Source organism: Schistocerca americana, chromosome 4 (genome assembly GCF_021461395.2).
Source record: "Schistocerca americana isolate TAMUIC-IGC-003095 chromosome 4, iqSchAmer2.1, whole genome shotgun sequence".
In the NCBI taxonomy this organism is placed as follows: Eukaryota; Metazoa; Arthropoda; class Insecta; order Orthoptera; family Acrididae; genus Schistocerca; species Schistocerca americana.
In genome coordinates, this window is record NC_060122.1 from 23,681,737 (window position 1) to 23,825,915 (window position 144,179).

Consider the following 144,179-nt stretch of genomic DNA (forward strand, 5'->3'; position numbering starts at 1 on the left):
GAGGTGTTCACTTCGTCCGGCGCGTCCATCGGGGTCCAAGGGATAATCAGGTCGCCAACGGTGCCTTCATCTTGGCCTTTGAGGGTGATGTCTTACCCGAAAAGGTTAAGGTGATGGTTTAGCGTTGTGATGTGAAACCATATATCCCTCCTCCGATGCGGTGTTTTAAATGCTGGAAGTTCGGGCACATGTCATCTCGCTGTACTTCCAGCATCACGTGTCGGGATTGCGGACGTCCTTCGCATCCTGATACTCCATGTGCTCCGCCTCCCATCTGTGTTAACTGTGGAGAGCACCATTTCCCCTGCTCACTGGACTGTCGGATTTTCCAGAAGGAAGATAATGGAATATAAGACCCAGGACCGCCTGACCTACACCGAGGCAAGGCGGAAATATGAGCGGCTCCATCCAGAACCCATGACGTCTACCTATGCCGCTGCTGCAACACGTGTTCACTCTCAGCTCTGCCAGAATTCACCGGCCCCCTTGGTTGCGGGGGGCACTTCACTACCTGTTGCTCCTGCTCCATCTACTTCAGGAGCAACACCACCCTTCACAGCCGGAGAAGCGTGAGCCTTCTTCGGCTCCTCTCGCTCGGAAGGGGTCCCTTGGGGCCCTCCCATCCCAGGCTTTGCCCAGTGCCAAAGCGGACGCCCGCAAGTTTGTCAAACAACCACCGGTCGCTGGTCGTAGGGCGTCACGGTCGTCTTCAGTCCCTGAGACTGACCCAGTCAAGCCCTCCCAGCTAGACCCACCTAAGGCACAGCGCGCAAAGCAGTCGAAGAAAAAGGCTCCCTAGCATCCTGCAATTGCGGTGGCACCTGTCCCTCCGCAACCTTCTCCCTCTGCGTCCAATGATGAGGTGGAGATTCTGGCATCCGCTGAGGACCTGGATCTCGCCAGTCCCTCGGACGCAATAGATGGCTGTTGTCCAGGTGGTGACTCAGTAGCAGCAGGGGCCCCGGAGGCGTAATCTGCCTCCCCAGTCCCTTCACGCCTTTCCCATCCATGGCTAATACCATCCTCCAGTGGAACTGCAGCGGTTTCTTCCACCATCTAGCTGAGCTCCGCCAGCTTATCAGCCTTCATCCTTTCCTTTGCATTGCTCTACAGGAAACTTGGTTTCCGGCATTGCGAACCCCCGCCCTCCGTGGCTATCGGGGTTATTATAAGAACCGAGCAGCTTATGAAAGGGTGTCTGGTGGCGTCTGCATATATGTCCTTCACACTGTGCACAGCGAGTCTATCCCTCTCCAGACGCCTTTAGAGGCTGTCGCTGTACGCGTGTGGATGCCACAGGCTATTACCGTCTACAGTCTTTACCTTCCACCGGATGGTGATGTCTCGCAGCATGTCCTGGCTGCACTGGTCGCCCAATTGCCGCCACCCTTCTTGCTATTGGGCGACTTCAACGCCCATAACCCTCTGTGGGGTGGGTCAGTGGCCACAGGTCGAGGCGCCATCGTTGAGCATATCTTGTCGCAGCTCGATCTCTCGCTGTTGAATTATGGTGCCTTCACACACTTCAGTGTGGCGCATGGCACCTACTCCGCCATTGACCTTTCCACCTGTAGCCATAGCCTCTTACCGTCTGTCCAATGGAGTGTGCATGACGACCTGTGTGGTAGTGACCACTTTCCGCTCTTTTTGTCACTACCACAGCGTCACTCTTCTCATAGCCCTAGCAGATGGGCTATGAATAAGGCTGACTGGGATTTGTTCTCCTCCACTGCCTCTTTTGAGCCTCTCTCTACTGATGACATTGATGCGGTGGTTCAATCGGTCACCACCGGAATCGTTAGTGCCGCCAAATCTGCCATTCCCCGTTCTTCTGGGTCCCCTCGGCGGAAGGCTGTGCCTTGGTGGTCGCCTGAGATCGCTGAAGCGATTAAAGATCGCCGGCGGGCGCTCCAGCGTCACAAGCGACATCCCTCCTTAGCCCACCTTATCGCCTTCAAACGGCTGCGTGTGCGGGCCCGCCTCCTTATCCGCCAAGGCAAGAAGGAGTGCTGGGAGCGGTATGTGTCCACCATTGGCCTCCATGTCACTCCCTCGCAGGTCTGGGCCAAGATTCGACGCGTCTACGGCTATCGGACCCCTGCCAGCGTCCCTGCGCTCTCACTGAATGGAGCCGTTTGTACTGACTCCGACGTCATTGCAAATCGCTTAGCAGAGCATTTTGCTATGAGTTCCGCTTCTGCGAATTACCCCCAGGCCTTCCGCTCCATTAAAGAGCGGCTGGAACGTCGGAGCCTTTCGTTTCGCACCAACCACCCGGAATCTTACAATGCTCCATTCAGTGAGTGGGAATTTCGCAGTGCCCTAGCTGCTTGCCCTGATACGGCTCCTGGGCCAGATGGCATCCACTGTCAGATGCTGAAACACCTTTCAGTGGACTGCCAGCGGCGCCTTCTCGATCTTTACAACCGTCTTTGGGTCGAGGGGGAGTTTCCATCGCAATGGCGGGAAGGCATTGTCATCCCCGTTTTGAAACCTGGAAAGACCCCTCTGGAGGTGGACAGCTACCGTCCCATTAGCCTCACCAACGTTCTTTGTAAGTTGCTTGAACGGATGGTGAGCTGGCGCTTGCATTGGGTACTGGAGTCTCGGGGCCTTCTGGCTCCGTCTCAGGGTGGGTTGCGTAAAGGCCGCTCCGCCACCGACAATCTGGTGAGCCTGGAGTCGGCCATCCGTACTGCTTTTGCCCGCCGTCAGCACCTGGTCGCTGTCTTTTTCGACATGCGGAAGGCGTACGATACGACATGGCGTCATCACATTCTTTCTACGCTTCATGGATGGGGTCTTCGGGGTCCTCTGCCGATTTTTATCCGCAATTTTCTGTCGTGTCGTACCTTCCGCGTGCAAGTCGCGGCCTCGTATAGTTCCTCCCACGTCCAGGAGAACGGTGTGCCACAGGGCTCTGTTTTAAGTGTCTGTCTGTTTTTAATAGCCATTAACGGGCTTGCTGCGGCCGTGGGAAATTCTGTCTCCGCGTCCCTGTATGCTGACGACTTCTGCCTTTACTACAGCTCTACTGGCATTGCAGCTGTTGAACGTCAGCTACAGGGCGCTATCCGTAAGGCGCAGTCTTGGGCTGTAGCGCATGGGTTTCAGTTTTCGGCAGCCAAGACCCGCGTTATGCATTTCTGCCGGCGCCGAACAGTCCATCTTGAGCCGCGGCTTTATCTTGCCGACGAACTCCTTGCTGTGGTGGAGACCCACAGGTTTTTGGGGGTGGTTTTCGATGCCCGGTTGACGTGGCTGCCTCATATCCGGCAGCTGAAACAGACGTGTTGGCGGCATCTAAACGCTCTGAGATGCTTGAGCAACACCCGCTGGGGCGCCGACCGCTCTACACTGTTGCGGCTCTACCAGGTGTTAATCCAGTCCCGTCTGGATTATGGGAGCCTGGTTTATGGCTCAGCATCCCCATCTGCGTTACGGGTGCTGGACCCGATTCTCCACAGCGGGAAAATGGGGTCCCAAAGGGCTCGGTGTTGAGTGTGTCCTTATTTCTAGTGGCCATTAATGGTCTGGCAGCAGCAGTGGGGTCGTCGGTGTCTCCTTCTTTGTATGCCGACGACTTCTGCATCTCATTTAGCTCCACGACTACGGGAGTCGCCGAACGCAGGCTGCAAGTCGCCGTTCGCAAGGCAGCATCATGGGCACTGACTCATGGCTTTCAGTTCTCTGCTGCCAAGACTCGAGTAATGCACTTCTGCAGGCGTCGGACGGTCCACCCTCATCCTGCACTTTACCTCGACGGCCACCTGCTTGAAGTGGTGGACACTTGCCGCTTCTTGGGACTCGTGTTTGATGCCCGGCTCACATGGGTTCCTCATGTTACTCAGCTGAAGCAAAAATGCTGGCGGCACCTCAACGCCCTCCGCTGCCTTAGCCACACGTCTTGGGGTGCAGATCGCTGCACGCTGCTGCGGTTGTACAGAGCCCTTGTGCAGTCCCGGCTTGATTATGGGAGCCTGGCCTATGGGTCTGCGTCCCCCTCAGTGTTAAAGTTGTTAGACCCCATACATCACTGTGGGGTTAGGCTTGCCACTGGCGCTTTTCGCACCAGCCCCGTGGATAGTCTACTGGTGAAGGCCGGGGTTCCCCCACTGCGGATTCGCCGCCATCGTCTGCTTGTCGACTATGCTGTCCACGTTCATTGCTCGCCAGATCATCCCAATCGTCGCCTGCTTTTCCCTGCTATGGTCCTCCATCTGCCCGAACGGCGCCCTAGGTCTGGGCTTTCCATAGCTGTCCGTGTCCAGTCCCTGCTGTCAGAACTGGGGTCATTCCCTCTTCTGCCTCCCTTCCGGGTCCGTACACCTACGCCTCCCTGGTGTTTGTCCCGGCCGTCCGTCCGTCTGGACTTGGCACAGGGACCCAAGGACTCGGTTCCGCCTGTGGCCCTCCGTCGCCGTTTTCTTGCTCTCCTCGCCTCATTTTCGGACTGTGAGACTGTCTACACTGATGGTTCCCTGGTTGATGGTCGCACTGCCTACTCTTTTGCTCATGCTGCTCATGTTGAGCAGCGCTCCTTGCCGGCTGGCAGCAGTATTTTTACTGCAGAGCTGGTGGCCATATTGCGCGCTCTTGACCATATGCGTTTCTGCTCAGGTAGGTCCGTCGTGATCTGCAGTGACTCCCTGAGCAGCCTTCAGGCCATCGACCGCTGCTATCCCTCCTCTCCTCTGGTGTCCTCCATTCAGGAGACTGTTTCCGCCATTGCCCGTTCTGGTCGTTCGGTGGTCCTGGTTTGGACGCCCGGTCATGTTGGCATCCCAGGGAACGAACGTGTAGACAGGCTGGCCAAAGGGGCGATCGACGCCCCGGCTTTGGAGATCGGCCTTACGGCTCGCGACCAGCAGATGGTGTTGCGCCGTAAGCTGATTGGGATGTGGGCTGCTGAGTGGCATGGCATGACAGCCCCGAATAAACTGCGGGCTGTCAAGGAGACGACCGCCGTGTGGCGTTCCTCCCTGCGGGCTTCTCGCAGGGACTCGGTAGTCCTGTGTCGGCTGCGTATCGGCCATACGTACCTGACGCACGGCCATCTGTTGCGTCAGGAGGATCCCCCCCTGTGTCAGTGTGGGTCCCGGCTGACGGTCGGCCACATTTTGCTGGAGTGTCCTCGACTGCGCACACTCCGGCAATCTTTTCATCTCCCGGGCACTTTGGCTTTGGTTTTATCTGACGATGCCTCCAGGGCTGATGACGTTTTAAATTTTATCCGTGGTAGTCCGTTTTATGGTTCGATTTAGGGAGGTCCTGCACCTTTCCCTTTCTGTGTCTTTTGTCCTTGTGTCTGTTGCTGTTCTAGTGTGCCGTGAGATGGTTGACTCTTTCCCATTTTTGTTCTCGTGGTCAGTCAACCAGTCTCCGGCCATCTTCCTTTCGTCTGTTTCTTTCTGTCTGGTGTGCCTCTGTCCTGTTCTTGTTTGTAGTGTTTGTTGCACCATTTGTGTTCTTTTAGCGCCTGGGGGGACGTCTCCTCCCCCTTTGGTTTTTACCTGCTCCGTCGCTTTTGGGCTCGCCTGATTTTGGAATGGGGGACTGATGACCTTCGCTGTTTAGTCCCCCTTAAACATCCAACAACCACCACCACCACTGCAGAGCTGGTGGCCATATTGCGCGCTCTTGAGCATATGCGTTTCTGCTCAGGTAGGTCCGTCGTCATCTGCAGTGACTCCCAGAGCAGCCTTCAGGCCATCGACCGCTGCTATCCCTCCTCTCCTCTGGTGTCCTCCATTCAGGAGTCTGTTTCCGCCATTGCCCGTTCTGGTCGTTCGGTGGTCCTGGTTTGGACGCCCGGTCATGTTGGCATCCCAGGGAACGAACGTGTAGACAGGCTGGCCAAAGGGGCGATGGACGCCCCGGCTTTGGAGATCGGCCTTACGGCTCGCGACCAGCAGCTGGTGTTGCGCCGTAAGCTGATTGGGATGTGGGCTGCTGAGTGGCGTGGCATGACAGCCCCGAATAAACTGCGGGCTGTCAAGGAGACGACTGATGTGTGGCGTTCCTCCCTGCGGGGTTCTCGCAGGGACTCGGTAGTCCTGTGTCGGCTGCGCATCGGCCATACATACCTGACGCACGGCCATCTGTTGCGTCAGGAGGATCCCCCCTTGTGTCGGTGTGGGTCCCGGCTGACGGTCGGCCACATTTTGCTGGAGTGTCCTCGACTGCGCACACTCTGGCAATCTTTTAATCTACTGGGCACTTTGGCTTTGGTTTTATCCGACGATGCCTCCATGGCTGATGCCGTTTTAAATTTTATCCGTGGTAGTCCGTTTTATGGTTCGATTTAGGGAGGTCCTGCACCTTTCCCTTTCTGTGTCTTTTGTCCTTGTGTCTGTTGCTGTTCTGGTGTGCCGTCAGATGGTTGACTCTTTCCCTTTTTTGGTCTCATGGTCAGTCAACCAGTCTTCGGCCATCCTCCTTTCTTCTGTTTCTTTCTGTCTGGTGTTCCTCTGTCCTGTTCTTGTCTGTAGTGTTTCTTGCTGCATTTGTGTTCTTTTAGCGCCTGGGGGGACGTCTCCTCCCCCTTTGGTTTTTATCTGCTCCGTAGATTTGCGGCTCGCCTGATTTTGGAATGGGGGACTGATGACCTTCGCTGTTTAGTCCCCCTTAAACATACCAACAACCACCACCACCATCTCCCCCTGCGGGTTCGGGGGTTAGAATAGGCCCGCGGTATTCCTGCCTGTCGTAAGAGGCGACTAAAAGGAGTCTCAAACGTTTCGGCCTTATGTGATGGTCCCCTCTCGGGTTTGACCTCCATCTATCTAAATTATTCCGAAGAGCGAGCCAATTGGGGAAGGGCACCTTACATGGTGCACTGTATCCTTCGTGCAATTAGACCTATAGCCGTCTTTCTCGTCGTTGCAATGGTGTCCCGCTCGTTTTCGATCTCTTGGGCGATTACCACGCTGCACTCTGCAGTGTTTCTTTTCACTGTGACGACGCCCTTGGCCATTTTTGCACCTAAGATCCAGCACGGTAGCCAGTCCGTTGTGGTGGGGTCGCCATGTACCCTCTTGGTTGTAGCCCCCTGACAACACAGGGATCGCTCTACTGATGCCTGCGCCGTTCACTCCCCACGTATGCCAAGGAGTAGATGCCCATCTCCCTGGGGCATCAGGACTCCCGGCAATGGCCATCCTGCCAGGTGGCCTTTGCTGTGGCTGGGTGGCGCCCGTGGGGAGGGCCCTTGGTCGGAGTAGGTGGCATCAGGGCGGATGACCCGCAATGAAGCGTGGTACATCATCTATCGCTGGTGGGCCTCCACCAGCAGTCTCTAAGCGATCGAGGTCTAACCTCAACGTGAAGAAATTGGATCAGAGATCGTTTCCCTCCCTAGCTACTCCATGGGAGGAACGTCTTGCTAAAGAAGGCGGTGGCGAATATTCACCCCGGTACCTTGTGTGTACGCGGGTTGATGGAGAATCGTTCGTGTCGACCAAGCCCCAGTTTTTTGTGGAGCATTTAGAGGACAAGTTCGGGGAGGTGGAGGGCTTGTCCAAGATGCGCTCTGGCTCTGTGCTCATCAAAACGGCATCCTCTGCCCAGTCACGGAGGTTGCTCAATTGTGACAAGTTGGGGAATGTTTCAGTTACCATCACGCCGCATAAGAGTCTCAACATGGTCCAGGGTATTATATTCCATAGGGATCTTCTTCTGCAGTCCGACGATGAATTACGCGCCAACCTCGAACGACGAGGTGTTCACTTCGTCCGGCGCGTCCATCGGGGTCCGAGGGATAATCAGGTAGCCACCGGTGCCTTCATCTTGGCCTTTGAGGGTGATGTCTTACCCGAAAAGGTTAAGGTGATGGTTTACCGTTGTGATGTGAAACCATATATCCCTCCTCCGATGCGGTGTTTTAAATGCTGGAAGTTCGGGCACATGTCATCTCGCTGTACTTCCAGCATCACGTGTCGGGATTGCGGACGTCCTTCGCAATCCTGATACTCCATGTGCTCCGCCTCCCGTCTGTGTTAACTGTGGAGAACACCATTCCCCCTGCTCACCGGACTGTCGGATCTTCCAGAAGGAAAGGAGGATAATGGAATATAAGACCCTGGACCGCCTGACCTACACAGAGGCAAGGCGGAAATATGAGCGGCTACATCCTGTGCCCATGACATCCACCTATGCCGCTGCTGCAACAGTGGTCCGATCCTCTCCCGTGTCGTCACGTACTGTTGCCTCTCAGCTATGTCAAAATGACCCGGCCCCCTTGGTTGTGGGGAGCACTTCGCCCTCTGTTGCTCCATCTACTCCAGGAGCGACACCACCCCAACCATCGGGGACATTCGTCCCCCCTTCCCAGCCGGAGAAGCGTAGGGCTTCTTCGGCTACTCTAGCCAGGAAGGGGTCCCTTGGGGCCCTCCCTTCCCAGGCTTTGCCCAGTGTCAAAGCGGATACCCGCAAAGTTTTGAAGCAACAACCGGTCGCTGGTCATAGGGCTTCACGGTCGTCGTCCGTCCCTGAGACTGACCCAGTGGGGCCCTCCCAGCCAGACCCTCCCAAGGCACAGCGTGCGAAGCCGTTGAAGAAAAAGGCTCCCAAGCATCCTGACGTTGCGGTGGCACCTGTCCCACCGCAACCTTCAACCTCTGCGTCTGAGGACGAGGTGGAGATCCTGGCGTCCGCTGAGGACCTCGATCTCGCCAGTCCCTCCGACGCCATGGAAAGCACTGGCACAGGTGCTCACTTGGAGGCAGCAGGTGACCCAGTGGCGTAATCTGCCTTCCCCGTCCCGTCACGCCTTTCCCAGCAATGGCCAGTACCATCCTCCAGTGGAACTGCAGCGGTTTCTTCCACCATTTAGCTGAGCTCCGCCAACTTATCAGCCGTCATCCTTTCCTTTGCATTGCTCTGCAGGAAACTTGGTTTCCAGCAATGCGAACCCCCGCCCTCCGTGGCTATCGGGGTTATTTTAAGAACCGGGAAACTTACGAAAGGGTGTCTGGTGGCGTCTGTATATATGTCCTGAACTCTCTTCACAGCGAGTTTGTGCCTCTACAAACAGCTTTAGAGGCTGTCGCTGTTCGGGTGTGGACGCCCCAGGCCATTACCGTCTGCAGTATTTACCTTCCACCTGATGGTACTGTCGCGCAGCATGTCCTGGCTGCTCTGATAGCACAACTGCCACCACCTTTTTTGCTGCTGGGCGATTTCAATGCCCACAACCCTCTATGGGGTGGGAGTGTCTCCGATGATCGTGGTCGGGCCGTGGAGCATGTGTTGGCTCAGCTCGACCTTAGCCTCTTGAACACCGGTGCTCCCACGCATTTCAGTGTGGCCCACGGCACGTTCTCGGCCATCGATCTCTCTATTTGCAGCCCATCCCTCCACTGGAGGGTGCATCCTGACCTGTGTGGTAGTGACCATTTTCCCATCTATTTGTCACTGCCCCAGTGTCATTCTCCTGGGCGCTTGCCCCGCTGGGCTCTCCACAGGGCTGACTGGCCAGCTTTTACTTCCGCTGTAACCATTGCGTCTCCCCCACAGGGTGACATTGACGAGGTGGTCTGTGTTTTAACCACGTCCATCATTTCAGCGGCCGAGGCTACCATCCCCCGTTCCTCTGGCCTCCCTCGGCGGAAGGCTGTCCCCTGGTGGTCGCCGGAGATTGCTGAGGCTATTCGCGACCGTAGGCGGGCTCTCCAGCGTCATAGGCGGCACCCGTCTCTGGAGACCCTCATCGCCTTTAAGAGGCTCCGTGCCTTCGCCCGTCGACTTATTGCACGGCGTAAGCAGGAGTGCTGGGAGAGGTACGTCTCCTCCCTGGGCTCCCGTGTCTCGTCCTCGCACGTGTGGTCCCGGATCCGGCGGATTTATGGCTCCCAGACCCCTGTGGGTGTCCCTGGGCTCTCCTTGGACGGCGCTGTCTGCACGGACGCTGCCGCCATTGCTGAACGGCTAGCCGCGCACTTTGCTCAGAGCTCTGCGACTGCATCCTATCCCCCCGCCTTTCGCTCTCTAAAGGAGCGAGCCGAGCGGACGCCGTTCTCATTCCACACGCGTCATTATGAAACATACAATGCTCCTTTCAGCGAGAGGGAACTCCTCGCTGCCCTCGCCGATTGCCCTGATACAGCACCAGGACCTGACTGCATCCACGCGCAGATGCTGAAGCATCTCTCCAGGGACTGCCAGAGACACATCCTCACCATCTTTAACCGTATTTGGAGCGAGGGCGTGTTCCCGTCGCAATGGCGAGAGGGTCTTATTGTCCCCATCGTGAAGCCCGGTGCGGACCCACTGGCGGTGGACAGCTATCGTCCCATTACCCTCACCAACGTTTTGTGCAAATTGCTCGAACGTATGGTGGGGCGGCGTTTGTGTTGGGTCCTTGAGTCGCGCGGTCTCCTCGCTCCGTCCCAGGGTGGCTTCCGTCGGGGCCGATCTGCGGTGGACAATTTGGTGCTGCTGGAATCTGCTGTCCGTACGGCTTTTGCCCGACCTCAGCACCTTGTTGCTGTATTTTTCGATCTGCGGAAGGCGTATGACACCACATGGAGGCATCACATCCTTGCCACGTTGCATGGGTGGGGTCTTCGTGGTCGGCTCCCGGCTTTTCTCCAAAGCTTTTTATTGCGCCGCTCTTTCCGGGTGCAAGTCGGTGCCACCTCTAGTTCCTCTTATATACAGGAAAATGGGGTCCCGCAGGGCTCGGTGTTGAGCGTCTCGTTATTTCTAGTGGCCATTAATGGTCTGGCTGCAGCAGTGGGGTCGTCGGTGTCTCCTTCTTTGTATGCCGACGACTTCTGCATCTCATTTAGCTCCACGACTACGGGAGTCGCCGAACGCAGGTTGCAAGTCGCCATTCGCAAGGCAGCATCATGGGCTCTGGCTCATGGTTTTCAGTTCTCTGCTGCCAAGACTCGGGTTATGCACTTCTGCAGGCGTCGGACGGTCCACCCTCATCCTGACCTTTACCTCGACGGCCACCTGCTTGAAGTGGTGGACACTTGCCGCTTCTTGGGACTCGTGTTTGATGCCCGGCTCACATGGGTTCCTCATGTTACTCAGCTGAAGCAAAAATGCTGGCGGCACCTCAACGCCCTCCGCTGCCTTAGCCACACGTCTTGGGTGCAGATCGCTGCACGCTGCTGCGGTTGTACAGAGCCCTTGTGCAGTCTCGGCTTGATTATGGGAGCCTGGCCTATGGGTCTGCATCACCCTCAGTGTTGAAGTTGTTAGACCCCATACACCACTGTGGGGTTCGGCTTGCAACTGGCGCTTTTCGTACGAGCCCCGTGGATAGTCTACTGGTGGAGGCCGGGGTTCCCCCGCTGCGGTTTCGCCGCCATCGACTGCTCGCCGACTATGCTGTCCACGTGCATTGCTCGCCAGGCCATCCCAATCGTCGCCTGCTTTTCCCTGCCATGGTCCTCCATCTGCCCGAACGGCGACCTAGGTCTGGGCTTTCCGTAGCTGTCCATGTCCAGTCCCTGCTGTCAGAACTGGGGTCATTCCCTCTTCTGCCTCCCTTCCGGGTCCGTACACCTATGCCTCCCTGGTGTTTGTCCCGGCCGTCTGTCCGTCTGGATTTGGCACAGGGCCCTAAGGACTCGGTTCCGCCTGTGGCCCTCCGTCGCCGTTTTCTTGCGCTCCTCGAATCATTTCCGGGCTGTGAGCCTGTCTACACTGATGGTTCCCTGGTTGATGGTCGCACTGCCTACGCCTTTGCTCACTCTGACCATGTTGAGCAACGCTCCTTGCCGGCTGGCTGCAGTATTTTTACTACAGAGCTGGTGGCCATCTTGCGCGCTCTTGAGCACATGCGTTTCTGCTCAGGTAGGTCCGTTGTCATCTGCAGTGACTCCCTGAGCAGCCTTCAGGCCATCGACCGCTGCTATCCCTCCTCTCCTCTGGTGTCCTCCATTCAGGAGGCTGTTTCCGCCATTGCCCGTTCTGGTGGTTCAGTGGTCCTGGTTTGGACGCCCGGTCATGTTGGCATCCCAGGGAACGAACGTGTAGACAGGCTGGCCAAAGGGGCGATCGACGCCCCGGCTTTGGAGGTCGGCCTTACGGCTCGCGACCAGCAGCTGGTGTTGCGCCGTAAGCTGATTGGGATGTGGGCTGCTGAGTGGCGTGGCATGACAGCCCCGAATAAGCTGCGGGCTGTTAAGGAGACGACCGATGTGTGGCGTTCCTCCCTGCGGGCTTCTCGCAGGGACTCGGTAGTCCTATGTCGGCTGCGCATCGGCCATACATACTTGACGCACGGCCATCTGTTGCGTCAGGAGGATCCCCCCTTGTGTCGGTGTGGGTCCCGGCTGACGGTCGGCCACATTTTGCTGGAGTGTCCTCGACTGCGCACACTCCGGCAATCTTTTAATCTCCCGGGCACTTTGGCTTTGGTTTTATCCGACGATGCCTCCATGGCTGATACCGTTTTAAATTTTATCCGTGGTAGTCCGTTTTATGGTTCGATTTAGGGAGGTCCTGCGCCTTTCCCTTTCTGTGTCTATTGTCCTTGTGTCTGTTGCTGTTCTGGTGTGCTGTGAGATGGTTGACTCTTTCCCATTTTTGATCTCGTGGTCAGTCAACCAGTCCCCGGCCATCTTCCTTTCTTCTGTTTCTTTCTGTCTGGTGTTCCTCTGTCCTGTTCTTGTCTGTAGTGTTTGTTGCTGAATTTGTGTGCTTTTAGCCCCTGGGGGGACGTCTCCTCCCCCTTTGGTTTTTATCTGCTTCGTAGATTTTCGGCTCGCCTGATTTTGGAATGGGGGACTGATGACCTTCGCTGTTTAGTCCCCCTTAAACATACCAACAACCACCACCACCACACACCCATCGGAATAATTATGCCGTTACTTTACCACACTTTTGATGTATGAAACACTGCTAGATCGGGCAACTTATCATTTCCATCGGGACTACTACTACACGTCCGAACTGTTTCATGGCTAGGCTCCCACTCTTCTCTTCTCTACCAGCAGAGAAAGGCGCGCGAGGAATATTGCTTTACCATTGGTCAGTTTACTCAACAGCCAATAACAAAACAAGACTCTCCCGCGTCAGTCCGCGCTTTTCATCAATAACCAATCGCAAAATAGTAAACCTAACGACTGCACTTTTTACCGACGTAATTATCTAATATGCTGAAGCTTTGTTTATGCATAAAGTTATTTACTATTGTTATTTATACCGGAATTAACTTTCCCTTTACCATAAACTTACTTTACAAATATATTCTACAAAAATCCCCTTTGTCCACATCCATACTTCTTCGAAATGTTCCCACACTAAATCTCGCTACATAGCTCGTTAAACAATTATCTTAATATTAACCTTAAACCACACTCAAGCATCATTCATACTGATAAAACACATTTATAACATTTTACGTACACAAAAAGACATAATAACACTTTATGAAAATAGTAGAACAGTTTATGAAAAACATTCCATTACTTTAGTGCACTCTAGTGGGCACAATAGAAACTAAATCACAGTTCCCTATCCAATACTGTCCTCTATCGGCTGATACATAAACTACGCGCTCGTCCAGTCTCGCTTCACCATCTGTCACTGTCCAGCTCTGAGACACATCTCCCACTTAACCGCCTCCAAGGCAGAATTGGTATACTTTGCTGTCTCTAACAGAATTACAGTGTCATCAGCAAGTTTTTACTTCTTTTCCCTTGACGTTAATTTTTACTCCATTTTTTTCTTTTGTTCCCTTTACTGTTTGTTCAATATACAGATTGAATGACACCGGGGATAGGCTGCAACCCTGTCTCACTCCCTTTTCAACCGCTGCTTCCCTTTCGCGTCACTCGACTCTTATAATTGCCACCTGGTTTCTGTACAAATTGTAAGTAACCTTTCGCTCCATGTATTTTACGTCTCTCACCTTTAGAATATGAAGGAGAGTATTCCAGTCAACATTGTTAAAAGCTTTTCTTAAGTCTACAAATGCTTTAAACGTAAGTTTGCCTTTCCTTAACCTATTTTCTGTGAGAAATCATTGGGATAGATCGTCTCGGGCGTTGATACATCTGTCCAGAATCCAAATTGACCTTCCCCGAGGTCGGCTTCTACCAGTTTTTCCGCTCTTCTGTAAAGGATTCCTACTGGTATTTTGCAGCAGTGGTAATTTTCACACCTGTCAGGACATGTTTTCTTTGGAATTATAATTATTATATTCTTCTTCAAGTCTGAGGGTATGTCGCCTGTCTCATACAACTTGCTCACCAGATGGAAGAGTTTTGTCATGGCTGGCTCTCCCAAGGCTACCAGTAGCTCTAACGGAATGTTGTCTACTCCCGGCGCCTTGTTTCGACTTAAGCCTTTCAGTGCTCTGTCAAATTCTTCACGGTCATATCTCCCTTCTCATTTTCCTCGACGTCCTCTTCAATGTCCATAATATTGCTCTTAAGTACATCTCTATATACTCCTTCCATCTTTCTGCTTTCCTCTCTTTGCTGAGGAATGGTTTTCCATCTGAGCTCTTGATTTTAATAAAGGTTGTTCTCTTTTCTCCAAAGGTCTGTTTAATTTCCTGCAAGCAGCATCTATTTTACCACTAGTGATAATGCTTCTACATCCTTACATGTGTCCTCTAGTCATTCCTGCTTAGCCAATTTGCACTTCCTGTCTATCTCATTTTTCAGACGTTTGTATTTTCTTTCAGCCGCTTCATTTATTGTACTTTCATATTTTCTCCAGTCATCGATGAAGTACGATATCTCTTGTCTTTTTAAATACTTCATCCTCTGCTGCCTTCACTATTTCATCTCTCAAAGCTACCCATTCTTCTTCTACTGTATTCCTTTCTCCTGTTCTTGTCAATCGTTCGCTATTCCTCGCTCTGAGACCCTCTAAAACCCCTGGTTGTTTCAATTTATCCAGGTCTCATCTTCTTAAATTCCTGCCTTTTTTGCAGAGTCATCTGCAGTTGATAACCAATAAATTGTAGTCAGGTTCCACATCTGCCCTTGTCTTACAACTTAAAATCTGGTTGCTAAATCTCTGTCTAACCACTATACACCGAAGAGCCTAAGAAACTGGTACACCTGCCTAATATCGCGTAGGGCCCCCGCAAGCATGCGGAAGCGCCGCTACACGACGTGGCATGGGCTTGAATAATGTTTGGGGTAGTGCTGAAGGGAACTGACACCATGAATCCTGCAGAACTGACAATAAATCCGTAAGAGTACAAGGGGCTGGAGATCTCTTCTGAACAGCGCATTGCAAAGCATCTCAGATACGCTCAATAATGCTCATGTCTGGGGAGTTTGGTGGCCAGCGGAAGTGTTTAAACTCAGAAAAGTGTTCCCGGGGCCACTTTGTAGCAATTCTGAACGTGTGGGGTGTCGCATTTTCCTCCTGGAATTGCCCAAGCCTGTCGGAATACACAATGGACATCAATGGATGCAAGTGGTCAGACAGGATGCTTACGTATGTGTCACCTGTCAGAGTCGTATCTCGAGGTATCAGGATCCCAATCACTACAACTGCACACGCCTCACACCATTGCAGAGTGTCGCCCAGCTTGAATAGTCCCCTTGTGACATGCAGGGTCCATGGATACATGAGGCTGTCTCCATATCCGTACACGTCCGTCAGTTCGATTCGGTTGGAAATGAGATTCGTCCGACCAGGCAACAGTCATCAACAGTCCTATGTCGGTGTTGACCGGCCAAGGCGAAGCGTAAAGCTTTGTGTCGTGCAGTCATTACGGGTACACGAGTGGTCCTTCGTCTCCGAAAGCCCATGTCGATAATGTTTCGTTGAATCGTTCGCACGTTGACACTTGCTGAAGACCCAGAATTGAAATCTGCAGCAGTCTGCGGGAGGGTTGCACTTCTGTCACGTTGAACGAGTCTGTCTTCGTTGGTCCAGTTCATGCAGGATCTTTTTCCGGCCGCTTCGATGTCGGAGACTTGATGTTTTACCGGATTCCTGATACTGACGATACACCCGTGACATGGTCGTTCGGGAAAAATCCCAACTTCGTCGCTGCCTCAGAGGTGCTGTGACCTATCGCCCGTGCGCCGACTATACACGACGTTCAAACTCACTTAAATGTTTATAGCCTGCCGTTGCAGCAGCAGTAACCGATCTAACAATTGCGCCAGATACTTGTTGTCTTATGTAGGTGCTGCCGACCGCAGCGCCGTACTCTGCCTGTTTACATATCTGTGTATTTGAATACGCATGCCTAAACCAGTTTCTTTGGCGCTTCAGTGTATAATCAATCTGAAACTTTCCGGTTTCTCCAACTCTCTTCCACGTGTACAACCTTCATTCATGTCGTATAATGTACGCATATTCAGCGATAATTTGGGCGCTGATGTGACCAAGTAACTCTCGTTACCAAATGCACAATGTCCCGAGAGTTCTGAGGCAGAAATCAAAGGAAGGAGAGAACACAATTACTGAGAGAAATATTGTTTTGTACACAACTTCCGGACATTGTCTCCTCGTTGAAATCCATATACATGTCCCTGGCAAAGCCAGGATAAGTTTAACCCTTTACTAGTTCACAATATAGAAATAAAAGTAAGTCTCGAGGCGAGTTCTGAAGTGCCACTTTGGTACAGAAAGCTGGCGCTGCTCTATGACGATCGCCGACTGCCGCTAACCGGAGCTACTCGACAACTGTACGGGAAAATCGTGCAGTCTCCTGGCGACACGCAGCTCAGGGGGCGTGGCGCTGGCGCCGCCGGCTGTGCGACGACGGCGGAACCTCTGCTGCCGGCGTCTCTCTACACGTCACGATTGCTCCGCGTGTAGCATCGACTAACCACGACACCACTGTCGGCAAAACGCGTTGCGAAGAGAGTTAGTAGTAACTGACTGAAACGTCATAAACTTTGTTCCTTTCATTACCTTGTGTGGGGTGGCAGCGAGAAAAAGTTTTGAAATCGTGTGAAATTATGCGTTAACTGCTCTGGAAACCACTAAGTGCCCTCATCCTCAAATACTGGTTAAATATAATCCGGTCAATTTGCGCGGTGCGCTCCACTGTCTGTACACCTGTACACAGATTCTTACTTTCATAATTGACATACTGTGTTTAGCTTCTAAGATTATAGCTCTTAAATAGTAGATTGGTACGTCATTTAAAACTTCTAAATTCCGTCAGCAGTTATATGAAGCACTGAAAAAACAAAATTATTGTTGCCCCTGGAAACATTTTGATAAGCAACCTGCAACTTTCAGTAGTTGAAAAAGAAAAAGAAGGACGCACGACGAAGGAGTTATGCAAACTGGTTACAGATTGATATTCGTAAAGGTACCGACGGAAAATGAGAAAATTGTAAGCTTTGGCGGCCGGTGGGTGACTGTCTGCCGATGAAGTGCAATTTCTCCTTACACTATGGAGGAAAGTAAGGGGAGAAATGACGATACTATAGTTTTTTATACTTTTCGAATTACATTCCGTGTACTCAGTTCTACAGTAACACAGGTGAGTAAACAATATACGGAGATGTCAGCATTTGAGAGAGGACGTGTAGTTGGGCTCAAAGAATCGCTCGACAGGAGCGATACCACTATTGGACTGTGCTGGCAGGAATGGGTGAACTGTAACTGAACACAGCGAGAAGAAGGGAGCGGCCAACCCAGAGAGATGACAGAACCTGCCGACTGGTCAGTGGTCAGAGAGGCGCTCAGATTACCGGATTTATCATTCTAATCGATCCAACGTACAAGTGGAGCTTCTGTGATCACAAGGACCGTCGTTTGCAGTGGTGTCAGGCACATTCGGCATGGTGTCCTATTGACTGGAGTAGAATTCTCTTCAGTGATGACTCCCACTTCGAAATGAGCACCGAGACCAGCGAAGGGGTGTCTGCAGACGCCCCTCGTACCAACCCGGCGGCCGGGAGTGGTGGTCTGGGGTGCTATTTTGTTCAGTCAGCAGGACCCCTTTGGTTGTCATCCGTGCCAACCTTGCAGCACACCTGTTTGTGGACGATTTTCTACGTCCCGTTTTGTTGTCCATCATGGCTCGCCATCCTGGACTTACTTTTCTGCAAGATAATGCCCGCTCGCACACGGCGAGAGTTTCTGCTGCTTGACTTCATGCTTATCAAACTACCTCGGCCAACAAGGTCTTCGCATCTCTCCCCAGTTCAGAATGTTTGGAGCATTACTGGCAGGGCCTTCCAACCATCTAGGGTTTCTGACGATCTAACGCGCCTTTGGACACAATTTCGAACGATATCCTTCAGGTGGACATCCACCCACTGTCAAGCCGAATACCTGTTTGCATAAGGACTGGAGGTGGGTCAAAGCGCTCTTGACTTGCTCAATTTGTGAAGATTTTTGTCTTGAACAAATCATCCAATTGCTATGAAATTGTAATAATTTGTTAGTCTGTACATATACATCACATCAACCGATTTCAGTCCCATGTGGATCATTCCTCCGTGGTGCGTCGATTGCTTTTTTTTTGTCATGGAATCTGTATAGTAGGATATTTAGAGTTATACTTAACTTGATGTACTCTCCATGTCGAAGGGTCTGTATGTAATCCTGTTGTCTTTCACTAGGTTTCCTCCTCGTGTAAGACTTCCCACTCGTGTCTGATATAACGATGAAGAAAACTGTGTCCGTTGTGGCTATTACTGACGCCATATTGACACAGCACACAGTGGACTGCCGGCCGCGGTGGTCTAGCGGTTCTGGCGCTGCAGTCCGGAACCGCGGGACTGCTGCGGTCGCAGGTTCGAATCCTGCCTCGGGCATGGGTGTGTGTGATGTCCTTAGGTTAGTTAGGTTTAAGTAGTTCTAAGTTCTAGGGGACTTATGACCTAAGATGTTGAGTCCCATAGTGCTCAGAGCCATTTTTGAACACAGTGGACTCTGCAGTTACTCCATAAGTGTTACACGAATGATACAGATTATAATTGGAGTAAGAGCCAACTCGGAGGTCTGGCTTGGTGGCCACACTACGCCGGCTGGCCGAGACACGGAGTCAGCACACCCCTCTCCTTGATGTCGTCGTCACGTCAGACATCAGAGGTGCGTCTTCTACATCGAGTACCTCCTCAACTGGCCCCACGAGGCGCCCCGTTTCGTACCTCCCACCACGTAAAAGCGACTGGGGGAACTGAACCCTGGTTGCCATACAGCTGTGGGACTGATAGCTTAGCTGTGGAAGCGGACTCATTGTGGTCAAAACTAGCGTAAAAATAAAGCGGTCGCATCGATTACTCCTCTGCTGTGCATATCACAGCATATCGAGCGTCGTAACGCTTACTCCTCGTTTACGCGATAGTTATTATCAACATGTAACGACGCACAAATAGATCAAAGTCACGAGGTGTATCACTGACAAGTGTTGTACGGACGAGACTACCGCTGCCACATTCTAGCTGGGCGATGTTTCACAGCAGGAAACTCTGTTGCTCCTAATGGCTTTTCCAGACTTGGTAAACCCGAGCATGTAACACGGAGTTCAAGTCTAAGTGTTACCATTGGCACTGTAGTAAACCCATCTCAGTGACTTCGAATATTGATACAGTAGTATGATCTAGTCCAAACGAGTCTCAATGACAAACTTTTTTTGTCACAAGGAACTCTAAAAGATTAAAAATCTTTGAGATCGCTCACTGCTTGAAACATAAGTTCGTTGCTGTCATATAGGATGCACTTGCCGTTGCCGTTTCCCTTTTCGTGGCGGTGGTGATGGCCTTCAGTCGTAAGACTGGTCTGCTGCAGGTCTCCACTCTAGTCTAGCTTGCGAAAGCTAGAAACAACCGGGCAGATTAAAACTATACGCCCGACCGGAACGTTTGCCTTTCGGGAGTAAGTGCTCTACGAAGTGAGCCACCCAAGCACGACGCACGAGCCGTCCCCACAGCGTTTCTTCCGCCATTACGTCATTTACTACCTTCCATACTTCAAAGAAGCTCTCCTGCGAAACGTGCGCAACTAGCACTCGTGAAAGAGAGGACACTACAGAGACACCGCCTGCGGAACGTGTTTCTCACCTCCGGATCGACTAAGCCTGCCTGCTCGACCGAGACTATAGCTCTCTGAAGAACGTCTGTCGAGTTTGAAAGGTAGGAGATGGAGTGCCAGCTGTGTAGGACGTGTCGTGAGTGGCACTTGCGTAGCCCAGCTGGTGGGACACTTGCCTGCGTAAGGCAAAGGTCCTGAATTCGAGTACTGGCCCCGCGCACAGTTTTAATCTGCTAGAAACTTTCATACCAGCGCACTCTCCGCTTGATCTCGTCATTCCTGCGTAACTATTGCATCTTAAATCCATTGGAACGTTCTGATTCTGTTCAAGCTATGTTCCTCTACAGTTTTTAGCTGCACAGCGGAATGACGATACCTCTGAAGCCTTCTTCACTGAAGTTGTGCCGTAAACGCCTTTTCCTTCCAGTTCAGCTCTGCGCCTGCTCATCAGTTACCCAGTCTGCGCCACCGAGTGAGGTGGTTGACGCAGTGGTCACAACACTGGATTCGCACTGGGGAGGACGACGGTTCACATCTCCGGCCGGCCACTAGGATTCAGGGTTTCAGAGATTGCCCTAAATCGCTCCAGGCAAATGCTGGGATGGTCCCTCTGAAAGGGGCGCGGCCGACATCCCTACCCCTCCTTCCTTAACCTGTGCTTGTGCTCCGTCTCTAATGACCGCGCCGTCGACCTGACGTTGAACTCTTCATCTTCTTTCCTCCTCAATCCAGCCATCGCATCTTCAGCATTCTTGTGCTCGACAGTATTTCTACAGCGTCCGCTCTCTTCTTGTCTCAGCTGCTTATCGTCCATGCTCCACTTACGTGCAAGCGTCTCTTCCACGCACACGTTGTTAGAGAAAAACAATAATTTCCCGTGATTCAATGGCCCGTTGCAAGTCTTTACACTTGAATTTATACAAGATGTTGAAACAGCTCTGTTTTTCAGAAGAGTTTTTCTCGCTATAGCCTATTGGGACATTTTATATCCTTTCTATTCTGGTTGTCGTCAATTCTCTTCCCGCCATAAATATCAAAACTAACATACTAAGTTATTTTAGTAACTATTTTCCTAATCTGACACTCTCAGTATCACGCGATTTATTTCGATTACGCACGGATCTCCAAAATTCCAGTGTTCTCTTCCCTCAATCTGTAAACTGTCCCCTGATTTCAGCCGTCGTCCCCCGTCCATTCCTTCGAGTCAGTCGAGCGGTCCCTTGACGCTGTCGTCGTGTAGTCCTTCTGGAAGGACCACCGGCAGCACTTCCTTCCCACTGTTGTCCTGGCCCGATGATGCCACTCACACTGAGGTGATACGACATCAGATGCTGTGAAGAAGCAGCCCGCATCGGCAGAGCGCATACAGACAGAATGCAGGCGACCTGACGTGTTCACACTGCGACTGCAGCGATGCGTGCCTTTACCGCATCGCTCGGCGCTGCAGAGGTGCCAGTCGCCCCACGCAGCTCGTGTCGTACGATACATCCAGAGTGAAATTCCATGTCATTCGATTTGCCTAAAAAAATTGTTCTGTGCAGATGAAGTAAAACTACATCCGTCTCTGTAGTTAGTTTCTTAGTAAAGGTTTCACTTCTTTCACTTTTTGCATAAAAACGTATGAAACACTGTTTTGAGATTCGTCCTTTTTCTCCGGTACTCAGTCGTTCTCATTCGATTTTCAGGAAACTATTTGATAGCAAAAAAAAAAAAAAGAAAAAAAATTATTTTCCCGCATACCGCATATTATAGCAACACATCACAGCTTCATAATGAACTGGTTTTATTTTCCGTATTCCTCGTAGTTGTGATACTTGGAAGTAAAGTAGAACGCGGCGGAAATTTTGAAAAGTTTGCCGTGAAAAATTTACTCTCTGGTCTTTTTTCTTTTGATGAGGTTTATGACGTACATTACTGCGTACGGAACACAGCTAACGTCCCAAAATTGTAGTTTAGAGGTGGAAACAGAGCGACGCCTTTCTCTGTTCTAAACAAAATACGCGAGGTATTTTGGAAGTTGTCCGAGACAAGGTTGGAAGCTGCGCGCCACACGTGAGGCTGCTGCCGGCTGCTGCAGGGAGTGCGGGGCTGCCTTCTGTCTCTGTTCTTCGCTTGCTGTCAGTACAAGCCGAAGATGGAGGTCAAAAGACACCAGAACGTGATGATGTTGACTATATGTTTCTCCACCCTATCGTCCCTGGTTTTAGAATTCTCTGCGACAGATCTGGAAGTTAAATTTCTGTGACTTCTGAAGAAGCAACTGGACGAAGTCAAGAACACGTCGCCATTTTCCTTTTCATCGCGGGCTTCCTCCATTCCTTCAAAAACATTATCTACCCCCGTGTAGAGTTGGCCAGCCACTGCCACGCTATTGATCGTGAGTGATCTATCCAGCAACATTTTTCCTCGGCACTCCTCAGTCTTAATCACGTACTACACTACTGGCTATTAAAATTGCTACACCACGACGCTGACGTGCTACAGACGCGAAAGTTAACCGACAGGAAGAAGATGCTGTGATACGCAAATGATGAGCTTTTCAGAGTATTCACACAAGGCTGGCGCCGGTGGCGACACCTACAACGTGCTGACATGAGGAAAGTTTCCAACCGATTTGTCATACACAAACAGCATTTGACCGGCGTTGCCTGGTGAAACGTTGTTGTGATGCCTCGTGTAAGGAGGAGAAATGCGTACCATCACGTTTCCGACTTTGATAAAGGTCGGATTGTAGCCTATCGCGATTGCGGTTTATCGTATCGCGACATTACTGCTCGCCTTGGTCGAGATCCAATGACTGTTAGCATAATATGGAATCGGTGGGTTCAGGAGGGTAATACGGAACGCCGTGTTGGATACCAACGGCCTCGTATCACTAGCAGTCGAAAAGACAGGCATCTTATCCGCACGGCTATAACGGATCGTGCAGCCACGACTCGATCCCTGAGTCAACAGATGGGGACGTTTGGAAAACAACAAAAACCTGCACGAACGGTTCGACGACGTTTGGAGCAGCATGGACTATCAGCTCGGAGACCATGGCTGCTGATACCCTTGACGCTGCATCACAGGCAGGAGCGCCTGCGATGGTGTACTCAACGACGAACCTGGGTGTACGAATGGCAAAACGTCATTTTTTCGGATGAATCTAGGTTTTGTTCACAGCATCATGATGGTCGCATACCTCTTTGGCGACATCGCGGTGAACGTACACTGGAGCCCCCAGGGGCTCAGCATTCATTTGCTGGGTACGGGCTTGGCGACCCCGGGGTTCCTGAGCTGGGGACTGGTAAGCGCCACCTGTCCCCCGTCACCGTAAGCTCTGAGTACACTTCAGCGACCACCGTGCGGCGCGGCGGTGGAATGTTGTGTGTCTCGGGGAATGGGGATCTTGGCTTGGCCGCCCGGATCGCGAGGATGGAACAAACCTCTATAAAAAACCCCTCAATCTTCCGGTGTGCTCCGCGCCTATGAGATGCATGGCTGTTGAGGTGGAACAGTCGCAAGCGGGCACCCTCTGGGGCACCTGCCACACCCCAGTTGTATAGGGCTTACTCAGGCATGCGGGGCTCTGTCTGAGCGGACCTTTAGTTCCCTAGCTGCTCGTGGGATCGAGATGGAACCCTCGAACTTTTCTTTTCCTCCCAGCGGAAAGGGTGGGCCGCTGGTAGGTTCTAACACCCAATCTAACAAGAGGGCTCGTGTAGCCAGTCCTCCTAATTCAGGTACTAGTAACAGAACGCATTCTGCTTCTCAGAATGTGTTTCTCATAATTAAAAGAAAAGATGGGAGTTTTGAAAAAGTTTCGCCATTTTATATACAGAAGGGCTTAGAGGGTATTGCTGGCACGTTAAAGTCTGTAAAGCGCCTGCGCAATGGCACCTTGCTGGTTGAAACATCTAGCTTCCAGCAAGTCCAGAACCTTCAGAAGGCACACTTTCTTGGGGAGTTTGCGATAGAGACTGACTTTCACAACACCTTGAACTACAGCAAGGGTGTTGTGACTTGCAGAGATCTCGTCGACATTCCCCAAGACGAACTGAAGTCTGAATGGTCCCGGGAAGGAATTGTGGACGTGCAACACGTTATGAAACGGGTGGATGGTGCTCTCATAAAAACTGACTCATTTATTCTTACATTTAACAGCACCAAATTGCCAGAGCATGTGAAGGCAGGTTTCCTACGTCTCAGTGTACGGCCTTATTACCCCAACCCCATGCGGTGTTTTAAATGCCAACACTTTGGCCACACTACTCTCGGCTGTAAAGGGGAAGCCACTTGTGGGAAATGTGGTAAAGCCGCTCATGAGGGAGTTGATTGCTCCTCTCCTCCCAAGTGTGTGAACTGCTCTGGGGATCACCCTGTGTGGAGTAGGGAATGCAGAGTTTTCCTTGAGGAACGGAAGATCCAGGAACTTAAAACCACTAAACGCATCCCGTATGGTGAGGCAAAGAAAATCTACAAGTCCATGCAGCCGCCCACGTTCGCTGCCTCCTTTTCTTCCGTTCTGAAACAGCCTGTCTTAAAAACCGATGCCGCTACCCAAACGGAGGTTGCTACTGTCAGCACTAGCACCTGCGTTTGTCAGTGTACATGTGCTGCTGCCATTCCTGTGAAGCCTGCTGCTCCCTCCCGGCCTTCTGACCAGGCTGTGGTAGCTGACATCATGGACCTTCCTGCCCCTTCCCGGGTCCAGTCTTGTGTACTGCCTAGTGCTGGTACACCCCCTACTGCTTCTGAGGTTTTGGCTCCAATGCCACCACAGGCCAGAAAATCGAAGCCAAAGACAAAGGTGAAGACTCGCCCACTAAAGGAGACTGAAGTTCTACAGTCTGCTGATGTGGATGTCATTCTCTCTGACGTCTCTCTCGACTCCTCTTCTGAGGCGATGGAGGTAGATGTCAGACTGGGGCAATCGTCTCGCCCCAAAACTGAGCCTCCACCTGTTGTGGGCTCTCCTCCCCAACAGAAAGTGCGACTGAAGGTACTCCCGCCCTGATAGATGGCTCCCATTATTCAGTGGAACATGAATGGATTCCGGGCACATGCGGAGGAACTGCACCTCCTAGCACAGCAACGCCCCCTGTGCTTGTGTTTACAGGAAACACATCTCAAACAATCTGATGCTCCTGTACTCAGGGGCTATAGGTTGTATCGCACAGATGACCTGACTGGAGACAGGGCCAAAGGCGGAGTCGCCGTGTTTGTCGATAATGACCACCACTCCTCTGCTCTCCCCCTGGATACTGACCTGCAAGCAGTTGCAGTTGCAATTTATTCCGGTCGGAGGCTTACCATTTGCTCCCTTTATTTACCCCCTCTGGATGCAGTGAACTTAGAGGCTCTCACAAACCTTATCGACCAACTCCCCCGCCCATTTCTCCTCCTGGGAGACTTCAATGCCCATCATGTCCTGTGGGGCTCCACTTCTCTTTGCGCTCGAGGTCGAATTTTGGAGGGCCTCCTAACATCTCAAGTGTTGTGCATCCTCAACACAGGTACTCCGACTCATTTCTCTAGTGCTACGGGGTCATTCTCAGCCATTGACCTATCTTTCTGCTCTCCAACCCTCACTGACTCCGTTCACTGGGAGGTCATTGACGACCTACATTCCAGCGATCACTTCCCTATCCGCATTCATCTCCTGGATGGTGTATTGCTGGAGCAGCGGCCACCATCGTGGATGATTGGCAGGGCTAACTGGCCACTGTTCACTCGGTTGGCTGTCTTTGACCGCCACACCAGCGTACAGGAATGGGTGGATCACATCACGCTTGTGATCCACCATGCTGCTGACCTGTCCATGCGACAGTCTTCTGGCACTCTTAAGCGGCGCCTTGTGCCTTGGTGGACAGAAGAGTGCCGTTCAGCCATCCGTGACAGGCGTGCGGCTCTTCGCCGATTTAAATGCCGCCCAACAACGGTCAATCTTACCGCCTTTCGTATCGCGAGAGCCAGGGCACGCCGTGTCATTAAAGAGAGCAAGAAAAGGTCATGGCAGGAGTTTCTGGACTCCATCAACCGTTCCACTTGTTCCACGAAGGTATGGGAAGCCATCCGGAGGATTTCCGGTAAACGCAGCCGTTTACCAATAGCTGCAGTCCTGAACCAGGGATGCCTCCAAACGACACCCAGCGCCATAGCTCAGTCGCTGGCAGAGCATTTTGCACAAAGTACTGCCACTGCAACCCAGGATCCAGCGTTTCGTCGCTACCGTGCGACTGCCGAAAGAGCGAATTTGAACTTTCGGTCGAACGGTTCTGAGGCCTACAACTCCCCTTTCTCCATGTGGGAACTTGAGTCGGCTCTTACTGAGACTTCTGACACTGCACCAGGTTACGACCGCATCCGGTACTCCATGCTTAGACATCTTCCAGCGGCGTCAAAGGAAATCCTCCTTGAATGTTTTAATCTCATATGGCACACGGGAGTGTTCCCAACCTTGTGGAGGGAGGCAATCCTCATCCCTCTCCTCAAACCAGGAAAGCCCCCCTGCGGGTTCGGGGGTTAGAATAGGCCCGCGGTATTCCTGCCTGTCGTAAGAGGCGACTAAATGGAGTCTCAAACGTTTCGGCCTTATGTGATGGTCCCCTCTCGGGTTTGACCTCCATCTATCTAAATTATTCCGAAGAGCGAGCCAATTGGGGAAGGGCACCTTACATGGTGCACTGTATCCTTCGTGCAATTAGACCTATAGCCGTCTTTCTCGTCGTTGCAATGGTGTCCCGCTCGTTTTCGATCACTTGGGCGATTACCACGCTGCACTCTGCAGTGTTTCTTTTAACTGTGACGACGACCTTGGCCATTTTTGCACCTAAGATCCAGCACGGTAGCCAGTCCGTTGTGGTGGGGTCGCCATGTACCCTCTTGGTTGTAGCCCCCTGACAACACAGGGATCGCTCTACTGATGCCTGCGCCGTTCACTCCCCACGTATGCCAAGGAGTAGATGCCCATCTCCCTGGGGCATCAGGACTCCCGGCAATGGCCATCCTGCCAGGTGGCCTTTGCTGTGGCTGGGTGGCGCCCGTGGGGAAGGCCCTTGGTCGGAGTAGGAGGCATCAGGGCGGATGACCCGCAATGAAGCGTGGTACATCATCTGTCGCTGGCGGCCAGCCGTCAGCAGTCTCTAAGCGTTCGAGAGCCCATTTTAAAGGTAACGTTTATGACCCCAAATCGTTCCCCTCCCTCGCCACACCATGGGAGGAACGACAGGCATTGCGTGACACTGAGACGTATTCGCCCAGATATCTTGTCTGTACCAGAGCTGATGGGGAATCTTTTCTATCCGTGAAGCCTCAGTTCTTTGTAGAGCATTTAGAGGACAAGTTTGGGGAGGTGGAGGGCTTGTCCAAGATGCGGTCCGGATCGGTGTTGATAAAAACGGCATCCTCCGCCCAGTCGCGGGCCTTGCTCGCTTGTACTAAGCTGGGGGATGTCTCCATCACTATCACGCCCCATAAAAGTCTGAATATGGTCCAGGGCATTATCTTTCACAGGGATCTGCTTTTACAGTCCGACGACGAGCTGCGCGCCAACTTGGAGCGCCGAGGTGTCCATTTCGTCCGGCGCGTCCACCGGGGTCCGAGGGATCGTCAAGTTGCCACCGGTGCCTTCATCTTGGCCTTCGAGGGTGACACGTTACCTGAGAAGGTCAAGGTGATGGTGTACCGTTGTGATGTCAAGCCGTATATCCCTCCCCCGATGCGGTGCTTCAAGTGTTGGAAGTTCGGACACATGTCTTCACGCTGTGCGTCCGACCTCGTCTGTCGCGATTGCGGTCGACCTTCCCATCCTGATCATCCCTGTGCGCCGCCTCCAATCTGTGTGAACTGTGGTGCGCACCATCCGCCTTGCTCGCCACACTGTCCGATTCTGCAGACGGAGCGGAAGATCGTGGAAATAAAGACTCTCGACCGCCTGACGTACACTGAGGCGAGGCGGAAATATGATCGGCTTCATCCGGTGCGCATGACAACTTCTTATGCCGCAACTGTCACTCCTTCTAAAATTCCCTCCGCTCAATCCAGCTCTCAGAGTCGAAGTCTCACACCTGCCCCCTTGATGGTGGGGGGCACTAAACCTCCTGTTGCTCCTGCTCCATCTACTTCAGGAGCAACACCCCCCCAACCATCAGGGACATCAGTCCCCCCTTCCAAGCCGGAGAAGCGTAAGACTTCTTCGGCTACTCTCGTAAGGAAGGGGTCCCTTGGGGACCTCCCTTCCCAAGTTCCGTCCGGTACAAAGGCCGACAGCCGCAAGTGGCTTAAACAACCGCCGGTCCCTGGTCGTAGGGACACACGGTCGTCGTCTGTCCCTGAGACCGACCCAGTTGCGCCCTCCCAGCCTGCGCCACCAAAGGCACAGCGCGAGAAGCAGCACAAGAAGAAACTCCCCAAGGCTACCGACATTGCGGTGGCACCCATTCCACCGCTTCCTACAAGCTCTGCGTCTGAGGATGAGGTGGAGATCCTGGCGTCCGCTGAGGACCTGGATCTCGCCAGTCCCTCGGATGCAGTACATGGCTGTTGTCCAGGTGGTGACTCCGTAGCAGCAGGGGCCCCGGAGGCGTAATCTGCCTCCCCAGTCCCTTCACGCCTTTCCCATCCATGGCTAATAACATCCTCCAGTGGAACTGCAGCGGTTTCTTCCACCATCTAGCTGAGCTCCGCCACCTTCTCAGCCGTCATCCTTTCCTTTGCATTGCTCTGCAGGAAACTTGGTTTCCAGCAATGTGAACCCCCGCCCTCCGTGGCTATCGGGGTTATTTTAAGAACCGGGCAGCTTATGCAAGGGTGTCTGGTGGCGTCTGCATATATGTCCTGAACTCTCTTCACAGCGAGTTTGTGCCTCTACAAACAGCTTTGGAGGCTGTCGCTGTTCGGGTGTGGACGCCCCAGGCCATTACCGTCTGCAGTATTTACCTTCCACCTGATGGTACTGTCGCGCAGCATGTCCTGGCTGCTCTGATAGCACAACTGCCGCCACCTTTTTTGCTGCTGGGCGATTTCAATGCCCACAACCCTCTATGGGGTGGGACTGTCTCCGATGATCGTGGTCGGGCCGTGGAGCATGTGTTGGCTCAGCTCGACCTTAGCCTCTTAAACACCGGTGCTCCCACGCATTTCAGTGTGGCCCATGGCTCGTTCTCGGCCATCGATCTCTCTATTTGCAGCCCTGGACTTGTCCCATCCCTCCACTGGAGGGTGCATCCTGACCTGTGTGGTAGTGACCATTTTCCCATCTATTTGTCACTGCCACAGTGTCATTCTTCTGGGCGCTTGCCCCGCTGGGCTCTCCACAGGGCTGACTGGCCAGCTTTTACTTCCGCTGTAACCATTGCGTCTCCCCCACAGGGTGACATTGACGAGGTGGTCCGTGTTTTAACCGCGTCCATCATTTCAGCGGCCGAGGCTACCATCCCCCGTTCCTCTGGCCTCCCTCGGCGGAAGGCTGTCCCCTGGTGGTCGCCGGAGATTGCTGAGGCTATTCGCGACCGTAGGCGGGCTCTCCAGCGTCATAGGCGGCACCCGTCTCTGGAGACCCTCATCGCCTTTAAGAGGCTCCGTGCCTTCGCCCGTCGTCTTATTGCACGGCGTAAGCAGGAGTGCTGGGAGAGGTACGTCTCCTCCCTGGGCTCCCGTGTCTCGTCCTCGCACGTGTGGTCCCGGATCCGGCGGATTTATGGCTCCCAGACCCCTGTGGGTGTCCCTGGGCTCTCCTTGGACGGCGCTGTCTGCACGGACGCTGCCGCCATTGCTGAACGGCTAGCCGCGCACTTTGCTCAGAGCTCTGCGACTGCATCCTATCCCCCCGCCTTTCGCTCTCTAAAGGAGCGAGCCGAGCGGACGCCGTTCTCATTCCACACGCGTCATTATGAAACATACAATGCTCCTTTCAGCGAGAGGGAACTCCTCGCTGCCCTCGCCGATTGCCCTGATACAGCACCAGGACCGGACTGCATCCATGCGCAGATGCTCAAGCATCTCTCCAGGGACTGCCAGAGACACATCCTCGCCATCTTTAACAGCATTTGGAACGAGGGCATGTTCCCGTCGCAATGGCGAGAGGGTCTTATTGTCCCCATCGTGAAGCCCGGTGCGGACCCACTGGCGGTGGACAGCTATCGTCCCATTACCCTCACCAACGTTTTGTGCAAATTGCTCGAACGTATGGTGGGGCGGCGTTTGTGTTGGGTCCTTGAGTCGCGCGGTCTCCTCGCTCCATCCCAGGGTGGCTTCCGTCGGGGCCGGTCTGCAGTGGACAATTTGGTGCGGCTGGAATCTGCTGTCCGTACGGCTTTTGCCCGACGTCAGCACCTTGTTGCTGTATTTTTCGATCTGCGGAAGGCGTATGACACCACATGGAGGCATCACATCCTCGCCACGTTGCATGGGTGGGGTCTTCGTGGTCGGCTCCCGGCTTTTCTTCAAAGCTTTTTATTGCGCCGCTCTTTCCGGGTGCAAGTCGGTGCCACCTCTAGTTCCTCTTATATACAGGAAAATGGGGTCCCGCAGGGCTCGGTGTTGAGCGTCTCGTTATTTCTAGTGGCCATTAATGGTCTGGCTGCAGCAGTGGGGTCGTCGGTGTCTCCTTCTTTGTATGCCGACGACTTCTGCATCTCATTTAGCTCCACGACTACGGGAGTCGCCGAACGCAGGTTGCAAGTCGCCGTTCGCAAGGCAGCATCATGGGCTCTGGCTCATGGTTTTCAGTTCTCTGCTGCCAAGACTCGGGTTATGCACTTCTGCAGGCGTCGGACGGTCCACCCTCATCCTGAACTTTACCTCGACGGCCACCTGCTTGACGTGGTGGACACTTGCCGCTTCTTGGGACTCGTGTTTGATGCCCGGCTCACATGGGTTCCTCATGTTACTCAGCTGAAGCAAAAATGCTGGCGGCACCTCAACGCCCTCCGCTGCCTTAGCCACACGTCTTGGGGTGCAGATCGCTGCACGCTACTGCAATTGTACAGAGCCCTTGTGCAGTCCCGGCTTGATTATGGGAGCCTGGCCTATGGGTCTGCGTCACCCTCAGTGTTGAAGTTGTTAGACCCCATACACCGTTCGGGGTTAAGAATAGGCCCGCGGTATTCCTGCCTGTCGTAAGAGGCGACTAAAAGGAGTCTCAAACGTTTTGGCCTTAATGTGATGGTCCCCATTCGGGTTTGACCTCCATTTTTCCAAATTCCACAGAAGTACGAGCCTTTTGGGGAAGGACACCTTACGTGGTGCACCATCAGTCCTCTGTGCCCTACGACCTTGGCACTCTTGATCGTCCTGGCGACGTGCATGCACCCTCCATCCCTCATTTTGGGCATAGACACCTGATGTATTGTGTACGTACCGCCCTTAGTGCGTCACCACCAGCACGCACGATCACTATGGACTACCCATGGCACCCGAAATCCAGCACGGTAGCCAGCCCGTTGTGGTGGGGTCGTCATGTACCCTCTAGGTTGTAGCCCCCTGACAACACAGGGATCGTACTGCCGATGCCTGAGCTGACTCCTCCCCACGTAAGCCAAGGAGTAGATGCTCGTCTCTCAGGGGCATCGGGACTCCCGGCAACGGCCATCCTGCCAGGTGGCCTTTGCTGTGGCTGGGTGGCGCCCGTGGGGAGAGCCCCTGGTCGGAGTGGGTGGCATCGGGGCGGATGCCCCGCAATGAAGCGGGTGAAATCTCAATCTGGTGGTCGCCCGACCGCCAATGTCTCTAAGCGTGGTAAGGTGGAATTTAACGCTGTGACATATAACCCGAAGTCGTTCCCTTCCCTAGCCACACCATGGGAGGAACGTAGGGCTGCAGACAGACAGGAGCCGTATTCGCCACGATACCTTGTATGCAGCAGAACTGATGGGGATTCGTTTTTGGGGACTAAGCCTCTTTTCTTCGTGCACAATCTCGAAGATAAGTTTGGGGAAGTGGCGTCTCTTTCCAAAATGAGGAGCGGGGCCATTTTGATACAAGCAGCTTCATCTGCGCAGTCCCAGGCATTACTCGCCTGTGAGAAGCTTGGTGACATCCCCGTTACTGTCACTCCCCATAAGTCGTTAAATTTGGTCCAGGGGATTATTTTTCATAAAGATCTTCTGCTACAGTCTGATGACGAGCTACGTGAGAACCTGGCACGACGAGGTGTACACTTTGTCCGTCGTGTCTTTAGGGGGCCAAAGGATAATAGGGTCGCTACCGGTGCTTTCATCCTGGCCTTTGAGGGCGACTGCTTGCCTGAGAAAGTCAAGGTCATGATATACCGGTGCGATGTCAAGCCCTATGTCCCGCCCCCTATGCGATGCTTCCAGTGCTGGAAATTCGGACACATGTCCTCCAGGTGCACTTCCAGCCCCACGTGTCGTGATTGTGGACGACCTCCACATCCTAATGCTCCATGTGCTCCGCCTCCCACCTGCGTTAACTGTGGGGAGCCTCATTCTCCCTGCTCACCAGACTGTGCAGTCTATCAACGAGAGCGGAAGATACAAGAAATTAAGACCTTGGACCGTTTAAGTTACCAAGAGGCGAAGAAGAAATTAGAACGACTCAACCCCACACCTATGTTGCGGAGTTATGCTACTGTCACACTGCCGCCACCAGCTCCTGCACAGACTCCCTTCTCTGTTGGCCCACAGAGAAATCAGGTAACGTCTGCCCCACCGCTGGGACAGGCCGCTCTCTCTTCCACTGCTCCCAAAACACCGAGTTTGGGAGCAGTGCGCCCCAACCAACCGGGGACGTTGGTCCCCACCTCTCAGCCGGAGCGGCGACAGCCCTCTCCGGCTGCTCAGCCGGGGAAGCGACAGATCCCTCCGGCTGCTCAGCCGGGGACGCAACAGCCTCCTCCGGCCTCACTTGTTCGGAAGGGATCCCTTGGGGGCGTCCCTTCCAAGGACTTCCCCAGTGTCTCACAAGACACTAGCCAGTGGCTGAAGAAGCCACCAGCTGCTGGTCGAAGGGCTTCACGCTCTTCCTCTGTTCCTGATGATGCGTCAGGAAAGCCCTCCCAGCATGACAACCCTCCTCCCAAAGACAAGAGAGAGAAAAGGAAGCTCTCCAAGAAGAATAAGGACCCAGTGGTTCCCGCACCAACGCTCCCTGTCAGCTCAGCCTCTGAGGACGAGGTCGAGCTCTTTGCGTCCCCTGATGACCTGGATCTCGCCGTCTCCTCAGAAACGATGGCCGTAGTGACGTCCGTCGCTCAGTCGGTGGCAGCATGTGACCCTGCCAAGTAATTTGCCTTTTCAGTGCCTGCATGCCCCTACCGGACACGCTTTGTACAATCCTCCAGTGGAATTGTGGCGGTTATTTTAGCCATCTCCCTGAGCTACGACAGCTCCTAAGCCTGACACCTGCTTTCTGCATTGCCCTCCAAGAAACCTGGTTCCCGGCAATGCGGACCCCTGTTCTTCGTGGATACAGGGGCTATTACTGCAACCGTAGCACTTACAATTGTGTGTCAGGTGGAGCCTGCGTGTATGTCCTTACCTCTGTATATAGTGCTCCTGTGCCCCTTCAAACATCATTGGAAGCTGTGGCTGTCCGTGTAAGGACTACCCAGGACATAACCGTCTGCAGTGTCTATCTCCCTCCAGGTGGTACAGTCTCCCTGACCGAAATGGCTGCGCTTGTCGCCCAACTCCCCACGCCTTTTCTTCTCCTGGGGGATTTTAATGCCCACAATCCCCTGTGGGGTGGAACGAGGGTTACTGGCCGAGGCAGGGAGGTCGAGAATCTCATCTCCCAACTCGACCTCTGCCTCTTAAACTCTGGCGCCGCCACACATTTCAGTGTGGCGCATGGCACGTTCTCGGCCCTCGATCTGTCGTTGTGCAGCCCAGGGCTTGTACCATCGGTCCACTGGAGAGTCCATGAGGACTTGTGTGGTAGTGACCATTTTCCGATCTTCCTTTCACTACCACAGCGTCACTCCTTTGCGCGCTCGCCTAGATGGGCATTTAGCAAGGCGAACTGGGACACGTTCTGCTCTGCTGCCACTGTTGACTCTCTCCCCCATGGTACCATCGATGTGGCGGTTGAGACACTGACTGCAGCGATTGTTTCCGCTGCGGAACGTACCATTCCTCGTTCGTTCGGGTGCCCCCGGCGAAAGCCGGTGCCTTGGTGGTCTCCAGAGGTCGCTGCCGCCATTAAAGAACGTCGGCGGGCTCTTCAGCGACATAAGCGGCACCCGTCTTTGGAGAACCTCATTTTATTCAAACGTCTCCGTGCTCAGGTACGGAGGCTTATCAAACGGCGGAAACAGGAGTGTTGGGAGAGGTACGTTTCCAAGATTGGTTCCCGTACTTCCCCCTCCCAGGTGTGGCTGAAGATTCGGCGCATCTTTGGATTGCAGTACTCTACAGGTGTCCCAGGGCTTACCATCAACGGGGCAGTATCCACCGATGCCGATGCAATCGCCGAGCATTTCGCTCAGCACTATGTCCGGGCCTCTGCGTCGGGGAATTACCCGCCTGCGTTTCGCGCGCTCAAACGCCGGGAGGAAGGCAAACGGCTTTCTTTCGCTTCTCGCCACCCTGAGGCGTATAACGCCCCATTTAGTTTGTGGGAACTCCAGGGCGCCCTGGCACAGTGCCCCGATACAGCCTCTGGGCCAGATGGCGTCCACAATCAGATGCTAAAACACCTGTCCCCGGACTGTCAGCGATGTGTTCTTGCCATCTTCAACCGCCTATGGGGTGATGGTGTCTTTCCGTCGCAATGGCGAGAAAGTACCATCATTCCAGTGCTGAAGCCTGGTAAGGACCCGCTTACTGTGGATAGTTATCGGCCCATTAGCTTAACCAATACTCTGTGCAAGCTGCTGGAACGCATGGTGAGTCGACGGCTGTGTTGGCTGCTCGAGTCTCGGGGTCTCCTGGCTCCATGCCAGAGCGGCTTCCGTCAGGGCCGTTCCACCGCCGATACTTTGGTCCTCCTTGAGTCTGCAATCCGCACTGCTTTTTCCAGGCGCCAACACCTCGTCTCCGTCTTTTTTGACCTCTCCAGAGCATATGACACGACGTGGCGCCACCATATTCTCGCCACGTTGCACGGGTGGGGTCTCCGGGGCTCTCTCCCCATTTTTATTCAGAATTTTTTATCTGTTCGGACATTCCGCGTTTTAATTGGCACATCCCATAGTTCCCTTCATATCCAGGAGAACGGCGTTCCACAGGGCTCTGTATTGAGCGTGCCCCTTTTCCTTGTGGCCATTAATGGCCTTGCAGCAGCAGTAGGGTCCTCTGTCTCGCCCACGTTATATGCTGACGATTTCTGCATCTTTTTCAGCTCCTCCACCATTGGCGTTGCAGAACGTCGGTTGCAGGGAGCCATACGCAAGGCACAGGCGTGGGCCCTAGCCCATGGGTTTCAGTTTTCTCCTGCGAAGACTTGTGTTATGCACTTTTGTCGGCGTCGCACTGTCCATCCCCACCCTGAGCTTTATCTTCAGGATGCTAAGCTCAGGGTTGTTGACACTTACCGTTTTCTGGGATTGCTGTTCGATGCCCGGCTTACTTGGCTTCCACATATTCGTGAGCTCAAGCGTCAGTGCTGGCAGCATCTGAATGCCCTCCGCTGCCTCAGCAACACAACTTGGGGTGCCGACCGTAACACGCTGCTGCAGCTCTACAAAGCCCTTGTGCTGTCCCGACTGGATTATGGGAGTGTGGCGTATGGCTCAGCGTCGCACTCAGCGTTGCAACTGCTGGACCCCATTCACCACTGTGGGGTTCGACAGGCGACAGGAGCATTCCGCACCAGTCCTGTTAATAGCCTACTTGCTGAGGCTGGGGTTCCTCCGCTCTACATTCGGCGTCAACAACTCTTAGCCAACTATGCTGCCCACGTCCGTTGTTCTCCCCGTCACCCTAACTACCGTCTCCTTTTCACCGATGCGGCAGTCCATCTTCCACGCCGGCGGCCGCGATCAGGCCATGCAATTGGGATCCGTGTTCAGTCCCTGCTTAGTGAACTCGAGTCTTTGCCTCTTCCATCTGCTTTTCAGGTCCGCCCACATACACCACCTTGGTGTATCCGTCGGCCGCAGCTTCAGCTGGACCTCTCCCAATGGCAAAAGGATTCAGTTCCTCCTGCAGTCTTGCGCCGCCAATTTCTTGCTCTCCTCGACGAATCCCGTGACTCGGAGGTTATCTATACTGATGGCTCGATGGTTGATGGCCGTGTGGGGTACGCTTATGTTCATGCGGACTATGTCGACCAACGCTCCTTGCCGGACGGCTGCAGTGTTTACACTGCAGAGCTAACAGCTATTTTTCGTGCCCTTGAGCGTGTTCGTACCAGCACTGGCGAGTCTTTTGTCATTTGCAGTGACTCTCTCAGTAGTCTCCAGGCTCTTGACCAGTGCTACCCACGCCATCCCATTGTTGTTGCCATCCAGGAGTCCGTTCATGCTCTTGCACAACGTGGCCGTTCAGTGGTGTTCATATGGACCCCGGGACACGTTGGGATAGCGGGCAACGAACACGCCGACAAGTTAGCTAAAGAAGCCACCCGCAAACTGCCGTTGGAGATCGGTCTCCCGGCAACTGATCTCCGATCGGTGTTACGCCGTCGGGTCTTTGGGATGTGGGCCGACGAATGGCGCACCCTGTCTGTACCCAACAAGCTGCGGCGTGTAAAGGAGGCCACGACTGTGTGGGGTTCCTCCATGCGGGCCTCTCGGAGGGACTCTGTGGTTCTCTGTAGGCTCCGCATTGGTCACTCTTGGCTGACGCATGGTCATCTGCTGCGTCGAGAGGACCCCCCTCATTGTCGCTGTGGTGCGCTTATGACGGTGGCCCATATATTGTTGGACTGTCCTCTTTTAACCGCCCTCAGGCGAACTTTTAATCTCCAGGGTGCTTTATCATCTCTCTTAGGTGACAATGTCTCTATGGCCGATCGGGTTTTAAGTTTTCTTCGCGCAAGCGGCTTTTATAGGTCCATTTAAATTTTTTTTTTTTTTTTTTTTTTAACATCACCCTCTTTTGAGCTCTCTCTTTTACTTAGTTTTGTGTTGTGATTCGACTCCGCCCTAAACTTTTAGGCTGGAGGTTTTAACGTGTTGCAGAGTGGCTGGCTCATCCTATTATTTTCGTGATCAGCCAGCCACAGTTCTCTGTTGTGCAGTTTTAATTCCTTCTGCCTTTGTTCTCTATGTTGTTTTTGTTGCTGTGCTCTGTTTTCCATGTTGTCTTACAATGGACCATGGGGCTTTTCTTCCCCTGGAGTTTTTCTTTTAGTGCTTCGCTTGACTGGTGGATAGTTCCCCTGTGCTCTGTGTTTTTATGAAACAAGGGACCGATGACCTTTGTAGTTTGGTCCCTTTCATCTTTAACCCAACCAACCAACCAACCAACCCCATACACCACTGTGGGGTCCGGCTTGCAACTGGCGCTTTTCGTACGAGCCCCGTGGATAGTTTACTGGTGGAGGCCGGGGTTCCCCCGCTGCGGTTTCGCCGCCATCGACTGCTCGCCGACTATGCTGTCCACGTGCATTGCTCGCCAGGCCATCCCAATCGTCGCCTGCTTTTCCCTGCCATGGTCCTCCATCTGCCCGAACGGCGACCTAGGTCTGGGCTTTCCGTAGCTGTCCGTGTCCAGTCCCTGCTGTCAGAACTGGGGTCATTCCCTCTTCTGCCTCCCTTCTGGGTCCATACACCTACGCCTCCCTGGTGTTTGTCCCGGCCGTCTGTCCGTCTGGATTTGGCACAGGGCCCTAAGGCCTCGGTTCCGCCTGTGGCCCTCCGTCGCCGTTTTCTTGCGCTCCTCGAATCATTTCCGGGCTGTGAGCCTGTCTACACTGATGGTTCCCTGGTTGATGGTCGCACTGCCTACGCTTTTGCTCACGCTGCCCATGTTGAGCAACGCTCCTTGCCGGCTGGCTGCAGTATTTTTACTGCAGAGCTGGTGGCCATCTTGCGAGCTCTTGAGCATATGCGTTCCTGCTCAGATGCGTCCGTCGTCATCTGCAGTGACTCCCTGAGCAGCCTTCAGGCCATCGACCGCTGCTATCCCTCCTCTCCTCTGGTGTCCTCCATTCAGGAGGCTGTTTCCGACATTGCCCGTTCTGGTCGCTCGGTGGTCTTGGTTTGGACGCCCGGTCATGTTGGCATCCCTGGGAACGAACGTGTAGACAGGCTGGCCAAAGGGGCGATCGACGCCCCGGCTTTGGAGATCGGCCTTACGGCTCGCGACCAGCAGCTGGTGTTGCGCCGTAAGCTGATTGGGATGTGGGCTGCTGAGTGGCGTGGCATGACAGCCCCGAATAAACTGCGGGCTGTCAAGGTGACGACCGATGTGTGGCGTTCCTCCCTGCGGGCTTCTCGCAGGGACTCGGTAGTCCTGTGTCGGCTGCGCATCGGCCATACATACCTGACGCACGGCCATCTGTTGCGTCAGGAGGATCCCCCCTTGTGTCGGTGTGGGTCCCGGCTGACGGTCGGCCACATTTTGCTGGAGTGTCCTCGACTGCGCACACTCCGGCAATCTTTTAATCTCCCGGGCACTTTGGCTTTGGTTTTATCCGACGATGCCTCCATGGCTGATACCGTTTTAAATTTTATCCGTGGTAGTCCGTTTTATGGTTCGATTTAGGGAGGTCCTGCGCCTTTCCCTTTCTGTGTCTATTGTCCTTGTGTCTGTTGCTGTTCTGGTGTGCCGTGAGATGGTTGACTCTTTCCCATTTTTGATCTCGTGGTCAGTCAACCAGTCTCCGGCTGTCTTCCTTTCTTCTGTTTCTTTCTGTCTGGTGTTCCTCTGTCCTGTTCTTGTCTGTAGTGTTTGTTGCTGCATTTGTGTGCTTTTAGCGCCTGGGGGGACGTCTCCTCCCCCTTTGGTTTTTATCTGCTTCGTCGATTTTCGGCTCGCCTGATTTTGGAATGGGGGACTGATGACCTTCGCTGTTTAGTCCCCCTTAAACATCCAACAACCACCACCACCATCAAACCAGGAAAGGACCGCACATGTCCCAGTAGTTATCGTAGTATCGCCTAGACAAGCTGTGTCGGAAAGACCCTGGAACGGATGGTTAACCGTCGTCTGGTCTGGCTGCTAGAGACCAGACAGCTCCTTAGCCGCTTTCAGTGTGGATTCCGAAAATTTCGATCCACAGTCGACAACCTGACCCTCCTCGAGGCGGCTATTCAGCAGGCTTTCCTCCGTCAGCATCACTGTATCGGTATCTTCTTTGATATCAGTAAGGCATATGATACTACTTGGAGACACTGTATTCTTGCACAACTGCATCAATGGGGCTTTCGTGGCCGCCTCCCTATTTTCATTCGGTCTTTCCTGTCTCAGCGGTTTTTTCGGACCCGCGTTGGTAACACACTGTCTGATCGCTTTGAGCAAGAGAACGGTGTCCCCCAGGGCAGTGTTTTAAGCGTTACCCTCTTTGCCATAGCAATCAACAGTATAACGTCTACAGTGCGGAGTCCAGTACAGTGCTCCTTGTTTGTGGACGACTTTGCTGTTTTCTGTTCCTCCTCTAGTGTTGCATCCGCGAGCCGTCAATTGCAACTAACGGTGCGGCGGTTAGAGGAGTGGGCTGCAAAGACGGGTTTTAGGTTTTCTGCCGATAAGTGTGTTTGTGTTCATTTTAATCGTTCTCGTCGTCTTTTTACGTTGCCTGCCTTGCATATGGGGGATACTGTCCTACAGTTTGGAGACACAGTGCGGTTTCTGGGACTAATTTTTGACTCCAGGTTGTCATGGTTGCCACACCTACGTGACTTGAAAGCCAGAACGCTGAAGGCACTGAACATCCTCAAGTGCCTCAGCCACAGGTCTTGGGGAGCGGACAGGGCGCGTCTCCTTCAGTTTTATCGAGCTTTCGTGCGCTCACGGCTGGACTATGGCTGCACAGTATATGTGTCAGCGAGGCCGTCTTATTTGCGGATCCTTGACGCTGTCCACCATGCTGGGATTCGACTGGCCACGGGTGCTTATCGGACCAGTCCCGTACCCAGCCTCTGTGCTGAGGCTGGCGAACCGCCACTTACCATCCGGCGGCAGCTCCTGCTGGTGCGCCAAGCTTGTAAGTTTCTTGCAGCTCCCAGCTCGCCTGCTCACCATCTTGTTGCCCATCCACCTCTGGATCGCCTTTTTTCCCGCCGTCCCCGGGCTACGTTGCCGTTTGGGATCAGAGTGCACCGTGTGCTTGAGTCCCTCGGTGTGGAGTCTGTACAACCCCAAATCCTGGGTTTTAACCGCCTGCCTCCCTGGTTACTGAAGAGGCCACGTGTGATTTTAGATTTATTGCAGTACAAGAGAGATTGCACTCCTGCCACCGTTTTTAATGCAGCATTTTCTGCTATTTTATCTGAGCACCACGACTATGTAGCTGTTTTTACGGATGGGTCGAAACAAGGGGATTCCGTGGGTTGCTCAGTTGTTTTTCCGGATCGTGTCCTCAAGGTCCGCCTGCCTCAGACTTTTACTGTCTTTGATGCCGAATTGTCTGCGATCTTGCGGGCACTGGAGCCGATGCGACTTTCTTCCTCTCTTAAATTTCTTGTCTGTTCCGATTCACTCAGTGCCCTTCAATCCTTGCACCGTTTGTATCCGGCGGATAAACTAGTCCAGACCATCCAGGATGCCCTCCTCCGACTACAGCGACTAGGGAAGGTTGTAGCTTTCTGCTGGGTTCCGGGGCATGTCGGCATTGCTGGGAATGAACGGGCAGCCAAGGAGGCGTGTCTTGATCCACCCGTATCTCAGTGTGCTATCCCCTTGCACGCACTCACCTCGCTGTTGAGCTCCAGAGTCATGTGTCGGTGGGAGGATGAGTGGCTGGAAGTGACTGACAATAAGCTCCGTCTAGTCAAGCCCACAACGCGTGTGTGGTGTACCTCCTTTCAGCCCCATCGACGGGACGAGGTTCTCCTCACTCGGCTTCGAATAGGCCACAGCCCTATGACGCATGGCTTCCTGCTCCGGCGAGAAGACCCTCCATTGTGTGGTGCTTGCGGCGTCCAGGTCACTGTGAGCCACATTTTACTGGATTGTCTTTTATTTTCTGACCAGCGGGCCTCGGCTGATTTGCCAGCGGACCTGCCAACTCTTTTAGGCAACACTCGGACGAATGTGGTTAAAGTTTTAAAGTTCTGTGCCTTGTCAAATGTTTTTACAAAGATTTTAGGGAGCGGATTTTAATTTGCTCACTGTGTGCCAAGCTCGCCCATCTTTTCTGTAAGTGGCCAGCCAATGACACATTCCTGTGTCATTCTTGTTGCTATGTTTTCCCTTCCACTTTCTTATGTAGTACTTTCCCTCTTTTCCTGTTTTCCTTGAATGTGTTTTTCCGTTTTATTAGGTCTCTCCACATTCGTTCCTTTTAATGTGTGTCAGGGCGCTGATGACCTCGATGTTGAGCGCCCGTAAACCCCAACACACACACACACACACACACACACACACAACGTACACTGGAAGCGTATATTCGTCATCATCATACTGGCGTATCACCCGGCGTGATGGTGAAACGTCCCCTTTGAAAAATTATACATGACTGTCCTTAAACTGATACACAATATTTTTAGCGCAACGCAATCTGACTTTCAGCAATCGCTACAAAGAATGGCCCTGACTAACATTAACCTATACGTTTCACAAATCACTTACCTCACAAAAATCTTCGTTACTCGAACTACTGCAGTACAGCGAGCGCCACTACTGCCAGCTAAATAAAAGATTCAAACTACGGAAGGCACTAACTACTGATAGGCATAGTTAGCAAATGAAAGATTTTAATAGAGAACAAACAATGTATTTACCTTAATAGTCATAATATATATAGCAATTCATGACAAATTACAAAACTCCGCCATCTCTCTCCCCACATCCACCACTGCTGGCGGCTCACCTCCAACTGCGCAACGCTACGCGCTGTTCACAGCCAGCTGCCTAACACTACAATGGCGAGTATTGCAACAATGCAAAGCAGCCACAGACTGCACACAGCACAGCCAGTGATTTTCATACAGAGGTGGCGTTACCAATAAAAAAACCTAAACAGCCTACTTACATAGCCCCCATGCTCCCCACAAAAAATTTTACAAATTGTTTTGGACAGTGGCCAATAATGATTTGATAAAATTTTTCATAATTACAATAACAAAGATATCAAATGCACACACTTATTGATACAATGTTGGTCAACAGCTAAAATTTTCTCACAGTCCATAAAAACAGTCCTGATCATTCATCACAGTAAAACTGCCGTTTCTTTTCTCAGTCTGAGCAGTAAAAGAAAATGCACACGGTAGTAGTGGATTTCCATGCAGTCTTGAAGAAGTAGTGTTGTCCTTCCAACGGAAAGACAGTGCTGACTCTTGACATGCTGACAGGTAATGGGCCACAACAGAGCAAACCCACAGCAGAGTCAGTCGAAGTTTTGAAGAATATTGGTAGGTCATCACAGAGCAGCCCCACTGTAGTCCTGGTAGAGATTACGATATTGGTGGGCCACCAGAGGCGCAGACCCACTGCAGTCCTTGTAGAAATAATGGTACTGGTGAGTCAGCAAAGACGCAGACCCACTGTAGTCCTTGTAGAGATAATGGTAATGGTGAGTCAGCAAAGGTGTAGACCCACTGTAGTCCTTGTAGAGACGGCCAGCAGCCATCCGTTGCGACTGTGCAGGTGCACAATCACCATCGAAGATTCTTGCGGAGAATATAGCAAGTCCATAATCACCACTTGTGCACTCACAAAGTGTATGGAATTGTCCTTAGAACCAGCAATGCTGTTATCCAGTCCCTTGCTGAATTATTAACACACGTGCAAACACTAACAGTCCCTACTTCTCACATATTGTCAATATACTATGACCAACAGAAACGTGTGCAGTGAAATGTAACTTAATTTGAAGAACTGGTGTCTATACAATTATAAATTTACAACATGAAAATACAATTACAAAGGTACAAAATACATCATTAAAGAACATAATAGTACAGATAACATTTGTGGTACAGGCTTTACAACAGAATAGAAATAAACATATACATCAATGTTACAGGAATTATGAGATAAGTAGATACATAAAAGATCAGAATAAATTTTGAAACATCAACTTCACACATGAGCATTAAAGCAAAACAGAATAAATAATGTCTAAACATCTTTAGAAAGTAAATAACATATTATCAGAAGAATTCTACAACGTAAATCTTATTAGCTAAACACACAAAGACAGGAAAAACACAAATGCACAAGGGTACACAAACATATAGAGGGATGACACAAAAGGAAAGGACAGGGTTTGTTTTACTGCAGTATTTTGCATGGAGATCTCCCTTTGTTCATCATTATTCCCAAAAGTACTATCTAAGCTGGCTTTCTGTATTCTGTTCACATCCTCTTTCAAAATAGTTTTTCTCCACTGTACACTACTTTTTTTTTGGCCAGACCATTTTCTTATATCTTCTCAATGCATTTCTTCCAATTCATAATAGTTAGTTTCTTATATAGTCTACCCCCTCTTAAGCTAACTTAAATCTACTGAGCTCAGATGCTAAACTAAGGGACGAGGCAATGCAGCAGCATAAAACAATTAATACAAACAGCAATGAAAAAAATGGAAACTGTCAAAGCAAGCAGCAGTAAAATAAATTAGCAGAGCAATTGCAATATTACAACTAATATAAGGCAATGTGCAGCAAACAAAAAAAAATCAGTAGTAAAACTGGCTTCACAGAATAATACAAAATCAAATTCAGTAACACTATGCATGGCAAGCAGCAGCAGCAATGCAAAAACTTATATCTAAACATGACATAGCTCAAGCAGAAAAAATAGTACACTAAAGATAACAATGCAGATAAGGGAAATGTATAATCACATCTTAATGTCTAAGTAATTAAAGTGGTGCACCACAAAAACTAATTCTACAAAAAATTACCAAGTACTTGAAAAGAAAATTATATATGCAGTTATTGTTATCAGTCCCTTCTTATTGTTCTTTCAATTCCAAGAGCTCCTTTTTCGAAGAATGTGGATCATAAAATAATTATTTAATAGATCTGTTGACAGAAAGTGTTCACATTAGCAAATGCATCTAAGTTTATTTTATAAAACTAATGCTGCAACACAGCTGGAAACCAGATATCAAATGAAATAAGCAACTATGTACAAAGTAAAGCATAAGAACATCATTCAGTAGTCATGAGGCATTTCATAAGTTAGTAGAAAAATCTCTCAACTAGAGAGACAGTAGTCATAATCAGGTGTCCGCCCCAGTAGCTGAGTGGTCAGCGTGACGGATTGCCGTCCTCTGGGCCCGGGTTCGATTCCCGGCTGGGTCGGAGATTTTCTCCGCTCAGGGACTGGGTGTTGTGTTGTGTTCATCATCATTTCATCCCCATCCGGCGTGCAGGTCGCCCAATGTGGCGCCGAATGTAATAAGACCTGCGATATGGCGGCCGGACCTGCCCCGCGAGGGGCCTCCCGGCCAATGACGCCAAACGCTCATCATCATCATAATCAGGTGTATAGACATAAAAATATTTCTCGTCATTTCATTAGGCATTTCAGTAAATATCATAAATTAAGAGCTCCACAGTGTAATCATATGTTTTCAAGTTCGACCATGTCATTTGCGATGCTTTCTACAAAGGAACATCAATAGCGAGGATAATGGCCTCCCTTTTTTTTTACTCCACCTGTACCTCTGAAAGGGGCACACGCTAATGGCTTTTTTTTTTCAGGCGACTGTCGCCCAGCTGGGTGCCCACGACACATTACGTGCAGGTGGTCACTTAACTTTCTTACGGAAATATTTACGACAGCAGTTTCTGCTGCAGTGACAGTCTCATATAAAAATATTTCACAGGTCAAGAATTTGTGTTACAAATCTGTAGAAACAAAATCCTGTAAATATAACAGAGTCCAAAAATTTTTCAGTGGCATTGTAATACATTCACACATATACACACATTTCATAACTCTTAAAGTACGATTCTTGGTTTCCAACAACCTTTTTCACAAACCAGAGTCCCTAACCACTACTCATTATTCCTTACCTTATTCGTCGACACTTCTTCAATATTTCGTCATAACAGATACGTAGCATACTCAAATTCCTCGTTTACTGTAGCATCATCTTATTGATCATAAACATACCTCAACAGCATAATACACATCGTCGTCGTAAAAATAACGTCATAACACCTCAGTCAAATCTCAAAAACGTCGTAGCTTTCTGCAATAATGTCAAAACCTAAAGAAAATTCTCTGCTCATTTCAATAGTGTCATCTACCTCAAATGTACTTTAAAAATCGTGATCCCATACCAAATATATCATTCAAAGTTCTCATAATATCACAATGGGTCTGAAAAAATATGAACAGTTCACAAAGTACAGACAAAATACAATTTTGTAAGTGTGAAGTTATACAACGGTGTAATTACGTAAAGATCTGTCACTGCTGTAGTAAAAAAAGTTTATCTCTCAGTTAAATGATCAGATAGCTGTGTAATTTGTGTGTTAGAGAAATATGGTACCGATGTGTAAATTTGTATATGCAAATACCATATTAGCTAGGGCTCCTTGTGCTTGCCACACACATGGTACACAAAGTAAGCGTGTACCCCCCTGAGGATTGATGTAATTATACCCTCAGGTGTTACAGATTACAGCAATGGAATGAAATGTATCACGGAAAACCTTTGTATCATTGTACTTCAAATATGTTTAAAAATAAATGTTTTAAGTGCGAAATTAATCACTCAAATACGTGTCCTGTAGCGCTAAATGTGCGTCTTGCTGTAAGGTAATCTCTGTGGAAGTGTCGTAGTTATCGTCTTCCGAAAGCTAAGTTCTGCAGAAGCCAATGTACTTACCTCATGATACACCAAATTTCAAGTAAACCAAAATGTTGCATTAAAATCTCATTAGCAGTACTGGTAAATGTTCTAAGTATGTGAGCCTTATAGTCGTTACGTAATCGTGCAACTAACAAGCAAGAATGTACACACACAATAACACTGTGACGTCAGTTCACTATAACAATGCATTCGTAATTTCTGTTTAAAAATGTTCCCTAATTTTTAGACTGGATATTTAACTTCAAACATTGTTGCATGGTAACAGTTTCTAAGACTGACAATGCATACTAGAAATGTGAAGTGAAGAGTTTTATGGCAAAGACAAAGTTAAAAAGCAGATTATCTTTCAATAAACGGTTTTACATGTGAAATGTGGTGTAAATCTTTACTTTTCCTAGTACGCAGAGTTTCAACTTGAATGCAATTATCATACGGTATATGTCGGTAAAGAATACTGCAATTTTTTTCTCAAGGTTAGCGTCTATGTTATTTTTCGCTGAGCCAGCCGGCGCATGCGGCTACCTGCGGTGCGAGTCATTGTCTGTTCCTTTGTTGGCGCGCATCGTTATTGGGATTAGGAGACCTAACCTCTACAAATTCACCTTGACGAGAAGGCCCTGCCCTGTTTGAAGCTCGCCAGTTCTGATGGAATTCAGGTCTGTCGTTTTGTCGGTAGTTTACACAGTTTCTTTCTTGTCGGTCACGTGGTGGAGAGTTTCTCCCTGAATCGTAACTGCGCGCTGAACCGTTGCGTCTGAAATTATTCTGTCTCCCTTGATAATAATAGTTCTGGTTACCATATTGTCTGTTTCTATGGTTATCTCTGTCGTATTCATTACTACGGAAATGCGATCTTTCTCTGTAACTATTATTCTGCCAGCGGTTGTCATTAGGGTGGTGTCTGTTTTGGTCACGATTTATGTTGTGAGAATAGCCTTGTCGTGTCCAGTTATTATTTCTGTCCTCGCGGAATTGTGACGGATGTGACCTATAATTGTTGTGCTCCTGTTTTCGCGTTCCGCGAATGTCAGTGTCAATTTCCAGTTCTTGTAAGAGCCCCTGAAAAGCTTCAATGTCGTCTTTGCAACGTCCTGCCAAAATAATATGCCGTAAATGTTCAGGTAATTTGATTAAGCAAATGCGGATGAGTTCTGAGGGGCTGTATGGGCTTGAAAGATACTGATTCTTATGCAACATGTCTTCAAAATATTTCACAAGACTGGAAAATTCAGATTGTTCAAAGTGTTTCATCATCATGATGCTATGTTTTACTCGGTCTTGTGTAGCTTGAGACCAATATGCTGAGAGGAAGGCATGGTAAAATTCTCCTTCACTGTGACAATCGTGAATGACCGATCGCATTCTTACAGCTGGTTCATTCTCTAAATAGCCACACATAAATTCTAATCTGTGTTCTAACGACCAGTTGAGAGGAAAACAATGAGAGAATTGATGGAGCCATGCTTGTGGATGAATGTCGTTGCCAGAATTCTTAAATGTTTTGAATTTATGTGTAGTAATGAACAGCTTATAGTCAAAATCATCATGTCGGCGAGTCGCATATCGGTCATTGTTAGGTCGTGTCGGCCGTTCCATCTCAAAATTCGGTGCACATTGCCAATTTCTTTCATAACTTCCGAAATGCCCTGTGTTATTATTTTGCGGCTTTTCCGTTTTTCTAAGTCCCTCTTCCCGTGTTGGAGCGCGAGTGTCCTCTGAAATACGTAATTCTTGTATTACCTGTGTCAGCTGATCTTGTACTTCCCGGATTTCTCTTTGGTGTTGCGTATTAATTTGATTCAGATTTTGTTTCAGTTTCCTAATTTGTTCGCTCTCTTCTGTGTCATTAAAGACTACCGGTTTTGTGTCATTCAGATTATCATCTACCTTCATAGATAAATTATTTAGCTGATCCGAAAGTACAACTACTTTCTCTGATAATGAACTAATTTCCTCCATGTGTCTTTCTGAACCAATTTTCAGAGTATCTACTGTGTCCTTTAAGTTTTCTTGAGCTTTTGCAAGTTGCATAACCGAATCGGTAGATGCAACTGAGTCAATTTTAGCTTGCAGGGTCTCATGATTTTGATGAACAATAGTTTTCAGTTCTTTTATGGCTGCTTCGTGATTCTGTAATGCATTTTCATGCCGCGAAAAAATAGGTTGAAAATGCTCACAAATTTGTGTTTTTACGTCATTACAGACTTTTTGACATTTCGATTCAATGTTATGTAACTCAGTACTTAAATCTTCACGTGTTTGTTCAAGCGTGGTGTCTAACTTTTGAAGATTTTGTTCCATTGTGTCTAACTTTTTAAGATTTTGTTCCACTGTGTCTAACTGTTGCTGTGTTTGTCTCTGGTGTTGTTCCATTGTGTCTAACTTTTGAAGATTTTGTTCCATTGTGTCTAACCTTTGAAGATTTTGTCCCATTTGTTTCTGATTTTGTTCAAGCGTTGTGTCTAACTTTTGTAGCCTTTGTCCCATTTGTTGCATTAACTGTAATAACAGTGCACTGGTGTCTGAAACATGTTCCTCCGTGCTATTCGGCAGTGCATTTGAACCGGCAATATTCGCATTCTGAGAAGCAGAAAATGTGTTTTGATTTATTTGAGAAAACGGTGAGGACGCAAAACCTGAATCTACAGTATTTGCAAGATTGTGTCCTGTCATTTCGGAATCCTGAGGCGAGCTGTTGCCGACCGATCGATCGATAATGCTTCCCTGTTTACTACCTGTTTCACTGTCTACGCCATTGTTTGCATCCCGCTCCATTTCCCTATGCACAGTTACCAAATTACTACTTCGAACGTCGGTTAATTCATTACACAGTGGTGCTGGCGAGCTACGCTCGTCGTCACTATTATTTCTCAGTTTACTTTGGAGCCTAGTGTTACGTTTTTCACACGCCATTATTGTCACAATATTTCACACAATAACACAGAAAAGCACATTTTGAAGAGCAAAAATAAGAGAACACATTAACATAGCACTGAAAATAATATGTAGTTAATTGCAAGCGCAGCTGCGAAATACTTGGTGCAAATCTACATGCATGCCACAACTGTTTTACTGTACAACAATGAAAGACTGCAACTACAAAGGAGATTCTCTCTACAATTACGCGCTAGCAATATACAATAGCTACACTAATTACACAAACTACAAGAAAAAATCAGAAGATTCCAGTGAGGTATCCTCGGCTAAGGGTCTACATATGAAACGTCCCCTTTGAAAAATTATACATGACTGTCCTTAAACTGATACACAATATTTTTAGCGCAACGCAATCTGACTTTCAACAATCGATACAAAGAATGGCCCTGACTAACATTAACCTATACGTTTCACAAATCACTTACCTCACAAAAATCTTCGTTACTCGAACTACTGCAGTACAGCGAGCGCCACTACTGCCAGCTAAATAAAAGATTCAAACTACGGAAGGCACTAACTACTGATAGGCATAGTTAGCAAATGAAAGATTTTAATAGAGAACAAACAATGTATTTACCTTAATAGTCATAATATATATAGCAGTTCATGACAAATTACAAAACTCCGCCATCTCTCTCCCCACATCCACCACTGCTGGCGGCTCACCTCCAACTGCGCAACGCTACGCGCTGTTCACAGCCAGCTGCCTAACACTACAATGGCGAGTATTGCAACAATGCAAAGCAGCCACAGACTGCACACAGCACAGCCAGTGATTTTCATACAGAGGTGGCGTTACCAATAAAAAAACCTAAACAGCCTCCTTACAATGGTATGGGGTGCCATTGGTTACACGTCTCTGTCACTTCTTGTTCGCATTGACGGCACTTTGAACAGTGGACGTTACATTTCAGATGTGTTACGACCCGTGGCAGTACCCTTCATTCAATCCCTGGGAAGCAGTACATTTCAGCAGGATATTACACGACCTCATGTTGCAGGTTCTGTACGGGCCTTTCTGGATCTGTCACCAACTGAAAACGTGTGGTCAATGGTGGCCGAGCAACTGGCTCGTCACAATACGCCAGTCACTACTCTTGATGAGCTGTGGTATCGTGTTGAAGGTGTATGGGCAGCTGTACCTGTACACGCCATCCAAGCTCTGTTTGACTCAATGCCCAGGCATATCAAGGCTGTTATTACGGCCAGAGGTGGTTGTTCTGGGTACTGATTTCTCAGGAACGATACACCCAGATTGCGTGAAAATGTAATCACATGTTAGTTCTAGTATAATATATTTGTCCAATGAATACCCGTTTATCATCTGCATTTCTTCTTGGTGTAGCAATTTTAATGGCCAGTAGTGTAGTTTGCGAAACTGAACAGTTGCGCAAATGGTACCCCAGCTTTATTAATTTTTAACCATTATTCATATATGAACCATATTGAATAACGTACCGTACTAGGTGCTCTTACCAAAAATAAACTTCCATAGATACATTTTTAACGTCACTCAAACACCTGAACTAACTTACCTTTTGTAAGGAGTAGCTTGTCGGTAGGAGGAGCAGTAGGTCGAAAATTTGTGTCCTACTTTGTCAGAGTAGCTGATACTAGTTGTTGCAAGAAGTGGAGACTGTTTGGATGCGTTCTGTGGAGCTCTTGGAATTTGTGCTCGCGTTGGGAGAGGTCACGAGTAACCACAGCCGAAATGTCTCTAATACTAACAGCTCTGTACCGGTGCACACAGTTGTTTGAGTTTCAGATATTGGTAAGCGCGGTAACGTCCTCTTCAGTACAATTCATGATTGGTGCTGTCTTGTCGTTTGTCGTAAAGTAGGTCGCATCGCATATCGTATCGCCCCACGCCGATAAGCGCCGCACCGCACCGCACGGCCTTTGTTACGATGTGTCGCATCGCTTGTCGTATGGCCTCACTGTGGACTGCACCCGACTCCTACACCGCTCGTACTTCAGCTAGTGCACCGCAGCTAACTGTGTGAACAATCAGTCGGAGTGATACAATCTTGTCTCTCCTCCAACCGAGTCAGCCTTTCTCAAAGTCCTATAACTTGTTGTACCCGCCATTTGACGTAGGTCTCTTGCTGTCTGTTGTACGATGTAGAGGTCGTCTGCTGCTGTGGTTGACCATGGTCAACCACGTCGTCTCCTTCGGACAACCTCAAATAATGCGTGAGCTAAAAACGGTAAAAAGCAAGCTTTCAGTAACCTATTGCCAAAGTTCTTATAAGCGAGAAGAACTTGACTTAAAGTAGAAAGAGTAATAATCTTTTCCAAATGAAAGTCAAAATAGTGCGGAACATTCTTTATGTATGTGAAATAGTGCTGTGAGCTATGGCAAACTTCTGAGCGACACTCGCCACACTTCTTCCTCCTTCCAGTTTCCGTATGATTCTTCCCCCTGTGAAGTCTCCCAAATGTCGTCTTGCGCTGTGTTGTACTTGAAAGCACAACCACAGTGCACCGTAAACGCTCGTTGATTGCCACACACCGTCTTCTGCCGTTCCTTCAACCGCCTCGTGTCGTGCGCCCAGCTCCGTTACCAAATGACTTCCAGCTTTTTGTGCACGGCTGACAGACTCTGACGACATTCTCCCGCACTTTCACTGATTTCCGCTGAATGGCTGATACACGAGCCAATCACAATAATGTGAACATCTCCTAAGTTGCACGCTAACGTGCAATAACCATTCGCAGACAGCTTTCTGGGCTGGTTGTGTACCTCTTGTGGAAACCCGAAGTCTTCATGGATCATTTGGTAATGGTAGATCCAACACCATATCTCGATCCTATACTTAAAATAGACAGCCAGAACCTATAGTGCCTTATAAAGATAGGTGCTGTATGCCTGTAGTCTTCAAGTGGAACTCGATTTCACACAACAGCTATACTCGCGTCTGTTTTCGGATTTCCCCCGGGCTTCTTGTTTTCCTATACAATCAAAGCTGGATAGACTAGCTTTCTTATGCCCTCGCAGCAAAGGATGGCGGAATCATCGTCTTTCTAGATGTGTCACGGCTCCACTACAAAGTGTAAATGTCAGTATGGTGTTACCCATAATCGGTCTTCGAGTCAATAATCATTTATTGCATACATAACATTTTAAGATATGCCTGTATATGGTGTGTTGGGATATAAAACGAAATTTGGTCGAGAATCTGAGACACTTAACAGATTGGCTTAATGCATGTGGGCTGTAATTATCGCGGGCGCTAAACACTACACTGTTGAGCGCCCATAACACCATATCCATCCATCTGTAATTATCGCCAGAGCTTCTTCCATAGAAGCCTATTTCACTGACAGTCCAGTGCTTGGATACGTATAGTTTCGAAAAAATATTCGACACAGATTCAATATGTTCCTGCATGCTTATCAGAAGTCTAGGCCTCTTATTGCTAATAACTGGATCGCCAGAAGTGAGTATGATACCACTGCCCCCGATAACAAACCGGTGTTAGGAGGGGGGGGGGGGGAGGGGGGGGCGGAGTGTCCTAATAGCTCTTATCTTAAGTTAGCTGCGAATGTTGGTTCGTAGTAATGTTTTTGGTATGTTGATTCATCCTACCAGTGTCATAATCTAGCATTAAGTTAAAGGTATTTTGGAGAAGTCATCTGCTTAGTGTGTTACATCATTTGTGTTAGCAATCAAAGATTAACTACAGAGTGTGCTCAGCAACTTCATAAAACACTTGGGTTGATCATAGCTCCTTTTTTCTTCTTCGCAGGTAACTATGTGTGACATATACATCATTAGAACGTATTTCTTTTAATGACTCGCCTCACGTAGGCAACATGACTCAACTAATGTATATTTGTCTCAGAAAGTTTTACCCATTACAGTAGACTTAATAAATGTCGCTGTGCAGGTAGACTCTTCTACCATTCCTTCCTGAAGTATTGGCTTCCGATACTATCTGACTTATGATTCCTCGTCAACGGTAGTGTCATAGACAGGACGGTGTCCGAGCTCTAAAGACATGTGAGAGTTGGATTTGTGGTGGAACCTTAACGTCCAACACCTGGTGATATTATTGAAACCGTTAGAAGTATGGATTCATTTTGCTACTAAGTAATGCTTTCTTTGTTAATAAAACTATATGGAATAAGAGTATGTGGCTGAAACCTGCAGTTCTCAGGCGTCTAATAAAAATAATGATAGAGCGTTTTTCTTCCGACAGCATCTGCTGCGTGCTTCGTGTTCGACAGGTGACGCACTGGCGGCATCTTCATCATATTCGGTCTCTGGAGATAACCGGCAGCATATCTAGCAGGCGGGGGCTCCTCAGCTACCGTTTTTTTTCAACACTCGCTGGAGCATCCGCCTTAAGGGGGACAGGACGTCAAACGGGCCGACTTGGAGCAGGAGAGGCATCACAGGGCATTTTAATTTCCACTGTCTATAATTTTACAAATAAATTCATAAAACTTTGAAAGCATGATTAGGAAGGATTCAGGATTCATACTCATAGTAGTGGAAGCTCAAAAACGTAACAAAATATATTTTTTTACATGTGACATTTCATCATTTTTTCACTTACTACTGGCTGAATTTGTTGCTATAGGTACACTTCTCTTCGTAAGTAAGAGAGATTCTTTGATGAATTTTGCATAGCATACGAACTATAGTTACATGTGTATGAAACTATAGAGTTTATTTAATTATTGAAGAAATGAATGAACTGTTACATTTTATACTTCTTGTTTAGAAAAAACTCAAATTTTATAGTTAATTATCTCAATTTTTACCACAGTTTTTAATAGACTTGGAAAATTCTAGAGTCTCATTCACCTGTAAGTACTGCTTGTATGCTGTGCAAAATTCATCGAAGAATCTCTCTTACTTAGGAAGAAAAGTGTACCTACAGAAACAAATGCAGCCAGTAGTAAGTGAAAAAATGATGAAATTTCACATGTAAAAAAAAGGTATTTTGCTACGTTTTTGAACTTCCACTGCTATGAGTGCGAGTCCTCAATACTTCCTGGTCATGTTGACAAAGTTTTATGAATTTATTTGTAATAGTATAGACAGGAGAAATGAAAATGTCCTGTGGTGCCTCTCCTGCTCCAAGTTGGCCCGTTTGATGTCCTACCCCCCTTAAGAGTCTGCTCGAGTTGTCTGACGCAAACTGCTGGAAGAGAATTCTGGAATGTTACCCCTTGCCACACACCGGTCAGGGACCCCGTTCATTTATCAGCTTTGAACAGACCATTTCCCGTGGTTAGTTGGAACCAATGGGATGGCATTTGCCGGCAACTCGCGCGCACATATACAGAGATGCGTTGCATGGCTGTGGCCTGTTCACATCTGGTTCCAGAGGAGTCACAGCCCTGGGTCGGTAGCGAAGCACCTCTGGCCGTTATAAATATGATGCTCGTTGCACTGTTATCAGGTACGTGCAGCATGTTTTCCCAGCAATCATTATGTTTGTTGCTCGCATTTTTTAATCACTTTGGTCTGTGGAGAATCGGTTTATCGGTGTACGGTACTCGTTCTCTAAGGTCCCACTTTATAGTACTGTGACCTCTGTGAGTCTGTGACATTGTATGTAGAAGGACTTCATTTTTTGTTGCACTAAGGCCATTGCTCAATCTAGTTTGTATGCATTTCAGATTATTTCCGAATCTATTTACACGTCTTACAGTGACGCTGAAAACCTTTTACTTACGTTTCGAATCTAGACTTTCATAATAAAATGGGAAGGTACTGTTAATCAGAACTCAGGGGGAAGTTGTGATCTAAATGACGATAGATTTATCCATCCTTAACATCACAAGACAACAAAAATAACTAAAGAAATATCACACAAACATTTTTTATTTGACAAACGTTTTCAGTAACATGGGGTCTGTGGTGGACAAAGTCATCAGCTGGGGATCGACACACGACACTAACTGGAACACTGATTACTTTATCTGACTTCACACATGAGAATCCGGGTTATGGCACAAAACTACGCCACCATGCTTGAATAAGTAGTAGACTTAGATGGAATGAAAATGACTGAAGTGAATGTGTAGTCTAAGCTGGCTTAGTACTTTGAGTGCATGACAGGTTGTGGGAAAATAACACACTATTATACAGTACAACACCTCACCACTACTTAAGATTGTAAAAAATGGCACAAAACTACGCTATCAAGCATCTATATTCTACTATTCCAAAAAGAAAAATATGGTTCGAAAGAACAGGGTGTGAGAAGCATATATTGGAGCCCTACACCTTAGCAGCGAATACTTTACCCTCCTGGTGGCCAGGGCGGCTCACCATGATGCGTTTGGCGACTGAAGTCATGGACGGCCGTAATCTGTTATTAACGGCGTGCACCCAAAAAAGGCAAGTATGCGGTCTCGCGCTCGGTTAATTGGGAACGCAGGTACTTCCTATGAGCTTCTGAAACCCCGGTGGACTCCAGTGTGCAGGTGGACCCGTTCGCTGGTCTGCCAAGCCAGTTTGACTCTGCGCCACGACTGAGTGTGACAGAACATGTCAAATGTTTAGACGGCCAACTCAAGACAAATAAGTTCATCCATGCATCACTCGTTGTGTGCGTGATGCTCGAAGCAGTACCTCTGACGGTTCAGTAAGTGACTGGCACATGTTCTTAGTGGCACACTAGCAAAGGACACAAGTCTCACCGTTTAGGTAGAGACCTGCAGTTCTTTACTAGTGAAGTGCCAGTACAAGAGTGAGATCTTCTCTTTCTGTCTGCTTCCTCCTCAGCTCTGTAGCAAAAGCCCATTTACATCTTAGACTTCCCCCACTTTAACACAAGCCCATCACGACCTGGAGCATGACGTACGAAGCTCAGAGAGCGCCCCTTGCTCTGCATACACCAATTTGACCATCAGAGACTTTAAAGTTAATTGGGAGAAAAAGCAAAAAAAAAAAAAAAAAAAAATTATTCCGCTTCGCGGCCTCTTTCACACGTGTTTGCTGTGTCTTTTGCTAACAAAATGACCAGGATGGAACCACAGCCCTCCATAAAAAGCTTGTTATCTCTCCTGTTGAACCCATTTCGAAGTTTCCAAAGAACAGCCATAAACTCGCTAAAAGCCTCGTGCTTTCACAAATATGTTTTGTAACGGTGTCTGGAAGTTTGGGCGCCAACGGTCCCATCCCATGGAAATTCGCAGAATGCTCTCACATGTTTTGTTGGCTTCCTTCTAAAACAAGGGCCCGTCCTCTTCTATATTGCCAGTCTACAATGCGCTGGCCATTGCATCGGCAAATCTCGGCGCTAGTCAGTCTACCTGGATGTGGCACGCAGCTGCCTCCCGACCGGCACCAAACAATGTGCCTGCACAATGAGATCGCAGAACTCAGCCATCCAGAAATGTCTCCTCCTAGGTTCCGCAGAAGAAAACGCGCTTCCCTTAACCCACCGTAACCGGACGCTTTTACTGCAGTCGTTTAAATCGGCATCCTATTCGTTCGAACACAGGTAAACCTTACCGTTATTCCTTCCCTAGAGCACGCAAGCAAGAGCATTAACTACTGCCCACCATCATCATGATGTATGACGTCAAAATTGCAATAAAGATCATATTCCCTGAGAACATGAGGTGGCATAGCACGGACTTAGAAGTGAGAATGCCCAGCGATATCTCAACGCCATATCCTAATACTGTGAGGGTTAAATGTCTGGGAACACCGACCCCCCGTAGACATGGTCGCAAGACTGTGGCTGACCGGTGTGTCTGAGCGGTTCTAGGTGCTTCAGTCTGGAACCGCGCGACCACTACGGTCGCAGGTTCGAATCCTGCCTCGGGCATGGATGTGTGTGATGTCGTTTGGTTAGTTAGGTTTAAGTAGTTCTAAGTTCTAGGGGACTGATGACCTCAGATGTTGAGTCCCATAGTGCTCAGAGCCATTTTGAACCAGCAAGGCTGTGTTTTCTCCCCAGCGTTTTTCCCGATGTACGCGGTATGGTTCACGTTTAGTGGCGTATATGTCTGTTGCACCAGTCATGCTCGCGTTTGAAGGATACATACTATTAACGCACAGCTAAGGTTTTGTGCCAAATACAGCAGTGCGCTAGCCCTCCAACATGTGGTTTTCGAATTCTAAGTATCCGTCGAAATTATGTTAATAGCGATGACTATCTTGTAGTTTTACCGTGATTGTTGTTGTTGTGGTCTTCAGTCCTGAGACTGGTTTGATGCAGCTCTCCATGCTACTCTATCCTGTGCAAGCTTCTTCATCTCCCAGTACCTACTGCAGCCTACATCTTTCTGAATCTGCTTAATGTATTCATCTCTTGGTCTCCCTCTATGATTTTTACCCTCCACGCTGTCCTCCAGTACTAAATTGGTGATCCCTTGATGCCTCAGAACATGTCCTACCAACCGATCCCTTCTTCTAGTCAAGTTGTGCCACAAACTCCTCTTCTCCCCAATTCTATTCAATACCTCATCATTAGTTATCTGATCTACCCATCTAATCTTACCGTGATTAATATACGACATTTAGGAGTATAGTAACTTCACTTATACTTGCAGCGTTTTTTGCTTTTGGCCTCGTAATTACGAGTCTTCATTTCGTCTGGGAGTGCTATCCGGCTGAAAATGCGTTCACCTAAGCTAATTTTAAAATCATTACGATTGGGGGTATGAGGGGGAGTATGTTTATGATTGGTTCGCAGGTAAAGGGACGTTGCAAAGAATTTGCTTGGGTGTAACCTCTTAGGAACGCTTATCTGTACAGGCGTCGACAAATTACTGGAGGTTCTGTTGTGGCGGGATGCCTCTTCCCTGAATGACTGAGTGTCTTTTGTATTGTACGCTAGGTCTCTCGCCTCGGAGAAGATTACAAATGCTTCAAATGGCTCTGAGCACTATGCGACTTAACTTCTGAGGTCATCAGTCACCTAGAACTTAGAACTACTTAAACCTAACTAGCCTAAGGACACCACACACATCCATGCCCGAGGCAGGATTCGAACCTGCGACCGTAGCGGTCGCTCGCCTCCAGACTGTAGCGCCTAGAACCGCACGGCCACTCCGGCCGGCAGAAGATTACAGATACATATTCTTTAAACTTCTGTACTATACCAGGAGAGATGGTCTACCTTAATGTTAGGAACACATGTGGAACTCTCCTGTTCACAAACTGGTGTCCACAGTCGCACGAGGTGTTCCATACCGCACCGGTATTACCTATCGAATTCAGTGGGTGTGTGGTCGTAATATATATATATGTACCTGTACCAGTCTTTGATATTTCGGCGAGGTGTTGGGGTCTGTTTGCTGCTATTACCGTGAGCGGAAGATCCTTCGACAAAAACTGATACCGCAGCAATGTTAAACAGCAGGCAGGAGAGCATTACACCGGAATTTTGTTGAGTATTGGTGGTAGTGTGTTCGCAAGCATTGGCGTTCTTGCCTACACCTCATCACGTGGGAGTTTCTTATACAGTATCTTTGGTCAGAAATCGATAGTGCTTATAGAATTCTCTATGATGTCACTGTTTCTACCAATGCCTTCGTTTTCAACATATGACGTCACACGCTAGTACTGGAATGATGGCCTAGGAATGTTTCATAAATTGGGGCAGTGCTGATAGCATCATGACGTCGACATGACGCAAAGCGTCATCATGACGTGATATCGTGATGCGAAGCGATGCAATGATGACACGTAACTGGATAAAATTATATCAATGTGAGAGTAATTAAATATCTGACTGGGTGTGGCGTCTGCTGGTACCTCCAAACATTAATTTGTTATTAACAAATAGACCTCATGGGTCGTAATTTGTTATTAACAAACAGACTCGGTGCCCAGATCCAAAATATGTCAGTTATAAAATCTAGAGTTAGGGTGGAGTGCCTCTGTATCAGGGGTATGTACCTGAGGCATTTACAGCATTCGTGACTGCCTGAGAGCGTCATGACTTCGACACGACGTTGGGAACAGAGTTCGATAATTGCACAGAACACGCAAAAGTGGTAAAAATATGAAATAACGAGAGGACTTGCATATCTGCTGGTGCTACGTAGTACTAAACTGTTATTAATAAAGAGAACTCAATTAGTGTAGTTTGTTATAAAGATACAGACACAGCTTACAACCCCTCGCTATGCTTCAGAGCGCCTCCAGTTATAAGAGGGAAAAAATACAAAAATGTTTGAAAAATACGCAAAATTGGTGAAACTACAAAGAAATGGAAAAAGTACGTACAAATGAGTGTAGTTATATACCTGCGTGGATGTGGCCTCTGCTGCTCATCGTCGTCATCGTCTTCAAGACTTAGGCCTCAAAATTGTTCACGTCATCTCCTTAACGGACGTCCAACATTCCTCTTGCCTGTTGCGTTACATTGCATTGGCACTTTAGTTATTCTGCCGTTATACATACTTTGGGTGTGATCTTTCCGGCCGGCCGAAGTGGCCGTGCGGTTAAAGGCGCTGCAGTCTGGAACCGCAAGACCGCTACGGTCGCAGGTTCGAATCCTGCCTCGGGCATGGATGTTTGTGATGTCCTTAGGTTAGTTAGGTTTAACTAGTTCTAAGTTCTAGGGGACTAATGACCTCAGCAGTTGAGTCCCATAGTGCTCAGAGCCATTTTTTTGATCTTTCCGGTTCAACTGGTATTTTTCAATTACATTTGTAGTAGATTCAAAATTTAGTTTTTATCTTATATCAATATTTCTTTTACGGTCTAACAACGAATATCCCGCTACAACGAAGAGGAATTTCATTTATGTTGATCCGATTCTTCGTGATTGATCAGATGTTGGGGTCCTACATTTGCTACCATACAGCACCAAAGGTGACGCTATTACTTTGTAGAGTTTAATTAACGTTTTCTTCCATACGTTATGTTTTATATATCTTGTATAGTTCCACAGAAATGTCTGAATCTGGTAAATTTCAGCTCTACATCATCTGACCTGGAAAATTTAAAATTGCATCCTAAATATTTAAACTCTCTTACTTGTTCAGTTGTTTCTCCGTCTATAGCAATTTTGGCTCTTATGGGTTCCAGTCTTCGAAATACCATTACTACTCCTGGTTTCACATAATGTTGGTATTAAAAAATAGAGCTCGAGCGGCACAATTTGTTATCAACAAAGGGACACATTCTCTCCCTATGCTATCCATCTCCAGAAGAGCCGCACTCACAGAAGTGTCTCAGTTATAAAAGGTAAATATTTGGAGGGGGAGGGAGGGGAGCGCGTGCATGGCCCTCATTGGTCCAGGAGCAGGTGTTGGGATGAGGAGGGGGAGGGGGCGGTTGAGGAGGGGGAGGGGGCGGATGAGGAGCAGGTACTTGATCCTATTGGCTGAGAGGTGGTTCCCGTCTTGTTTTATGTCGTATGACGATTAAAGAGTTAGGTGATGACCTTGAATATAACTAGCAGAATTGCCTGGGCGATTCCCCTGGGTAATTTTGATCAATTTTCAGTGGTTCCTTGGGGGAGACGAACAATGTAACCTGACACCTAATTTTATCTTAGCAGCGACACCCGCTATATGCGAACTGGTACTACCATGAATAATACGGCGTAGGAAAACCGGTGGAATTCAAAAACAGCTCCCAGTCGCCTCTGAATGGATAAATACAGGTTCTGCGTGGATTTGAAGGCAGTTTTATATCATCCTCCCTGCGAAATAGAGTGGCAAGTTCGGCTAACGATGATGGATGTGGATGGGGATCACACACCCTTCTCTCCGAGGGAGATCACGAAGGCTGAGTTAAATTGAGACTTATTTTGGAATTCTAGGTCGTCCTTCGATTTCCAGCTTACGGCGTTCCCTTAACGTTATTTTGCAGTTGACAGGGTTCGCGAGAGTGATATTCATTTCTACAGTAACTTTTGCAGCTGTCGCCCTCTTACTTTATTCACTGCAATGACCGCCTGACATGATAGCCCAACACACATTTTCGTCCGCGTTGTGACTTAGCGTATCCTGTTTTCCCGCTTTGCCTGTACGCGTTATTAGTTTTCGAAGTGGTGCCTCTCTAAACACCAGAACGGAAGCACACACCATACGAACACCAACAATTTGTCCATTTTTGGATTTATTTAGCTCCGATAGAATGCCCTCACAACTACACTGAGCACTGTTCCCAGCAAGATTGACACTTTTGTTGAGGACATGCCCCATACCACAGCAGCGTACTCAAGTATCGGCCGAACCAGGGCCAGGTACAGAGTGAGGCCGTGGCGTGGAGGGAGTGTGGAGGAAGGGTTGAGCAGTGGGTTCAGCGCCCCACTGCTCGCCCCCTGACGTCACGGACGTGAGGCAGCCACGTCAGGTGCCGATCGAGCGTCACCCCGAGGTATTTGCCGGTCCGCAACCGTGGGATGGGGCCTCCCGTGGTCGCGACCGGCTGCAGGTCCGGAGGTAGCCTCTTTCTGCTGAAGACGACGGCCTGGCTCTTCGCAGCGTTAAATTTTAAACGCCATTTAGTGGACCGGGCACACAGGACGTCACATCCGAGCTAGAGGCGACGGCGCATCTCGGCCGCGTTCATGCTACGGGTGAACAAAGCCGTGTCGTCAGCATAAAGCGCTAACTCCACGCGTGCCGCCCGCGGAGCGTCGGCTGTGTAGAAGGAGTACGGCAGGGGGCCGAGAACCGACCCCTGCGGCACTCCGGTGCGAATCTGCCGGTCGGTAGAGGTGCCTCCGTCTGCTCGGACGTGGAATGTACGTCCCGAGAGATAGGAGTGCAGCAGGACCACGTGTGACGTCGGTACCCCGTGTACAAAAAGTTTATACACGAGGCCGTCACGTCACACGCAGTCGAAGGCCTCGGAGACGACGAGAAGCACCGCCCCTAGGTACTCTCGCGTCTCCAGCGCTCGCATCGCCTGCTCCAGGAGGCGCAACATCTGCTGCCTGGTCGAATGACCGCTCCGGAACCCGAACTGTTCCTCGGGGATGAGCTGCCGGTCTGTGACGTGGCGTAGCAGCCGCCCCACGTACAGCCTCTCAAAGACTCTTGAGAGGGACGGGAGCAAACTGATCGGCCGGTCAACGGTCAACGGCTCGATGAAACCATTCCGAGGTATTCACCGTCAGTCACACTCGGTGATGGTACTAACAAATCTCTCATCTATCCTATCTTCTTTTTATATTCTTCTTAAAAACAACAAAATTTTATTTATATTTCAACCTCAAATTAATTTTATTTTGAATCATTCTTTGTAAATTTTGTAGATAAAACAAAAGGAAAGAAAACTGAAAAAAGATGAAAAACGAAAATTGTAAGATGTACGACCTGTTTTAAACATCAGGTAACAGGTCTATAATTTGGCAATAAATAAATAAATAAATAAATAAATAAAATTCCCGCTCTTCCACGCGGAAGGGAAGGTCCCAGAGCGGAATATGCTGTTGTAGATGTCCGCCGAGTCTGGTGAACCTCCGGCGGCAGCATCCTCAACAGGCAGTTGGTGACTCCGTCCGAGCCACCCGCCTTCTTGGGATTGAGGCGACAGAGCTGCAAATCGACTTCCTCCGCCGATATGTTTTCGATCGCGTCGTCGTCGGCCCGCGCAGCGGGAAAACCGGCAGGCGGTCCTCCACGAGGCGGACGTGGTCGACATCAACCACGTCCTCGGGGGGTTGAAAATTGTCTGCAAACGTATCGGCGAGGACGCTGGCCTTTGCGTCGGGCTCGCAGACAACGTCTGCACCCACTCGGAGAGGCGGAACGCGCCGGTGTCGATGAAGGAAGCGCTTGGCGGTCCGCCACGCGCTGCCGTCCGCAGTCGTGAGGCCGACGGCCCGTCAGCTCCTTCCACGTCCGGATCAGGTGCTCCCTCGAGACAGTCTAAGACCTCTGCTCGGGAACGGACCTCATCGATGCCGCGGAAGTTGCGGCGGTCAGCCGGCGAGGACGCACCGATGACATCCGTGTCGAAGACGACTGGGAGGTGGTCAGACGACAGGCCGCATCCGGCGGTGGCAGATGCGAAGTGCCCGACGCCTTTCAGTACGGCGATGTCGAGCACGTCGGGCTGGCCTCGGTGGGGAAAGGCGGGGTGGTCGTAGGTCCCCAGCGCAATCGCGCCGTGCCGTTGCGTGGCGCGAAGGAGGCGGCGGCCACTGGCGTTGGTGATGCGCGAGTTCCATTGCGTGTGTTTGGCGTTAAGGTCGCCCGCAATGAAAATCTTCCCGCGCAACGCCAGTAGAGCTTCGAAGTCGCCTCCTGCAGCAGTCCCTTCGGCGGCCTGTAGGCTGCAATGAAGGTGATAACCCCCGCCGTAGTGGTAACAGCCAACCCAGTGGCTTCCACAGCGGCGAGGGGCGGAATCTACACTAAGTGATGTTTCAGGGGAGCCTTGATGTAAACGGCCGTTCCTCCGCTATGGGTCAACCTGTCGGTGCGGTAGCACCGATAGTTGGCCACCTTTACATGTATCCGAGGCTTCAGGAAGGTCTCGCACACGAGGCAAATATCGATTGCCTCATCGCGCAAGAACTCTCTGAATTCCCCTTGCTGTGGCAACAAGCTATTTGCATTAAAAGCGCAGACGTTGAGGCCATGGACGTGGTGATTATCCGTGGCGGGGTTGAGGAACGACGCCGACCTGGAGGGCCGCCGTGACCGTGGTGACGAGCACCGGGAGTTGCTCGAGCAGCCGGCTCACCGACCGCAGATGTGATCGGAGCTCAGCTGCTTCTGATGTAGTGTAGGTAGCGGGGGACGCTGGGCGGCCTCCGCCACAGGGGCGGGTGGCTGGGGCCGCTCAGGAGGTGCCGACTGACGTGCAGCGACAGTTGCTGGCCGCAACTGCGGCGCAGCGCGAGCTGCTTGTCGCTGCCGCGGCGGAGTGTCGGTGGCAGACTGTTGCGCAGCGGCGGGGGTGGCACGCCTCGTGCGCCGGCAACGCCTGCCCAGGCGGGCAACCGGCGCGCCAGGTGCGGCTGCGGGGGTAGCCGCCCTCTCAGGCGAAGCCGTGGACGGCGCAGTGGGCTGTTGTCCCAGAGCGCTGGGAGGGGCAGGTAACCCGCTCGTGGTGGCGGCAGCGAAGCTGGTGGTAGGGTGTACCTTACGAGAAGGAGCACCCTTGCCTCGCTGCTGCTTCCGGCCCCTCTTGAAAGCCGAGCAGCCTCTATAACAGGCAACATGTGGTGCGCCGCAGTTGGAGCAAGTCGGCTTGTCCTCGCGGGCAAGGTCACAAAATTTGCTCTCGTGCTGCCCCCTGGAGCGGCACGGAGCAGTATCTGGAAACGTGGTCCGGCCGCTGGCAGGAGAAACACTGAACCCTTTTGCCTTGGCCCGGAGTGGTTCGACCTCAACCTTGACGAGGCCGACCCGTTGCACCTGGAAAATCTTCCGATTTTCCAAGTTCGCTACGAGGACAACCAGGTACAGCGGCATGCCACAGTGGGTACGAGGGGACTTCATCGAGCCTGTGGACCTGACGCCGAAGCCTATATCCTCCAGCTCCTCACGGAGGTCGTCCGCGCCAAACTTGAAGGTGGCGGTATACCACCTTCAGAAGTTTGAGCGGCTCGGAGGGGTGGGTGTAGCAGTGGAGGCCGTCCTTGCAGATGGCGTCCATCACTGCCCAGTACTCCTCGTGTGCCGCGACCGTGACCGTGTAGAGGTCACGGCCGGCATTGTTGACGGTAGAGGGCGTGGCCACCCTGTCGAGCCTCTGTTGGAAGTCCTTGCACACGCCGTCCCATTGGACGACGATAGGCGGCGGGGGCGGCGGCTTCTTCTGGGGCGGCACCAGAGGCGCCTCGCCGTCCTCCATCTCGTCGACGTTTGCCCCTGGAAACGTGCTCGTTGTCGGCAGCGGCTGCGGTGGCTGCAGTACGGCAGCCCTGGCGGTGTGCCGCCGAGGTGGGGCGACAAAGCCGTCCTCATCAGGCTGCCGGGAGACAGCATTCGACGCAGTGGGCCGCTGCGGCACTCTGAGAAGAGCCCGCTACAGTCCTCCCAGCCGCTGCAGCGGCAGCGCGGGAGGCTCTGGGTGCCTTCTTCCACCCCCCAGGGGCTCAGCATTCATTTGCTGGGTACGGGCTTGGCGACCCCAGGGTTCCTGAGCTGGGGACTGGTAAGCGCCACCTGTCCCCCGTCACCGTAAGCTCTGAGTACACTTCAGCGACCACCGTGCGGCGCGGCGGTGGAATGTTGTGTGTCTCAGGGAATGGGGATCTTGGCTTGGCCGCCCGGATTGCGAGGATGGAACAAACCTCTATAAAAAACCCCTCAATCTTCCGGTGTGCTCCGCGCCTATGAGATGCATGGCTGTTGAGGTGGAACAGTCGCAAGCGGGCAACCTCTGGGGCACCTGCCACACCCCAGTTGTATACGGCTTACTCAGGCACGCGGGGCTCTGTCTGAGCGGACCTTTAGTTCCCTAGCTGCTCGTGGGACCGCAATGGACCCTTCGACTTCTACATTTCCCCCTACCAGTGGATTGGGTGGGCCGCTGGTAGACAAACACACCCCTTCGAAAAAGCGACTTCGTGCTTCGAGTCCTCCAGCTCCTGGTGTTGCTAGAGATTTATCAGACTGTTGTAACAGAGCACATGCTGATAATCAGAATGTGTTTTTGATTATTAAACGAAAGGAGGGTAGCTTTGACAGGGTTTCTCCCTTTTACATCCACAAGGGTCTTGAAGGAATTGCAGGTACACTGAAATCTGTTAAGCGACTGCGCAATGGTACTCTCTTAGTTGAGACTTCTAGTTCCCGTCAAGTCGCTTCTCTTCGGAAAGCACCCTGTCTCGGAGAGTACGCTATCGAGACCGAGCTCCACTCCACACTCAACTATAGTAAGGGTGTTGTGACATGTAGGGACTTGGCGGATATCTCCACAGACGAGTTGAAATCTGAGTGGGCTGCCGAAGGTATTGTTGATGTGCAGAATATTATGAGGCGAGTCGATGGGGACCTAGTAAAATCCGACTCGTTTATTCTCACGTTCAGTTGCCCGCGACTTCCAGAGCATGTTAAAGCGGGGTTCTTACGTTTGCCAGTACGGCCATATTTCCCCAACCCAATGCGCTGCTTTAAATGTCAGCGCTTTGGGCATACTACATTGGGGTGCAATGGGATAGCCACTTGCGGTAAATGTGGTCAGCCTGCCCATGAAGGAGCTGATTGTTCGTCGCCTGTGAAGTGCGTGAATTGCTCTGGGAGTCACCCTGTCTGGAGCCGGGTCTGCCCCATCTATCTCGACGTACGGAAGATACAGGAGATTAAAACATCTAAGCGCATACCCTATGGTGAGGCCAAGAAGCTCTTTAAGGCCATGCAACCTCCTGTGTTTACTACATCTTTCGCTTCCGTTCTGAAAAAACCGGTACAAATGGCCACTGTTGCTACGCAAACGGAGGTTGCTAGTGTTAGCACTAATACCTGCGTTTGCCAGTGCACTTGTGCTGCTGCGGTTGTTTTGCAACCTGCAGCTCTCCCCGCAACGTCGGACAAGGCCGTGGTTGCTGACATTGGGGTACTTCCTGCCTCTTCCCCTATGGCGCCTTCTGCCCCGGCGAGTAAAGCTCCAACTGCTGACAAGGCTCTGCATTCTAAGCCCCCTAAGACCAAGACGCCGAAGGTGAAGATTTTGCCACCTGCGGAGACTGATCAGGGTCGGTCCGATGACGAGACCATCGTACTGTCTGACATCTCCCGTGGGTCGTCATCGGAGCTGATGGACATTGATGTCGACCGGGGGCGCTCTTCTCGCCCCAGGAATAAATCTCCGGCCAGTACGGGCTCTCCTCCAAAACACAGAGGCAGGGTGAAAGTTCAGCCACCCTGATCACTGGCTCCCATCTTACAGTGGAACCTGAATGGGTCCAGGACGCATGTGGCCGAACTACAACTCCTTGTACGTGAGTTCCCTTTGTGCTTATGTCTCCAAGAGACACATTTTCGGGCCACTGATGCTCCTTCTTTACGGGGCTATACCGTCTATCGGAAAGATGATCTGACGGGGGAAAGGGCAAAGGGTGGTGTTGCGGTTTTTGTCCGTGACATGCACCCCTCATCTGAGCTCCCTCTCGTTACAGACTTGCAAGCAGTTGCAGTTGACCTTCTTGTGGGTCGGAGGCTCACAGTCTGTTCACTTTACTTACCTCCTCAGGATGCGATAGACTCTGAGGCTCTCTCAGACCTTATTGGCCAACTTCCCCGCCCCTTTCTTCTTCTGGGGGACTTCAATGCTTATAATGTCTTATGGGGCTCGTCGACTACTTGCCCCAGGGGTCGCATTCTGGAACGCCTCATGGTGTCTGAAGAACTGTGCATCCTCAACTCTGGTGCCCCCACTCATTTCTGTACTGCTTCTGGGTCGTCGTCAGCTATTGACCTTTCCTTTTGCTCTCCAGCACTAGCGGATTCTGCTCTATGGGAGGTTGATGCTGACCTCCATTCTAGTGACCACTTCCCCCTTTGGATTCGCCTCCTGGATGAGGCTATGGCATTTCCGGTACCGCCCCGGTGGCACCTCTGCAGGGCTGACTGGACACTTTTTAGCCACCTGGCCGTTTTGGAACACCGTGACAGCGTCCACTAATGGGTAGACCATGTTACAGCTGTGATCTCCCATGCTGCTGAATTGTCAATCCCACGGTCATCCGGTCATCCCAAGAGGCGTCCTGTCCCTTGGTGGACCCCTGAGTGCCGCTCAGCCATCCGAGCCCGCCGTGCCGCTCTGCGCCGCTTCAAGTGCCGTCCCACGGCTGACAATCTTGCAACCTTTCGGGTGGCAAGGGCTAAAGCGCGACGCGTGATTAAAGAGAGCAAACGGCGGTCATGGCAATCGTTCTTGAACTCCATCTCCCGCTCCACTAGTTCTACGAAAGTATGGGAAGCCATCAGGAGGATTTCCGGGAAACTCGGCCAGCTACCCGTCACGGCCTTGCTGCATCAGGGAAGTCTCCTCACGGCGCCGAGAGACATTGCCCAGACACTGGCCATGCATTTTGCGGAATCTACCGCCACTATTAACTGTGATCCAGATTTCTGCCGCTACCGCACTGCCATCGAGAGGGGTCACTTGGATTTCCGGTCTCCTAATTCTGAACCCTACAACTGCCCCTTCACAATGTGGGAACTGGATTCGGCGCTGTCTGTGGCTCATGATACTGCGCCTGGTCATGATCAAATCCGGTATAGCATGCTGCGGCACTTGTTACTGCCTTCCAAGGAAGTTCTCCTGAATTGTTTTAATATGATATGGTTATCCGGCACGTACCCTGACTCGTGGAGGGAAGCGATTTTGATACCCCTCCTCAAACCAGGAAAGGACCGAATGCATCCCAGTAGTTATCGAAGTATCGCCTTGACGAGCTGTGTCGGGAAGACGTTGGAACGCATGGTCAATCGTCGCCTGGTTTGGCTGCTCGAGACCAGGCAGCTCCTTAGCCCCTCTCAGTGTGGCTTTCGGAAATGGCGTTCCACTATAGACAACTTGACCCTGCTTGAGGCGGCCATCCAGCAGGCCTTCCTGCGTAACCAGCATTGTCTAGGTGTATTCTTTGACATTCATAAGGCGTATGACACTACTTGGCGCCGCCATATCCTCAATCAACTCCATGAGTGGGGCTTTCGTGGCCGTCTCCCCATCTTCATTCGGTCCTTTCTTTCCCACCGCCTCTTTCGCTATAGGGTTGGTAATGTGCTATCTGATTTGTATGTGCAGGAGAATGGTGTTCCTCAGGGAAGCGTTTTAAGTGTCACCCTCTTTGCCGTCGCCATTAACAGTATTACGTCCACTATCCGGAGTCCTGCCCAATGCTCCTTGTTTGTGGACGATTTTGCTGTTTTCTGTTCTTCCTCCAGTCTTGTCAGTGCTGGTCGACAGTTGCAGCTTACGATACGGCGATTAGAGGCATGGACTGCGAAGACGGGTTTTACCTTTTCTGCAGACAAATGTGTGTGTGTTCATTTTAATCGTTCTCGACGTGCTTTTACCCCCCCTGAATTGCGTCTGAGGGACACCATTCTTCCTTTTAGCGACACTGTGCGGTTCCTGGGCCTCACTTTTGATTCAAAGTTGTCGTGGTTGCCTCACCTTAAAGACCTCAAGGTGCGGGCCCTGAAGGCACTGAATATTTTGAAGTGTCTGAGCCATCGGTCCTGGGGAGCAGATCGGGCGCGTCTGCTGCAGTTTTATAGGGCTTTCGTCCGATCGCGACTTGACTATGGTTGCACCGTGTATGGGTCAGCAAGGCCTTCGTATCTGAAGATTCTTGACGCAGTACACCATGAGGGTATCAGGCTGGCCACTGGTGCCTTCCGTACTAGTCCCATCCCCAGCCTGTGTGCTGAGGCAGGGGAACCGCCGCTCGCCATCCGGCGGAAACTCCTCATGGTGCGACGGGTGTGTCAATTCCTTGCCTGTCCTACCTCCCCTGCGTACCCTACCGTTGCCCGACCGCCTATGGAACGTCTCTTTTCCAGTCGTCCCAGGGCAACGAGACCATTTGGGATTCGTGCCAAGCATTTGCTTGAGTCCCTTGGTGTGGAGCGTGTGGCCCCCCAACGACAAGGTTTTACTCGCCTGCCTCCCTGGTTGCTCCAGAGGCCCAGCGTCGTTTTAGACTTGTCGGAGTACCGGAGGAGCTGCACTCCTGCGTTTGTTTTTACCGCCTTATTTTACGATATTTTAAACCAGCATCCCGACCATGTACCAGTATTTACGGATGGCTCTAAACAGGGGGACTCTGTTGGTTGTGCTGTTGTTTTCCCTGATCGAGTCGTCAAGTTACGCCTTCCTGCGGCGTTTACCATCTTTGATGCCGAATTGTTTGCGATCTTGCGGGCTTTGGAGCAGATGAGATGTGTTCCCAGTCGTAAGTTCCTCATCTGTTCTGACTCCCTGAGTGCCCTTCAGACCATGCAACACTTGTACCCGGCGGATACGGTCGTCCAGAACATCCATGATGCCCTCCTCCACCTGCAGCGGCAGGGGAAGGAGGTTTCCTTCTGCTGGGTGCCGGGGCACGTAGGTATTAGGGGAAACGAGCTGGCGGATGTGGCTGCCAAAGATGCATGTTCCCTCCCTCACGTTGTTGACTGTGCCGTCCCCCTCCATGCTGTTACCTCCCTCCTGCGTCTTCGCGTTATGCGTCAGTGGGAAGAGGAGTGGCTGGCAGTCAGTGAAAATAAGCTACGTCTGGTCAAGGCCACCACGCGGCCATGGCGTACGTCCTACCAGTCATGCAGGCGGGATGAGGTTCTCCTCACTCGCCTCCGCATCGGGCACAGTCCCTTCACACATGGTTTTTTACTCCGGCGGGAGGATCCCCCAATCTGCAGTGCTTGTGGCGTCCAGATTACTGTCCGCCACATTTTACTTGACTGTCTTTTATTCTCTGACCAGAGGGCGGTGGTTTCTTTGCCACCGGATTTGCCCTCTATTTTGAAAGACGACGCAACGTCTGTGTTTAAGGTTTTACGGTTTTGTGTCCTGTCCAATTTGTTGCCACGGCTTTTAGGGAGAGGTTTTTAATGTGCAGCTAGATGACTGGCTCACCCAGGTTTTAGGTAAGAGGTCAACCAGTCACGTCTAACTCCTTGTTTCCTTTCGGTTTCTGTCCTCCTTTCTTTGTGTTTCCTTTCCTTTTTTAGTGCACTCCTTCTCCTCTTGTTTTGCCTCGGTATGTGCGGATTTGGAACTGCGTCAGGTCTGTCTCTTTTAGCTGTTCCCCTTGTTCGTTGTTCGTCTTAGTCCCTTCACTGCATGTGTTCCTGTTTTTTTTGCGTTTGGGCGCTGATGACCCTGCTGTTTAGCGCCCGTAAACCTCAAACACACACACACACACGCCATCAGAAGGATTTCCGGGAAACTCGGCCAGCTACCCGTCACGGCCTTGCTGCATCAGGGAAGTCTCCTCACGGCGCCGAGAGACATTGCCCAGACACTGGCCATGCATTTTGCGGAATCTACCGCCACTATTAACTGTGATCCAGATTTCTGCCGCTACCGCACTGCCATCGAGAGGGGTCACTTGGACTTCCGGTCTCCTAATTCTGAACCCTACAACTGCCCCTTCACAATGTGGGAACTGGATTCGGCGCTGTCTGTGGCTCATGATACTGCGCCTGGTCATGATCAAATCCGGTACAGCATGCTGCAGCACTTGTTGCTGCCTTCCAAGGAAGTTCTCCTGAATTGTTTTAATATGATATGGTTATCCGGCACGTACCCTGACTCGTGGAGGGAAGCGATTTTGATACCCCTCCTCAAACCAGGGAAGGACCGAACGCATCCCAGTAGTTATCGAAGTATCGCCTTGACGAGCTGTGTCGGGAAGACGTTGGAACGCATGGTCAACCGTCGCCTGGTTTGGCTGCTCGAGACCAGGCAGCTCCTTAGCCCCTCTCAGTGTGGCTTTCGGAGATGTCGTTCCACTATAGACAACTTGACCCTGCTTGAGGCGGCCATCCAGCAGGCCTTCCTGCGTAACCAGCATTGTCTAGGTGTATTCTTTGACATTCATAAGGCGTATGACACTACTTGGCGCCGCCATATCCTCAATCAACTCCATGAGTGGGGCTTTCGTGGCCGTCTCCCCATCTTCATTCGGTCCTTTCTTTCCCACCGCCTCTTTCGCTATAGGGTTGGTAATGTGCTATCTGATTTGTATGTGCAGGAGAATGGTGTTCCTCAGGGAAGCGTTTTAAGTGTCACCCTCTTTGCCGTCGCCATTAACAGTATCACGTCCACTATCCGGAGTCCTGCCCAATGCTCCTTGTTTGTGGACGATTTTGCTGTTTTCTGTTCTTCCTCCAGTCTTGTCACTGCTGGTCGACAGTTGCAGCTTACGATACGGCGATTAGAGGCATGGACTGCGAAGACGGGTTTTACCTTTTCTGCAGACAAATGTGTGTGTGTTCATTTTAATCGTTCTCGACGTGCTTTTACCTCCCCTGAATTGCGTCTGAGGGACACCATTCTTCCTTTTAGCGACACTGTGCGGTTCCTGGGCCTCACTTTTGATTCAAAGTTGTCGTGGTTGCCTCACCTTAAAGACCTCAAGGTGCGGGCCCTGAAGGCACTGAATATTTTGAAGTGTCTGAGCCATCGGTCCTGGGGAGCAGATCGGGCGCGTCTGCTGCAGTTTTATAGGGCTTTCGTCCGATCGCGACTTGACTATGGTTGCACCGTGTTTGGGTCAGCAAGGCCTTCGTATCTGAAGATTCTTGACGCAGTACACCATGAGGGTATCAGGCTGGCCACTGGTGCCTTCCGTACTAGTCCCATCCCCAGCCTGTGTGCTGAGGCAGGGGAACCGCCGCTCGCCATCCGGCGGAAACTCCTCATGGTGCGACGGGTGTGTCAATTCCTTGCCTGTCCTACCTCCCCTGCGTACCCTACCGTTGCCCGACCGCCTATGGAACGTCTCTTTTCCAGTCGTCCCAGGGCAACGAGACCGTTTGGGATTCGTGCCAAGCATTTGCTTGAGTCCCTTGGTGTGGAGCGTGTGGCCCCCCAACGACAAGGTTTTACTCGCCTGCCTCCCTGGTTGCTCCAGAGGCCCAGCGTCGTTTTAGACTTGTCGGAGTACCGGAGGAGCTGCACTCCTGCGTTTGTTTTTACCGCCTTATTTTACGATATTTTAAACCGGCATCCCGACCATGTACCAGTATTTACGGATGGCTCTAAACAGGGGGACTCTGTTGGTTGTGCTGTTGTTTTCCCTGATCGACTCGTCAAGTTACGGCTTCCTGCGGCGTTTACCATCTTTGATGCCGAATTGTTTGCGATCATGCGGGCATTGGAGCAGTTGAGATGTGTCCCCAGTCGTAAGTTCCTCATCTGTTCTGACTCCCTGAGTGCCCTTCAGACCGTGCAACACTTGTACCCAGCGGATACGGTCGTCCAGAACATCCATGATGCCCTACTCCACCTGCAGCGGCAGGGGAAGGAGGTTTCCTTCTGCTGGGTGCCGGGGCACGTGGGAATTACGGGAAACGAGCTGGCGGATGTGGCTGCCAAAGATGCATGTTCCCTCCCTGACGTTGTTGAATGTGCCGTCCCCCTCCATGCTGTTACCTCCCTCCTGCGTTTTCGCGTTATGCGTCAGTGGGAAGAGGAGTGGCTGGCAGTCGGTGAAAATAAGCTGCGTCTGGTGAAGGCCACCACGCGGCCATGGCGTACTTCCTCCCAGTCATGCAGGCGGGATGAGGTTCTCCTCACTCGCCTCCGCATCGGGCACAGTCCCTTCACACATGGTTTTCTACTCCGGCGGGAGGATCCCCCAATCTGCTGTGCTTGTGGCGTCCAGATTACTGTCCGCCACATTTTACTTGATTGTCTTTTATTCTCTGACCAGAGGGCGGTGGTTTCTTTGCCACCGGATTTGCCCTCTATTTTGCAAGACGACGCATCGTCTGTGGTGAAGGTTTTACGGTTTTGTGTCCTGTCCAATTTGTTGCCACGGATTTTAGGGAGAGGGTTTTAATGTGCAGCTGGATGACTGGCTCACCCAGATTTTAGGTAAGAGGTCCGCCAGTCACGAATACCTCCTTGTTTCCCTTCGGTTTCTGTCCTCCCTTCCTTGTGTTTCCTTTCCTTTTTTCGTGCACTCCTTCTCCTCTTGTTTTGCCTCTGTACGTGAGGATTTGGAACTGCGTCTTTTCGCTGTTCCCCTTGTTCGCTGTTCGTCTTAGTCCCTTCACTGCATGTGTTCCTGTCTTTATACGTTTGGGCGCTGATGACCTCGCTGTTTAGCGCCCGTAAACCTCAAACACACACACACACCTTCTTCCGCGGCCGCGCGGAGTCGGAGGTCGAGGAGTGAGAGAGTTGTCATGAGTCACAGACCGGCGCTTCCTGGGCGCTCGGGATTCGTCAGTGTCGCAACGTTCTGCTTCGACAATTGCCTCGGCAAGGTTTGCGCCCGGGAGGTCAATGGCATCCATCTCGGTGGCCTGTTGAGCTGTCTTTGCGCCCCTCCAGACCGTAGGTCAACTAGCGAAGCAACGGGTTCTTCTCGTGTAATCGGGGCGAATGGGGCAACCGGGTGAGCATCGACCTCTCGGGTGGTCGAACCCAGCGGCGTAACTCCCTTCGAGGCCGCCGTCGCCGGGACCGCAAAATCTCGCAGTGCGACCGGCGAGGCTCTCGGTGGCACACCCGACTCTTGCTGCCCCGAGCTCGGTAGTGCAGCAGCCTTTCGGATGTTACAGAAGGTCAGTTTGGCCGCCTCGTCGTCATCTCGACCGGGGTAAGAGCCCCAGTGAGCGAGCTTCTTCATAATAATGAACGCTCGGTCACAAGAGCGCGAGTCATCAGTGGAAGAGTAAACCTAGTCGTAGTCAGTGGTCGGAAGCTGGTTCGTCATAAGTGGGGGACCGGATGGGGCCACCGACGGGATCAACTCAGTCGCCTGAACTGGTCCCGCCGGATGGCGATCCGCCACACCCTTCGCATGAAAACACTCCTCTCGCAACGACATCTCAAACCGCTCTGAGACTGGCAGGCTGAGCGACAGGCAGGCGCTTAAGTACTGTATCGGGGACGCCGCTATTCCCCGCTGGAACCACGTGTTCCACTGTGGCGCCCTCACTCTAAATGCGGGCCAGGAGGCGCGCGCCGCCACAGCTTACGGCGCGATGGTGCAGAGACCTCTAGGGGTCTTCGACGTCCTTGACGTCTGGCGGGGATTCAAATTCCTCGGCGCGCGGTACCAGATTGCCCTGACCTTGAGGAGTGCGTTGCAAGACATCCACGACCTCACCACCGGAGAACTGGAATGGCTGGCCCACAGTGACCTGCATTTGTAATACAACAATGGAATAAACGAAACAGATGTCTGTTTCTTTAGCCTTCGTTTTCAACAGTTATTGTAATCGTTAATTTATTTGTCACAGTGTGTGGAAGTTCATTCGAATCCATACGTATTATACACGTGTGTGTATGTACGTTCCACATCTCCTCCTAAACCACTCGGTTGATTACAACCAATCACTTATCGTCTGGAAAGAATCTCTCAAAGGGGAGCGGGCGGGGGTGAAAAATTGGCGTGACCCAAGACGCGCAGATAGCAGAACTTTATCCATTGAGTATTTGAGAATGATTGCATTCAATGACTTGCAATATATTTTACTCATAATTTCAAACCTTTACGAGACATTTTCTCTTTCCCCACTCCCCCACCTTCCACAATGAACCAAGGAAAAAAGTTTATCGCTTGTGACATTTTCGCTGTTCATCCAGTAACACTGCCGCTTTGAACATGACTTATTGATCACTTCCTCACCAATAACTTTATTCCCACCAAATAATTCAGACAAAGTTAACGTACACCAGTAAATGTACGTGAAAAAACATTATTGCACGAGACACAGTTCGGGAGATATGACGTCAGAAACACTGAGATGCGTGAAAAACTGTCGCATCGGTAATGTCGGTTTAGTTTATCACTTCTTTATTATTAGCTCTATTGGCAACACATTACGCAAACAGTTCACATATACCATTGAATATACGTGCGAAACATATCATTGTCACTTATAATTCAGGAGATATGACGTCTTAAATGTTGAACTGCGTGAATACGAAACTAAGGGGCGAAATTCGGTAAGACACAAATGAAATATATGTACAAATATGTGCGAAATACGTTAAATATGTATGAAATGTATGCGAGATGTGCATCAGTGGGCGAAGCCGCGGGTAGGAAGCTCACGGATCGAATTGCGCGAAACGTGGTACACATATCACTTATTATCCGGGAAGAAATACCGTAGGGGTAAAAACCAGCAACCTCGTACTGGGGTGTTGGTGACAAATTGAAGAGAGAAGGGAGGAGCAGGAGGTTGACAGACACAAGGGACAAGAGGAGGAGGAGGAGGAGGAGGAGGAGGAGATGAACAGGGAGAGGACGAAGGAGCAACTGGACTAATGGAATTGTGGTATGTGCATATCCGAGCAATGACGGGTACTGCACTGAAAGTTGAGACGTATGAGGTGTGGAGCAAAGTCTGCCAGATTCTCTTTGCTGAGTGTTTGTATGTCTGTTGCGTTGCGTACAGATATTTTCCAAATGACAGGATCACGTTTTATCCATGCTAGGGCTACGATAGAATCAGTCCAAAGTGTCGCTCTGCTGCAGTTTGAGGTTGTGACCCCGTCATAGCAGTGCAGTAGTGTGGTCCCTGTCAGAGCAGCTAGCAGATCAAGCCGACCAAGTGTCATTTTCTTCACGGGCGCGTTACTACACGTTAGTCTGGGTACGTTATCGCTAGAAGTGATATATAAGATGGCGCCATATATTCTCCAGATGCATCACAGGAAACGTGAATGTAGGAGTTATCGTTCTCCGACAATTGGACCCATCTTAACAACGGATAACCCAGGCGCGCCGTCGGTCCCAAGCTAGTCCAAGCAAACAAGTGGCTAGAATACGAAATTTTTCCTACGATGGATACCGGAGTGCTTAATTCCAGAGGATCATAAAAACTTGCTGTTGCTTGTAGTAAGTTTCTTTTAGTTCTATTTGTCTGAAACTTTTTCGGTGACTTGTCGCTGGCTCGCTAGGAATGTGTCTTCTTCGGTGTTCCACGTCGTCCATAAGACTGTAACTTTTGTCTGGATCTGTCTTCTTCCACCTTCCAAACTGCGGATACTTTTTGCGGTTTAGTCAGCCACTTAGATAGTGATAATTTGATTTTCTTCATTAGCGAATGCAACGCATAATAAGGCGAGGTGAGGCTGCTTTCCGACTCAGTTCCTGCAGCGAAGGCATCCGTGTACATGTTCTGTCGCAGTAAGGCAGCCGCTGCAGGGAACTAGGGCTCGTAAGTGTCTGCCAGTTCACAAATGGTTGCCGAAAGCAGAAACGGGCTGCATGCGAAGCCGAAAGGACTCCATGAGGCTCGACAGATTGTCCTTTGTCTTGCATTAAGGCCATCTTCCACAATTTTATCGCTGCTCTTTTACCAGAAGACTGTTATAGGATCTCTATCGTCAAGTTTTACAGAATGTCAGGAATGACTCTAAATCGTCGTAGACGGAATCTCGGAAGGACCTCAACCACTTCAGGCAACAATTCAACAATTAGACCCGATTTCTAAACCGTCATTGGGAGAGGGTGGCCCTTGCTCACGTGGAGCTCATCGAAGACCGTTCACCGTTTTGTCTTTGTTTCGCCTGACCAAGTGATGAGACAAATAAAATGAATTTGGAGATTCTTCTGTAGCAGACAACTACGTGGTCGTTTTTAATATACTCAAACATTAAGTTCTCAGAAACCTGTCTTAGATCATCATTTCTTTATAGCCCGTTCTGTAAGGCAGCAATGCGCTTCTCGCACGTTGTGAAAGTTGTTGGAGAAAACGACAGCTGATTTCCTGGGAAGACGAACTATGTACTTAGACCGAAACCCTTGCGGTACCGTTGACTCTTCCCCACTCGTCAGTCATTCTTCATGGGTGCTGATTCCCATTCATTCGGTTCTTAAGAGCTGAATTAATGAGACTCCTGGTTGGGTGCGTAGGTGAAGCACCTGGACGACGTCCACTGAGGATCCACTCGAGTTTATAGAGACGGAGAAATGCGTATTGACGCTGCGTCGTCCACTATTTCTCACATCAGTAGCTATACGCTCCTATACATAATTCTACGGGAATATCAGATTCTCCTTCAGCGGGGTCCACCAGCTGTAAATATTAGCTGTTTTGATTTATCCTGACTTCCTTGAGCACAGCTGGATATTCCTCGAAAGCATTGGACAGACACGAGCGTTCTTCCATGCGCTGCCTAACTTGAAACGCACTAATCTGCGAGGCACGGACCTCAAGGGTGATTCCAGTGTATCTACTGACAGAGGCCGAATATGGATAACCCGTAAGTTTAGATTTCGACCAGATTTCGGCAAATGAGCGTGGTCTCGCAGCCTGCGTCCCAAACTACAACGTGTGAGTCTGCTTTCGCCTGTGGGCCCTATTACAAACTCGCGTGCCGTCTGAGGGTGCATGAAACTTGAGCGTCCCGTGACAACATTGCCCACTGAACGATTAAGGAGGACACAGTGAGAATCACATACATTGATTGCTTCCGCGATGGCTTAGATGGCTCGAATCATCAGAAACTGATCCTTTGCATTGACAACAGGCGACTCTTCCTTACTTCGAAAAGTCTTTGACAGTGCAGCCATGCTTGAGACAAAGAAATCATCGATTTCTCGATCTTAATATCTTCAGGCGTCGTCGAATACCTTTTACCGTCTTGCTGTCTTGGGCCCAGTGATCGCTATGCTCGCAAAACCGCAGTGTGCGGTGCTCTTGTGCTCCTAACGGGCTTGCTTGCAGTTAACATGGAGAGTGGCTGCGGCAGTAGTTAATGTGCCTAAAGGACCAGGTGTGCTCTTGAGTGGCGTCTCGTTACGTATCTGCTGCGCGTCAGTGCACCATGGGCTTCTTCCAATAAAAATTCCATTTTACGTAGTACGTCTGCTTCGGATAGGTTTCTCTTCTTGACGTGAAATGTGTGTGAGGAAAGCGAGCAGACATAACTAAATCCAAAGTTATTTTTTCTTTTATTTGATATATTTTGTAACTTAATGGGAATGAGTTACGAGTGAATAGCCTAAAGTATTATGGATAAGGTTGTAGAATGATTTTTTCTTATAGGTAACTGTGTGGGCGTGGATTGCCCAAAGATGCTGTAACTAGGTGACGGAGTCGTACACAGTGGACAATGTGCTGAAATAACCCAGGCAAGAAGTTAGTAACTACAGCCAATTCAGAACAGCGGCAGAACCAGAGAAAATTAATCTGGCAAGCAGATTTTTTGACTTTAAGTTGAGAAATGATGAACTCGAAGAACTTTTATGGGCAAAACACTGTTGTTTAGCTGCAGGACGAAACTGGACCTTAGAAATATAAATCTTGTAAAAAAGACTGAAAAGAACATGTAATGGTATCAGAAAGCTATATGACAATGTCTTATGAGAAGGTGAAAATCATATTCTAGGCTTATTTATATGTGAAAATTTCGATAAAAGTCTGTACTTGTTGTTAGTAAGAAGTGCTAAATGACAAGCATTAACCTTGGTTTTAATACGGGTGCATCTAGTAATTAATGTATCCAACTTATAGTTTAAACTTTTTATTGCATTTGCAAGCTTTGAGACAAATTTTGTATCAAAACACCTCGCATCCGATGAACAGTGGTGAGTGTGGTATATCAAAAGCCGCAGAAAATAGGACGTGTCCGTGACCTGATGCAGGTGGCAATGAGCAGGGCGCGATCGCATTGCGCCCTCGTGATTGAAAGTTTCACGCAGCCGCCACGATGTTTTGATAGCGTTTCGCACGGCTGTGACGGGCAGGCACGCCGCTGTCTGGGCAGAGCCGCGGCGGGGCTGGGCCGCTTGTTGACACTACCTGGGCCGCCCGGCGAGCGCGGACGGGTCGCGTGACGTCAGCCGGCGTCACCATGGCGACGGCTCGCCGCCGCTGCAGCAGCACACAGTATCCGCTGGCCGGCACACCGGCGGCCGCCGTCACTTCACAGCAACGCAGGTCCGCCGAAAAGGACGTTTCAGTGGACGTGAGGAGGCCAGCTCCTGCAGTAGGGATCCGATCTGTTCGGCATCCTCAAGGACGCCGCGGGTCGATAGGCGAGGCCGCACTGACACAGTGACAGGCTGGAGCAGTGGGCGGCACTGGCCAGCGTGGGGCGTACTCGAGCACCCACCTACCTCTGGAAAGCCTCGTGTGCCTATGAGGGGCAACGTACAGTTCACAGGACGACGTGCAAACGTGATGTCATTTTGGCGTCACGCGCTGTATCCGAGACGAAGAGAGGTGTCTGTCGACTTTCGTGATCGTTCAGTCCGCGGCGCGTGAGGCGAACGTGACATCCGAAACAGTAACATTCACCTCAAGTAGTGACAACTGGAGGTTACGGTTTTTCTTTCCTGCAGGGCGCATTAACCTGAACGTTGCGATCTTCATTTCTGTGTAAAGTTCTGTGTACTTGTGGATAAGGGCGAGATTAAAGGGTTTGCATTAACTCCGAAACCATTGTACTAGTTTTCTAATATTCCCTCATCAACCCTTAAGAGAGACGACTAGCGCTTTTATAAGCACAACATAGTTGAAGCCAGCCAGCACGTTCCAGTAACGTGTATAATCAACACTGCGTTAAAGCGTCTCAAGAACGCACGTTTAATTTTACTAGTTCTAAAAACTAGTTTCAAGAGTTAGGCTGTAGTTAGAAAGGGGGGTAGCCATTCTAGTCGACGAATTAAAGCAGCAGCTGCTGTGAATAAGTGCTGTTACAAGACACCAACGCAATGAGGCGGATGTGTATGGGTGTGCCCAACTGAGATGCAAATTAGGACCAGAGTGCAACTCTGATGCGTACGACACTCACGAGACTGGTTCAAATAGCTCTGAGCACTATGGGACTTAACAGCTGAGGTCATCAGTCCCCTAGAACTTAGAACTACTTAAACCTAACTAACCTAAGGACATCACACACATCCATGCCCGAGGCAGGATTCGAACCTGCGGCCGTAGCGGTCACCCGGTTCCAGACTGAAGCGCCTAGAACCGTTCGGCTACTCCAACCGGCCTCACGAGAGTGTACATCGACCATACGCAGGGAAAAACGCCGAATTAATTTGGTCTCAATGCAACCCGTCCTCAGCCTGCTAAACTTCAGATAAATTTAATTAAGAGACTGATTACTATATGCCCTCCAAAATAGAGAGGGAAAGGGATACAGGGGAATTTCGTAGCTGCACAGAGAACATTCTGTCCTAGAGTAACGAAGTTCTAATATGAGCAGTACAAGAATCATAAGCGCCATGAGTTATTCACAAATTTACGAACAAAAATAGATAGAGGCACTGGCAAAATCCGATAGGGGACCTATCTGAGCAAATTGCTGTCAGGCAATGAGATGCAAATTAATTGTAGTCGCAGCTAACGCGTCGGTGATCTAACGCTTTGCTCCTCTACTGCTAATGAAAAGCCCCCAGGGGCTCAGCATTCGTTTGCTGGGTACGGGCTTGGCGACCCCGGGGTTCCTGAGCTGGGGACTGGTAAGCGCCGCCAGTCCCCTGTCACCGTAACCTCTAAGCATACTTCAACGACCACCGTGCGGCGCGGCGGTGGAATGTTGTGTGTCTCAGGGAATGGGGATCTTGGCTTGACCGCCCGGATCGCGAGGATGGAATAAACCTCTATAAAAAACCCCTCAATCTCAAGGTGTGCTGCGCGCTGATGAGATGCATGGCTGTTGAGGTGGAACAGTCGGTAGCGGGCAACCTCTGGGGAACCTGCCGCACCTCAGTTGTATAAGGCTTACCTAGGCACGCGGGGCTCTGTCTAGGTGGACTTCTAGTTCCCTAGCTGCTCGTGGGACCGAGATGGATCCTTCGAAATTCTCTTTTCCTCCTCCCAGCGGAAAGGGTGGGCCGCTGGAAGGTTCTAACACCCAGTCTCTTAAGAGGGCCCGTGCAGTCAGTCCCCCTGACTCCGGCGCTTCTTTAACAAGTCCAGTCTTAGGTAACAGAATGCATTCTGGTAATCCGAATGTGTTTCTCATTGTGAAACGGAAGGAGGGTAGTTTCGAGAAGGTTTCGCCCTTCTATATACAAAAGGGATTGGAGGGAATCTGTGGCTCCTTAAAATCGGTGAAGCGCTTACGTAATGGGACCTTGCTAGTGGAAACTTCCACTTCCCAGCAAGCAACTAACCTCCAATCTGCTAAATGCCTTGGAGAGTATGCCATAGACACCGAACTGCACAGCACCTTGAACTATAGCAAAGGTGTTGTGACATGCCGGGATCTAGCTGATATTCCCAAGGAAGAACTGCAACGTGAGTGGGCTCCGGAAGGTATCGTTGATGTCCAACACATCATGAAGAGGGTTGATGGCACTCTTGTCAAATCCGACTCCTTTATTCTGACCTTCAGTAGCACAACACTTCCTGAACATGTTAAAGCTGGCTTCCTTCGCCTTAGTGTGAGGCCTTATTTCCCGGCCCCAATGCGCTGTTTCAAATGCCAGCGTTTTGGGCATACCACCTTAGGCTGTAAAGGCGAAGCGACTTGTGGAAACTGTGGTCAGGCTGCTCATGAAGGAGTTGGTTGCTCGTCTCCGGCTAAATGTATTAATTGCTCTGGGAACCACCCTGTTTGGAGTAGGGACTGCCGCATATTTTTAGAGGAACGCAAGGTCCAGGAAATCAAAACAACCAAGCGTATCCCCTATGGTGATGCCAAGAAGATTTATAAGTCGATGCAACCTCCCACATTTGCTACATCTTTTGCATCCCTGGTACAGAAGCCTACTCCAAAGGTCGATGCCTCAACGCAGACTGAGGTGGTGAGTGTTGGCACTAACACCTGTAGCTGCCAGTGCACTTGCAACGCAGCCAGTGTTCCAGAGCCAGTAGCCCCTACTCGAACGGCAGACAAAGGTACAGTGGCGGACTTGGTCCAGCCCCTCGCGCCTCCAACAGCTGAGGTTGTCCCCAAGCCCAGTGCGCCACTTACCACTCCCACATCCGCTCCCCCAAAGTCCACCAAGCCACAGAAAGCTACTGTGCAGCAGCAACAGCGGGTCAAATCCCGTGGTAAACCATCTGACCATGCGGATGTTGTTTTACGCGAGGCTTCATCTGACTCTTCCCCAGAGTTGATGGAGTACGATGTATGTGTGGGGCAATCATCTCGTCCCACGCCTGCCCCTCCACCTGCTGCGGTCTCCCCGCCCCGTCGGAGAGACAGGATGAAGGTGCTACCCCCAACATAGATGGCTCCCATACTCCAGTGGAACTTGCAAGGGTTCAGGACGCATGTGGAGGAACTTCGTCTACTTTCTCAGGGTCGACCATTGTGTCTCTGTCTCCAGGAGACGTATTTCCATCCATCATACTCCCCTGAGATACGAGGCTATACACTCCACAAAAAGGACGACCTGCGTGGAGAGAGAGCTAGAGGAGGCGTAGGTATTTTCGTCAGGACGGACTACCATTCCTCGCCTCTCTCACTTACGACGACTCTACAGGCCGTCGCTGTGTCCGTGCACGTGCGTCATCCATTGACTGTATGTTCACTTTACTTGCCCCCACATGATGCTCTTGATGAAGCGGCCCTCACCGACCTTCTTACACAGCTCCCCCAGCCATTCATTATTTGTGGTGATTTTAATGCCCACAATGTGCTTTGGGGCTCTGCAATTACCTGCCCCAGGGGTAGAGCAATTGAGAGGCTTCTCCTGTCATCCTGTGCCTACTTGCTCAATGGAGGACAGAGTACTCATTTCTGCACGGCGACTGGGTCGTTCTCTGCCATTGATCTCTCGCTTTGCTCTCCAGCTCTTGCCGCTAGTGCTCACTGGGAAGTGGTCGCTGACTTGCACGGCAGTGATCATTTCCCAATCTGGATTCACCTGCCAGATGGCGTGGGCCCCGACAGGAGACCACCACGATGGGTGCTCAGTGGAGCTGACTGGACACTTTATAGCCAGTTGGCCCAATTCGAACACTGTGCGAATGTTGAGGTGTGGGTGGATCATATTACCAAAACGGTCCTCCATGCCGCTGCGGCATCCATTCCACAGTCCACAGGTCACCGGAAAAGGCCACCTGTGCCTTGGTGGAGTGACGAATGCCGCTCTGCAATCAGGACCAGGCGTGCGGCTCTGCGGCGGTTCAAGTGTCGGCCGACTGCTGAGAATCTTGCTGCCTTTCGGGTGGCGAGGGCGAGTTGTCGCCGCATTATTCGTGAGAGCAAGAAGAGGTCGTGGCAAAAGTTCCTGAACACCGTTAATCGTTCCACCAAGAGTTCCATTGTGTGGGAGACCATTAGGAGAATTTCTGGCAGAGGAGGGAGGTGCCCCATAGCTGCTGTACTGAATAACGGCACTCTCCACACAGATCCGCGGGACATTGCCCAGACTATGGCAGCCTATTTTGCGACAGTTACTGCCACAACCAGTCAGGATCCCGGTTTCCAGCGCCATAGAGCGGTTGCTGAGAGGTGTAGTCTGAACTTCCAGCCCACCTCTCATGAAGTTTACAACTGCCCTTTTTCTATGTGGGAGCTGGATTCTGCATTGTCTGGAGCTCGTGACACTTCCCCTGGTCACGACAGGATCCATTACAGTATGCTATGGCACCTCACAATGCGCAACAAAGAAATCCTCCTCGCACTTTTTAATGCCATTTGGGCGTCGGGTCACTTTCCTGACGCGTGGCGTGAGGCAGTTTTAATCCCTTTTTTAAAACCTGGGAAAGACCGCTCGAGCCCAAGTAGCTACCGTAGTATTGCCCTCACTAGTTGCATAGGGAAGAACTTGGAGCGGATGGTCAACCGCCGCCTTGTCTGGATGTTAGAATCCCGGCAACTACTTAGTCGCTTTCAGTGTGGGTTCAGGAGGTTTCGTTCCACCTTCGATAACCTTGCCCTCCTGGAGGCGGCTATCCAACAAGCTTTCCTACGCCGTCATCACCTTATAGGTGTATTTTTCGACATCGAGAAGGCCTACGATACCACTTGGCGGCGTCTCATCCTGGAGCAGCTTCACGAATGGGGTTTTCGTGGTTGTCTTCCTCTTTTTATTCAGTCTTTCCTCTCGCCACGATATTTTAGATACCGAGTTGGTGACGTCCTGTCTGATCGCTTTGAGCAGGAGAACGGTGTCCCTCAGGGTAGCGTTTTAAGTGTGACTCTGTTTGCCATCGCTATTAATAGCATTACGTCCATGGTGAAAAGTCCTGTCCAGTGTTCTTTGTTTGTGGATGATTTCTCTTTGTTCTGCTCTTCTTCAAGCCTTGCAACGACAACTCGTCAGTTGCAACTTACGATTAGGCGTTTGGATGACTGGGCGCTGAAGAGTGGATTTAAGTTTTCCACCGAGAAGTCTGTATGTGTTCTTTTTAACCGTTCTCGTTCGATTTTACCCTTTCCTGAGTTGCGGTTGAGGGACACTATTCTTTCTTTTAAAGACACGGTGAGATTTCTGGGTCTCATTTTTGACTCGAGGCTCACGTGGTTACCTCATCTTAAAGACCTGAAACGACGGTCGCTTCAGGCTTTAAGCATTTTAAAATGTCTTAGCCACAGTACATGGGGAGCTGACAGGACTTGTCTGCTCCAGTTTTACAGGGCGTTTGTGCGATCTCGGCTCGATTATGGGTGCACGGTGTATGGGTCTGCGAGGCCTTCGCACTTAAAGATTTTGGACGTTGTCCACCATGAAGGGCTGCGGTTGGCCACTGGGGCATTCCGAACTAGCCCCATACCAAGCCTCTGTGCAGAGGCTGGTGAACCGCCACTTCATATGCGACGACGGCTACTTACGGTACGCCAGGCGTATAAAACTTTGTCCACACCGTACACACCTGCATACCATACCGTTGCTAAGCCTCCTCTGGCACGGTTATTTCATAACCGGCAACGTGCGACGCAGCCCTATGGGATTCGCGCACAGGATTGCCTCGCTGCGATGTCTGTGGCTGGTCTTCGTGTTTTACGTCGCGGTTGGAGCAGATCTCCACCTTGGCTCCTCCGGCGTCCCAAATTTATTTTAGATTTGACTCGTTTTAAGAAAGATGGCACACCAGATTTTACGTTCCAATCTCTGTTTTTTAACATTTTAGACGTGCATCACGGTTTCACTGTCGTTTATACTGATGGCTCGAAACAGGAGACTTCCCTAGGCTGTTCTGTGGTGTTCCCTGATCGTGTCACCCGGATTCGCCTCCCTGCTGAATATACCGTTTTCGCAGCGGAGCTCCACGCGATCCTGAAGGCACTGGAGCAGATGCATCGTGTTCGGGGCGATCGATTTCTTCTCTGCTCCGATTCTCTTAGTGCCTTACAATCGCTGCAGAGCCTATACCCGACTGAGGAGATGGTCCAGTTGATACATGACCAACTGTACTTGCTCCAACAGCGGGGTAAAGAGGTATCCTTCTGCTGGGTGCCTGGTCATGTCGGCATATGGGGCAATGAACAGGCTGATCGGGCTGCCAAGGAGGCCTGCAGAGAGCAGGATGTGGTCCAGTGTCCTATCCCCTTGCAGTCAGTCATCGCTGCACTCCATAGGAAGTGCATGGAGTTGTGGGAGGCCGAATGGCTGGCGGTGTCGGCCAATAAACTGCGGTCGGTAAAGTCAACCACTCGGCCGTGGCGTTCCTCCTGTCGGTTGCTCAGGCGGGAAGAGGTGGCCCTCACACGTCTGCGGATTGGGCACTGTCCTGTGACGCATAGCTATTTATTACGGCGGGAGGATCCTCCGTTTTGTGCCACTTGTGGTGTGCACATCTCTGTCCGGCACATTTTAATCGACTGTATTTTATACCGTGATGCAAGGGCAGAAGCACAGGTTGTTGGGGATCTCCCTTGTATTTTAGCTGACGATGAGACGTGTGTGGCAAGGGTTTTTAAGTTTTGTGATGTGTCTGGACTCTGGCCTAAACTTTTAGGCTGGAGGTTTTAGTGTGTTGCAGAGTGGCTGACTCCTCCCTTTTTTCCTTGTGGTCAGCCAGCCACTTCCATCTGCTCCAATGTTTTAGCTCTCTCTACCATTTTCTTCCTGTATTGTCCACGTTTTACTGCTGACGCCCTGCATCATCCCACACTTCAGTGTGGGTGAGCCCATTTTTTCGATGATTGTTCCCCGTGTTCTCTGTTCCGTTTTATGTCCCTGTTCTGAGGTTTTCTTTTTTCTTGACACCCGTCTCACTATGATGCTGCACGGGCGCTGAAGACCTTGCTGTCGTGCGCCCACAAACACCTCTACTACTACTGGTAATGAAAAGAAAGTGCTGCTGACTGCATTCGCTGTGAAGACAAGTCTGCTGCATTGGGGCGAGTATTCGACTGACGGATTCCCTGTTAGCCGGAGCAGCGTGTATTACCACAAACAGCAAATTTAGGCGTACGATTCGTGGCCAGTGGCTCTGCGCTGATTAGGCTGGTGGCATCCCAGGTGGAGGGTTCCAGACTCCACCTCAAAACTGAGTTCGTCCGTGTGAGCGGACGGGCATGACTCTTAATAAATTACTCTCCGACAGAACGTAGAAGAGTCAATAACGTTCGACTCCTGCGACGACCAGGATGTCTCTCTCTCTCTCTCTCTCTCTCTCTCTCTCTCTCTCTCTCTCTCTCTCTTGTGTCTTCCTCGCCACGGCTCCGCCAGAGCTTATGCTCCGTTACCCTAGTCACCAGCCAGGTCGCGGTCCTACAACAATTTTTCCGCCAACGATGGCTATTAAACAAAAATGGCGAATCTCCCACCGCAAAATTTCGTCACCGGAGCCGCCAATGAGAGCTCATCCCGCGTGCACAACCACGAACTGACGTATGAGTCAACCTTCCAACACAGCCTCTGCGAGACGTCTGCACGGAAAGCTCTTGGGCGTTGGACGCCAACGGTCTGCGCTGATTACGGGGTCCACGTGTGACGCCGCAGCCGCAGTCGCGCCCGCTTAAGGCCCCAGCACACAATGTCTGAGGAGGCAGCGTCTGTCCATCTCTCAAAACTCGCCGCTTTGGACAGCAGCAGCGTTGCCTCGAAAACGGTGCTCGGGGACGTCTGCTGGCCGCCGGTTGCTACCGCCAGAGGGCTAGCCGCGGGCCACGTGGCCACGTCACCCTGGGGCCACACGGGCCAAGCGTTTCCACAACGCAAGGCGTACTGCAGCGAGACGCCAGGCGGCTAGCTGCGCAACGAAATGCGGAGAGCCAAATATCGCGTCGTCTACTGCGCTTGTACAAAAAAATTATGTAAGTACATATATATTTTCGTCAAATGCTGCCTTACCACTCACAATTGTCCCACTTGTATCTCTGTAGTCACCAGCAAACAATTTTTTTTTTGTATTTATACAGTGATCTCCAACAGTATAAACATGTACATGAAGGTATAAATACCTGAGGATGGGCGCAAGCCCGAAACCGGTCGTGTGACAAATAAATAACGTTTAATTGTGGCTGGTAGCGGATATTTTTCTACACCATATAAAGGAACAATCCCAGGATTGTGGATTTAATTTTTTCACACAAAAAGAAAAAGTTTTAATGAGAAACTAACTACCTAGCCGAAAGTAGCTTTCTTCCAATCACACAAAACAATTTTTTTTGTGTATTTTATCCATAGCGGATGCTGTCGTATTCCGTGACCGAACAGGGATCAGACAGTTTCTTTGTAGGTTTGTCGCGGTATGTGGCACTGGATGCCAAAGCTCAGGTCATCTAATTCGCGTAAATAACGGGCCCTGATTTGCGTATGCGGTGATAGTGCCCTTAGTGACCCATATGTGTTCCATAGCATTTACTTCAGTTGAATTGAGACGCCGAGACGTTAACGTGTGTTTACTATAACGCTGCTCAAACCACTGTAGCACGGTTCTGGCTCCAAGACACGGACAATTATACTGCTGAAAGATGACATCACAGTAGAGGACGACATGAAGGAGGAACGCACACAGTTCGCAGCTGTCAGCGAGTCTCCAGTTACTACCACAGGTCCCATGCAAGTGCAGGATAATGTCTCCCATAGCATAATGCTGCTTCCGCCAGCCTGCGTCCGTGGAGCACTGCACGTTTCGAGCCGCCCTTCCCCTCGATGATGGCGTTTATGGAGGCGACCATCAATCTGGGATAGCAAAAATGTAATTTACCAGAAGTGCCGACAAATTTCATTTATCGATGATCGAATCCCGATGATCTCTTGCTCACTGGGATCGTAACTGACGATGTCGTTGGGTCAACGAGTGAACACTTAGGGGTCGCCAAAACACTTGCCGCTGCACCAGCATTGTGCTCTTTCGGCAGAGATGCCACAGATCACCATCTGTTCTGATTTACAAAGCAGAAAACCATCCGAACCCACATTCGGTGAGGAAACCCTCGACGTCCACCTATTTTGCGCCTAGTGGTGGTTTCACTATCGTTCTGCCTCTTTCCGCAGATGCTTACGACATTAACTCGTGAACATTCGACCAGCTTCGTCGTTTTCGAGGTACCCGTTCACAGGCTCTGTCGTAATAACAATCTGCTCTCTCTCAGAGTCGCTTTTCTCAATGGATTTCCCCATTTTCAGTCCATATCTTCGCCAGGATCATTAGTCCCCTAGACTTAGAACTACTTAAATCTAACTTACCTAAGGACATCACACACATCCATGCCCGAGGCAGGATTCGAACTTGCGACCGTAGCGGTCACGCGGTTCCAGACTGAAGCGCCTACAACCGCTTGGCCTCAACAGCCGGCTCCAGCTGGTCAGCATACGCGTATTTTAATCTTTTTACTGCTTCTGAACCAGATTTTTTTCACTTTCCTCGTACATTTCCGATAATAATCCCTGATGTTATGCCACTTTTGTTGAGCTTTGTGGCCTACAAGAGAAAAATGAAACGGAAATTTAACAAAAGTTTCATATATTTTACATCATAAAATAGTGGTTAGATATTGGCCAAAATTTGTCAGCAGCTCGTGGTCTTGTGGTAGCGTTCTCGCTTCCCTCGCACGGGGTCCCGGGTTCGATATCCGGCGGTTTCAGGGATTTTCCCTGCCTCGAGATGACTGGGTGTTGTTTCGTCTTCATCATCATCCCCATTACGGTCGGAGGAAGGCAACGGCAAACCACCGCTAGGACCTTGCCTAGTACGGCGGTGCGGGTCTCCCGCATCGTCCCCTACGCTCCACGGAGTGTGGGACCTCATCATCATCATTGACCATAAATTATATATATATATATATATATATATATATATATATATATATATATATATATATATAGCTTTGGTTTCATTGTATTTGGCTACTTGTTGTTACTTAGTTGAGCTGGATTGTAGGTAGAGAATTGGCAAGTCGACAGCCAGTGGCGTAGTGAGAACAGTGTTTTGTGCGATCTGGGTCTGGCTGCATGAGAGGTGTCTGCAGAGGAGTGGAAGAATGTTGCAAAAGGATTCCAAAACCGATAGAATTTCCCAAATTGCATAGGGGAAGTCGGTGGTAAACACATGTGGTTGGTGAAGCCGAAGACGAGTAAGTCGCTGTTTTACTATTAGGACTTCTTTTCCATTGTTCTTCTAGGAGTGGCAAACTCAGGCTATAGATTCGTTTTTGTTCACTTTGGCGTGTATGCAAAACATTCGGACAGCACAATTAAAAAAATCAACGTTGTGGAAACGCTTGAACGAAATTACATTGTGAATATCAGAGCCCTCGCACTTACCAAATGCCAATGAATTAGTAATACCAAATGCGTTTGTTGGTGACGAAGCATTTGGGCTCGCAGAACACACACTACGACCATATGGAGGTAAAATGTTGTCGCACCAGGAAAGAATTTTCAACTACCGTTTCGCACGGGCTCGTGGGTACAAGTCCCTTCGACGTCTTTTCGAACAAATGGGGCTTGTTCCAGCGATCAATGAATTTGAAATTGGATTTTGCTGATGACATAATGAAAGCATGCTGTGTTCTGCATAATTATGTACGTAAGAGACATTGAAGAAACGTTTATTGTGAAAGGATTTGAGTCTGCCAGAAAGTTGGAAGAAAGAAGAAGTCTGTCAACCATAAGAAATACTGGTGTACAGGAAAATTATTTTGTAAGTGAGGCTCTTAAAGTGCCCTGGCCAGCACAGTAAAATCTAAGTTCTTACACAGAAAAAGGAATACGAGCTGTCATATGCACTTTCCTTCATTTTTACAAATTTATTAATTTGATTATCATCTCTTGTTACTATCGGTAGTTGTACCCGGAATTGCACTTGGAACTTAATAAAAGAAACTAATCTGCTGCTGTTGACTGTTTCTCAAACTACCCAGAAATTCGTTAGTGAGCAGTGCCTTCTGAACCTAGTTTGTTTAATGTTCTGTTGTTAGCTATGTGTCACTCTATCCAATATCGAAATTGTCCGAGGCGATCATGTGATGCGAAACAATCGACAGCATTTTTGCCCATTCTTACAGACGGTTTTTCAAATATGCTGTGATGCTTTATCCAAAAGCATGAAGTGTAATGACGGAGAAGTGAAATGAAAAACTTATCAACAGTTTTTCTCACTGAACGTAAATTATGTGCGAAATCATGACATAATTCACAGCAGATTTCATGCCATGCTTCGATCTTTGTATTCCTGCATCGTTATATCCCAAATAATGGCCTCTTCTTCCCCCCCATTATTAGAATCTTTGTGTCGATTCTCTCTGTGTCTAGAAGACAGATTGTGGCAGTCACTTCGCAGTCGCGCGCAAGGAACGGTCCGATCAGCACCACCTGCTGCCACCTGGCAACTCCCCCCCTGCGGGTTCGGGGGTTAGAATAGGCCCGCGGTATTCCTGCCTGTCGTAAGAGGCGACTAAAAGGAGTCCCACATGTTTCGGCCTTATGTGATGGTCCCCTCTCGGGTTTGACCTCCATCTATCTAAATTATTCCGAAGAGCGAGCCAATTGGGGAAGGGCACCTTACATGGTGCACTGTATCCTTCGTGCAATTAGACCTATAGCCGTCTTTCTCGTCGTTGCAATGGTGTCCCGCTCGTTTTCGATCTCTTGGGCGATTACCACACTGCACTCTGCAGTGTTTCTTTTAACTGTGACGACGACCTTGGCCATTTTTGCACCTAAGATCCAGCACGGTAGCCAGTCCGTTGTGGTGGGGTCGCCATGTACCCTCTTGGTTGTAGCCCCCTGACAACACAGGGATCGCTCTACTGATGCCTGCGCCGTTCACTCCCCACGTATGCCAAGGAGTAGATGCCCATCTCCCTGGGGCATCAGGACTCCCGGCAATGGCCATCCTGCCAGGTGGCCTTTGCTGTGGCTGGGTGGCGCCCGTGGGGAGGGCCCTTGGTCGGAGTAGGTGGCATCAGGGCGGATGACCCGCAATGAAGCGTGGTACATCATCTCTCGCTGGCGGCCAGCCGCCAGCAGTCTCTAAGCGTTCTCGGGCTCAATTTAATGCTGAAAAGTACAATCCGAAAACGTTCCCCTCTCTGGCCACGCCGTGGGAGGAACGTAAATCTCAGGATGGCAGTAGCACTTCTTCGCCCCGATTCTTAGTTTGTACGAGAGCTGATGGGGAGTCTTTTCTCTCAACAAAGCCTCAGTTCTTCGTCGAGCATTTAGAGGACAAGTTTGGGGAGGTGGAGGGCTTGTCAAAAATGCGCTCTGGATCGGTCCTGATCCAAACGGCATCCTCTGCCCAGTCACGACGGTTACTTGCTTGTGACAAGTTGGGGGATGTTGCTGTTACGATCACACCGCATAAGAGTTTAAATATGGTCCAGGGAGTTATTTACCATAAGGACCTTCTTTTGCAGTCTGATGACGAGCTGCGCGCCAACTTAGAGCGCAGAGGTGTACATTTCGTCCGGCGCGTTCATCGGGGTCCGAAGGAAAATCAGATAGCTACCGGTGCCTTCATCTTGGCCTTCGAGGGTGATACGTTACCGGAAAAGGTCAAGGTGATGGTCTACCGATGTGACGTCAGGCCCTATATTCCTCCCCCGATGCGGTGCTTCAAGTGCTGGAAGTTTGGCCATATGTCTTCCCGCTGCACTTCCAGCCTCACATGTCGAGATTGCGGACGCCCGTCTCATCCCAATACTCCATGTGCCCCGCCTCCCATCTGTGTCAACTGCGGGGAGCACCATTCACCTTGCTCGCCAGACTGCAGAATCTTCCAGAAAGAACGCAAAATCATGGAATATAAGACCCTGGACCGACTGACTTATACTGAGGCCAAGCGGAAATACGACCGATTACATCCCGTGCGAATGACGTCATCCTACGCCGCCGCTACAACACCTGTGCTCGCCCCATCAGTTTCACGACTTCCAGCCAGCTCGATAACCAGTAAGACTCCTCCTGCCCCCTTGCCAGTGGGGGGCTCTACCCACCGGGTTGCTCCTGCGCCACCTACCTCAGGGGCAACACCATCCCCCCCATCAGGGACGTCCGTCCCTGCTTCTAAGCCGGAGAAGTGTCCAACTTCTTCGGCTTCTCACGCTCGCAAGGGGTCCCTCGGGTCTCTCCCTTCCCAGGTTTCCACCAGTGGGAAGGCTGACGACCGCCAGTGGCGTAAGTGCCCGCAATCAGCTGGTCGACGGGCTTCACGATCCTCCTCAGTCCCGGAGACTGAATCGGTGACGCCCTCCCAGCCAGTTAAACCCAAGGAGCAGCATGAGAAATCAAAGAAGAAGAGCTCTAAGCCCAAGGAATTCGCGGTGGCAGCCACCCCACCGCCACCTTACAGCTCTGCGTCTGAGGACGAGGTGGAGATCCTGGCGTCCGCTGAGGACCTAGAACTCGCCGGTCCCTCAGACGCCATGGATAACACTAGCACGGGTGCTCAATCGGAGGCAGCAGGTGACCCAGCGGCGTAATCTGCCTTCCCCGTCCCGTCACGCCTTTCTCAGCCATGGACGATACCATCCTCCAGTGGAACTGCAGCGGTTTCTTCCACCATCTCGCTGAGCTCCGCCAACTTATCAGCCTTCACCCTTTCTTCTGCATTGCTCTCCAGGAAACTTGGTTTCCAGCAATGCGAACCCCCGCCCTCCGTGGCTATCGGGGTTATTATAAGAACCGAGCAGCTTATGAAAGGGTGTCTGGTGGCGTCTGCATATATGTCCTTCACACTCTGCACAGCGAGTCTGTCCCTCTCCAGACGCCTTTAGAGGCTGTCGCTGTACGCGTGTGGACGCCACAGGCTGTTACCGTCTGCAGTCTTTACATTCCACCGGATGGTGATGTCTCGCAGCATGTCCTGGCTGCACTGGTCACCCAATTGCCGCCACCTTTCTTGCTATTGGGCGACTTCAACGCCCATAACCCTCTGTGGGGTGGGTCAGTGGCAACAGGTCGAGGCGCCGTCGTTGAGCATTTATTGTCGCAGCTCGATCTCTCGCTGTTAAATGATGGTGCCTTCACACACTTCAGTGTGGCGCATGGCACCTACTCCGCCATTGACCTTTCCATCTGTAGACATAGCCTCTTACCGTCTGTCCAATGGAGTGTGCATGACGACCTGTGTGGTAGTGACCACTTTCCGATCTTTTTGTCACTACCACAGCGCCACTGTTCTGGGCGCCCTAGCAGATGGGCTCTGAATAAGGCTGACTGGGACTTGTTCTCCTCCACTGCCGCTTTTGAGCCTCTCTCTACCGATGACATTGATGCGGTGGTTCAATCGGTCACCACCGGCATCGTTACTGCCGCCGAATCTGCCATTCCCCATTCCTGTGGGTCCCCTCGGCGGAAGGCTGTGCCTTGGTGGTCGCCTGAGATCGCTGAAGCGATTAAAGATCGCCGGCGGGCGCTCCAGCGTCACAAGCGACATCCCTCCTTAGCCCACCTTATCGCCTTCAAACGGCTGCGTGCGCGGGCCCGCCTCCTTATCCGCCAGGGCAAGAAGGAGTGCTGGGAGCGGTATGTGTCCACCATTGGCCTCCATGTCACTCCCTCGCAGGTCTGGGCCAAGATTCGACGCGTCTACGGCTATCGGCCACCTGCCAGCGTCCCTGCGCTCTCACTGAATGGAGCCGTTTGTACCGACTCCGACGTCATTGCAAATCGCTTAGCAGAGCATTTTGCTATGAGTTCCGCTTCTGCGAATTACCCCCAGGCCTTCCGCTCCATTAAAGAGCGGCTGGAACGTCGGAGCCTTTCGTTTCGCAGCGACCACCCGGAATCTTACAATGCTCCATTCAGTGAGTGGGAATTTCGCAGTGCCCTAGCTGCTTGCCCTGATACCGCTCCTGGGCCAGATGGCATCCACTGTCAGATGCTGAAACACCTTTCAGTGGACTGCCAGCGGCGCCTTCTCGATCTTTACAACCGTCTTTGGGTCGAGGGGGAGTTTCCGTCGCAATGGCGGGAAGGCATTGTCATCCCCGTTTTGAAACCTGGGAAGGACCCTCTGGAGGTGGACAGCTACCGTCCCATTAGCCTCACCAACGTTCTTTGTAAGTTGCTTGAACGGATGGTGAGCCGGCGCTTGCATTGGGTACTGGAGTCTCGGGGCCTTCTGGCTCCATCTCAGGGTGGGTTCCGTAAAGGCCGCTCCGCCACCGACAATCTGATGAATCTGGAGTCGGCCATCCGTACTGCTTTTACCCGCCGTCAGCACCTGGTCGCTGTCTTTTTCGACATGCGGAAGGCGTACGATACGACATGGCGTCATCACATTCTTTCTACGCTTCATGGATGGGGTCTTCGGGGTCCTCTGCCGATTTTTATCCGCAATTTTCTGTCGTGTCGTACCTTCCGCGTGCAAGTTGCGGCCTCGTATAGTTCCTCCCACGTCCAGGAGAACGGTGTGCCACAGGGCTCTGTTTTAAGTGTCTGTCTGTTTTTAATAGCCATTAACGGGCTTGCTGCGGCCGTGGGAAATTCTGTCTCCGCTTCCCTGTATGCTGACGACTTCTGCCTTTATTACAGCTCTACTGGCATTGCAGCTGTTGAACGTCAGCTACAGGGCGCTATCCGTAAGGCGCAGTCTTGGGCTGTAGCGCATGGGTTTCAGTTTTCGGCAGCCAAGACCTGCGTTATGCATTTCTGCCGGCGCCGAACAGTCCATCCTGAGCCGCGGCTTTATCTTGCCGACGAACTCCTTGCTGTGGTGGAGACCCACAGGTTTTTGGGGGTGGTTTTCGATGCCCGGTTGACTTGGCTGCCTCATATCCGGCAGCTTAAACAGACGTGTTGGCGGCATCTAAACGCTCTGAGATGCTTGAGCAACACCCGCTGGGGCGCCGACCGCTCTACACTGTTGCGGCTCTACCAGGCGTTAATCCAGTCCCGTCTGGATTATGGGAGCCTGGCTTATGGCTCAGCATCCCCATCAGCGTTACGGGTGCTGGACCCGATTCTCCACAGCGGGATACGCCTTGCCACTGGTGCTTTCCGCACCAGCCCTGTGGACAGCGTACTAGTGGAGGCAGGTGTACCTCCACTGCGGTTCCGACGCCAACGTTTGCTGGCCGCTTATGCTGCCCATGTACTAAGCTCGCCCGGGCATCCAAACTATCGCCTCCTGTTCCCGCGGTCGGTCGTCCGTATGCCAGAACGTCGGCCGCGGTCTGGTTGTACAATAGCGGTCCGCGTCAAAGAGCTTCTCTCTGGGCTCCAGGGTTTCACTGTTCCACCTCCTTTCCGGGCTACTTTGCATACACCCCCATGGTGTGTTCGTCGCCCTAGCCTTCGGCTCGACTTGGCACAGGGCCCTAAGGACTCAGTCCCTCCTGAGGCCTTCCGCCGCCGCTTTTATTCCATCCTGGCCACGTATCAGGGCTCTGGTGTTGTTTACACTGACGGTTCGATGGTTGCTGGTCATGTCGGATATGCGCTCACTCTAGGGGACCATTCCGAACAACGTTCCTTGCCGGATGGCTGCAGCGTTTACACTGCTGAACTGGTCGCCATCCTTCGTGCCCTAGAGTATATCCGCTCCTGCTCAGGTGAGTCCTTCGTTATCTGTAGCGATTCCCTGAGCGGTTTACGAGCTCTCGACCAGTGTTTCCCTCGTTCTCGTCTGGTGATGGCTATCCACGAGTCTCTGCATACTCTCGCCTGTTGCGGCCGCTCTGTGGTCTTTGTGTGGACCCCCGGTCATGTCGGTATCCCGGGTAACGAACATGTTGACCGCCTGGCGAAAGAGGCCACCAGCAAGCCATCTCTGGACGTTGGCCTCCCAGAGACTGATTTGCGGGCAGTCTTCCGCCGCAAAATCTTGGCGCTATGGGACGCTGAATGGCGGGAACTGACAATGCGCAATAAACTCCGTGCTGTCAAGGAGACGACGGCTGTGTGGCGGTCATCCCTGCGAGCCACTCGCAGGGACTCAGTAGTTCTTTGCCGGCTCCGCATTGGCCACTCCCGGCTGACACACAGTTATCTACTGCGCCGGGAGGACCCTCCTCTATGTCGCTGTGGGGCAGCTTTGACAGTGGCCCACATTTTGCTGGCCTGCCCCCTTTTAGCTGTGGTCAGGCAGACATTTGCGCTGCCTGCTACGCTCCCTGCCCTTTTAACAGACGACTCCACTATGGCTGACTCAGTTTTACGTTTTATTCGGGCAGGGGGATTTTATCATTTACTCTGAGTGTTTCTGTTTTCTTTTAATGATTTGTGTTGATTCTGGCCTTTGGCCTATGGTTTTACACTGATTTTTTAATGTGTTTCTCAGTGGTTGGCCTTTCCTTTTTATGTCTATGGTCGGCCAACCACCGTCACACTCTGTGTGGTTTTAGTTTGTTTTGTCTTGTCTTTGTCTCAGTATCTCTTGTTCTGTGTCGTCTGTGATCTCTTCTGTTCCTTGTTTTTATTCTCTGTGGGTGTTCTTTGTCTTTGGAAAAAGGGACCGATGACCATGGCAGTCTGGTCCCTTTAATCCCCCACACCAACCAACCAACCAACCACTCTGCACAGCGAGTCTGTCCCTCTCCAGACGCCTTTAGAGGCTGTCGCTGTACGCGTGTGGACGCCACAGGCTGTTACCGTCTGCAGTCTTTACATTCCACCGGATGGTGATGTCTCGCAGCATGTCCTGGCTGCACTGGTCACCCAATTGCCGCCACCTTTCTTGCTATTGGGCGACTTCAACGCCCATAACCCTCTGTGGGGTGGGTCAGTGGCAACAGGTCGAGGCGCCGTCGTTGAGCATTTATTGTCGCAGCTCGATCTCTCGCTGTTAAATGATGGTGCCTTCACACACTTCAGTGTGGCGCATGGCACCTACTCCGCCATTGACCTTTCCATCTGTAGACATAGCCTCTTACCGTCTGTCCAATGGAGTGTGCATGACGACCTGTGTGGTAGTGACCACTTTCCGATCTTTTTGTCACTACCACAGCGCCACTGTTCTGGGCGCCCTAGCAGATGGGCTCTGAATAAGGCTGACTGGGACTTGTTCTCCTCCACTGCCGCTTTTGAGCCTCTCTCTACCGATGACATTGATGCGGTGGTTCAATCGGTCACCACCGGCATCGTTACTGCCGCCGAATCTGCCATTCCCCATTCCTGTGGGTCCCCTCGGCGGAAGGCTGTGCCTTGGTGGTCGCCTGAGATCGCTGAAGCGATTAAAGATCGCCGGCGGGCGCTCCAGCGTCACAAGCGACATCCCTCCTTAGCCCACCTTATCGCCTTCAAACGGCTGCGTGCGCGGGCCCGCCTCCTTATCCGCCAGGGCAAGAAGGAGTGCTGGGAGCGGTATGTGTCCACCATTGGCCTCCATGTCACTCCCTCGCAGGTCTGGGCCAAGATTCGACGCGTCTACGGCTATCGGCCACCTGCCAGCGTCCCTGCGCTCTCACTGAATGGAGCCGTTTGTACCGACTCCGACGTCATTGCAAATCGCTTAGCAGAGCATTTTGCTATGAGTTCCGCTTCTGCGAATTACCCCCAGGCCTTCCGCTCCATTAAAGAGCGGCTGGAACGTCGGAGCCTTTCGTTTCGCACCAACCACCCGGAATCTTACAATGCTCCATTCAGTGAGTGGGAATTTCGCAGTGCCCTAGCTGCTTGCCCTGATACCGCTCCTGGGCCAGATGGCATCCACTGTCAGATGCTGAAACACCTTTCAGTGGACTGCCAGCGGCGCCTTCTCGATCTTTACAACCGTCTTTGGGTCGAGGGGGAGTTTCCGTCGCAATGGCGGGAAGGCATTGTCATCCCCGTTTTGAAACCTGGGAAGGACCCTCTGGAGGTGGACAGCTACCGTCCCATTAGCCTCACCAACGTTCTTTGTAAGTTGCTTGAACGGATGGTGAGCCGGCGCTTGCATTGGGTACTGGAGTCTCGGGGCCTTCTGGCTCCATCTCAGGGTGGGTTCCGTAAAGGCCGCTCCGCCACCGACAATCTGATGAATCTGGAGTCGGCCATCCGTACTGCTTTTGCCCGCCGTCAGCACCTGGTCGCTGTCTTTTTCGACATGCGGAAGGCGTACGATACGACATGGCGTCATCACATTCTTTCTACGCTTCATGGATGGGGTCTTCGGGGTCCTCTGCCGATTTTTATCCGCAATTTTCTGTCGTGTCGTACCTTCCGCGTGCAAGTCGCGGCCTCGTATAGTTCCTCCCACGTCCAGGAGAACGGTGTGCCACAGGGCTCTGTTTTAAGTGTCTGTCTGTTTTTAATAGCCATTAACGGGCTTGCTGCGGCCGTGGGAAATTCTGTCTCCGCTTCCCTGTATGCTGACGACTTCTGCCTTTATTACAGCTCTACTGGCATTGCAGCTGTTGAACGTCAGCTACAGGGCGCTATCCGTAAGGCGCAGTCTTGGGCTGTAGCGCATGGGTTTCAGTTTTCGGCAGCCAAGACCTGCGTTATGCATTTCTGCCGGCGCCGAACAGTCCATCCTGAGCCGCGGCTTTATCTTGCCGACGAACTCCTTGCTGTGGTGGAGACCCACAGGTTTTTGGGGGTGGTTTTCGATGTCCGGTTGACTTGGCTGCCTCATATCCGGCAGCTGAAACAGACGTGTTGGCGGCATCTAAACGCTCTGAGATGCTTGAGCAACACCCGCTGGGGCGCCGACCGCTCTACACTGTTGCGGCTCTACCAGGCGTTAATCCAGTCCCGTCTGGATTATGGGAGCCTGGCTTATGGCTCAGCATCCCCATCTGCGTTACGGGTGCTGGACCCGATTCTCCACAGCGGGATACGCCTTGCCACTGGTGCTTTCCGCACCAGCCCTGTGGACAGCGTACTGGTGGAGGCAGGTGTACCTCCACTGCGGTTCCGACGCCAACGTTTGCTGGCCGCTTATGCTGCCCATGTTCTAAGCTCGCCCGGGCATCCAAACTATCGCCTCCTGTTCCCGCGGTCGGTCGTCCGTATGCCAGAACGTCGGCCCCGGTCTGGTTGTACAATAGCGGTCCGCGTCAAAGAGCTTCTCTCTGGGCTCCAGGGTTTCACTGTTCCACCTCCTTTCCGGGCTACTTTGCATACACCCCCATGGTGTGTTCGTCGCCCTAGCCTTCGGCTCGACTTGGCACAGGGCCCTAAGGACTCAGTCCCTCCAGAGGCCTTCCGCCGCCGCTTTTATTCCATCCTGGCCACGTATCAGGGCTCTGGTGTTGTTTACACTGACGGTTCGATGGTTGCTGGTCGTGTCGGATATGCGCTCACTCTAGGGGACCTTTCCGAACAACGTTCCTTGCTGGATGGCTGCGGCGTTTACACTGCTGAGCTGGTTGCCATCTTTCGTGCCCTAGAGTATATCCGCTCCTGCTCAGGTGAGTCCTTCGTTATCTGTAGCGATTCCCTGAGCGGTTTACGAGCTCTCGACCAGTGTTTCCCTCGTTCTCGTTTGGTGATGGCTATCCACGAGTCTCTGCATACTCTCGCCTGTTGCGGCCGCTCTGTGGTCTTTGTGTGGACCCCCGGTCATGTCGGTATCCCGGGTAACGAACATGTTGACCGCCTGGCGAAGGAGGCCACCAGTAAGCCATCTCTGGACGTTGGCCTCCCAGAGACTGATTTGCGGGCAGTCTTCCGCCGCAAAATCTTGGTGCTATGGGACGATGAATGGCGCTTACTGCCAATGCGCAATAAACTCCGTGCTGTCAAGGAGACGACGGCTGTGTGGCGGTCATCCCTGCGAGCCACTCGCAGGGACTCAGTAGTTCTTTGCCGGCTCCGCATTGGCCACTCCCGGCTGACACACAGTTATTTACTGCGCCGGGAGGACCCTCCTCTATGTCGCTGTGGGGCAGCTTTGACAGTGGCCCACATTTTGCTGGCCTGCCCCCTTTTAGCTGTGGTCAGGCAGACATTTGCGCTGCCTGCTACGCTCCCTGCCCTTTTAACAGACGACTCCACTATGGCTGACTTAGTTTTACGTTTTATTCGGGCAGGGGGATTTTATCATTTACTCTGAGTGTTTCTGTTTTATTTTATTGTTTTGTGTTGATTCTGGCCTTTGGCCTATGGTTTTACACTGATTTTTTAATGTGTTTCTAAGTGGTTGGCCTTTCTTTTTTTATGTCTATGGTCGGCCAACCACCGTCACTCTCTGTGTGGTTTTAGTCTGTTTTGTCTTGTCTTTGTCTCAGTATCTCTTGTTCTGTATCGTCTGTGATCTCTTCTGTTCCTTGTTTTTATTCTCTGTGGGTGTTTTTTGTCTTTGAAAAAAGGGACCGATGACCATGGCAGTCTGGTCCCTTTAATCCCCCAAACCAACCAACCAACCAACCAACCAACCTGGCAACTCCGCCCCCAGCACTGCCTGCCGTCAGCTGGTCCTTCTTCGCACAAGCGCTGCGCCGCCCGTGTGAACTGCGTAACTTACAGCACTGCGATTGCCACCGCGAATTTCCGCCTCGCTATGGGCGATGCGGCCGGCAAGCGGCGAAATGCCGCAGCCGCAGGCGTTTCTCCCCGTGTCGACTGCTATGGCGGCGCGTCCATTTTCCGCGCAGCTGACGTTCCGCAAATATTCCGCTCGTACGGCACCAGCCTTTTAGGCGGCCGTCTTTCTGCCGGTAACATCGCCCGCCCCAGTCTGTTCAATGCTGGGTCGGCGAGGCCATTGTGTATGCCAGCTGCACCTCCGGGAGTCCGTGGGCTTTCTCCGCTCGCTGACCACACTCAAAGCTGGCAGGTGGAACGTCCACAGCGGTTCCAAGGTGGAACGAGAAATTATTTTAAAATAATATATCCGTCACCCATGCAAATTAATGGCCTTACATATCAGTACAGGGCATCCGATCACTGATTTGCACAACGAACTATGTCCATCGCATTTTAAGAAAATATGCGTATATGCGAATTAAAATAATAGTGGAAGATAGACTGGCATGATTCGTCCTCTAATATGTGTGGGGGAGCCAGAAGGCCGCGGCAGTAGAACCAAACAGGCATGTCAGAATTCTAGTTCATGATATACTTCGACACGAACTCAGAGGACAATCACAGATCCACCGACTGTCTGGTTGGAGCTATATTTTCAGTGATGATATGCTGAACGAAATACTCACATGGACAAATGAGAATCTTGAAAAAATTCGTGGAAAATACACGAATACGGACAGAACAGAAGTCAGACCTTGTGCAGTGTCTGAAATGAAGAGTTTCATCGGCCTTCTTACATACACTGCAGTATTCAAATCGAATAACGAAGACATACGTTCTCTCTTTTGCACTGATGGGACTGGCCGTGATATTTTCCGTACCACTACGTCATCAGCAAGATTTGCTGTAATTCTCAACTGCCTGAGATTTGACAACCCTGATGACAGGGAGTTACATAAGGTTTCTGATCCAGCAGCTGCTATAACAAAAATTCTACATAAATTCAACGGAAATTCGCAGCGATCCTATATTCTTGGGGCTAATGCTACAGTTGATGAAATGATAATCGGTTTCAGAGCATGCTGTAAATTCAAAATGTATATTCCATCTAAACCGGCCAAGTACGACCTGAAGCTTCAGTGCCTCGCCGACTCCAGGACTTCAACACCTATCTCTACTGCGGAAAAGGTACTGATGGAGCAGGATTTTCCCCAGACGAGAAGAAATACGACGTTCCCACTCAGGCTGTCCTCAGATTGTGCAAGCCAATAACAGATACTGACCGAAACAGTACTGCTGATAACTGGTAAGTGTCAATCGAACTTGCAGACGTGCTACGGAAAAATGGTTTGACCACAGTGGGAACAATGCGGAAGAACCGAAAGGAAATTCCGGCATCTTTCTTGCCTCCCCGTAGACGTTAAGTTGGAACAACACTGTATGGATCTACCAAACACATCACGCTCATTTCGCACGTGCCTAAGAAAGGAAGAGCAGTAATTCCTACATCAACAATGCATCACTCAATAGAAGATGACGTGGAAAGTAAAAAACCTGTAATAATAGCCCACTATAATAACACAAAGGGTGGTGTTGATACTGTAGACGAAAAGTGTGCCAAATATTGTTCAAGTCGCCGCACACAACGCTGGACTATCACTGCGCGAAAGGATAACGAATAAACGCCTCCCACGAGAATTGAGATTTTCTATCGGTCGAGTTCTAGGAACTGAAGTACATCTCCATGAAGAGCTGGAAAAGGAGGACAAACTACCTAGGGATGGAAGGAAGACATGTCGCTTTTGCCCACCAAAAGAGAAGAGAAAGACAAGTTGTTTGTGTCGCAAGTGCAAGGTCCCAATCTGTATGGAATGCTCTTGTAAGGTGTGTCCGCAGCGCATGTAAGATGGTGCGAAATGTGGCCACTTTCAGTAGTGCAGATTTTTTCTGTTTAATTCGCTGTCAAGAATACTCGTTAAATTTAACACTGATGGTACTTGATCAACATTAACCTGCGATAACCAAGTTTCAAGTAACGAACAACACTTAGATATTTCGATATTTGTCCATCACTGTAAATTTCAATGAGAATTTAGAGTGCAATATGAATAGGTCTTTTTCACAGCACCGAAACAATATTTTGTGCATATGTTACCATTTCTGTATAACTGAAGAATAAATATGTAGTACTAAATTCACAAAGTAGCGCTAGATTGATGATTTTTACGTATCTTTCCCGCCTTGTGAACGCGGTCGACGGGACCGCACGACTGTAGTTGCGTGAGAAGTACTCACGACTGTGATTAAGGGTTAGGTTAGTTTAAGTAGTGAGTAAGTCTAGGGACCGATGACCTTAGCAGTTTGGTCCCCTAGGAATTCACACACATTTGAACATTTTTGGAGCCAGAAGACCTGCCATCTTGTATTTACCCCCCGAGCCCCCTAGCCCCACCCCCTCACTCACATTAGATTTTCATGCCGTATGTGCCTCACTTTGAACAAGAATGGTAGTGTGGCACAATACGAAGAAAAATCTGCATAACTTAACGTGTCAAGCCAAACATGACGGAATGGAATGACCAAAATAAAATCAATAAATAAATGAAATTAAATTTTGCCAGCTCTCTGTCAATACATCTAGCTGTACTGGCAACAAAGATCCAGTCTCTGGGTCACCGAAAGACGTCCACACACTCTCTCACACATTTGCACGAATACTGGGCACCAAGCTTCGTGCTAGTTTCATGTCGCAGGTGTGTATCTTTGGATCCTGTGATGAAAGAATGGAACAACGAAGAAACCTCGATGTATCCACAATGAAGTCCTAGATGTTCACAATGCAGAGAAGGCCATGTCTCACCAGGACTGTACCTTTCCAGTCGAATTAATTTACCACACTCATTCTAAGACATAGTAAAAGAACTAAAAAAAACTAATTCTTTGGAGATGACCAAAGGTCCAAACAACATTACTCATGCCTAGAACAAGTAATAAGCAATTCTTATTACATACTCACACAATATAGTTATGAAATAAAGATATGCGGAGAACGTAACGAATCAATGCAAAAATTGTAATTCAAGATTTCAAATATGTTCAATGCTGCCCAATTATGCCAATTTAGAAGATCAAGAATTAAGATAATACATTTTGCAATGGTGAAGATGACTGTCCTGTGGGACATCAATAAATACTCGTACTATTGAATGAAGGTAATAAATAAGAATTTTATAAATCAGATATCCGTCAAAAACGTGAAAATAAATGCAGTAATGACTATCAACTTAGTCTTGTGTTTACTTGCAAGTATTTGAAATGTGGACGCCACAGGCTATCACCGTCTGCAGTATTTACCTTCCACCTGATGGTACTGTCGCGCAGCATGTCCTGGCTGCTCTGATAGCACAACTGCCGCCACCTTTTTTGCTGCTGGGCGATTTCAATGCCCACAACCCTCTATGGGGTGGGACTGTCTCCGATGATCGTGGTCGGGCCGTGGAGCATGTGTTGGCTCAGCTCGACCTTAGCCTCTTAAACACCGGTGCTCCCACGCATTTCAGTGTGGCCCATGGCTCGTTCTCGGCCATCGATCTCTCTATTTGCAGCCCTGGACTTGTCCCATCCCTCCACTGGAGGGTGCATCCTGACCTGTGTGGTAGTGACCATTTTCCCATCTATTTGTCACTGCCACAGTGTCATTCTTCTGGGCGCTTGCCCCGCTGGGCTTTCCGCAGGGCTGACTGGCCAGCTTTTACTTCTGCTGTACCCATTGCGTCTCCCCCACAGGGTGACATTGACGAGGTGGTCCGTGTTTTAACCACGTCCATCATTTCAGCGGCCGAGGCTACCATCCCCCGTTCCTCTGGCCTCCCTCGGCGGAAGGCTGTGCCCTGGTGGTCGCCGGAGATTGCTGAGGCTATTCGCGACCGTAGGCGGGCTCTCCAGCGTCATAGGCGGCACCCGTCTCTGGAGACCCTCATCGCCTTTAAGAGGCTCCGTGCCTTCGCCCGTCGTCTCATTGCACGGCGTAAGCAGGAGTGCTGGGAGAGGTACGTCTCTTCCCTGGGCTCCCGTGTCTCGTCCTCGCACGTGTGGTCCCGGATCCGGCGGATTTATGGCTCCCAGACCCCTGTGGGTGTCCCTGGGCTCTCCTTGGACGGCGCTGTCTGCACGGACGCTGCCGCCATTGCTGAACGGCTAGCCGCGCACTTTGCTCAGAGCTCTGCGACTGCATCCTATCCCCCCGCCTTTCGCTCTCTAAAGGAGCGAGCCGAGCGGACGCCGTTCTCATTCCACACGCGTCATTATGAAACATACAATGCTCCTTTCAGCGAGAGGGAACTCCTCGCTGCCCTCGCCGATTGCCCTGATACAGCACCAGGACCGGACTGCATCCACGCGCAGATGCTGAAGCATCTCTCCAGGGACTGCCAGAGACACATCCTCACCATCTTTAACCGCATTTGGAGCGAGGGCGTGTTCCCGTCGCAATGGCGAGAGGGTCTTATTGTCCCCATCGTGAAGCCCGGTGCGGACCCACTGGCGGTGGACAGCTATCGTCCCATTACCCTCACCAACGTTTTGTGCAAATTGCTCGAACGTATGGTGGGGCGGCGTTTGTGTTGGGTCCTTGAGTCGCGCGGTCTCCTCGCTCCATCCCAGGGTGGCTTCCATCGGGGCCGGTCTGCAGTGGACAATTTGGTGCGGCTGGAATCTGCTGTCCGTACGGCTTTTGCCCGGCGTCAGCACCTTGTTGCTGTATTTTTCGATCTGCGGAAGGCGTATGACACCACATGGAGGCATCACATCCTCGCCACGTTGCATGGGTGGGGTCTTCGTGGTCGGCTCCCGGCTTTTCTTCAAAGCTTTTTATTGCGCCGCTCTTTCCGGGTGCAAGTCGGTGCCACCTCTAGTTCCTCTTATATACAGGAAAATGGGGTCCCACAGGGCTCGGTGTTGAGCGTCTCGTTATTTCTAGTGGCCATTAATGGTCTGGCTGCAGCAGTGGGGTCGTCGGTGTCTCCTTCTTTGTATGCCGACGACTTCTGCATCTCATTTAGCTCCACGACTACGGGAGTCGCCGAACGCAGGTTGCAAGTCGCCGTTCGCAAGGCAGCATCATGGGCTCTGGCTCATGGTTTTCAGTTCTCTGCTGCCAAGACTCGGGTTATGCACTTCTGCAGGCGTCGGACGGTCCACCCTCATCCTGACCTTTACCTCGACGGCCACCTGCTTGAAGTGGTGGACACTTGCCGCTTCTTGGGACTCGTGTTTGATGCCCGGCTCACATGGGTTCCTCATGTTACTCGGCTGAAGCAAAAATGCTGGCGGCACCTCAACGCCCTCCGCTGCCTTAGCCACACGTCTTGGGGTGCAGATCGCTGCACGCTACTGCAATTGTACAGAGCCCTTGTGCAGTCCCGGCTTGATTATGGGAGCCTGGCCTATGGGTCTGCGTCACCCTCAGTGTTGAAGTTGTTAGACCCCATACATCACTGTGGGGTTCGGCTTGCAACTGGCGCTTTTCGCACCAGCCCCGTGGATAGTCTACTGGTGGAGGCCGGGGTTCCCCCGCTGCGGATTCGCCGCCATCGTCTGCTCGCCGACTATGCTGTCCACGTACATTGCTCGCCAGGCCATCCCAATCGTCGCCTGCTTTTCCCTGCCTTGGTCCACCACCTGCCCGAACGGCGACCTCGGTCTGGGCTTTCCGTAGCTGTCCGTGTCCAGTCCCTGCTGTCAGAACTGGGGTCATTCCCTCTGCTGCCTCCCTTCCGGGTCCATACACCTACGCCTCCCTGGTGTTTGTCCCGGCCGTCCGTCCATCTGGATTTGGCACAGGGACCTAAGGACTCGGTTCCGCCTGTGGCCCTCCGTCGCCGTTTTCTTGCGCTCCTCGACTCATTTCCGGGCTGTGAGCCTGTCTACACTGATGGTTCCCTGGTTGATGGTCGCACTGCCTACGCTTTTGCTCACGCTGCCCATGTTGAGCAACGCTCCTTGCCGGCTGGCTGCAGTATTTTTACTGCAGAGCTGGTGACCATCTTGCGAGCTCTTGAGCATATGCGTTCCTGCTCAGATGCGTCCGTCGTCATCTGCAGTGACTCCCTGAGCAGCCTCCAGGCCATCGACCGCTGCTATCCCTCTTCTCCTCTGGTGTCCTCTATTCGGGAGTCTGTTTCCACCATTACCCACTCTGGTCGTTCGGTGGTTTTTGTTTGGACGCCAGGTCACGTTGGCATCCCAGGGAACGAACGTGTTGACAGGCTGGCCAAAGGGGCGATAGACGCCCCAGCTTTGGAGATCGGCCTTACGGCTCGCGACCAGCAGCTGGTGTTGCGCCGTAAGGTACTTGGGATGTGGGCTGCTGAGTGGCGTGGCGTGACAGCCCCGAATAAACTACGGGCTGTCAAGCGGACGACCGATGTGTGGCGTTCCTCCCTGCGAGCTTCTCGCAGGGACTCGGTAGTCCTGTGTCGGTTGCGCATCGGCCATACCTACCTGACGCACGGCCATCTGTTACGTCAGGAGGATCCCCCCTTGTGTCAGTGTGGGTCCCGGCTGACGGTCGGCCACATTTTGCTGGAGTGTCCTCGACTGCGCACACTCCGGAAATCTTTTAATCTCCCGGGCACTTTGGCTTTGGTTTTATCCGACGATGCCTCCATGGCTGACTATGTTTTACATTTTATCCGTAGTAGTCGTTTTTATGGTTTGATTTAGGGAGGTCCTGCGCCGTTCCCTTTCTGTGTCTTTTGTCCTTGTGTCTGTTGCTCTTCTGGTGTGCCGTCAGATGGTTGACTCTTTCCCTTTTTTTTCTCATGGTCAGTCAACCAGTCTCTGGCCATCCTCCTTTCTTCTGTTTCTTTCTGTCTGGTGTTCCTCTGTCCTGTTCTTGTCTGTAGTGTTTGTTGCTGCATTTGTGTTTTTTTAGCGCCTGGGGGGACGTCTCCTCCCCCTTTGGTTTTTACATGCTCCGTCGATTTTGGGCTCGCTTGATTTTGGAATGGGGGACTGATGACCTTCGCTGTTTAGTCCCCCTTAAACATCCAACAACCACCACCACCACCACCACGTATTTGAAAATGTGATTAGAATTATGCTGAACTTAGTGTAAACGAAAATCAATATTTAGATACTAATATGTTCCCACAAATACAATTACGAATTGGACAGTGAAATTCACTAAAATACGGGAAAATGGCTAGCGACATTTCAAAACAGAAATTAGATACGGCACGTGATACTTTCTCACACACGAAACATATATTTTGCACCAAGATAAGCTGAGGTCCTGCTTCGTGTTACTAACCCTACGGTTTTAAAATACTCAGTCCTAACATTGCTTCGATTCACTGCACGCAGTGTCTTTCTTTTGCTATGCAAGCTCACGGGGTGTGACGATGGTGCGGCGATAGTGCAGAGGGCGGGCCTGTCGTGTGTGTGGACTCTTATTGGCAGCCCTCGGAGGCTAGTCAGTGCGGGAACCAGGCAGCCCAGCGTTTGAAATTGTCACAGTGTGTGCAGTAAGCGGGCGCGGGTGAGCCGTCGTGGCTCGCCACCACTAGCGTGCTCGTTGAGGTGTCGGTGGCAGCCCGCAGGTCGGCGTCCTCGTGGACGCCCAGTTTGTCCGCTGGCCTGCAGCAGGTGGGCACGTTGAGAAATGCCTCGTGCCCTACTGGGGCCTGTGCACATCCCTGGAGTCTCAGCACGTTGCGTCGTCAACTGAAGACTCCCTATGTCTTTTCATGTATATTTTTTTTCTTTCACTTCCAGATTCCAGACCGCCGCCTAGATCCTATAGCCTGCACATTCAACCACTTTGTTGTGCGCATCACACGACCTCTGTGGAAAGTTTGTGATTTTCCAAAACATGTCTTGCGGTTGACAGTGCTGGAGCACCGTCACTGATTCCATGGGGTTCCTCACCTCATTTCATACGTGTTGGAAGTCCTTCAAAAAGATTTCTCACGTTCTGTGTTGTTTGCTGCGGTAAATTCTGGATTCGTGCCCCAGCTCCTTCATCAAGCGTGCAGTGGGACTGGAACTTGGATGAAGAGATGAGATGAATACAGATGATATCTTAGGCTTTTTAGTTGTTTGTTCCCATAGCGTCGTGCGGAATTGCAGTCTCTTGACAGAAATAATTTTCTCGGCATGCCTCACTTCTGGGAGGAAATCACTGCAAAATGCGAGAGACGTAGTTACCACTGTGGCTCTCTTCAGAGGCGTCAGTGTCACAAACTTTGAGGCGAGTTCAATGAGCACCAAAATAAAACAGTATCCCCTGTTTGTGCGAGGCAACAGCCCCATGAGAGAGTAATAGGACAAAGAGAGCGTCACCCCACTCTGCATTGTTGCTAAATTTATTCAAGATGGTGGATCGAAGATGGTGACGACAGATGTGGCAACGTAGCAATGCCATCGTGGCGGAAGTTCAGATTTCGGAGGGAAAATAGGTCTATTGGGCTGCTGCCACTAACCTAACCCCCTCATTTCCCCCTCTCCTCCCCTCCCCTCACCCAGAAAATGGCAGGCTGCTTCAGAAAAGTGTAGAACCAGATGTTTCTCTCTTGGAGGGAGTCTTATGATGTCGGGGAAATAAAGCACTAGTCAAATGGCTTGGTTTTCCAGCTACAAAAATCAGCTGGATTGATGCCAACGATATGCTATATAATGGGCATGCACAGTCCACAACCACCACAGTAGCATAAAAATGTGTGCTAGGAGACGCATTAGAGGAGGTGGTGGTATTATAGACAAACTGCTGGTGGAATTCCAAATCCCTGGGTATGACTACTTGTAATGTTATGTGTGCCTCACTGTTCTTGTTTAACTAATTTGTGCCTGATTTTATTCTGAGAAGCTCTGTAATGTATGTAAATACCGTAAATTGTGATTCAAAAAGTACTTGAAGTGAAGCACAGCTGGACAGCAAGAAACTCTTTAGCACGCAGTCCCCACAACAATAGTAGTTGTGAATCTTTGAGTATGGATTCTGATTGATTAAAAAAAAAGACTGTTAATCTATATCTTGTGAAAGAGGACGTGTTGCTAGGCCGTCGCTCAGAACGTATTGTTACATTTAATGAAAACTGATATTTTAGTCATAACACCGAGTAATGTATGTGTAAGAGTTGTCAAACATTTATTTATACAAATTTTCTGGAAGTGAAGAATAGAAATATCTTGTTTCTGGAAAAGGAGGTGAACGTCAAATTTGTCGCCGTCTATCAGTCGACAGAATTTAATTGGATTTTGTTCTTGTACAACAGTATGATGCTGAACTCCACTGACCAATTTTGATGTAGCAGGACGTGTAGTTTGAAGGAAGTTTGTGTGCCAAGCAATCTCCTTTTCTCAAAAAAGCAGATTGCTCTTTGATCTTATTCACTTATAACAGTGGTCCCTTAGGTATGAAAAGCTACGAAAACTTGTGCTCAAAGCTTTCCGCAATACGGCCAAGTAACTAACAGAGTCGTATTTTAAACCTTAAAGAACAATAACTTCCTCCAAATTATAATACGTCACCAACTGGTGCAGAAGCCGATTATTCAAGGATGCAGCAACCAAAATTCAGGTACCACTTACGGTTTAAAGTAAAAATCTCAATCAAAATCATTCTCTCTCTCTCTCTCTCTCTCTCTCTCTCTCTCTCTCTCTCTCTCTCTCTCTCCAAACACATATATAAAATATTCGTATTATTAAGATAAGTCATATTATATACTGTGGACCAGGGACAAAGCTTCAGAGGCGCTTGTCGCGAGGTGATAAGGGGGTTAATCTGCTCGACGAAGCTTGTATGGAACACGATATTGCGTATGCTGCAAATAAAGATGCTTCAAGCCGTCACATTGAGATATGATTTTAGCTGATAAGGCTAAGGCGATACAGAGAAGAAAGGATATTGGTATAGGTCAAGGCATCACAGCATTTGCAGTCGATTAAACAATACTTGGAAAAATTAAGTTGGGTGTAAGAGTGATGAATTTCAAGCGAGTTATGAACGCTGCACGTTGTGCACTAAACAAGACGAATCAGAAGAACAAGGCTGGGAAGCAGAGCTGTTTGAAGAACTGTATCCCTACAGCGATGTCTGCAGCTGAAAACGCATTGAAGCAGAAAGATGTTGGAAGAAGAAGAAGAGGATCAGTTAAAGCACCTCGTGTTCTACCAATACCCAAGAAATCTGGCGGTTTTCTTCCATTTCTCATCCCGGCCCTCTCCGCGCTATCGACGGTATGTTCCCTCGCTGGTGGTGCTCCAGTTATTGCTCGAACGGTAGAGAAGGCGCAAAACTCCCAAGAACAGCTAGAAGAGGCACAAAGACATAACCGCAACATGGAAGTCGCAGCCATTCGAAAAGGACTATACATGAAACCTTACAGGAAAGGGCTTGTCTATTCATAAATAAAAAAAGAAAACCCATTAGCGATCCTACCAGATCGACCACTCACAAATCCAGATCTTCTTTAGTTTGTTAGAGCCAAATTCAAGATACCAAGATTCCGTGGTGTGTTTATGCGGGATACATTGCCGAAGACTATGTGGAAAACTGGTGAATGCAGTATTGTGAATTTAGATGTTTCTGGAGGTCCCGGCACCCACTGGGTGGCATACGTTATGAGAGACGCGGATACCGTCTTGTATTTCGACTCATTTGGCGACCTGCAACCAACAGATAATTACAACTATACTTCACTCACAGAAGACGTGTGCTCTACAATAATGGACGCTATCAGGACTGTAATACGCACCTCTGTGGACATCTGTGCATCATATTTCTCTTGACGTTCACGAAGAAGAACAAGAAGAAGAAGAAGAAGAAGAAGAAGCATGCTATATAAGGAGGAGATTTAAACACTCATACATCAGTTGAGGTTCAGATGCAATGTTGTACACTTTGACGTTAAAGGAACGATCATCTGTATTGCGTGCAAATTACTTTCCACCAATTGATTTGAGTGTTGGTAAATGGAGTATTGCATTGATTGGACTGGAGACGTACAACAACATCCCAAATATCACTGAGACTAACAATAAACTGCATATGGATATTAATGGTGAAAAAGATATTGTGGAAATAGAACCGGACGCATACAATATCGGCGATTTAAACGATGTCTTAAAACAGTCTGGAAAGGTATTAAACTATGTGCAAACATCAATACGCTTAAATCTGAAATAAGAACTGTAAATGCTACGATTGACTTTAATCAGAAAGGTTCAATAGGACGTCTGCTTGAAATCACAAAAGGACAGATTTTGGAGAAGAATCCAAGTAAATTTTACTAATCGGATCAGACAGTGGACATACTCCCCGTCAGCACAATCTGTGCCGGGTGTAACATTGCAACGAACTCTTATCTCGACGATAGTCTGATTCAAAACTATTTACGGATTCTTCCCCTCAGTTGCATTGGGGTATAAAAGTGTTGAGACCCCTGCCAACGAAATACACCTTCCAGTGACAGCTCAGACATTGGACTACTTGGAGCTGTCTATTGTGGACCAGAATAATCAACTTCTAGACTTTCGTGATGAGGAAATCATTGAACAATTACATCTAAGGCAGGATGGGCATACGGTATAAAACAAGTGCACGCAGTCCACAGCATGCCACTTAGCTACCGAACAGCAAAGTGATAACACGCGCAAACTACAAGTTTCTTAAATCAGTTGGCCTGAAACCGCTCAATGACATCCTCATTAAATATAACCAGTCCAGCAGAGTATTATGAGAGAATTATACGTCAGGAATACTTCCCTCATAAACCTAACGCTTCAACCACGTTGAACAAGAACGATGAAATCAGGTTTGTCATCCAGCACCAACACGCACTCACGCTTCCATGCAAGAGTTTCACATATCTAGAGGGGTCATCCAAGAAAACCGACGGCAGCGTATAGTGGGATCCAAGTTGACGCGTAATGCTTTAGCATTCCTGTTCCAAGAGATACTCAGTGGGTCAAAGATCGAGTGTACACGCAATGTCGGCATAACATCAACCCTTAAAACATACATCTCAGTATCACCAGTAGATTTGTATAGTTTAGGAAAGTCAGGATGGTTCATAGACGATCCAGAGGATAGAACAGTTGCAGAGTACATGCGATTTACTGCATACATACCTCCAAAAATGCTTGTGGGGTACTTTGAGGACATGAGACAGATTATTATGAACGCTAAACAGGAACTCATTCTGGTACAGAGTGCGACAGACAATAACTCATACATTCAAGGAGCTCAAGAGGAGAATATGATCACAATCAGCAAGATAATATGGAAAATGTCTCACATCAGTGTATCAGACGCGAAGCGTTTGAAGCTTTTAAAAGTCCTGAATTCAGGTACATTTCTGTCACTGACATTTTGCTCGTGGGAGATTTTCGAGTACCCAGTGTTACCGACTGCGAGCAGACAAACATGGGCTATTAAAACCTCCAACCATCTAGAGACACCTAGATTCATGATACTTGCATTTCAGACTGATGGAAGAGGTAATATAGCAAATGATTCCACCGTGTTCGACAGCTGCAAGTTAACTAATGCCAAAGTCTACCACAATTCGGAATTCTACCCACATGACAGTCTACATCTGCAGTGGAATTAAAATGTATACAGTCAAGCGTATGACATGTATGCAAGGTTTCGCACTTCATACTATGAAGTTGCCAAAGGAGAGGGAGTAGATTGGGTTCTACACCATACCTAGAGCATTTCATGATGACGTGTCATGGTGTGAACATCATTGTGGACGCTCAGGGTTTCTATGACAATGAGCGTAGATAGTTCATTTTTAAAGATGTCGCATTTGTATCGCACACACACAGGATGCTGGATAATGGAAACATTCTCAGCAAACATTGCATCACCAAGATCTTTCAAGCAAGTGAGGTGTACTAAGACATGGGAGAGTGCAAAGTGGTTAACACATTTCTACCATGGAATTCACTGGGGTGATCCTGGCATACCCTATAAAGATATGGTGACTGAGTTTAAATTATTGGATCACGCAGATACCATCATCTACGTGAAGAGGAAGGAGATGATCTCATGGATCCATCGAATCTTTAAATTTACTTCTATTCAAGACCTGGATTTCTATGCCTGTCCTTCTATCCATCAACTCAAGAACATGTATCAAAAAAGTGCTGTTGTATCTGCTTATGAATATGTAAAGTTGCTTTTGATTTGGATGATAAATAAATAATTTTTTTCCCTAACAATTATCATATATTTCCTTTTTGAGACCTATGTCCCTAATATGTAAGTTTAATCATGATACTAGACCTGTCTCCATCTATACCTGCATTCCACTGGAACTGTGTGTGTGTGTGTGTGTGTGTGTGTGTGTGTGTGTGTGTGAATCTCACTTACCCCAGCCTAGTGTGCTGTCAACACGGGAGAAGTGCTACCTGTGCTTTAACCTCGACTGCAGGGAATTCTCTGAAAATGTGTGTGTTAAAGGCGCTACATCATGTACCCACGTATGCAATGTGGATGCAACTGCAGAATGTTCACAGATACATTTTAGCAAAAACATAACGATTAGGGTTTTTTTAAATGAGAACAATGTTGTAGGGTAACGAATTTTTTCCTTTATTGATTTCAATTCAGTTCTTGAGTATACAGTTTAGTTTGTGATATATCTTGAGGTGCATTTCAGTTCAATGCAGTGATACTCTTAACTTATTATTATTATTATTATTATTATTATTACTAGAATCCAATACATGTTGGAGATTCCTTGAAGGGAATGTCAGTTATAGAGCCATACTTAAAACTAAAGCAGAGGTATAGAGTCATACTTAAAACCAAAGCAGTGGTATTGACTAACTTACTTACGCGCTAAATACCATTACTAATGAAAATCCACCCAAACAGACTATATTCAATTGAGCTGTTCTGTGAATTATCGTTCTCCTACTTAACTTGATGGCTCTAAATTATTTTTGTTCTGAAGTAGACGATTTCCATGAAATAAATAATTAATTTATTGGTTTCAACTTAATGAGACAAGTTATATATATATAATTTGAAACATACAGTTATCATTGAAATACTTTAATAACAACATGTAATTGAGTGGCCTGAGAAGCTGTAAATATTTTTCTGACCTAGGTGACATTAGACATTTTCCACCGCAGGCAGCTGAAATACTTTAATAATAATTAATTGGGTGGCTTGAAAGCATGCAACCCAAACAGCTGTAGTAATGAAAAAAATTATTTGTGTGTAAATAAAACTACTTTGACTGGATGGCTAGCGGTAGGTGAGCTTAACGCTACTCTATTTACACACACACACACACACACACACACACACACACACACACACACACACACATGGATAAAGAAAGAGAGACAATAACACATGGATAAAGAAAGAGAGACAATAATATTATTTTTTTACCATGTTTCTTGTGCTTGTATATAAATAAAGTCGCTATAATTTTTTTATTTTTCAGCATATGGTCTTATATATGTGTTGAAAAAAAATAAATAAATACAGTAATTATTTTCTCAAATATATATGTATACAGGGCGTTTCAAAAAGAAAGAGCAGATTTCAAACATTTATTTCTCAAAAACTACAAATGATAGAAACACAATTCAAACGTTTCTTGTCAGAGAAAGGTTCAAAGTTTTTCAATGGTCCGCGCAGAAGTTCCATGCAAATCCGCAGTGGCGCTGGCGTTTGTTTGTAGGAAAATGGCGACGACACCACAGGAACGATCATTTTGTGTGCTGCAATTTGCAAAGTTAGAGTCCATTGTTGGTGTGCAACGTGCATTCCGCCGTCAATTCAACAAACAGCCGCCTCGTCATAAGCAAATTTATGAGTGGCATCACAGATTCGTAGAAGATGGTTGCATCTGCAAGCGAAAAAGCACGGGTCGTCCACGCACATCGGATGAAAATGTCGAGCGTGTCCGTGCAGCTTACGAAAGGAGCCCTAGAAAATCCACGACACGGGCAAGTCACGAACTAAACATGTCTAAAACAACGGTATGGCGCGTTCTGAGTAAGCGTCTGCACATGAAGCCGTACAAACTGCAGTTATTGCAAGCATTGCGTCCTGACGACCACAACAAAAGGTTCGAATTTTCAACTGCAATTCTACAGGACATGGAAGAGGACAATTTTGCCGAACGATTAATTTTTTCAGATGAATCAACGTTTCACATTTCTGGTAAAGTTAATCGGCATAACGTACGAATTTGGGCGAGTGAAACTCCGAGGGACGTTATTCAACATGAAAGAGACTCACCAAAGGTTAACGTCTTTTGTGCAATTTCGGTAAACAAAGTTTATGGACCTTTCTTTTTCATGGAGAAAACTATCACAGGAACCATTTACCTGGACATGTTAGAAAACTGGCTATTTCCTCAACTTCAGGAAGATTCAAATCACTTCATCTTCATGCAAGATGGCGCCCCACCACACTTCTCTGAACCTGTACGACGGTACCTAAATAACACCATTCCAGGACGGTGGATTGGAAGAGCAGGAGCACAAGATCAATGTCATCGTCTGTGGCCTCCCAGGTCACCAGACCTTACTCCCTGCGATTTTTATTTGTGGGGGTACATAAAGGACTGTGTTTATGTCCCACCTATGCCCGCTACTCTTCAAGAGGTACGACATCGAATTGTTGCGGCCGTGAATTCGGTAACTAAAGACCAGTTGCGTCGTGTGTGGCAAGAAATGAGATACCGGTTTGATATTTGTCGTGTAACAAATGGTGCTCATATTGAGGTACAGTTTTGATATTTGTTGTGTAACATTTGGTACTCATATTGAGTGAAGGACCGTTGGAATTGTGTTTCTATCATTTGTAGTTTTTGAGAAATAAATGTTTGAAATCTGCTCTTTCTTTTTGAAACGCCCTGTATATATATATATATTTGAGAAAATAATTACTGTATATATATATATATATATATATATATATATATATATATATATATTGAGAAAATAATTACTGTATTTATTTATTTTTTTTCAACACATGGTGCTTATATATATAAAAGTAGATGTATTTACACATTCATACATATTTTACACTCACACACATATGCACACACATTCATACATATTTTTACACTCCTACACATGCACACACACACACACACACACACACACACACAACCAATAATTACACTATGATAAAAGAGCCCTACTATTTGATGCATAAACCCACCACACCCCATTCATACACTCATTCTCTCTCTATCTCTCAATCAGAGTCCCCCACCCCCACCTTTGCTTCAAGTAAATAGTGTGAGTATGGGAGGGTTTCCATCCCATCCTCACAAATGACTCTCTTATCGTCATGAGGAGACGATCCAACTTTAGACTGCAGTACAGTGTACACTTTGTGACCTCGCGATCGAATACTAGCTTGCCGAACGATGTGTGTAGGAGCGCCTTGAAATCTGCGACCATATAGGTCCTGAAAGTAGCCTTCAACCGTGAAAGCGCGAGATGCTGCACGTCTAACATCCTTTGCCCACTTCTAGGTGCCCCTTTCTATTGTGTGATATGCATCCATTTTGGACCTACAAACTCTACAATCGGTAAAGCATTCACCTCGTCTTTCATAAGACTGATAACCTTCTCGTTCTTACGAACAATGCCATAAGGATTATCGACCTCATAAGAAGACGCATCGAATTCTGTACCATGGCACTTAATTACTTCATATGGATCGCAGTCCTTAATCCAGTAGATAAAGCTGTCTGTATCCATATAAAGCAACTTTAGTTCTACGAAATGAGGTGTTGCAATCTCCTAGTGGAAGCGGTACATATAGAATTTGGAGATATCCAGTATGCACATCTCCAAATAAATAGACTTCATAAACTCAAATCCAGTCTTCGACATCTCCACAGCAATAAAGTTTTCATTGAAGATGATGGCACGCTTAAAATTTGACCTGATGATACATTTTCTCACGCTGTAACACCCTTCCCATGCGGTTCTAATCAAAATATCACGTTCATTTCTTACATTCTGCATATTTTTCCCGAAAATGGAACTGTTCATTAATTTATAAAAATCTTTTTCAAAATCGTTACTCGCGACCATCCTCTTTTCGGTATTTAGTTCAATATACTGCTTCTACCAGGGGGATTGCTTGAAGGAGATAGCCCGGGTGATTCTAACAAGCTTAATCCCTAGGCTGAGGCATTGCTGGAGATTACAATAATGAATAATATAGCTCTGCTTATCTCCAACAGTAGCCAACAGTTTAGGGATGGTGCTTCCTCACGGAATTTGTTTCTCTGGAAATAATGGCAAGTCGCTTGTCTCTCCAAGCAAATTAGTAGGATATGAGATGTCTGCCTCAAGCACATACCCTACATCAGAATCAGCCGTAAAACCATTATTTTTCCACCTAATCCCTTCAATTCGATTTCGGGCACCCATCGAAACCCATCAACTGGCAGTGGCTGCATCATAGCGTTCCCGTATAAGTTATTCACATCTAAGTACATAATGTAACTCAAATCAGTGGATGTGTTAAACCTGACACCCATCTGCGGGTTATTTGCCTTGAGATGCCTGTGGACGCATTGACAAAGTCCCCCATGGATCTTGCGCTCAAAAAATAGAAGCATTGCAGCATCAGTCAAAAGTTTGATGCTACACCACATTTTTTTTGAGCATAGCATCCCAGGACAACCCAGGTGCCAGTTAATAAAAGGCGGGGTCTAGAGAGTACATGGCCATACATACACTCCGGAACGTTTCGAACCATCTGCAACCAAACGCATGTATAGTCTTGCATATTCTCCCAAACTGGAGATGTTGAATTCCCGCCAGACATTCATGGTATGCTCATAGTGTGCTGTAGTTCCGGCATCGCCTGTCATAGTACTGGTAAATGCGGATATGTCGGGAAGACTGGTTGCATTGAGTTTTGCTATACAATCGAGACACTGGTACTTGAAAACTCCTTTCCTAGTCACAAGTTGGAACTTTTCCTTATCAGAAATTGCAGATCGAGTGATATGCATATCATTCCAAGCTAAAGTTTCAACGAATTTCTGGAATGAAGTCTGCATAAAACGTAAAGAGTCAAGGAAACGGAGCGTAATTTTTGGCGTCATTCGTTTTGAGAAAGAAATGTACTTCTCAACACTTTCAGGTAGGACACTTACCTGATCATTCTTACCGAAATTAGCCAAATGCTCAACGACAAAATGAGCGTCATACCCACTCAAATTAAGAAAAAAGACCGGTATGTGCTGTGGTAAATTATACTTCAAATTGCATGCGTTATGAACTGCCGTACCGTAGGTGCAACCACCACGGAGGGGTATCTGTTGAGAGGCCAGACAAACGTGTTGTTCCTGAAGAGGGGCAGCAGCCTTTTCAGTAGTTGCAGGGGCAAAAGTCTGGATGATTGACTGATCTGGCCTTTAACATTAACCAAAACGGCCTTGCTGTGCTGGTACTGCGAACGGCTGAAAGCAAGGGGAAACTACAGCCGCAATTTCTCCCGAGTGCATGCAGCTTTACTGTATGATTAAATGATGATGGCGTCCTCTTGGGTAAAATATTCCGGAGGTAAAATAGTCCCCCGTTCAGATCTCCGGGTGGGGACTACTCAGGAGGACGTCGTTATCAGGAGAAAGAAAACTGGCGTTCTACGGATCGGAGCGTGGAATGTCAGATCCCTTAATTGGGCAGGTAGATTAACCTATCCATTTCCCTTTTTAAATTTTCTAAAGTTAGATATAGTGGGAATTAGCGAAGTTCGGTGGCAGGAGGACTTTTGGTCAGGTGAATACAGGGTTATAAATACAAAATCAAATAGGGGTAATGCAGGAGTAGGTTTAATAATGAATAAAAAAATAGGAGTTCGGGTAAGCTACTACAAACAACATAGTGAGCGCATTATTGTGTCCAAGATAGACACGAAGCCCACGGCTACAACACTAGTACAAGTCTATATGCCAACTAGCTCTGCATATGACGAAGAAATTGAAGAAATGTACGATGAAATAAAAGAAATTGTTCAGATAGTGAAGGGAGATGAAAATTTAATAGTCATGGGCGACTGGAATTCGGTAGTAGGAAAAGGGAGAGAAGCAAACGTAGTAGGTGAATATGGATTGGGGCTAAGAAATGAGAGAGGAAGCCGCCTGGTAGAATTTTGCACAGAGCACAATTTGATCATAGCTAACACTTGGTTCAAGAATCATAAAAGGAGGTTGCATACATGGAAGAAGCCTGGAGATACTGACAGGTTTCAGATAGATTATATAATGTTAAGACAGAGATTTAGGAACCAGGTTTTAAATTGTAAGACATTTCCAGGGGCAGATGTGGACTCTGACCACAATCTGTTGGTTATGAACTGCAGGTTAAAACTGAAGAAACTGCAGGAAGGAGGAAATTTAAGGAGATGGGACCTGGATAAACTGAAAGAACCAGAGGTTGTAGAGAGTTTCAGGAAGAGCATAAAGGAACAATTGACAACAATGAGGGAAAGAAATACAGTAGAAGAAGAATGGGTAGCTTTGAGGGATGAAGTGGTGAAGGCAGCAGAGGATCAAGTAGGTAAAAAGACGAGGGCTAGTAGAAATCCTTGGCTGACAGAAGAAATACAGAATTTAATTGATGAAAGGAGAAAATATAAAAATGCAGTAAGTGAAGCAGGCAAAAAGGAATACAAACGTCTCAAAAATGAGATCGACAGGAAGTGCATAATGGCTAAGCAGGCATGGCTAGGGGACAAATGTAAGGATGTAGAGGCCTGTTTCACTAGGTTGGTTGGTTGGTTGTTTGGGCAAGGAGACCAGACTGCGTGGTCATCGGTCTCATCGGTTTAGGGAAGGATGTGGAAGGAAGTTGGCCGTGCCCTTTCAGAGGAACCATCCCGGCATTTGCCTGGAGTGATTTAGGGAAATCACGGAAAACCTAAATCAGGATGGCCGGACGCGGGATTGAACCGTCGTCCTCCCGAATGCGAGTCCAGTATTTCACTAGGGGTAAGATAGATACTGCCTACAGGAAAATTAAAGAGACCTTTGGAGAAAAGAGAATCACTTGTATGAATATCAAGGGCTCAGATGGAAACCCAGTTCTAAGCAAAGAAGGGAAAGCGGGAAGGTGGTAGGAGTATATAGAGGGACTATACAAGGGCGATGTTCTTGAGGACAATATTATGGAAATGGAAGAGGATGTAGATGAAGATGAAATGGGAGATATGATACTGCGTGAAGAATTTGATAGAGCACTGAAAGACTTAAGTCGAAACAAGGCCCCGGGAGTAGACAGCATTCCATTAGAACTACTGACAGCCTTGGGACAGCCAGTCCTGACAAAACTCTACCACCTGATGAGCAAGATGTATGAGACAATCGAAATACCCTCAGACTTCAAGAAGAACATAATAATTCCAATCCCAAAGAAAGCAGGCGTTGACAGATGTGAAAATTACCGAACTATCAGTTTAATAAGCCACAGCTGCAAAATACTAACGCAAATTCTTTACAGACGAATGGAAAAACTGGTAGAAGCGGACCTCGGGGAAGATCAGTTTGGATTCCGTAGAAATGTTGAAACACGTGAGGCAATACTAACCTTACGACTTATCTTGGAAGAAAGATTAAGAAAAGGCAAACCTACGTTTCTAGCATTTGTAGACTTAGAGAAAGCTTTTGACAACGTTAACTGGAATACTCTCTTTCAAATTCTGAAGGTGGCAGAGGTAAAATACAGGGAGCGAAAGGCTATTTACAATTTGTACATAAACTAGATGGCAGTTATAAGAGTCGAGGGACATGAAGGGGAAGCAGTGGTTGGGAAGGGAGTGAGACAGGGTTGTAGCCTCTCCCCGATGTTATTCAAACTGTATATTGAGCAAGCAGTAAAGGAAACAAAAGAAAAATTCGGAGTAGGTATTAAAATCCATGGAGAAGATATAAAAACTTTGGGGTTCGCCGATGACATTGTAATTCTGTCAGAGACAGCAAAGCACTTGGAAGAGCAGTTGAACGGAATGGAGAGTGTCTTGTAGGGAGGATATAAGATGAACATCAACAAAAGCAAAACGAGTATAATGGAATGCAGTCCAATTAAGTCGGGCGATGCTGAGGGAATTAGATTAGGAAATGAGACACTTAAAGTGGTAAAGGAGTTTTGCTTTTTGGGGAGCAAAGTAACTGATGATGGTCGAAGTAGAGAGGATATAAAATGTGGACTGGCAATGGCAAGGAAAGCGTTTCGGAAGAAGAGAAATTTGTTAACATCGAGCATAGATGTAAGTGTCAGGAAGTCGTTTCTGAAAGCATTTGTATGGAGTGTAGCCATGTATGGAAGTGAAACATGGACAATAAATAATTTGGACAAGAGGAGAATAGAAGCTTTCGAAATGTGGTGATACAGAAGAATGTTGAAGATTAGGTTGGTAGATCACATAACTAATGAGGAAGTATTGAATAGGATTGGGGAGAAGAGGAGTTTGTGGCACAACTTGACAAGAAGAAGGGATTGGTTGGTAGGACATGTGTTGAGGCATCAAGGGTTCACCAATTTAGCATTGGAGGGCAGCGCGGAGGGTAAAAATCGTAGAGGGAGACCAAGAGATGATTACACTAAATAGATTCAGAAGGATGTAGGCTGTAGTGCGTATTGGGAGATGAAGAAGCTTGGAGAGTTGCATCAAACCAGTCTCAGGACTGAAGACCACAACAACAACAACATGAACTGCACTGCAGAACTTTCCCATAAGATGGCAATGATCTCTACGGGGAGTTTCTGCTTTTCTATGTAATTGTAGTCCACAAATATGACAATTAACCGCCTTTTCATACAATTCACCATCTTCCTTTGATGTGGTCGTGGAAATGTTGGTGCTGTAAAGCTTATCAACTTCCATGAAGGTTTTTCAAGCTCAGTGAAGGCTGACGGGAAATCCTTAGTCTTCACAAAGAAATGGCACGTACAATTACTTATGACTATTTGAATTTTGTAGGTTCTACATGTGTCCGTACCTATCAAGCAGTTGACTATAAGTTTGTCTACTATAAAAACATTACACTGCACAGAGAATTGTTCAATGTTCAGTGTGATAAGAGCTTGGTGTTTTAGTAATTTGGTTTCGCCACCTGTAGCGGTTTGTATTTTGCAGTTTTGCACTGGCAGAACAGAAAATTTATTCCGTCTTTTTAATTTAGTGAAAAATACTTCAGACATTAAATTAGTCGTGGACCCTGTAACTGTGTGTCTATACCAAACATTTTCACTCTGATTACTCTTTGCACTTGTTCCTCCAGTGTATTTTTCGCCGATCTTAGTTCATGTTGGAATAATCGTACAAATCATGTTTGCAAATCTGGTTTCCCCCATCGCTTGTAAGGTCTATAGTATGGGGCTCAACTATGACTGATTCGGGTATTCCTGCGGTGTAGTCTGATCTACTTCGGTACACGGGACAACTTCTGTCAGTTGTACTGTGCGATTGTTTCTCCAGTATGTATTATTTCCAGTTCGCAACATGCTTTCTCGTGTGTTCATATGGCTGCTGTTAAATGTTGCTGTATTGTAGTGTTGCTGCGCAAAGGTTGGCTGCGTTACGGCATGTTGTATGTTACTGTTGTTGCCGCGCGCTGGACACCGATGCGGCTGACTGTTTTCGTTTACACGCGGTGCATAAATTTGAGAGGAGGGATTGAAATTAACTAATGGATGATAATCGTTCCTGTTATACGGAAAGTTAGTTACGTTGTTGTGGTGTTTGGCTGTCTGACGCCCTATTTGTTAATACTTTCTCTTCATATATTAGGTCGATTGAATCTAAAATAGATAGAAAATATTCTGTGTCGTGCTCAGGTGCAGGAATTAATTTTTCACGAATGTGTGATGCCAAACGACTTTTTAAAATTTTTAAAACATCCACATGAGAAATAGTATTCGTCCAATAACGTGTTTTGTTGAGATACTTCTCAAAATATCTTCGCAAGCTACCATATTTGCTATTAAAAGGGGCGGGGTTAAAAACCTCTCGCCTATGTCTCTCCTGTACGGCTTCTGACCAGTATTTGTCAAGATATGCCCATTCAAATTGTAAATATGTGGTACAACGCTCAGCTACCTCGGTTGCCCACAAAAGTACATCGCCTTGAGTGTACCCAACAACAAACCTGATCTTTAGTGCTTCCGTCCAGTTTCTAGGAAACACATGTCGGAAAGCACTAATAAACACAACAGGATTCATCTTCTTACCGTCACTCGTACATGTTGGAAATTGACGGTGTCTTAATAGACCTTCGTCAGCAAATATAGTGGACAAGCTGTTTGCATTTTGTGCTGTGTTTACATAGCTGTCATAATTATTTACACTTCTCGTGGTACTGGTTCTGGTGTTGTGCCCTGTAAACTTACACTCTACGTTCTGTCATTAGTACCGGCATTGTTTGTAGGGTTTGCAATGATCTGTGTGCATACATTATTTTGGTTTGCTGTGGCTGGCGCTTTGTTTGTGTGTACAACTGGTGTCTCTGTATCAGTTTCACCTAAGTAGTTGTGTATCCTGTGCTCTGTAGTTTGCAAATTGGTGTTTACTTTGTCGATAATGCCATTTTCCTTTTGTTGAATAACACTTTAAACTACATCATTGATTAATCACCCGGTACTTCAGGTGTTCTATCCTGCAATTGTGCGCCATCTTGGCTCATTGCGATTTCGCCATTGTCAACAATAATGGAAACTGATTTTTGTGCCATTTTGTTTGAATATTACAATTAAAATTTTTGGAAAGCAGAAAATTGAAATATATTGTTTTGTGAATCTATACATGCGATTTACGTGTCGTCAAGCGATATTTATCTGCTTTTATGACGCACGAAATGTTGTAATACAAAAAACTTCAAACTTATCTGTCGTTACTTATTACGAAAAATGTCTGAAAAATTCACTGCAATGCATTTAGGAAGGGAAATTAAGGAAAGGTATATCTAATTATTACGCAGGAGACGCTACCAAGCATAACTAAGCAAGCGGTTGTGTTGCGATGCTATCTTTGCTGCGATGAAACAAACAGTGTATTTCTAAGAATTTTCCGCAAATTCCGGTTTCTTTTTCCTTCCTTTTTTAATTGGTTTTCTCCACAAGAATTTTTGGTTCTGTTATTTTGCTCCCAGTCGTGATGTTGCACATAAAAATTTGAAAACAATTGTTGTTGTTGTTGTTGTTGTTGTTGTTGTTGTGGTCTTCAGTCCTCCGACTGGTTTGATGCAGCTCTCTATGCTAATCTATCCTGTGCAAGCTCCTACATCTCCCAGTACCTACTGCAACATACATCCTTCTGAATCTGCTTAGTGTATTCATCTCTTGGTCTCCCTCTACGATTTTTACACTCCACGCTGCCCTCCAATGCTAAATTTGTGATCCCTTGATGTCTCAGGACATGTCATACCAACCGATCCCTTCTTCTAGTCAAGTTGTGCCACAAACTTCTCTTCTCCCCAATCCTATTCAATACCTCCTCATTAGTTACGTGATCTACCCACCTAATCTTCAACATTCTTCTGTAGCACCACATTTCGAAAGCTTCTATTCTCTTCTTGTCCAAACTATTTATTGTCCATGTTTCACTTCCATACATGGCTACACTCCATACAAATTCTTTCAGAAACGGCTTCCTGACACATCTATACTCGATGTTAACAAATTTCTCTTCTTCCGAAACGCTTTCCTTGCCATTGCCAGTCCACATTTTATATCCTCTCTACTTCGACCATCATCAGTTATTTTGCTCCCCGAAGAGCAAAACTCCTTTACTACTTGAAGTGTCTCATTTCCTAATCTAATTTCCTCAGCATCACCCGACTTAATTCGACTGCGTTTTATTATCCTCGTTTTGCTTTTGTTGATGTTCATCTTATATCCTCCTTTCAAGACACTCTCCATTCCGTTCAACTGCTCTTCCAAATCCTTTGCTGTCTCTGAGAGAATTACAATGTCATCGGCGAACCTCAAAGTTTTTATTTCTTCTCCATGGATGTTAATACCTACTCCCAATTTTTCTTTTGCTTCCTTTACTGCTTGCTCAATATACAGATTGAATAACATCGGGGATAGGCTACAACCCTGTCTCACACCCTTCCCAACCACTGCTTCCCTTTCATACCCCTCGACTCTTATAACTGCCACCTGGTTTCTGTACAAATTGTAAACAGCCTTACGCTCCCTGTATTTTACCCCTGCTACCTTTAGAATTTGAAAGAGAGTATTCCAGTCAACATTGTCAAAAGCTTTCTCTTAGTCTACAAATGCTAGAAATGTAGGTTTGCCTTTTCTTAATCTTTCTTCTAAGATAAGTCGTAAGGTCAGTATTGCCTCACGTGTTCCAACATTTCTACGGAATCCAAACTGATCTTCCCCGAGGTCCGCTTCTACAAGTTTTTCCATTCGTCTGTAAGGAACTTGCGTTAGTATTTTGCAGCTGTGGCTTATTAAACTGATAGTTCGGTAATTTTCACATCTGTCAACGCCTGCTTTCTTTTGGATTGGAATTATTATATTCTTCTTGAAGTCTGAGCGTGATTCGCCTGTCTCGTACATCTTGCTCACCAGATGGTAGAGTTTTGTCAGGACTGGCTCTCCCAAGGCTGTCAGTAGTTCTAATGGAATGCTGTCTACTCCCGGGGCCTTGTTTCGACTCAGGTCTTGCAGTGCTCTGTCAAACTCTTCACGCAGTATCGTATCTCCCGTTTCATCTTCATCTACATCCTCTTCCATTTCCATAATAATTTCCTCAAGTACATCGCCCTTGTATAGACCCTCTATATACTCCTTCCACTTTTCTGCTTTCCCCTCTTTGCTTAGAACTGGGTTTCCATCTGAGCTCTTGATATTCATACAAGTGGTTCTCTTTTCTCCAAAGGTCTCCTTAATTTTCCTGTAGGCAGTATCTATCTTACCCCTAGTGAGATAAGGCGCTACATCCTTACATTTGTCCCCTCGCCATCCCTGCTTAGCCATTTTGCACTTCCTGTCGATCTCATTTTTGAGACGTTTGTATTCCTTTTTGCCTGCTTCATTTATTCCATTTTTATATTTTCTCCTTTCATCAATTAAATTCAATATTTCTTCTGTTACCCAAGGGTTTCTACTAGCCCTCGTCTTCTTACCTATTTGATCCTCTGCTGCCTTCACTATTTCATCCCTCAGAGCTACCCATTCTTCTTCTACTGTATTTCTTTCCCCCATTCCTGTCAATTTTTCCCTTATGCTGTCCCTGAAACTCTGTACAACCTCTGGTTTAGTCAGTTTATTCAGGTCCCATCTCCTTAAATTCCCACATTTTTGCAGTTTCTTCACTTTTAATGTACAGTTCATAACCAGTAGATTGTGGTCAGAGTCCACATCTGTCCCTGGAAATGTCCTAAAATTTAAAACCTGGTTCCTAAATCTCTGTCTTACCATTGCATAAATCTATCTGATACCTTTTAGTATCTCCAGGCCTCTTCCATGTATACAACCTTCTTTTATGATTCTCGAACCAAGTGTTAGCTATGATTAAGTTATGGTCTGTGCAAAATTCTACCAGGCGGCTTCCTCTTTCATTTCTTAGTCCCAATCCATATTCACCTACTATGTTTCCTTCTCTCCCTTTTCCCACTCCCGAATTCCAGTCAGCCATGACTATTAAATTTTCGTTTCCCTTCACTACCTGAATAATTTCTTTTATCTCATCATACATTTCTTCAATTTCTTCGTCATATGTAGAGCTAGTTGGCATATAAACTTGTACTACTGTAGTAGGCATGGGCTTCGTGTCTATCTTGGCCACTATAATACGTTCACTATGCTGTTTGTAGTAGCTTACTCGCACTCCTATTTTTTATTTATTATTAAACCTACCCCTCCATTACCCCTATTTGATTTTGTATTTATAACTCTGTATTCACCTGACGAGAAGTCTTTTTCCTCCTGCCACCGAACGTCACTAATTGCCACTATATCTAACTTTAACCTATCCATTTCCCTTCGTAAATTGTCTAACCTACCTTCCCGATCAAGGGATCTGACATTCCGCGCTCCGATCCGTAGAATGCCAGGTTTCTTTCTCCTGATAACGACATCCTCTTGAGTAGTCCCCGCCCGGTGATCCGAATGGGGGACTATTTTACCTCCGGAATATTTTACCCAAGAGGACGCCATCATCATTCAACCATAGAGTAAAGCTGCATGCCTCGGGAAAAATTACGGCTGTAGTTTCCCCTTGCTTTCAGCCGTTCGCAGTACCAAAACAGCAAGGCAGTTTTGGTTAATGTTACAAGGCCAGATCAGTCAATCATCCAGACTGTTGTCCCTGCAACTACTGATATTAGTACAATTAGTACATGCAAAAAATTCTCATACAATGTCATAAATAATTTTGAATAATTTACACAACTGGTTTCATGGTTTTCTCAATGTCATGTCACCAGGTCGCAAGGTGAAAATTTATATATGTATACATATAAATAACAATGATCAGAAAGGGTACATAAATAAAGAGATTAATAGAAATCAATTATTTTCAATTAACGCCCAAATTCTAGATTTTTATAGTTTGTCTCCTTTGAGTCCGTTTTATCGTGAACTTACTTCCTTGTAGCAGAGATCTACTTCTTCTTCCGACGCCGCAAAACTTATTCTTCTTGACCATGTAGCTAATGCAAATTTCATTTATGGGACTTCTTCTATATATATGCAGGCTGAATTAGTGACATGGTATTTACGTATTGTGCGGAAGAAAGGAAAACTTTCGTGGTTTTGCACAAATAATCATTATTATTCAGACAACACAAATGGCTAGCACACACATCTTTCAAAGAATACGTCTTCTCCAGTCGAGAACTAAAGACACAGTCTCTCTATTAACAAAAAAAAAAGAAAAAAATTGAATGAATTTTTTATCATTTGTTATCCGCCTTCCGGCGTAGCAAAATATACAGGGTGAGTCACCTAACATTATCGCTGGATATATTTCGTAAACCACATCAAATACTGACGAATCGATTCCACAGACAGAATGTGAGGAGAGGGGCTAGTGTAATTGGTTAATACAAACCATAAAAAATGCACGGAAGTATGTTTTTTAACACAAACCTACGTTTTTTTAAATGGAACCCCGTTAGTTTTGTTAGCACATCTGAACATATAAACAAATACGTAATCAGTGCCGTTTGTTGCATTGTAAAATGTTAATTACATCGGGAGATATTGTAGCCTAAAGTTGACGCTTGAGTACCACTCCTCCACTGTTCGATCGTGTGTATCGGAGAGCACCGAATTACGTAGGGATCCAAAGGGAACGGTGATGGACCTTAGGTACAGAAGAGACTGGAACAGCACATTACGTCCACATGTTAACACCTTTTTATTGGTCTTTTTCACTGACGCACATGTACATTACCATGAGGAGTGAGATACACGTACACACGTGGTTTCCGTTTTCAATTACGGAGTGGGGTAGAGTGTGTCCCGACATGTCAGGCCAATAGATGTTCAATGTGGTGGCCATCATTTGCTGCACACAATTGCAATCTCTGGCGTAATGAATGTCGTACACGCCGCAGTACATCTGGTGTAATGTCGCCGCAGGCTGCCACAATACGTTGTTTCATATCCTCTGGGGTTGTAGGCACATCACGGTACACATTCTCCTTTAGCGTACCCCACAGAAAGAAGTCCAGAGGTGTAAGATCAGGAGAACGGGCTGACCAATTTATGCGTCCTCCACGTCCTATGGTAATGTACATGTGCGTCAGTGAAAAAGACCAATAAAAAAGTGTTAGCATGTGGACGTAATGTGCTGTTCCAGTCTCTTCTGTACCTAAGGTCAATCACCGTTCCCTTTGGATCCCTACGTAATTCGGTGCTCTCCGATACACACGATCGAACTGCGGAGGAGTGGTACTCAAGCGTCAACTTTAGGTTACAATATCTCCGGATGTAATTAACATTTTACAATGCAACAAACAGCACTGATTACGTATTTATATGTTCAGATATGCTAACAAAAGTAACGTGGTTCCATTTAAAAAAACGTAGGTTTGTGTTAAAAAACATACTTCCGTGCATTTTTTATGGTTTGTATTAACCAATTACACTAGCCCCTCTCCTCACGTTCGGTCTGTGGAATCGGTTCGTCAGTGTTTGATGTTGTTTACGAAATATATCCAGCGGTAACGTTAGGTGACTCACCCTGTATATTTATCGGCGCTTACAGCAGGCATGCTAATAATTATTAGCATTGGTTTTAAATTTTTGTCATAGCTTGTTGGGGATTTTCCTTATGTACCTATACAGTGTGTCCTGGATTTTTACAGGGAACTCTACACCATCAAAGTTCTAAGATGTCTTAATATGATGGACTTCGTAACTGTTCGGACGCTACGCATGTTTCCTGTAATTTCTCTCACAAGCCAGGATTGACCATGCAAAAGTAGCATTATCATTCCAATTTTCGACATTAACGCATATCTTCTTGTCATCTGTATCCTCAGGGAGCTTGATCTAGCTAACCTTCCATTCACCGGATCATAGACATGTATATGGATGTCAAGGTGTGGTATATGGCTGAGCACTTTAGCGGACCCGTGTACTTCCATCTTTGAAAATCGGGCGTAATAGTGCTCAAGGTGGATTCAAGCTGCGACTCAGCAATGGATGTGCTCTGAGAAATAACGCCATTATCGCCCCATATATAGTGCAGAGTTGTAGCCTCTGAATCACCTGGGTGTGATTAAATCTCAGATCGTCTAGGACTTTGAGGAGCTGGGTCTCCAAGACAGGGAGGCGCGCTTCCAAAATCCCGACAGGATCGCGGTACCTCCCTCGCAGATTCTCAATCCTTGTGAATAAGATGCGTCCCTCAAAAGTACTAGCAAGTGTTAAGTATTCCAGAGGGGTCATTATACCGTTATTCTGATGTCATTCACTATCAATAGGACGGGGGAGAGCACTACCGCTAGCCACAGAATAATCTATATTACTAGTAAGTACTACTACTACTAGGAGTCCATCCCGCCGATGACGGAGCTGGTGGTGGTGCGTCAGATGTAGGGTGGGGTATGCGCCTCGGTACACACACCTTTCGTTGACGGTGGGGGCGAACTGTCTGAGGAGGCGGAGGCAGTGATGGTCAGTGGGAACAACCGGGCTGCGGCGATGGCTCCCGGGGTCTGCTGTCCTCATTACCGGTGAGGTGTGAGACAGATGCCCTTCTTCGTCTTCTGCCGGCTGAGTTGCCCACGGGCGCCAGAGGGCTTGCGGCGGGCCAGGTGCTGCTGCCACCTCTCTCCCAGCTGTGATCGGTTCTATACACGGCGCTGCGTGTCTCTCTGTGGGTACCTCCCACCCCCGCAACCACAGCTCTAGATACACAATGAACTTCGCGTGATATGCCGTAACATAAATAAGAAAAAAGAAGTTTAATGATCTAGATTTAAAACAACAAACAATAAGACTAAACAATGTTAATTATTTGCTGTAATGATAAAGTTCAAAAATATTCACCTTCTCCACTGTGGCTCCATGGCTTGAGCAACTCATCAGCACATTCAGTGAGGCGTCCCACCCAGTCCTCCGCCTCATCCAAAAGGGCCATATGCTTGCACCTTTCAGATCCTTCTTCTTCATCTGCAGCGGCCGCCATCTCATGAACCCAATCAGGGATTCCACCCCCACCTTGCTGTGCTTGCATGACATGCTCGGCGTCTGCCTCCCTATGAATAAAATCATCTATAAAAAAAAAAGAATATTTCTCAGACAGCTCAATCTAGGCACTTGAAAAACCAGTATATGTTACACGAAATTATTTTATCTAAGAATTACGTTTTACAAATGTACTTACATTTGCGCTGTGCTCCAGTCCTCTCCACCTCTAGCTGATGGGCTAGTTCAGCCAATATGTGAGGGATGAATTTTAGAAAGATGGAAAAGACTGAGTATTATATCCAGTACGGAAAAAAAATCTCTACACCACACACATACACACAATCTGTTAGAGGGTACAGCGGTCTGAGGACTGTGGCCCAAACAGATATTTAACAAACAAACATATAACGCAGACATAGAATCTGTTAAAGGACGCAGCAGTCTGGGTTGAATATGGTCCAAAACAGATATAACACAGAACATAGAACACAGAGAAAATCCATTGAACCATTTGTATTCATTTTGACATTACGGGTACTTCTATAGATTAGAAATAACGTATCCAATACTTTCGCACTTGGTAATAAAATTCTCCTAAAAATACGCTATGACCTGTTCTACAGTAACGATGATAGCTGAAAAAACATTATTAACGGCACTAGCAGCAGGAAATTATTCTGCCCTGCACAGTAATTTCGCTCACGGGCAACGCGCTGCACCATCAATCTCGGTGCGAAATATGCCACTAATTAACAACGTGGAACGCAAATAATTCTCAGTGGAGTGCTTAGAACATACTTTGTCTGGTTAATGAACTTTGGAATTTTAATTACCGGGAGACTCTTACATTTTCCACTTAAATAACAGATAGCGCGTACAAACCAATCTATCTTCGGTTTTTAATTCGCGAATTCATTTACATACAGTTATCCTTAACACAGTGAAATCGGCACAGGTGCTAATAAAAACCATTCTGTAACGTTATTTGTCATTCTCGCGTAATTACGAGCCTCTACACAGGCGAATTTCAGTTCCCAGTGTCGTTCCTCCTTCCGAAGGTAAAGCAGCTTCCATACTAACAGACAGTGCAAAAGAGTGTAGCTCGTGCTTCGCTACTGACACACTCAAAAGAATTTCTATTTTAAAAAATTATTTTAACTAAAGAATGCTATTATATTGCTCGCTCGAAAAAAGTCATGTAAGATTTTTATTTTAATGTGGACAAAATAAAAACTTGCAGTTTCACTCCCAATATGAGAATACGTCCTTCCTGAGTAAAATTTGTGCAATCTCATTAAAATGGAACAACTGTAGCCACATTTATTTCTTCCTCTTTGTGTGATCTGGAATTAGAAAAAAATTGCTCAAGTTCTATACAAAGTGAAGCAGCTAAGACAGGCCATCCCTAAACTTAACCAGATATAGTCGGTGAACAGAAGTGGGTTTTCACTGAGTTATAGAGGAAAATGTGGCGAATTTTCCAACTCGTGCAAGTAATTCGTAAGGTTAATAGCTGCTGTATTATGACACCGACTTCACTTTAAAAAACAGTAAACTTAATAAACTTCTCTCCTGTGTTGGGAGGAGAACTTCAACGACATAGCACGTATTCATCAAACAGTAACAAAGGAGCAGCGGAAGAGGTCCTACGGAAGTCCACCTTAGTGAACAAAATGAAAGAAAACACGTAACTTGTCAATGAAAAGTCATACAACGAAAGATTAAAAACACTAATTGAATTCAGATTGTTAAATAACTGAGTGACGTTATGGAGCATAGTCAGTCTGCTGATGAAGTCATCGTACGCTTCACCTGTATTAAACAAATGTTCAAATGTATGTGAAGTCCTGTGGGACCAAACTACTAAGGTCATCGGTCCCTAGTCTTACACATTACTTAAACTAACTTATGCTAAGAGCAACACAAACACCCATGCCCGAGGGAGGACTCGAATCTCCAGCGGGAGGGGCCGCGCAGTCCGTGACATCGTGCCTCAAACCGCTCGGCCACTCCGCGCGGCTCACCTATATTACCGATCCTCTAAATTTAGTAAAGCGTTTGACGAGACAAGTATTGCCTTTCCACCAGAGATGCTCATCTAAGCTCTACTTGTATTCCTGCCACTGTTTCGGTTGGGACACACCGACCCGTCTGGGTCTTAGCACTACTTTAGGCTTGATGTAAGTCTTGCCTTTTCAGAAGCCCTGCACTCTTCACAACAGGTGTAATCTTCCACTGGCCTTAATTAGTACTGATACTACGTCTTCGTCTCATTTAATACAACTTCTTCGCATTGCCCTTCAATATTTAAACGAACTTGAGGATGTTAGCAATGATCTAGTAATTAGACGACATTGAGGGCTTTTTTCCTAATGTTAACATTATTTATTTGTATATTTATTTCGCCTGGGGCTTTCTAGTCATCTATTACATCTAAACACACATCCTTACGGAGTTAACACTACAATGGTGATAGCACGTTATACTAATAATAATAATAATAATAATAATAATAATAATACGATACGTCTACACCAAATCCTGACGCTAAACCGCCAACCATCAACGAAGTAGTAGAAATTATCAAGACACTGAAAAACAATAGAGCCCCAGGAGAAGATGGAATTATTGCAGAACTATGGAAACTAAATAAAGAAAGATTAACAGAAAAAATTCACAAAATCATATTAAACATTTGGGAAACAGAACAGATCCCTTCTGAATGGAAAAGCGCACTCATCCATTCACTCCACAAAAAAGGGGACAAAACTGAACCAAATAATTCAGGGGTATCTCACTCGTACCGGTCACACATAAAATCCTATCAAAAGTTCTCATGAATAGATTAGACGAACAAGGTGACCCACAAATAGGAGAATATCAGGCTGCTTTTCGCAAGGGACGATCATGCACAGAGCAGATCTGGAATCTGAAAATGATTCTCCAGATGAGAAACACCCGAAACACAGTGGTTACTTTTGTAGATTTTAAAAAGGCCTACGCCTCAATAGACAGAGTAGCGCTCTGCAAGACGCTGGAAGAATTCAGCATTGACAGAAAGACAAGAGCAATCATTCGGAAAACATTAACTGACACAGTCTCCAAGGTTAAATTTATGGGGGATACCTCGGAACCATTTGAAATCCAAACTGGAGTGCGACAGGGTGACGGACTTTCACCATTACTCTTTAATATCATTCTTGAAAAAATTATCAGGACATGGGAAAAAGAAGTCAAAGGAATCCAAATTGGCATTAGAAAAGATAATAGATTCAATGTGAAGTGTTTAGCTTTTGCGGATGACCTTGCAATCCTCACAAATAATAGAAAAGAAGCCACTAACGCCATAGAGAAGTTACACGAAATTGCACAAAGAACTGGCCTGCAAATCTCTTATGAGAAAACCCAGTACATAGAAAGAGTGCCACAAGACAAATTGCCTATTGTGACAACCCATGGGAAAATCGTACAAGTACCACATTTTAAGTACCTGGGAGAAATCATCCAGCCATCAGGGATCAACCTAAAGGCCAATGAGGAAAGAATAAAAAAACTACAGAAAGCATATAAACTCACGTGGAACTATTATAACAAAAAGTCCATAGCCATTAATGCAAAATTGAGGCACTACAACACTGTCGTACTTCCGGAGGCACTGTATGCATCTGAAACAACACAAATAGGTGGGCAAACTAAAATCAAAGAAATAGAGAAACAAGGAAGGAAAATTCTTAGGAAAATTTTTGGCCTGATACAAGAGCAAGGAATCTGGAAGAAGAGACCAACATCAGAATTATATAAATACACAGACAAGATTACGGATACAATAAGGAAAAGAAGAATGCAGTTCTACAGAGATATCCACAGGATGAATGAAAACAGAATTTCAAAGCGAATTCTTAAAGTCATCAGTTCAGGCAGGGGAAAAAGAAAATGGTAGAAGAAGTTGAAGAGGACCTCAGACAAGCACACATAACAGTAAACGATGCAGAAAATAGAACTGAATTCAGGAACATCATCAAAAAACATAAATTGGACACCACAACACAGAAGAGACCAGGATGGAAATGGACAGCGGAGCGAAGGAAACAACACAGTGAACACATGAAGAAAATTTGGGCTCAGAGAAAAAACATAAACAATCATCATAAAGGAATTCAAGTTCAAACGCTCTCTTAAATGGGAATAATCGAAAATAATAATAATAATAATAATAATAATAATAATTCCCATGGAGGCCCGGGAAATGAATAGACCTCCAGGATGTTCTGCCAGTCGTAAAAGGCGACGAAAAGAACAAACCACTAATAGGGCTAATACCCCTTATAGTGTGATTAGTTGATTCAGGACAGAACTAAAGAAGCCTCGGACAAGCGCCGTCATGGTCGGGGACGACGCTTGAACCCTATGCCCGCCCACAATGGTAACGACACTGCTAGCCAAGTGGAAAATGATTCAAATCCAAATAGAGGTGTTTTGCAGGATATACTTCCTGCAACCACCCTAGAAGGAAAACAAAGACGGAGGATGAGATGGTCAGATGAAGTTAATCGACACCTCATGTTCTGTTATTACCAAGCAACAAACCTAGGAACCAACACAACTGGATACAGATCACAAGTATACACAACATTTATTACCAGATACCCAGAATTAAAATTTTTAACAGAACAACGACTAGCTGATCAGATCCGTGTAATAATAAAAAACAACAGGATACCCCAGTCAGAATTAGAAAACATCAAACAACAAGTACAATAAATACTGGAACAAAATAATGTGTAATCAGAAGAAAAAGAAAATACAGTAATGGACTCAACATCACAGAGCAAACAAACAAACAACAAAATGGGTCAAATGGCTCTGAGCACTATGGGACTCAACTGCTGAGGTCATTAGTCCCCTAGAACTTAGAACTAGTTAAATCTAACTAACCCAAGAACATCACAAACATCCATGCCCGAGGCAGGATTCGAACCTGCGACCGTGGCGGTCTTGCAGTTTCAGACTGCAGCGCCTTTAACCGCACGGCCACTTCGGCTGGCCAAACAAAGAACAACACGCATCAGTTAAACAGTCAGAGGAAAACGAAATTTTAAGACAGCCACCAGAACAAGCACAAATAGAACACGAAGTGACACACATGTTAGATATAGAAGAAAAATTTCAGCTGACATATATAGAATACAAAGACACAAATACAGACATTAGACCATTCTTGCATAGACCGCCAAATAACCCACAAGTCGAAACAACAATAAAAACTATCAACACAATCATACACAACAAAATAAATGAAAACACAACTATGGAAGAGTTACAACTACTGGTTTATATAGGAGCACTCACTACACTAAATATACACACTAGGCAGAGATCAGAACCAACCAACACACAGAAGAAACCCACAAAACCAGCATGGCAACACAGGCTACAGATCAGAATAGAAAAACTGAGAAAAGACATCGGACAGCTAACACAATTTATAAGAAATGAAATGTCAGAAAAAAAACGAAAAAGGTTAGGTAAAATCTCACAACAAGAAGTGATAGAGCAATTAGATGAAAAGAAGCAGAAATTACAAGCATTGGCCAAACGACTTAGAAGATACAAAAAAAGTGAAAATAGAAGGAAACAAAACCAAACATTCAACACAAACCAAAAGAAATTTTACCAGACAATAGATAACACACACATTAAAATAGACAATCCACCAAACATAGCAGACATGGAACACTTCTGGAGCAACATATGGTCAAACCCGGTACAACATAACAGGCATGCACGGTGGATACAAGCAGAAACAGATACGTACAAGATGATACCACAAATGCCTGAAGTGATAATTTTGCAACATGAAGTCACCCAAGCAATTAATTCTACTCACAATTGGAAAGCCCCTGGAAGAAATAAAATAGCAAATTCACCTCAACACATTCACATCTAATTAAATTATTTAACAGTTACATTGCAGACCCATACACATTCCCTGATACACTTACACATGGAATAACTTATCTGAAACCTAAAGAGCAAGCAGACACAGCAAACCCAGCTAAATATCGCCCCATAACATGCCTACCAACAATATACAAAATATTAACTTCAGTCATTACACAGAAATTAATGACACATACAACACAGAACAAAACTATAAATGAAGAACAAAAAGGCTGTTGCAAAGGAGCACGAGGATGTAAAGAGCAACTGATAATAGATGCAGAGGTGACATATCAAACTAAAACTAAACAAAGGTCGCTACACTATGCATACATTGATTACCAAAAAGCTTTTGATACTGTACCCCACTCATGGTTACTACAAATATTGGATGTATACAAAGTAGATCCTAAATTGATACAGTTCCTAAACATAGTAATGAAAAATTGGAAAACCACACTTAATATCCAAACAAATTCAAATAATATCACATCACAGTCAATACAGATTAAGTGTGGAATATACCAAGGAGACTCATTAAGTCCTTTCTGGTTCTGCCTTGCTCTGAACCCACTATCCAACATGCTAAATAATACAAATTATGGATACAATATTAGTGGAACATACCCACACAAAATCACACATCTGCTATACATGGATGATCTAAAACTACTGGCAGCAACAAATCAACAACTCAACCAATTACTAGAGATAACAGAAGTATTCAGCAATGATATAAATATGGCTTTTGGAACAGACAAATGTAAGAAAAATAGCATAATCAGGGGAAAACACACTAAACAAGAAGATTACATATTGGATAACCACAGCGACTGCATAGAAGCGATGGAAAAAACAGATGCCTATAAATATCTAGGATACAGACAAAAAACAGGAATAGCTAATACAAATATTAAAGAAGAACTAAAAGAAAAATATAGACAAAGACTAACAAAAATACTGAAAACAGAATTGACAGCAAGAAACAAGATAAAAGCTATAAATACTTATGCTATACCAATATTGACCTACTCATTTGGAGTAGTGAAATGGAGTAACACAGACCTAGAAGCACTCAATACACTTACACGATCACAATGCCACAAATATAGAATACATCACATACATTCAGCAACTGAAAGATTCATATTAAGCAGAAAGGAAGGAGGAAGGGGATTTATCGACATAAAAAACCTACATTATGGACAGGTAGACAATTTAAGAAAATTCTTTCTAGAACGAGCAGAAACTAGCAAAATACACAAAGCAATCACTCATATAAATACATCGGCTACACCATTGCAATTTCATAACCACTTCTACAACCCTTTAGATCACATAACATCAACAGATACGAAGAAAGTAAATTGGAAAAAGAAAACACTACATGGCAAGCACCCGTATCATCTAACACAGCCACACATCGATCAAGACGCATCCAACACATGGCTAAGAAAAGGCAATATATACAGTGAGACGGAAGGATTCATGATTGCAATACAGGATCGAACAAGAAACACCAGATATTACAGCAAGCATATTATTAAAGATCCCAATACCACAACAGATAAATGCAGACTTTGCAAACAACAAATAGAAACAGTAGATCACATCACAAGTGGATGTACAATACTAGCAAATACAGAATACCCCAGAAGACATGACAATGTAGCAAAAATAATACATCAACAGCTTGCCTTACAACATAAACTTATAAAACAACATGTTCCCACATACAAGTATGCACCACAAAATGTACTGGAGAACGATGAATACAAATTATACTGGAACAGAAGCATTATAACAGATAAAACAACACCACATAACAAACCTGACATCATACTCACCAATAAAAAGAAGAAATTAACACAACTAATCGCAATATCCATACCCAATACAACAAATATACGAAAGAAAACAGGAGAAAAAATTGAAAAATACATCCAACTGGCTGAGGAAGTCAAGGACATGTGGCATCAGGATAAAGGTGACATTATACCAATTATACTATCAACTACAGGAGTCATACCACACAATATCCACCAGTACATCAATGCAATACAGCTCCATTCAAACTTATATATACAACTACAGAAATCTGTAATTATTGACACTTGTTCAATTACCCGAAAGTTCCTAAATGCAATGTAACATATACCGTACAGTTAAAAGGAAGTCACGCTTGATCAAGGTCCGCGTCACCTTCCATTTTTAAACAGACATAACGTCTGAGACAAGAAAGAAATAATAATACACTACTGGCCATTAAAATTGCTGCACCACAAACATGATGTAATATAGAAGCGAAATTTAGCCGACAGGAAGAAGATGCTGTGATATGCAAATGATTACCTTTTCAGAGCATTCACACAAGGTTGGCGCCGGTGGCGTCACCTACAACGTGCTGACATGAGAAATATACACAAACAGCAGTTGACCGGCGTTGCCTGGTAAAACGTTGTTGTGATACCTCGTGTAAGGAGGAGAAATGCGTACTATCGCCTTTCCGACTTTGATAAAGGTCGGATTGTAGCCTATCGCGATTGCGGTTTATCGTATCGCGACATTGCTGCTCGCGTTGGTCGAGATCCAATGACTGTTAGCAGAATATGGAATCGGTGGGTTCAGGAGGGTAATACGGAACGCCGTGCTGGATCCCAACGGCCTCGTATTACTAGCAGTCGAGATGACAGGCATCTTATCCGCATGGCTGTAATGGATCGTGCAGCTATGTCTCAATCCCTGAGTCAACAAATGGGGACGTTTGCAAGACAAACCATCTGCACGACCAGTTCGACGTTTGCAGCAGCATGGAGTATCAGCTCGGAGACCGTGGCTGCGGTTAACCTTGACGCTGCATCACAGACAGGAGCGCCTGCGATGGTGTACTCAACGACGAACCTGGGTGCACGAATGGCATAACGTCATTTTTTCGGATGAATCCAGGTTCTGTTTACAGCAGCATGATGGTCGCATCCGTGTTTGGCGACATCGCGGTGAACGCACATTGGAAGCGTGTATTCGTTATCGCCATACTGGCGAATCACCCGCGTGATGGTATGGGGTGCCATTGGTTACGCGTCTCGGTCACTTCTTGTTCGGTTTGACGGCAGTTTGAACAGTGGACGTTACATTTCAGATGTGTTACGACCCGTGGCTCTACCCTTCGTTCGATCCCTGCGAAATCCTACATTTCAGTAGGATAATGCACAACCGCATGTTGCAGGTCCTGTACGGGCCTTTCTGGATACAGAAAATGTACGACTGCTGCCCTGGCCAGCACATTCTCCGGATCTCTCACCAATTGAAAACGTCTGGTCAATGGTGGACGAGCAACTGGCTCGTCACAATACGCCACTACTCTTGATGAACTGTGGTATCGTGTTGAAGCTACATGGGCAGCTGTACCTGTACACGGCACCCAAGCTGTGACTTAAAGCCCAGGCGTATCAAGGCTGTTATTACGGCCAGAGGTGGTTGTTCTGGGTACTGATTTCTCAGGATCTATGCACCAAAATTGCGTGAAAATGTAATAACGTGTCAGTTCTAGTATAATATATTTGTCCAATTATTACCCGTTTATCATCTGCATTTCTTCTTAGTGTAGCAATTTTAATGGCCAGTAGTGTATTAATAGTCTGGTCTTATAATATGGAGTAAGAGGGGTGTTGAATAAATGATGCGACCCCCTTCTTTTCTGGGATAATTTCTGTTTAAAAAAAGGTGGAACATCGTGAAATATTCCCGCTTCAGCCCGTATAGATCCATGAAGTTCCGGTAAGTGGAGACGTTTGTACATTAGCCTTTAGAATGGCATCTGTATTGGAGGTGCATTCCAACCAAGGAGCTGTCACTGAGTTTCGTTTGGCAGAAAACAAGAGCATCACAGATATTTACAGGCGCTTGCAGAATGCCTACGGAGACCTGGCAACGAAGAAAAGCACGGTGAGTCGTTGGGAGAGGCGTCTGAAATCATCGCAACGAGGTCTCTCAAAGCTGCCCGACGTTCAATGTGCCCGCCGGTTGCACAGAGCTGTGACTATCACCCGATGGGATCCGTCGATTACAGTCAAACGTCTGGCTGTTAAATTGGATGTCAATCTTGGTGGCGGTGACTTACTCGTCCACCCCCAACGGAGGAACATCAGTGACTAACTGCTTGCGCCTTACGAGGCTGAACGTGCCAGTTTCTTCTCGAACATCGTCACAGACGATGAAACATGGGTTCACCGCTTCGAGCCGGAAACAGAAGGCAATCCGTGCCGTGGCGCCACACCACCTTTCCTCCAAAGAAACAGTTCAAAGCCGCACACTCAACCGATAAAGTCAAGGCAACAGTCTTCTGGGACTCAGACGGGGTTATTCCGTTTGAAGACTTCCGTCATGGTGAACGATCAACTCTGAAGTGTATTGTGCTACATTCAGGAAATTGAAGAAAAGACTTCAGCGTGTTTGTCGCACAAACATGCAAATGAACTTCTCCTTCTTCATGACAGCGATAAAGCCTCACCCAAGTCTGTGCACCCGAGAGAAGCTCACAAGACGTCACTGGACTGCTCATTCTCACTACCCTACAGCCTGGATCTCGTACCTTCCGACTTCCATCCCTTTGGCCCAATGACGAATGCTTTCCTTGGGAAGCAGTTCGTGGATGATGGGGGCCGGTGGGTGGGGGGTTTATTTTGTGCAGCGAGACGTTGGGTCCAGTATCGACCAGTAGAGTGGTGCCAGGCCGTCGCTTTGAACGGAGATTATGTTGAAAAACAGGATTTTATTTAGCCAAGGGAGTAGAGAATGATATGATGTATTGGTATACTGAACAAAACCAACCTGCTTTCAGAAAAAAATGTGTTGCATTATTTATTGAACGCCCCTTGCATTATAAAATTTTGAACAACAGTAAGTAAGTGAACACCCTAAGGACATATCCCAAAACAAGGTAATAACCAAAGGAGGTCCTGGGGATCTGGACCCCCCTATCATCACCTAAATGTAGTTACACATGACCTAGTTGTCCTGTAGTGAAACTGAAAGACATTTTTGATTTTCAGTTATACGATAAGAGAGGGATACGTACTATCGGTAGTCAGCAAGCAAGATAGATTTAAACTATCAAGACATCCATAGTACTATCGTTCACCCAGATATTAAGCAAGACCAAGTGATGGTCTTGTTTGAGCTCAGTTGTGTCGTTAATCAGTTGAGTTCTTACTTGCAGGTGAATTTAACGTAAGAGCTACCGTTTACTAGTTTCGTGCTATCTGCTGTTGTGATAGTTTCTAGTTATGGGTGAGCTTGTAACAAGAAAGAAGAGGAAAACTGATTATAGTACATCCACTGACGTTATGGTAAGTTAAAAATAATAACCTAATTACTGTGCACTTTAATGTTAGCATTGCTTTAGTTGTTTGTAGGCTGGTAGAATGTTAATGTTTCAGTATTTCACAAGGCAGTGGAGCGGTAAATATCATCAAATGTTACATTCAGCAGAGCGGTAAATATAATTACAAATTACATTAATTTAAAATCAGTACATAAAAATATACTTGGATTTGTCTGTGCAGTACAAAAACCGTATTGATTTACAAAAATATGATCCGAACGACAATGGTTGCTGTACTGTCTGCCATCGGGTTCCCCTAAATGGCAGGCAGCATCGCATAACAATCACGCTATGAGGGAAACAAACCAACAGCTAAACGGGCGAAGACATCAGGTAAACACGCCGAAGATTCCAGTCGATTAATAGGAACCTTTCCTTGCAGAGGTCGCCGCGACATATCCGGCCACGGATTCCTACGCCGAGTTTCTATTGGCTCCAGCTCATTATATAGGCCCGGCCGGTCGAAGGCAGACCAGTCTTCGTCCGCTGCTAATGGCAACCGCTATAGCAGAGTCTCCGAGAAGATATCATCGAAGCCGCTGTACTGCACCGCCGATAGAAGTACCAGCCGACCGAGAGGAACCACATCTCCGGCTAGATCGACGGACGTCTACGTCTATTGTACAGCCAGCTATTGTATTGTAGTAGGAGTTACGTTAAATAAACTGTTGGAGAGTACAACAGTTGCATTTCGTCAAACAGTTTGCTCAATACTCTATCATCAGTAGCCAAAATGGCAAAATATCGCCCAATATGGCCACCAAGTCGGTATTCAGTTATGAAAAGCAGTTCAGATACTGAATGATGGGGAGGGGTTTGCGGAATGCGGGAGGAGTACTGCTCTACAGCACAGGCCACAATTCGTTTCTAAAATATTTTTATCAGCTGGCTGTGCTCGAATTCGTCCGAGCCGACTCTGCTCTGCACCGTTCCCTCCCCCTTTCGTCCAAAATCTATTTGCGCTCTTGTAATACTGTAATAAATGAAGCCGGCAATTTCATGCCCAAGTAAATCTTAAAATGTGGATGCGTTCTTGCGCTGTCAAATGACTAAACATGCACAATTAAAGAAAAGACATGCAATGTTAGAATTCAGTTTTTTGTTGTGATGCGCATGGATTTTATTTTCAAAGAATCAGTTTAAAATAATCAGCTTTTGCAAAATCTCCACCGACTTGGGGTAGCCTTTCGTGTTGGCTCCCCCTGATATATAAATCGCTGAATCTGGGAGGCGCGGTTGTGTCA

At 48.3% G+C, this 144,179-nt stretch overlaps 1 protein-coding gene across 1 annotated transcript; it reads right to left on the reverse strand.

Moving 5' to 3' along the window:
* Nucleotides 1-63,350: 63,350 nt before the first annotated feature.
* On the reverse strand, nucleotides 63,351-79,098 carry LOC124612539 (wiskott-Aldrich syndrome protein homolog 1-like). The gene is made up of 3 exons (XM_047140807.1): nucleotides 78,941-79,098; nucleotides 64,260-64,604; nucleotides 63,351-63,774 (listed from the first exon to the last, which is right to left on the reverse strand). The coding sequence occupies exons 1-3, from the start codon at nucleotides 79,096-79,098 to the stop codon at nucleotides 63,351-63,353; spliced, it is 927 nt and encodes a 308-aa protein (XP_046996763.1).
* Nucleotides 79,099-144,179: the final 65,081 nt, after the last annotated feature.

What these genes read in the sequence shown, in the direction of transcription:
- LOC124612539 (XM_047140807.1), bottom strand. Translation starts at nt 79,098, where the DNA reads ATGGTGACGCCGGCTGACGTCACGCGACCCGTCCGCGCTCGCCGGGCG. An exon ending in CAAAACATCGTGGCGGCTGC is followed by an intron (nt 64,605 to 78,940) that starts GTGAAACTTTCA and finishes GGCTCTTCTCAG; the next exon opens with AGTGCCGCAGCGGCCCACTG. An exon ending in ACGGTCGCGGCACACGAGGA is followed by an intron (nt 63,775 to 64,259) that starts GTACTGGGCAGT and finishes TCGGCTTTCAAG; the next exon opens with AGGGGCCGGAAGCAGCAGCG.